The 122,663-nt window shown below is 32.6% G+C and overlaps 7 protein-coding genes and 2 long non-coding RNA genes across 12 annotated transcripts; 4 read left to right on the forward strand and 5 right to left on the reverse strand.

Annotated features, from left to right (window-relative positions):
* Positions 1 to 3,113: 3,113 nt before the first annotated feature.
* On the reverse strand, positions 3,114 to 4,156 carry LOC127735356 (uncharacterized). The gene is made up of 2 exons (XR_007998325.1): positions 3,976 to 4,156; positions 3,114 to 3,254 (listed from the first exon to the last, which is right to left on the reverse strand). It is a non-coding gene; the product is annotated as an uncharacterized LOC127735356 (long non-coding RNA).
* Positions 4,157 to 19,275: 15,119 nt separating this feature from the next.
* On the forward strand, positions 19,276 to 43,456 carry LOC127735353 (uncharacterized). The gene is made up of 5 exons (XM_052245515.1): positions 19,276 to 19,362; positions 21,762 to 22,326; positions 33,503 to 33,672; positions 37,844 to 38,061; positions 43,234 to 43,456. Exons 1-5 carry the CDS (start codon positions 19,276 to 19,278, stop codon positions 43,406 to 43,408), a joined length of 1,215 nt encoding a protein of 404 aa, XP_052101475.1. The 3' UTR covers positions 43,409 to 43,456.
* A 2,588-nt stretch (positions 43,457 to 46,044) lies between these two features.
* LOC127735359 (galactoside alpha-(1,2)-fucosyltransferase 2-like) lies at positions 46,045 to 59,498 on the reverse strand. 2 transcript variants are annotated; one of them, XR_007998356.1, is made up of 4 exons: positions 59,396 to 59,498; positions 56,473 to 56,512; positions 48,309 to 49,539; positions 46,045 to 46,139 (listed from the first exon to the last, which is right to left on the reverse strand). XR_007998356.1 is itself a non-coding variant. In XM_052245519.1 (3 exons), exons 1-3 carry the CDS (start codon positions 59,465 to 59,467, stop codon positions 48,608 to 48,610), a joined length of 1,044 nt encoding a protein of 347 aa, XP_052101479.1. In that variant the 5' UTR covers positions 59,468 to 59,498; the 3' UTR covers positions 47,990 to 48,607. The 2 variants fall into 2 exon arrangements, 1 of the variants encoding a protein (XP_052101479.1); XM_052245519.1 differs by lacking the exon at positions 46,045 to 46,139 and having other exon boundaries at positions 47,990 to 49,539.
* A 41-nt stretch (positions 59,499 to 59,539) lies between these two features.
* LOC127735360 (uncharacterized) lies at positions 59,540 to 63,723 on the forward strand. The gene is made up of 2 exons (XM_052245520.1): positions 59,540 to 59,702; positions 62,651 to 63,723. The coding sequence occupies exon 2, from the start codon at positions 62,674 to 62,676 to the stop codon at positions 63,700 to 63,702; it is 1,029 nt and encodes a 342-aa protein (XP_052101480.1). The 5' UTR covers positions 59,540 to 59,702; positions 62,651 to 62,673; the 3' UTR covers positions 63,703 to 63,723.
* A 10,504-nt stretch (positions 63,724 to 74,227) lies between these two features.
* Positions 74,228 to 84,453, forward strand: LOC127735361 (putative nuclease HARBI1). Its single transcript, XM_052245521.1, has 5 exons — positions 74,228 to 75,105; positions 75,328 to 75,588; positions 81,378 to 81,448; positions 82,231 to 82,443; positions 84,256 to 84,453. The coding sequence occupies exons 1-5, from the start codon at positions 74,832 to 74,834 to the stop codon at positions 84,451 to 84,453; spliced, it is 1,017 nt and encodes a 338-aa protein (XP_052101481.1). The 5' UTR covers positions 74,228 to 74,831.
* LOC127735362 (uncharacterized) lies at positions 84,355 to 86,772 on the reverse strand. 2 transcript variants are annotated; one of them, XR_007998358.1, is made up of 4 exons: positions 86,514 to 86,772; positions 85,638 to 85,727; positions 84,999 to 85,152; positions 84,355 to 84,476 (listed from the first exon to the last, which is right to left on the reverse strand). It is a non-coding gene; the product is annotated as an uncharacterized LOC127735362 (long non-coding RNA). The 2 variants fall into 2 exon arrangements; XR_007998357.1 differs by lacking the exon at positions 86,514 to 86,772 and having other exon boundaries at positions 85,638 to 86,256.
* Positions 86,773 to 90,714: 3,942 nt separating this feature from the next.
* Positions 90,715 to 96,859, forward strand: LOC127735363 (beta-1,3-galactosyltransferase brn-like). Its single transcript, XM_052245522.1, has 2 exons — positions 90,715 to 90,865; positions 95,169 to 96,859. The coding sequence occupies exons 1-2, from the start codon at positions 90,839 to 90,841 to the stop codon at positions 96,126 to 96,128; spliced, it is 987 nt and encodes a 328-aa protein (XP_052101482.1). The 5' UTR covers positions 90,715 to 90,838; the 3' UTR covers positions 96,129 to 96,859.
* Positions 96,860 to 102,939: 6,080 nt separating this feature from the next.
* On the reverse strand, positions 102,940 to 105,726 carry LOC127733592 (beta-1,3-galactosyltransferase 5-like). Its single transcript, XM_052242925.1, has 2 exons — positions 104,535 to 105,726; positions 102,940 to 103,247 (listed from the first exon to the last, which is right to left on the reverse strand). The coding sequence occupies exon 1, from the start codon at positions 105,713 to 105,715 to the stop codon at positions 104,603 to 104,605; it is 1,113 nt and encodes a 370-aa protein (XP_052098885.1). The 5' UTR covers positions 105,716 to 105,726; the 3' UTR covers positions 102,940 to 103,247; positions 104,535 to 104,602.
* A 6,850-nt stretch (positions 105,727 to 112,576) lies between these two features.
* LOC127735365 (uncharacterized) lies at positions 112,577 to 119,865 on the reverse strand. Of its 2 annotated transcripts, none has more exons than XM_052245523.1 (2): positions 119,783 to 119,865; positions 112,577 to 114,231 (listed from the first exon to the last, which is right to left on the reverse strand). In XM_052245523.1, exon 2 carries the CDS (start codon positions 114,049 to 114,051, stop codon positions 113,125 to 113,127), a length of 927 nt encoding a protein of 308 aa, XP_052101483.1. In that variant the 5' UTR covers positions 114,052 to 114,231; positions 119,783 to 119,865; the 3' UTR covers positions 112,577 to 113,124. The 2 variants fall into 2 exon arrangements, with proteins under 2 accessions (XP_052101483.1, XP_052101484.1); XM_052245524.1 differs by lacking the exon at positions 119,783 to 119,865 and adding an exon at positions 117,600 to 118,829.
* Between the last annotated feature and the right edge of the window lie 2,798 nt (positions 119,866 to 122,663).

Raw genomic sequence — 122,663 nt, forward strand, 5'->3', positions numbered from 1 at the left:
GTATTTTTGGAAATCGTGTGTGGACACCTGTGGTGTAACAACTTCTTGTTTACAGGATGTCAATTAAAACTCATTATTTATAACATGTTCGTGATTTACCTGGTCATCGAATAATTCAAACCTAATATACATGTCACACTGTGAAATTATGTCTCCGAGACAGGTGTATATTCAATGGAAACCTATTATGAAACTATCAAATAAAATGAACTCTGACACAATTTATCAAGTGTTAATTATTTACTATCAGTTTTTTTTTAAATACAATATCAAATTATGTCTCTTTTTCTATAATACAAATCTTAAATCAAAATTACATTAAAATAAATAATTATATATGAACTCAAATTATTTAATTAATTATGATAAATTTAACACTGAAACAGTTTATGTTATGCTTAAACATTCGTCCTTACTTCGAGTACTTTTAATACTTTTATTCATGACTTTATTACCTAAGGAGATCTCGCGAGGTTTAACTAGTGGCCGCGTGTTTTTACGGGATTTCGCCGAGTTGCGAATCTCTTGTATTATATGTCTCTGCCTTGCCCCAGTTACCCCTCAAAATTTTATATGTTAAAGTTCAGTCTTTCTTCAGTTATTGTGATTGGATATGTTGCCGGTTCTTTTTTATTTGTTTTTTTAATACATTACCTTTTTATTTCATTGTTTCTTCGTGTAAACACCATTCTGTCCATTCTCCGGGTCATATTCAGCTGAGACTACTATAACACAGAGATTGGTCACTATAGATTTATCGGATTATCTGAGTCTCCGGTAGTTAGCTACGTTATTTTAACGTAGTTTCGTATTCGACCGTAGCAGACGACATATATCACCTATCACTGAGAATACTATAACAGTATCGGATATTATTATTTTTCTTTTAAAAATAATTTAAAAACAAAATTGAATTAATCAAAAAAAAAAAAGAATATAGTTTTTATCTTTCAAATGCAGTTATCTCTATTCAATGATTTTTAAATTTTTGTTTTTAATCATTAATAATTTGTTAATAGTTTGTTATTATGCGGCCACTCTTGAAAATGTGAATGTGATTAATCTTATCAATCTTACAGTTACATTGTTTTGCTACACGTCCGTTAATTGTATCTAATATACAAATATTTTACCTGTAAAGACAGGTAGTCTCAAAAGCATGGGAGATGAATTTTGTTTCACGGCTGGGTGCCCAAGGTACACGAGGCTCCGTTTATTGCAGTAAACTTTTATTCTATACTTGTAAGGTATTTCACTGCTGAGTGCCCAATATACATGTTTATTGTAGTAAACCTTGTCAAATATCGTCGGTGCACTTGTGGTAGGATTCAGGAGGGTGTGGATGGGGTTTTATAGAATGGAGAAATAGGGGCAAAAAAAGTATAGAATGGAGAAAAATGGACCGACAAATAAAGAATAGAGAAGAGAAAATAATAAGTTATTAAGATTTAAAGAATAGAGAAAAATGGCATAGAAATTATAGAAAATAAAGAACCCCCAGCCAGACCCTCATTCAGATTATCCAACGTAAATTTTTTTTTTCAAACAAGTTTCAACCCCCACACACACACACTTTTTTAAATTTCCGTCTGATAATTAGGTCAAGTTTTTGCAAACAATGTAATAAGCGGCGATCACAGAAGAGAGAAAAAATATCATTAAAGATCAGCAAAGAGGTTATAACTGCAATGGATACATAAAGCAAACATAAGCCCTACAAATTATATATATGTTCCCAAAATATCGCCGGCATTTTCATTTTTCAATTCACAATGTCCAGTAACATTGATTTTTTATCTTGGGATGATAGTGATCTCAGTCTTGATCTTTTACGTGGTGAATATACTGCATCAGATATTGAATCTGAGGATGACTATACGTCCCTGCTGCAAAAACTACAAAAACTCCAAAAGAAGCATCAACCGCAAGTACATGTAAATCAGAACGAAGAAGCTTCAAAATTACGTGACTGAATAATCAAATTATCTCTATGTTAACATAAATAGAACCACATTAGTGTAAATTACGATGACATTTTTTCAACACCAGAAATATGTGCCCTCTTTCAAAATCCCAGACAAGAAATTTTGTGCTTCAATACAGAGCCGTAAAGTTTTTGAAAATTTGAATATTGTCTATTGTTAAAGTGTCGTATGTTTTAGTTATATCGCTATGCTTTTTGTAACCCTAATAATTGAGCAACTCAGATGAAAAGAGTTGTGATTTGCTTTAGTTTTTTTAGCCACAGCAAATATAAATGTGCTTGTTCAATGTTTGGTGACAAACCATGTTAATTGTTGTCGGCATGATGCTTTGTAAATAGGTTCCCTATAACCTTTTTTTTGTTGGGTAACTGCTGACAGTTTACCATGTGAAAATTCTGAGAAGCCAAAAATAATGCGGAATGTATAAATACGTAGCAATGTCAGATCTAAACAAGAATGTTAAATATGATAGCATATATTGATGTCACCTTTCTGTAAATTCAACTTCGATTCACAACTGCTTGTCAATGGCAAATATTTCATGTACAGTCAGCCTGATTAAACCGAAATGAACTATTTTCAAATTATGTTTAAAGTTTGTTTTTATGTTATGTCGTTACACCAATGTCCCATGCTAGTGGTGGTGATGAGCGCCTAAAAATATTTAACATTGTCACATTCTTTATGTGCCCGTCTCAAGTCAGGAGCCTGTAATTCAGTGGTTGCTGTTGGTTCATGTCCGTCATATTTGAATTTTCGTAAATTGCTTTGTTATTGTAGACACTTCGTTTTCTCTAGTGAATTGTTATGTATTTTCCATGTCGGGGACTTTTGAAGCTGACTGCACGGTATAGGTTTTCTCATTGTTGAAGGTAATTACGGTGCATTCCAATAACTTACATCCACTTCATTGAACTTCATTTGGACTAAAGGAGTTGTCTGATGATCATTAGCAAAAATATATAAAAATCTCCTTAAAGTTTGCTTCAAGTGGCTATTCCTTTAATATATAAAGATGTGTGGTTACTTGTTTTCTTTCTTTCATTGAACTGTTATCCAAACTGAGTGTGTTAGTGAATTTCTGCATTCCTGTCTTAGTTTTAATGTATATAATAATAAAAATGTATATTCAAAGACTTAAATATTTATTTCTCCATGTAAGACAAGCATGACAAATTCAATGAAATTAAAAAAAATACTAAAAAAAGTCATTTTCTCCAGTAGTACTTTTCCCTTCTTCTAATGCGTGATTTCTTTCTGGGGGTATTCCTACAATAAAGAATATATTATAAATAAAAAGAAATAATCTTTGTCAAGTTTATAGCATAGGCAATTCATTAATTTTTAAGACAGTAATCTGAGACTTGAGACTCAGCAGTAATTGACCAATCATGTCAATATGGATCAAAATAGTTAAACTGATAAAGGATGCAGACCAAAGGTGCATGTACTTTTTACATCATGTTTGGGTCAATTATTTTAAAAAAAATACGTCTATTTAGGAACTCATGATGTACTGGTATTTCACATGGTGACACATTTTCATTGCATAATATTATTATACTAGCATGTATAGACTGCATATATATTATCAAGGGAACCAAATATAAATCTAAATTTCTTTCACTAACAATACAAATTCACCCATCAGACCTCATGTTGTGTGTGTGCAACTTGTCTCGTATGTTTCTCAGTTCTGCAGCGGGAACTTACTGATACAGAAAAATTGGAATTTCATATAATTACAAATTTTACATCATTACATCGGTTAATTACTAAGGCTTGCACATACATTATCCGGAAAACAGATTGTTCATCTGAATGTAAGTTATGGGTGAGTTGCTCATTGACCCTGTCCCACGGACTGGTAATAACTCGAGGTTACTTTCCGGTTTGGTCGGTAAATTCAAGTCTATAACTGCACTTATTTTATTTAAAGTGCTTATAAACCAACATTTATGAACATGTCAAATCTTATATTCACACTTACCGGAACATAACACTCTTTATAAATCCACATTTGTTAATTATTATTTTCTCTTTCGCTGTCAAAAATGGCGGTCGAATCTTTCTTGTCAATCATTGCGAGTCACGTGATCGAAGACTTACAATTAATTACTGTTTGACTGGTCAGTACGGGAAGTGACCAATCTCTGTGTTATAGTAGTCTCAGTATTCAGGTAACATATTTATCTTGTCGATTACACAACTCGTGTTATTGTTTACATGTAAAAAGCGCGGGAAACTATCACATCAATGACACGGATATTGCCGGAGAGTAACGAATGTTATGTAAATAAAGGATCCTCATAGAAACCATGATGGCGGATTAACAATGTAAATAATCTTGAATAATGTGAAGGTCAGGATTATACAGTGCAAACACAATAAAAGGTAGGACAGTAGTGGATATTTGGAAAGGATTTTTAGTCCGCTTATTGAAAAACGTCATCTCGAGTGAACGCGGCTGATATTTAAAAAAATTTCTACAAAAAACACGGTGCCAATTTTACATGACGGCGACTATAACTCTATAGTTGATATTGAAATTTGGCACAAAAGATAGGTTAACGCTTCGGACAGGAAGTTAGACATTTTTTTATTTTGACTCATATATGTGTTAGTCTCAGCTTTGGATGACCGCTATATTTTATTCTGCAGTATATGCACTTTAATAAGGAAATAAACTGGTTTATATTTGACTTTTGATGCGTCGTTCTTTTCGGCTATCGTCGAACACTGCACACGCATTATTTTATTTGAGAAAGTAGTAGCAAAGAATCATTCCCAATATATCTGAAAACCCAAACAAGATTTAAAAGCAATAAATGACCAAAACGGTATAATAAAGGAACCACTTTTATACGCCGTAATATATAATTTGTCGGTATATTTTTTGTTTTGTTTTGCTTTAATAAATGTTTTCTACAACTGGCTTGTTCTGCGACCCCATTTGTAGAAAAGTTTTGGAAATAATAATTAATTTCTTTAATGGTCATAGTGGTTTATTCATTTACAAATTTCAATAATGTACAAAGTGATTTCATGGATGTTTCTGTGAGAAAATTTTCTTGTAATGTCTTGCATCGTTATCTACAGAAAAGATACGCTTCTGATCTGAGATACAGTGTATTGGATATATATGATGTTACGGTACTTGGAATGTCCTCTCAAGAGTTTATAGACCTCAATCCTTTAGCGACAATACATATAACGTGAGGGTACCCAAATTGCATCTATTTTGACAGTTTCTTAACCTACGTATATCAGTATATATATTTTTGTCAACAGGTTGGGAACAAACCCTCTATATGGTGTTTATACCTGTATATAGAGGGATTACCCTTCTATAGAGGGATAAAATTATCGCTCTATAGAGGGATATATTTGTTTAGACTGGATTTAAAGCAGGAAGATGGCAAAATGGCATTATTTAGTAGTAGTTATATTGGCTAAAATCTATAGCATTATTGATGTTTTATTTCCATTAAATGGGCTCAAAAGGAGCATACTACAATATAAGACATTATAATAAGACAATAACAAAAAGAAACAACAATTGTCTAGTATACATGTACATATACAAAGAAAAGAAAAAGCAGTTTGAACATCTTGAACAACACACATATATATAAATATATATAAATATACGTTCAACAGTGTTTCCCTCCTCTGCGGTACACCCCAACATGAAAAAGTTCCTAAAAGAAATTGGCAATGTATTCAAACATGTGATTCTTCCGGCGGGAGTCAAAATCTCCCGATTTTTGAGCCCTCTTCTGCCCCTCCCGTAAATACTTAAAATCCTTCTGTTTTTTTTTTTTAAATTTCAACACCAAAAAAATTGTCAGTCTCTATTTTTTATTACCATCGATGTCAACATTAATTACGTTTTTGTGTCACTGATGAACATGATGAAAGTAATTTTTACCTGTAAATCAAAGAACTTGTATAATTATATGGCTTCACTTCACAGCTTGTGTGTCAAACATACCATTATAAATTAACGATTTTTACCTCAGCTAACTGCCGTTATGTAATAAAAGCTTTGTGTATTTGAAAACATTTAAAAGAAACTTCCCTTGTTTTATCATGTTTTAAGTTACCCTCCTTAAAATAATGAAAATTGGTAAAAAAATATAAATGAAATACAAATTGAACAAAGAATCAAATAAGGATGGTAATTTAATGATTTTAAAAGTCTTAGGACAAATAAAAAAATATTATTTTGAAAATTATTTGAGAGATCTATACTTCTTCTCAATGTTTAAAAAGTCAGTGTTTATGCTAAATCTGACTAGATCGAAATAACATCTAACATAATGTCTAATAGCTAGAAAAATGGAATAACACTTATAAAGAATAAAGATTAAAAAAATAACACTAATAATTATAGGTTTCATAAGAGTGAGGATTGGATATCACTTGATATCAACTCGAGTTATTTAATTTCAATATAATAATAAATGAGCCTTTCGCCAAGTTTATTATTGCTATTTAAATTAAATAACGAGAGTTGATATCAAGCGATAACCAATTCTCACAAGTTGTTAACTCTATTTCTCTTATGGCATGTATGGTCAACACTTTCAAAATTTAAAATTCCACGAATCGTTGATCTAGCCTTTGACTCATACCAGTATGACGTCATATGTCATGTTCCGATGTCAAACTTGAACATCAGACATTTTAAAACTTTTTGTACGCTTCAGAATGAAATAAAATTTGACAAAAAGAAGATTTTCAGGCGAAAAGTGTGAATGTTTTGTATATTAATGAAGAAATCACATATGTCTGTTGCCATTGACGAAATGTACATCGTCTTAACCTTTGAAAGTTATCAATGATTAAACGATTAGCCAATGGAAATGTCGTAATATCGTCTCATGGTGCTGAATAAGCCAATCAGGTTAACGCATATTTTCGTATCACTTTTTCATATCACACTCCGTGCAGTGTGATACGAGAAATATCTCTTCATGCAAGAAATAGATAACAGACCACAACCATAAGAGAAACACATATACCATAATATGAGATTGGAATAGAGGAACACACTATGATAGATGACAAAGATGAGTAAAGGAAAAATCACATACAAATAGTATACCTTGGTGTTGATAAATATTTCACATAGTTACTGTACAATACAGAGAGAATACATATATAGTAATACTGTTATCTGAAAAAAGGGGAAATATGTAGCTTTATCATCAAAATGAACACAGAAAACATCGATAAATATGCTGATAAAAAATCTCCAGTTATGAGGCCCAAACTCCAGCTGAAAATTTTCAAATCTCCAGTTGTGACTTGACAACTCTGTCACATGTATGATGTATTGGATATTTAACTTAACTGCAAAAGCCACCAAGGGACGGTGCTGCATGGTAAGGTGGGAGATAGACGCACATGGTATACATGAATGTAAATAGAAAATTTGGGTATGATATTATGAGCAGATGCACAAACCTGGTATGTCACATCGTGCCTGTTGCAGAAGGGGTTGATACATATTGTAAGATGTAAGGGATGATGCTAAATGACAAACCCAAGTTTTCATAATACGAAATAGAAAAAATACTTAAATATAATCATGCGTATGATAATATATACACAGTTACTTTTGCATAGGTACTATTTCTGTACCAAAAATCTGTAGTACTGGAAATTTACTTTTTATATTCAGTACTAGTTTGTTACTTTAAAATTATTGTAATATTTAGGTACCTGTATTTTACAGTACTTGATTTGTACTTGAAATTTAAGTACTACAGATTTTTGGTTTTTACTGTTACATTTTCAGCATTTTTAAAGTTTGTCTATTTCAAATCTCTTAAAGTTAGAATTTTCAAACATGGAATATTGTGATCACTGTTGGTATTATTTCTGTACCAAAATTTATAGTACAAATCAAGTACTGTAAAATACAGGTACCTAAATATTACAATAATTTTAAAGTAAAGAAATAGTACTAAATATTAAAAGTGAATTTCCAGTACTACAGATTTTTAGTACAGAAATAGTACCTATGCAAAAGTAGCAGTGTATGGGAATAATTTTGATTGTCAATGATAAAATAAATACAAGAAGGTACATTACATATATATGTGTCAATTATTGCACTTTACTAACAATTGGGATGCCAAGTTTTCTGCTAAAGTGACAGAACATGCAATCTATTGTGTACCTATCTGAACACCTGATCATCAACAATAGGGACAGTTGACCTTTAAATTTTATGTTAAATCTAACAATAGAAATCTGTTCATTGAGGCATAACTGAGTGGAATGTACCTGATCATTTCAGCTTTCAATTATGATGAACAATAGATTGTATATTCAGTCAGTGTAGCAGTAAACATGTGCATATTAAATTAAGTACACCAATTTGTGCATCAAATGTTGCAGGTTACTGCCATAATAAGTAGAAAATGCGCATTTGCCATGTTTTGCTTTATATCCAGTCTAAACAAATATATCCTTCTATAGAGGGATAATTTTATCCCTCTATAGAAGGTTTATCCCTCTCTCATTGTCTATACAGGTATAAACACCACATAGAGGGTTTGTTCCCAACCTGGTCAATTATGATCCAGACAAAATTTCCATTCTGTGTTTATTTTGTAGATGTATCCTTATTTACTTTATAGTCCCATCATTTTAATTTTGAATCCATACTGAATCATAGAAAAATTAGGAATTTGGAAATCATCTAACATCTGTCTAGTGTGTAAGAAAGGGAAGAAATACGATCCAATTTAATTATAGACCAGTTTCTCTCACCTGTACATCATGCAAACTATTGGAGCATATTGTAACTAGTCATATTATGTCTCATGCTGATACACAAAACATCATGTATCCACTTCAACACGGTTTTCAGAGGGGCCTATCATGTGAATCACAACTAATTGAATTTATCGATGATGTAGCTAATAACTTAGATCAAGGAACAGACAGATTGCCTTGTAATGGATTTCTTCAAGGCATTTGATAAGGCTTCTCATCTACAAACTTAATTATTATGGGATAACAGGTAAAACAAATTCATGAGTGGATAAAGAACTTCCTCAGTGATAGAATACAGTCAGTAGTGGTGGAGGGTATAACATCAACTTCCATACCTGTAGAGTCTGGCGTAACACAAGGATCTGTCCTAGGACCTAGTCTATTTCTGTTTTATATACTAAGTAAACGACATGCTCCAGGGGATTCAATCAACTGTATGACTGTTTGCTGATGACACTATTGCCTATGTCACAACCTCATCCGATGCAGATTCAGCAAACCTTTAAAGGGACCTTTACAAACTAGCTGAATGGGAGTAGAAATGGCTCATGAAGTTCCATCCTGATAAATGTAACATACTCACCATCTCCAAGAAGCGAACTCCAGCTAACTACAGTTACACACTACATGGCCATAACCTTGAACATGTCACATCAACTTAATACCTGGGATGTACCATTGCATCAGATCTAAAATGGGGTAAACATATAAGCACCATCTGCTCCAAAGCAAATAATACCATCAGTTTTCTGAAAAGGAACTTAAACATCTCCAATAAGTCTATAAAGGAAAAAGCATATATGTGTCCCTTGTCAGACCAACATTGGAATATACCAGTGCAGTATGGGACTCATACCAACAAAATAATATCCATAGATTGGAAATGGTTCAAAGAAAGGCAGCAAGGTATGTTACCAACAGATATCACAACACTTCATCTGTTAGTAACATGCTTGAACATCTAGAATGGACTACCCTACAAGAACGAAGAAAACAGAGTCTGTTGTTAATGATGTATAATATAAGCTTAATCATGTTAATAACAACTATGTGAACATTGATACATCAAATAAGCTGATACCAAATGAACGCCCTTCCAGAAATAACAACGTAAAAGCATTCAGAATATCATCATGCAAACCAACAGTTAGGAAGGAGTCGTTCTATCCTAGAACAATCAGCAATGATCAGAGTGTGGAACACCTTGCCCAACTGTAAGGTCTCTGCCCCGAGTCCTGAATCTTTCAAGGCTCAGCTCATTCAGTAAATTAAATGACATGTTTTTATTTGCACTTGTAAATAAATTTTAATAAATAATTTCAAATGATAGTTTACCTTTAAATTCCCCTTTTTCTTGCGATTTCAATTGTTCTTAAAGATTCCCTTTTATAAAATTAGATCATACTTTCGAATTCTCGTGTCACAAGTTCTGATAACTGGATAATGTATCACAAACATTGATACCGCCGTTTTCAGCCATGATCCCAACATCAGTGATCGGATTACACGCGTCCCCCTGGTGCTGCTGAAGATAATATTACACGTGCGCACGCACATGGTGATAAAGTAACATGTGCATTACCGTAGCCAGACAAATAGCCACTCTGTAGATTTTAATCATGATACTATATACAACTTTTGATTTACACTGCATTAAACGAAAAATAAGATAAATGTAAATTTTGGGTGATAAAAAAAAGGACTTAGTTTCAAATCTTTTTATCCATTGGTCCCAGGTTTAATGAGAAAGTACATATTTCTTTAATTAGGTAATTTCTTCTGTTAAAAGAAATAGAAATATAAGTTGCACTTTAAAAGAAGTTACATGTATTATGCAAACTAGTGACTAACCTACATTGAACTCTATTAAGCTATTTTATGCACCGAAACATTGATTATCTTTCTAAAAATCTGCAGCAATGTAACTAACAAATATGCAATAGTGCTATAGCAAGTTTTTCTTGTCCACGACCACTGCTATGGAAGAGCAATATATGATTGAAATTCTACACACAATTCTTCCAATCTTTCCATCAGTGATTTCAGATCACTTTGATTTTTTAACTCTACCCTAAACAAATATCTGTAGTGATCACTGTTATAGACATTGACATTTTTTAGCATAAAATGTTTGTTAACCTGTTAATATAGAATTAAAGGTTGAAGTCAGCTGAAATGTCAAAAAGAGCGATGGAAAGCATTTAACATATACATATACATGTATATCAATTTATGCACATAGTGTTTACTAGCTATGTACAGAATATTTTCACTATCACTGCCTTTTGGTTTTACATCTATCAAAATAACTATACATTGTGTTTTTTTCAGGATCTCCATGCAATTTGGTAACAGAACAGTCATTAAGAATTCAGGATATGGCCAGTATTACAAAGTATATCACTGGATTGAGCACTCTGTCTAAGTTTTATACTAAAGTTCTTTGCATTGAGCTCAGTTCATAGTTATGCATTAATGCACTCTGTATGAAATTAGGATTTGAAAACCGACAATATATATCTACATACTATATAAACTGTAAGGTAAGATAGTTGAAACATTCTTGAAAACAAACTCAGTTACTATAGCTGTCAGCACAAGGTATTATTAAAGCATAACTTTAGATGTTTAGGGAGATTAAAACATTTTATTTCCATTTGAACCAACATTTTTCTTCTTTCAGGAAAAGAAATAAAAGAAATTTCAATTAAATACACTATAAAAACACTACTTGATATGACCCCAGGTGTTTATTCAACCATCTGTACTGCCTACTGAAGAGTCCCAAGTACAAATGACCATTCATTTGCATATGTATTTATAAATGTAGATGGAAAAGGCTAACAAGACCTAACAGACTTGTAAAATTATGTTACATTGTTCATCATTAAATGTTAAATCTGAATTTCGTGTTAATGGAAATTATGCTCTATTTTTATGCCACAATTTAAAAACTGCATGCTCCTATTTTTATTGACATTTGAAAAAGTTCACATTTCATAATTTTCTACACTTTAAAAAGTTTGAAACATAAATATTCCTGGGATATATTTTTCATTTCTAGTCTACACAATTAATAGTAACTCACTTATCCTAGAAACCAAGAACCATAACAAATACATTGGATTTACCATTTTTGTCTCGCCTTGACAGAGTCAAAAAACGAGACATAGGTATGCTGTTTCTGGCGACGGCGGCTTCAACAATGTATTAGTTTGTGATTAGGTCTAGTTCATTGTGAACCACTAGTGGTAGGTCAATGATATTTGGTATGCAGTTGTATAAGCATTGGCACATCTCATTACCATAGAGATTATTTGGCCCCGCCCCCTCAGTCAAGGTCTATTGACTGAAACTTTTCATAGTTTAAATGTATTAGTTTGTGATTAGGTCAATTTATGGGGAACCACTAGTGGTAGGTCAATGATATTTGGTATGCAGTTGTATAGGCATTGGCATATCTCATTTCCATGGAGATTTTTTGGCTCCGCCCCCTAAGTCATGGTCTATAAACTTTGAAAATTTTGCTAAGTTAACATGTATTAGTTTGTGATTAGGTCAGCTCAAGGGGAACCATTAGTGGTAGGCCAATGTTAATTGGTGTTCAGTTGTATAAGCATTAGCACATCTCATTTCCATGGAGAATATTTGGCCCCACCCCTCGGTCATGGTCTATTTACTTTGAAACTTTTGCTTAGTTTGCATGTATTAGTTTGTGATTAGATCAGTTTAAGATGAACTGCTTATGTTAAGTCAATGATAAATGTATTTGGTATGCAAATTTATTGGCATTTGCAAGTATTGTTTCATGGAGATTATATAGCCCCACCCCTGATCATGGTTCATTGACTTTGAAACTTTTACATAGTTTACAAGTTAATGTTTGTGTTTAGGTTTGTTTAAAGGGAACGACTTATAATAAGTCAATGGTATTTGGTATGCAGTTGTATTTGCATTGGCACATCTCATTCCATGGAGATTGTTTAGCCATGTACCTTCAGTCATGGTTCATCGACTTTGAATATTTGCATAACTTACATGTTAAAGTATTGCTATTTTAATTTCAACATTTGCATTATCAAAATTACAAAAAGGCGTGACATATCTCTGTGATAACATTTTATATTAAAATTAATATTGTTTTATATTACTTCAACCTAGCATTGGGAGTCTTGACAGAAAGTTCCTCCATTTTCTAAGAAATTAATTAAAAGAATTAAGATTACACAAAGAAATAATACTTTCTGTATACATACCTATTAGCTAAGGTCATGCAAGGTATTGCCATTACTTTTCATACCCCAAATTGCAAAGGTTTTCTGGGAAATCTCTTGGCATGCAGATTTAGACAGGAACATATATACTGTTCCCTGACTTAGAATATAATAGGAATGATTCATAGATAATTTAAAACCAATTTTTTGTTTTTGTTGCCTTTAAAAAAATTCAGATAGCCCCTGTATTTAAAGACTAAAATATGACTTGAAATTATTCACACAACTCTCCCAGTCTTTATACCATGAGTGATTGTGATCACTTGATTGTCAGAAGTATCTTAGAAGATGTACATTTTATTCCTCAGAATTTGAGAACCGAAAGGGGTGGTTTTTAAAATTGAAAATAATTCTTTTATGATTTTTAGTGAAATAAGTAAGAAAATGATGCCAAGTATATTCTATTGACCTTCTTTGTTTAAACTATTTTGTTGTCTTAATATTGGACTTATGATTTTCAATTGACACATAGGTATCATCTCTTTTTTTTCTCCCTGCCCAACGCCTTGCGAGGGACTTAGAAATACCGGGTGTCCGTCTGTCTGTCTGTCCATCTTTGCTGCGTCTGTCCAGTCTTGTTAGCGCTCTCACATGTATGTACAATTCTTTCCAGATTTTAATGAAACTTATATCATAGGTTTATATCAGCAATGTCTTGGACAAGTTCAAAAATCAGTGCCAATCATTTATTTTCAAAAGAGTTATGCCCCTTGGAAACATTAATTATATGGAAAATTTGCATTGTTAGCGCTCTCATTTGTACAATTCTTGCCAGATTTTTATGAAACATATATCATAGGTTTATATAAGCAATGTCTTGCACTATTTCAAAAATCAGTTCGGATCAATTATTTTTAAAAGAGTGATGGCCCTTGGAAACATTAAATAAATTTAAAATTGCATTGTTAGCGCCCTCGTGTACAGTTCTTGCCAGAATTTTATGAAACTTAAATCATAGGTTACTATAGGCAATGTCTTTGACAAGTTCAAAGTGACTCCTTGGAAATATTGATTATATGGAAAATTGCCTCATGAGTGCTCTAATGTGTACAATTCTTGCCAGATTTTTATGAAATTTATATTATAGGTCTATATCATCAATATCCTTGACGAGTTCAAAAATCAGTGCAGATCAAATATTTTTAAAAGAGTAAAGCCCCTTGGAAATATTGATTATTTGGAAAATTACATTGTCAGAATTTTATGAAACTTATATTATAGTTGTATATCAGCAAATAATCTGCAATGTCTTTGACACTTTCAAAAAATAAGTGCTGATCAAATATTTTTAAAGAGTTATGCCCCTTAGAAATATTAATTATAATGAAAATCACATTGCATTTGCTCTGAAGCCTTCATTTCTCTTAACTAAATGGGACCAGACAAAAGTCTGACTAGCCAAAATAATTGTGTGACCCCCTTGAGGGTTACAGTAACTGTTCATTTTCAGTTATCGAAAAGGAAAAACAGTTGATATTTTTCAAACGAAGAATAGTTGCGGTTTGCTAATAAATGAGATAACTATCTATAAAAGATTACTGAACTGTTGATTATGCTTTATTCCAATAACACTAGATGACTGTCACTGTGGAACACAGTTCAACACAGGGCTGAGGAAAACATAGAAATAGGTCAGAAACCATCTGGTGGGGGGCACAACCAATACATAAAATCAGTTGAGAAAAACATATACTAACAATGAAAATACAAATTACTATCCATACTGATCTGTGTCCACACCTTTTTCGATAACAATTTTTTGCTAGTCAGAATACAATCTATAAAAGTAGAGACATTTTAACCAAGTCGCATATACGTGTATGTACCTTTTAGTACTTGGAAAGTTTACCTTTCTCATTAGAGAAGAAGGCTTTAAATGAGTTGCAGCAAATATATTTGCATTCAGATTTACCAAACGACCATTTAATTAGATAGGTAAACTTTTGTTTTTGATAAGACTGCGTGGAAGTGTAGTGAAAAGTCAAAACTGTCAACAGAATCAAAAGGACCAACGATGTTTTACTGGTTTTTAGTGTAGTTTAGGTAATCAATACATAGTAGGGACTTTCAAATGTTCAGAAGAGGCCTTAAGCTGTGATGTGGTTATGATGCACATTTATGGCTCTGAAATCTGTCGATACCTTATCTTGGCATTCTTTACACTAAATCCATTGGATGTTGAATGTGTACTGATTGATAATTTAGTCTTAGATGCATGATTTTTTTTATTAGTCATTATTGGTTTTGAACTAGCTGTCAGTAACATAACTGCGAGTACTCTCAGATCTGTACTTAGTGTCATTTTGTTGTTGGGATGTACAAGTACCCAGCCATCCATCTGATGAGTTAAGCCTTTTTCAACTCATTTTTATACGATCGCAAAAAAATTTTGCGGTCGTATATTGGTATGACGTTGGTGTCGTCGTCGTCCGAAGACACTTTGGTTTTTGCACAATAACTTTAGTTTAAGTGAATGGATCTCTCTGAAATTATACCACAAGTTTCCATACCACAAAGGGATGGTTAGGATTGGTTTTGGGGGGTTATGGCTCAAACCGTTTAGGAATTAGGGGCAAAAAAGTGGAAAAAACAAGGGTTTTCTGGTTAATGGACAATTTAAAAGCAGTGTAAGGGAGGTAATCCCAAAACAAAATTGTACAATGTTGTACAATGTTGGATTACCTCCCTTACACTGCTTTTAAAATATCTATTTAAGACTTTTATGATGTATTTAAATTGGTAATTATGGTTCTAAACTCCATTGTGTTTTTGCAAAAAAAAGGGGGGGGGGATAAAAAAAAAAATTTTTTAGAGGGGGGGGGGGGGGGTCAATACGCAACAGCAAAGTGTATTTCACAAAAGCAAAAAAAAGAAGGGGGGTTATTTTTTTGGGGGGGGGGGGGGGGGGTCAATTCGCAACAGCATAGTATATTGCACAAAAGGAAAAATTGAATATAAATTCAAATCATATAACCAATTCTAAGTTCTTTGACTACAGTTATTCGGTGTCAGCAACCTATTATGTGTCAAATATTTAATTACAGTCCAAATTCAGACCTGTATCAAGTGCGAATATTGTGTCCATTTTCGCCCGAACTGTTCAGGGTTGGACCTCTGCGGTCGTATCCAGCTGGGCTCAGCGAAGCATTTTGTTATAATTTGTTCGTATGTTGTACTGTTACACCATAGTCCCAGGTTAGGGGAGATTTGGGCACCCGCTAATATGTTTAACCCCGCCACATTCTATATGTGCCTGTCCCAAGTTAGGAGCCTGTAATTCAGTGGTTGCCGTTTGTTGCTGTGTTATATATTTGTTTTTCGTTCATTATTTTGTACATAAATTAAGCCGTTAGTTTTCTCGTTTGAATTGTTTTACATTTGTCATTTCGGGGCCTTTTATAGCTGACTTTGCGGTATGGGCTTTGCTCATTGTTGTAGGCCGTACGGTGACCTATAGTTGTTAATTTCTGTGTCATATGGTCTCTTGTGAAGAGTTGTCTCATTGGCAGTCATACCACATCTTCTTTTATATATATATATATATATATGTATATAAAGTTTGATTTTAATTTACTGATAACAAAATCTATATCAATACCAATAAGATAATATTCGAACATCTAACTACAGTGTTGAATTGGTAAACTTTTAGAATAAGTTTATTTAACGGATCGATAAGTTGACCCTGATCGTATCTAAATTTCCGGGCTCGGTAAACAACATCTCTGTAAAAATTAGGATTGAAATAAATTTTCTACAGGTACAACCAAACTTCAAAACCAAATCTTTATATCTATGGAAGAATTTAGTGGGGGTTTTAAGTAATTTGTTGAAACGAAATCCTTGACTTAATAATTTACCAGTAATACATAGATTACGTTCATTGAAATCCAAAACGTAACAACAGACATGGGCATTGCGAACGAGTTATAATATATAAAATCGTAAGATGAAGCCAAAGGAACATTACTGTCCAAAAAAGGAAAATTAACAATAGGGAACGAAAAATTGTCCCATTTGTCGTAAATTTTGAATAATAGGTCATTTTTGTCCGGTGGCAGTAGTTACAAAAATTGGCCAAAAGAATCCTTAGCTAACAGATTATTAACTAATATGCTGTATTTATGCGAAAACCATTTGTCCTCCACCAAAATGAAGACACTGCTTGTTAATCAGTTTGTATTCTATATATAAATAGTATTTTGTTACTTCATAGAAATGAGAAGTTCACAATTGGGAAACCGAAATCATCTCTTTTGTCTATAGATATGAGGCAGACTTAACTGTATCTGTAGTATCCGTTATCTGAAGTTTGATGGGACAAATGCGTTCAACATATTCAACAAATTTTGAATTATTTAGTGAGAGAACAGTTGTATCTACGTTGGTCATTCATTTTTATGAAACAAAGCAGGACCAACTTTTTCATTTGTCTTTAAATTTGGAATAGGGAATACTTTTGTAAAGTGTAGAAAAGTCAAATGTTTTAATACTATTGCAAGGCAAAGGAGTCTTAGATTGCATGTACTCTAACACATCCTTGGATTTTTTTAGTATCCACATCTGATTCACGCCACCTCTGGAAAAGATAGTTCCACAATAACTTTGATTCCCGGCTTTGATTGCTGATAGAACTGATGATGATAATTTAGAAAGAGGTTTCGTAGAGCACTTGGAAGATCGACCAATATAACATTGTTTATAAGGACACTTATGTAGTTTATGTATCCAATACAGTGAAGGAAGATCCAGTTCTTCATCTTTCGTTGAAATTCCAAAGGAGCATAGAACAGTCTTATGATTATCCAGGATTTCCTCCTTTGTAATTGTCGTCGGGGTATATGTTGGGTTTCTTGAGTGAATTGTCAATACCTAGTTCATTTATCAAGCAGTTTATGTAATGTAATATACACACAAAAACGATGTTGTATGGGGCTTTATCTGCGGGGACAACAACATATTTGTCATGGAGATAGGACAGGTGTTTTGGAACATTTGGGTCTTTAGAATTGATGTAGCATGGGTATTCATAGAACCATTCAGTTTTTTTTAATTCTGATTTGTATCAACAACCTCACAGCTTTGATCCTTTTGGAAAGAGTATATACGTCTTCTTTCTCGCGTTTAACCCATTGCCTGGCATAATCTCCGACTGAATCCAACAGTATTTTGAAGTTGTGTTTGCAATTGATGGATTTAGACTCATGATATTTCTGGGCTTTAGATAACACATTTCGCAGAGAAATGTTATTGACAATGTTTAGGTTACCAGTAATAACGGGGCCAGCGGGGTTATATATGAATGGGGAACTAGCACAGGTGCAATAAGAAGGATAGACTTTTTTAGAAAAGTTTTTACATAGAACACGAATTTAACAGATATATACTACAACGAATTGTGCAAATCCTTGCCAAGGTTATTAAATAAATTGTGTTTTCCGTTACAGTTATAATAATCATGCTTAAATAATACATTTTGCAGATGTAAAGGTGATTAGAAAACTTGAATTCCATAATTTGAAATATGGTATGATTATAGACTGAACTAGTACACATTTTGTTTAGGGGCCAGCTGAAGCCCGCCTCACGGTGTGCGGGATTTTCTCGCTGTGTTGAAGACCCATTAGTGGCCTTCGGCTGTTTTCTGCCCTTTGGTCGGGTTGTTGTCTCTTTGACACATTCCCCATTTCCATTCTCTATTTTATTTACACTTATAACGTAATTTATTAAAGATGAACATCACTATTATTATTGATGTAAAGACTTATAAATGCTACGTATACAAACTTTCACTCAAATACATGAAACGGCAGTTTTTATTGAAATTAAATTTTAACATAGGTATGCCGAAAATTGATGATTTTCTAAAAATGAACGCCGGTATAAAATGTTAACATTAACGTGGTTTAAAAGTTAGGTATTTTTTGACGGCTCCACGTTCGTAATACGTTTTAGACAGTTTCAAACTATGGCAGTCTCTACCGAGAGCTTTAGTAAGTGCTACCATATATATAATAACGCAATATCAACAAGCTACCGTGGTCCGAACGGTATGCTATTAACATGTGTAAATCTTTAAATTTAAATACCAAATGTTTAGATTGAATTTTTAAATGTAATACTCAATTCATAGATTTTTTTTTTATAATTCAAAAACTGTATTGTTTTGCTTGATTGATTTGAAGGAAACACATGTTTTTTTTAACTAAACGTCAACATCTACAATGAAAAGAACAAGGATAGTGCGCTTATTGTGCATTTTTCTGATTATCTTGATTTTACATTTGATTTGCAAAAGACGCTTCCTGAAGGTAATGCATCTACTTCATCAATAATTGTCAAAAGCAAGACACATACACACATGCAACAAAAATATGAACACGTAAATCACAGAAATTCGACGTTAATACGAATTGAAAAAAAAAAAGTTCCGAAAAACAAATACCCTTCATCAGTACCAGTCATTAAAAGTATATTTAGCTCACCTAGTCCAAAGGGCCAGTGTAAGCTTTTGCCATGACTTTGCATCCGTCGTAGTCCGTTTGATTTTACAAAAATCTTCTCTGAAACTACAGAGCCAAATTAACAAAATTTGGCCACACTCACCATTGGGGTATCTACTTTAAAAAAAAGTGTTCGATTACCCTGCTTGCCAACCAACATGGCCGACATGATTAAAAATATAGCACTTGAAACCCACAATAGATAGAGAAAATCTGACGGGGGAAAAAGTATTGAAGAAAAATGAGATCTACCTACTGTCCATTGACTTCAGAACTGTAGGAAGACTCCTTATAGGAGTTATTGCCCTTACACGACGAATTTTATTTATTGTTTTTCATTTTGCCTATTATCTTCGTGGAAATTATAATAGATAGACACAAACTAACTTGAGTTTGCCTCAACCAAATGTTATGAAACTTATACATAATGCTTATTACTACAAAACACAGATCAAGTTTGAATTTTGGTGGCGTCACTTTAACCGTTCTAGAGTTATGCCCCTTTATAAATGGAAAAATCGCAAATTTTTTAGTTACCGTAACGGCGTTCTCTTACTTAAGTTTGCCTCAATCAAATGTTATGAAACTTATACACAATACTAATTATCACAAAATACAAATCAAGTTTGAATTTTGGTAGCGTCACTCTAACCGTTCTAGAGTTATGCCCCTTTATGAATGGAAAAATTGCAAAATTTTTTAGTTTCCGTTCTCTTACTTAAGTTTGCCTCAACCAAATGTTATGAAACTTATGCACAATGCTTATTACCACAAAACACAGATCAAATTTGAATTTTGGTGGTGTCACTTTAACCCTTCTAGAGTTTGCCCCTTTATAAATGGAAACATTGCAAAATTTTTAGTTTCCGTTCTCTAACTTGAGTTTGCCTCAACCAAATGTTATTAAACTTATACACAATGCTTATTACCACAAAACACAGATCAAGTTTGAATTTTGGTGGCATCACTTTAATCATTATCGAGTTATGCCCCTTTATAATTCGAAAAATTGCAAAATATTTAGTTTCCGTCCCAACCAAACATTATGAGACCTATACACAATACTTAATTACCACAAAACTCAGATCAAGTACAAATTTGGTAGCGTCACTTTTATCGTTCTTGAGTTATGTCCCTTTATAATGTTGTATGCAAGCGGGGGCATCATCTGTGTCCATGGGGACACATTCTCCATTTATTATGATTTTGATATAATCTGTCTCAAAATTAGTACACTACACTGTACAAATATTTTTGAGATAGAGCAGACCTGTGCGATTTTTAAAATTTATTGCTTAAAAGAAATACACTACGAAATATCTGCGTTCTCGGGCCTACCGAAGGGAAAGATCAATAAGATAAGACCAATGTAATATATGTACAAGAAAAGTGAGAAAAAATAACAAATCATAAGGTATGATGAAAGAGCCCATACCTACTGCCCCCTTCTTACTCCAATCGACCGTCATACTAATTTCTTGGGAAACGGACTTGTAAAAATCCAGCATGTATGACAATAATAAAACAGAGCAATCAGGCGTGTTTATATTTATATAATGTAAAAGGCGTATAGAGGTAAACACATAGATTGGTTTCTTGAAAAGTCCAGATTTTAATCGCCTCTAACCCACTAAATACTGGTATAGATTTAACCAAGGATTTATATAGTAAGATATCTCACTATACAAATCCTTGATTTAATGAAGACTTTCAAATATCTGTAAACAACACCAAAGAATAATAATAAAAAAAAATATAACGCCCCGTTTGCGTATGCCAGTTCTAAGTAAGGAGCCTTGTTGTATATCATATCTTTATGTTTATCGTCATTTTGAGAATTAGGTTTGAATGGCATATATTTTTAATGTTTTCTGTTAAACTTTCCAATTTTTACAGATTCTGGACGATTTAGAGCTTGTAATATTGCATAAACATCTGTCTATTATTGTATACTTAATGTTGTCCGCCAGATATTTTCGTTAGGTTAATAATGTCTTATTGACGTATACCCAACATCTCCTTTTATTCATATACATGAAGACAGCCATAGATTACGTGTTTTTATAGTTCTTAATCAATCTTCTCTATAAACATTTTTCACTTTCACCTAGTTAAACAATGAAACTTGAAAATATTTCAATGTGTATTATTTCCTTTAAAAAAATATCACAAAACTTTACTGATAACTATATTTTGTATCATTTCAGAATATTGAGTCGTGTTATGAAACTGTGCATGTATTCTCTGCAGTAGCACAAGCAAAGACAAAACTTAGTTTTATAGAAAATATTGTTCTTAACGTTCTAGACGGCTCTAAATATTCCAATTGCGACTGTTGTATATATGGATATCATGGGACACCTATTCATCGTGTCAATGCCGTCGTGAAAGAGACCTACACTCATAACAGTAAAATGGCTGACTTGATAGCGAGACAATTTCAATGTTCTGTACAAAATATTGGTTTTAGAATGGTAAATATACAATTAGTAGGAAAAACAGAATCATGTAGTATTTCTTACAATCTTCATCCTGTGTTATATCCAGAGATAAAAGAAAATGGATTCGGCATATGTGCAAAAATAGCCTACAATTATCTAAATCCATTACACCTTATTGAGTGGTTCGAATATCAAAAAATGATGGGTGTAGATATGGTTCTTATATCTCTACAATCCTTAAATAAAGATGCTTATAAAGTGTTGAGATATTATGAAAGAGAAGGGATTACAACACTCATTTCTTTTCCAAATGACATGCCCGGGAAATTAGGTATGTATTTGAAAAATATTTTAAATACGACCACACTTTATTCAATTAATTATCACTTTCAAATTAAGTAGATATAAGAAGATGTGGTATGAGTGCCAATGAGACAACTCTCCATCCAAGTCAAAATTTATAAAAGTAAACCATTATAGGTCAAAGTACGGTCTTCAACACGGAGCCTTGGCTCACACCGAACAGCAAGCTATAAAGGGCCCCAAAAATTACTAGTGTAAAACCATTCAAACGGGAAAACCAACGGTCTAATCTAAATAAAAAACGAGAAACAAGAAACACTTATGAACCACATCAACAAACGACAACTACTGATTATCAGATTCTTGACTTAGGACAGGTGCAAACAATTGCAGCGGGTTTAAACGTTAAAATGGTACCAAACCTTCATCCTTATCTGAAACAATAGTGTAACATCACAACATAGAAAGACACACTATAAAATATTAATTGAAATGGCTTAACTCAATCAAAAGACATATTAACACCAGTCAACACACACTGAACAAATAAATTTGATCTATGATACAATGCAAATACAAAATAAATAAACTAATGGAAGAATAATTAAAGTAACATGTTATACCGCTGTGAAATGTTAAACAATTTAAAAAAAACAATATGCTTGAACAAAAACAACAGCCGTTTGCAATTACTTTAAACACAAGTAAATGAAAATAATTTTGTTGTTAGGTATACGTGTACAGTTCAAATGGAGAAAGGAAATATTTTTACAAATAAATAATTTTGATGTTCATTTTACGAAGAAGTGAAAATTTTTAGTAATACCAAACACTTATCAAAGCTGGTATATAGACCAGATATAACCATGAATAAGTAAACATTAAATAAAAAAAACATTACAAATAGTATCTACAGGTCAAATAAACAAGAAAGTACGATTTGAGAGTACTCGCAGTTACTGACAGCTAGTTAAATGCCAAAAACAATTAATAATAAAAAATCATGTATCAGAGACTAAAATCAACTAAAACACATCCCAGGGAGTTAGTATTTTAACGTCATGGACAGTCAAAGAAGACATGACTTGTGCAATGCCAAAAATAAATGTATCGACAGGAAGTGGGATAGTTAGGAGTTAACCTCTTAATAGATCATAATGAAAGTGGGTGTGTCTTTATACATCCCGTTTGAAAAGAATACAAATTTAGTTATGTTTTAATTTGCTGATGACAAAATCGACATTAGTGCCATTGTAAACTATATTCAAAGATCTAATTACAACATTGATAAGATAACCTTTACTAATAAGTTTGTTTAAAGGTTCGATGAGTTTACACGGAACACATAGTGATTTCCGCGCTTTAAGTACAATATTACCGTAAAATTTAGGATGTGAAATACCGTTTTTAATCAGTTTTCTACAGGTACAGCCAAATTTACTAATCAAATCTTTGTATCTATGAAAGAATTTAGTAAAAGTTTTACGTAATTTATGGTAACGAAATCCCTGACTTAATAATTTACCAGTGATGCATTGACTACGTTCGTTAAAATCTATGACATCACTACACACACGGGCAGTTGGGATATATAAACACCGTATGATGGAGTCAAAGGAACATCGCCGTCTTAAAAAGGAAAATTAACAATAGGGAATGAAAAGTCGTCTCTTTTGTCGTAAATTTTAGTATGGAGTTTTCCTTTAGAGATTGAAATGTCAAAAATCTAGAAAAGGACAATTACTGCTGTTTATGTTAGATTTAGTTAAAGAAAGTTCTTTTGGGTAAATTTCGGTAGTATATTTAGAGAACTCTGGATTACTAGTATTTAACGAAAAAATATCATCCAGATAACGGAAGGTATTGTTGAATGTATCAACCAAATGTAACAATGACGTGTCTTTACTGAGTTTGGTCATAAACTGAGATTCATAGCAATACAGGAATAAATCTGATATTAAAGGGGCGTAGTTAGTGCCCATAGGAATACCTACTACTTGTCGATACACTTTATCGCCGAAACGTACATATATGTTGTCAAGGGGAAAATTTAAAGCACGTCTATCAATTGTAAAGATTATCAACCGAGTTATGTATAAGCATAGTGTTTTGGATTTTGATGTTATAAATGGTGCGTGCTACACTTGAAAACTTCCACAAAAGATAGGCAAAAGATATCAAAGGGATGTTCAAACTCGAAGTCGAGTTGAAGACAAATCGACAACGTATTTGTCAAGGAAACGAAAACGACGAAAAGACAAACAACGCTCTGCAAGAAACAACATAAAAAACTGAAGACCAAGACAAATAATGGAGAGAACTTAAAACATTGCCAATATCGACTAAAATCATATAATATGTAAGGTCATTTCACACAATTCCAAAACTTTGTAGCATTAATCATATGAATATACATACTCATAAACCCAGATACAAAGGAAAGGTTGCAGGGGAAATTCATTATGTATAGTTTCGTCAAAAAACGATAAAAGTGACGTCCATAATCATAAGGGCATTGACAGAGCTGGACAATAAAAATACCCAAACATTAATTTGTCGTACTTGAGGATGTCAATATCTTTAAATTGCTCCTCAACGCAAGATGGGGGAAGAGGGGGGTAAGCTTTTGTCGTATTTCAATCCAGAAAACGTTGTTCAATGTTTTTGATTGCAAGAAAAACCCTAATCAAATCCCACAAATCTATACTGACCACCGGTAATGTCTACCTTAAGAGTTTGGTACAGTTTTAATTTGCTTAAAACATGTGTTTGGCGTAAAAGCATGTATTGAGATATAATATTGTTATGATTTTTAATACTTAGAAGTGTTATTTATCATCTTTTTCTTGCTATGTTGACTAAAGCCAGGTCCCTGTGATTTAATGGTGATCGTTTATCATATTTCTTTTTCGTTTATCGTTTTGCATATAAATCAGTCCGACCGTTTTCTCGTTTGAATTTTTTTTACATATGCCATTGCGCGCGCGGGGCCTTTAATAGCTAGCTGTGTGGTATGGGTTTTGCGCATTGTTGATCATAAAGGCCATATGGTAACCTATAGTTTCTAACTTCTACCTCATTTGGTCTCTTGTGGAGAGTTGCCTCATTGGCAATAATACCACATCTTATTTTAATATTTATGAAAAAGTTTACAATGACCGGACTACAAGGGATTTCAACAAAAACTATGGTATAGTTTACGGTTTATAAACCGAAAAATGTCCAAAAAAATATGGAATATCTGTTTTAACTTATCGCATCTTTTTCCTGTTATTTTTTTTATAAATTGTTTGTTTGTTTACTTTAAAATAATGTTGATAAGAACCAGTTAAATTATCCTTTTCGGGCCTTACACACAAAGCTCTACCTTTCTAAAATAAGCACGGGCTTCTGAAACAGCGGAAACATCAATGAGACAAGATTTTTCGACAGCGATGGATGTACATTTACATAGATGACGGACACGGTAAAGACGAAAAAATTTTGAAGGAATTAGATCTTCTAGATATGCTGTGCAACGTTAAAAAAAAACATAAGGCGAACTCACTTATCTCTTATTTGTAGGACTGTAACGCTACAATAGAGATTCAGGAGGGGGGGGGGGGGTAAGCATGAATTTCGAGGTCGCAAGAAACTACACAATTCTGATGTTTTGAAAGATTTCTGGAATCGCAGGTAAAAGTGGACTTGCAAAGGGTTAGTTTTTTTTTATTTTATCAAAATGTTCTTTTATATGTTTTTTTTTATATTAATTTACGATTATTTTAAGATGTGTTTGAGCTTTTGGTTTTGCCATTTGATTAGGGACTTTCCGTTTTGAATTTTCCTCGGAGTTCGGTATTTTTGTTATTTTACTTTTTACAATCCTGAGCAAATTAATTTCACAAGAATCTTTCTATGAGTTTGGATGAACCATTACACGTTTTAATTTTACCTAAAGCCTAAGTCGTACATGAATTAAAAGGGATTTCAAAATGATCGCGATTAAAATCACATGTTGATTATAGACAATTTAAACATAAAATTAAGGATCATTTAGAGTAACCAGTTGATTTTTTAAATTTGAAAAGTTTTGATCAAGCGATACTTTACATAAAATCCAGAAACAAATTTTAAGAATATAGTTACTATTTTAAAGATTATTTTTAGGCATTTCTCTTGAATAGAAACCGTCAAAATCGAAACTGACATGTGTTGTATGATTAAAATTTTACATTCAAAACGATTTGGTCAAGCGGTTCATTATACTCATCTGGAAATCCTTTTACAATCCCTCCGAGCCGTGTATAATAAAGCTTTTGATTGAATTGAAACTGTCAGTACTTTAAATTCGGTATCTACATACTTTTCGATCTAATTTCAAGAGTTAATCTACAAAATAGTTAGACATATAGGATATCAAAAATACTTGTATTCGTGAAAAAACTGAATTATAAAGAAATGATAAAATAAAAAAAGCTTGAGTTCTTTATTATAGACTTAATACATTTCTAGTCTATTCTAGTCTAGTTTAGTCTAGTCTATTACATCTATTCTATTCTTTTCTATTCTATTATGTTTAGATCTATTCTAGTCTATTCTAGTCTAGTCTATAATGGTCTAGTCTTTTCTATTTTTTTCTATTATAGTCTAGTCTAGTCGATTTAGTTGCTTATTTTTCCCACAAAATGATTTGGGTTAGATATCAAAAGAATTAGGCAATATTTTTGAACAGGAAACCCATAACAAACTTTTACAATAGACACTGGCTACGATTATCCGCAAAAAGTAACAATATGAACTAATTATTGTTACTGCCGAGACTTAATGCCTAAATGTATTTCCGGTCAGCGACCGGATTTTCATACGGAAATTGCAGGTAACAATAACATCATTTTTTATTGTTACCTACAAAATTTTACATAAAATTTGCAAATTATGTCTATTGTGTTTTGTATCTTGATACTTCGTACTGTCTTCGTGTTATTGCTCCGCATACGTTGTTTAACATATTTGAACAAATATATATGTATAGAAAATTATTTATTGAACATATAGCAATGATGAATTGAAAGCACATTTACACATATTTAGAATTCTTTTAGCTATTTATTTTGGTGGCACTTCCTGCACATTCAGTCTGCAATCTATTGGAGCATTGTGAGGCGAAAACATTTCAGGTGATACCACTTTAGACACATGTTGCAAACTACAGATCTATTTATACAGAGACGTATGTGTACGTCTATACCACATACTAAACTGTTCCGCCCTGCTGTATTCTTCTTAGGTGATATCTTTTTTTTTACAAGAACTTCTTCTGTATAATTGCACAAAGTTTGCATCTTGGAACCGTTGGAGTTTATCATTAAAATCTTGAAAGGATATGAACTATGCAATCACAAATTGGACACCTTACTCATTCGTATCTATACTTAAGAATTGAGAGTTTTTTTAATCGACCCCCTATGGAAAAAGTGGTAAATAAAACTGGAAGTATAATCATGTAATTGTTTAAATTTATATCAGATTGTTCTCAAATCAAACATTAATTTAGATCAGTACCTGCTTCAATATATTTTGCGGGTAACAATAACTGGAGGTAACAATAAAAAATGATATTATTGTTACCAGCAATTCCCGCATGAAATAGGGTCCCTGTATGGAAATGGCTGTTTGCGATAGAGAGTAACTCATTTAAAGGAAACAAGTGCACACAATCGATTTAAAAATTAAAATATCAAGATAAAAAATATAAGCGGTCTCACGTGTTACTCAATAATATTCATGCACGTCGAGCGAATTGTTGCACATTCACTCATTTTCTTTAGTCAATTGTACGGAAGCGTCAGACATCCTTTTTTTATATTTCTATCTGTGTTTGCGAGATAACACAAACCTTTGCGAGAAAACCCAAACTTTTTTTACGGCAATATACAATATGTTATGTTATATGTACATATACATGTTTTTTTTTTAATTTGGACGTATACGGTATAACGAGCTCTAAATGAATACACCATTCAATGAAAATAAAAAAATACCCCAACCAGGTATTATTAACGTAAATAAATGTTGACAAAAATGAAGGAATGAACCATATAGATAAGAAGATGTTTTATGATTGCCAATGAGACAACCTTCCACAAGAGACCAAATGGCGTTGACGTAAGCAACCATGGTTAGGTAGTTGTGCGGCCTTTAACACGGAACAAACGCCCACATTGCATATATATAGCAACCATTAACAGGCCAAATATGACAAGTGTAAAGAAAATTCAAAACGAATTTGATAATCAGACAAACGACAACTATTTAATTGCAGGATTTAAACTTTGGACAGGCATACATTATATATGTCGGGGTTAAACATGTTTTCTGGCACCAAACCCTCCCACTTACCTGTAACATTGGTGTAAAGCTTCACAAATTTTGTGTTAAACTTTTGGGCCTAGTTGGCCGAGTGACCGAAGTAGTTCACCTATAGTAATCACTAGAGAGTCAATACTGAGGTTGTTAGTTCATACTGATGTGATCGACTGTAATTATAATTTACTAGGGTTGCCAGTTTTGCTGCAGGTGGCCGATGGTTCTATCACTATATCACATATACAAATTTTTAAATCGGACATAAAGCAAAATCATCGGGAAAAAAGGAAAACGGACCGAAAGCAAAAGTATCAGACGGAATGCAAAATAATCGGACATAAAGCAAAACGGACCGAAAGCAACGGACAAAAAGCAAAATTATCGGACAAAAAGCTAAACGGACCGAAAGCAACAAACAAAAAGCAAAAGTGTCGGACAATAATCAAAACTCGGACAAAAAGCAACACCGGACAAAAAGCAAATGTCGGACAAAAAGCACCGTATCATCTTTCTAATTTTAATTTCAGGATCCGCTTTCTAATTTTAACGGTCCAACATGATTGTTATTACTTAAGCAACCTCGTTAAAGGTGCGGATCCAGGATTTTGAAAAGGGGGGACCTAGCAAAAGTTTATGAAAAAGTCTATGCATTTATCATATATAAAATTCCAGAAGGGGGCGTGCCCCCTGTCCCTCCTAAATCTGTCTCTGCAAATTGTTTTTAAACCTATACATGTAGCCGTACAATGGAGCCTATGAGAATACAATCTAAGTATACATCTCAATAACCGAAAACCAACTTATATTTTCCAGTATACAATTATATATCAATATAAAGCTTGACACGTTTGTATTTTTTTTAAACTTATTTGTTTTTTGTTTTTGTTCGTTTAAAAATATAGGACAACGGAGTTGGCATACGTGAGTTCGATTCCCACCCTATACATTCATTTATATTAACTGGTGCAAAGCGGGCAGTTTATCTGAGTGGCCCCGCACAGACTTTGTTGTTCCTTTGTCAACAAATTACGGCTGCCGCGGCCAGGTCAGGTCTTGCTATCTTTCTTTTTTTTTTCGAATTCCATATACAACAAAACCAAGGTATAATTGAGAAAATTATACCATAGATAATAGCTATGGTTTAGTTATCGGTTATTGATATTCATACTCTGGTTGCATTCCCTAGGTTACATTGTACAGCTATAGGTTAAACCAATTTAATACCACTAGATTCTACCAGACTCTTACGGAATTCTTCATAGTCAGTTCAATATGACCATTAACACACCAAAAGAACTTCAACGACATGGTGGCGACAACATGTCGGTCGAAAAACCCTTTTCGGATTTTTGTTTCTTTTTTCGGATATTCCCTTAAAACATCACAAAGGAGCAGATGATTTTCTGAGAAGTATACGATTTCTCGCACATTAGTATATCTGAATTGGAAAATAACCTTCAGGAGCTCATCAGGTAAAACCTGTTTCATACTAATTTAACGTAGTTTAACTTATTTAATATTTTCTTGCTCTTTGATATCGATATCCTTACGACATTACAATAACAAGAATTTATAAATACTGCCTTAAATTCTTATAAAGGCAGAAAAGATTAAATTTGCATATTGTACAAAAAAGTAAAACAACAAAAATACCGAATTCCGAGGAAAATTCAAAACTGAAAGTCCCTAATCAAATGGCAAAATCAAAAACTCAAACACATCAAACGAATGGATAACAACTGTCAAATTCCTGACTTAGTACAGACATTTTCTTATGTAGAAAATGGTGGATTAATCCTGGTTTTATAGCTAGCTAAATCTCTCACTTGTATGACAGTCGCATAAAATTCCATTATATTGACAACAATGTGTGAACAACTGATCGTCTTTTATGCGTCAAATGAATGACCATTAAACCATACAAATTGAATTAGAAAAAGTATGTACAAAATAATAAAAAAACTGTACCTCTTCGGTTTTTTTGTTGTTGTTTGTATGTATCCAGAATTTTAAAATTTTCACTCCTTGGTAGCTTAAATTTAGTCAAACCCATTACTTATGACAGAAGAAGGTGTCATACGCACGCGCTGAAGACTCCGAATGCAATGCATGTAATTATAAAAACCGATTGATTCGAAAGGTTTCCCGTACTTTAAAAAGAAAATTGCGCCACAACTCGGAAAACTTTCAAACTTATTGCACTTAACGATTGTATGCAGTGAATCCCTAGCCTAGAGTGTCTATACTGTCTAGAAATTTACAATGAGGGTCTGTTGACACTTTAATCATCAAAGCACTCTCTCTAAGTTTAGTTACCATTAGCATTTTTGTGTATTATGAAAAATATACTGGCACAAAATGTAACACTGAAAACTGAACCAAAAGCAACAAAGAAATTGTCTAAAACAAAACGAGACGACACTTTGGATACACCTGAAGTTGACCGCTTCTTGTTCAGAAAATGACATCCGCTGCATGTGATCCTAATGGAAAGTAAAAGTTCGTTGATAAGTCGCATTCGATGAAGTTATAATCAAGGTATTGAAAATAGATTGTTGCTACGACAAATTGAAACACAACAGTAGTCACTTGCTACACAGATATTCCATAATAGTCAACCTAATCTTTATAGCATTCGTAAAATGTTCTTACGGATGACCTCAACTTAACCCATTAGGAATCCCTTGTTTAGATGATTCAACAAATAAAATGTTGACGCAAATAACAACATAGTACTAGTCGGCCATATTGTCAAAAGTTGCGATCAAAGTCCGGTCATTGTTAACTTCTTTATAAGTCAACATAGCAAGAAAAATCACCCCCGGTTTTTGGTAGGGTTCGTTTTGCCTAGTCTTTAGTTTTCTATACTGTGTTTTGTGGTAGATTTTTTTTTGGTCGTTTTTCGTTTTTTGCAATGGCATTGTCAGTTCATTTTCGACTTATGAGTTTGAAAATCCCTTTGGTAGGTTTCACCTCTCTTTTTATTTCATTGTGAACTTCCATTTCTATGTAGAAACATTCCAGGTGAACTTTGAATATGGAGTATATATCTCTTAACTGTTACGGTATTCCAGGGCTTGCGTTTTCTGTCATAAATTCCTTTACCGAGGGTGTCTGGTTTTCTAAAAAGCTTCTGAATGGAAAATATAAGGACACGACGATAATTTGGTTGACCGTTATGGAATATATGTGTCGCAGACAAGCATGGATACGTTCCATAATTTCTATGTCACAGATGATCAATGATTTGTACCGTCTGGCATAGCCCAAATCGCATCTTCCCGTGGAAGATATCAATAGTCCAAAAGTAAAGGTCACTTTTACAAAAAGTAGAAACTCCGAATTGGAATGCAACTTAATAGAAGATATACGGAAGAGAAAGACGCATATTGATTTTGGGTTCAACAAGTTATAGGACAAGGTCAATGTTACAAAAACAAGATTTAAAAAAAGTTAGTTTCGGAATTGTATCTCACTTTAGTTTGTAACGCACATATACAAGTGAATAATAAGCAATGCTAGTACATGTTTACATTTGTTCCGCCAAGCTGCGAGTATTTTAAACCATTGAAATGAAAAGTTTTGTATTAATACAACTGATTTTTATAGTTTGTTCTTATGTTGTGCTTTTACAACACTGTCCCAGGTTAGGGGGGGGGGGGGGGTTGAGCGCTCACAAACATGTTTAACTCCGCCATATTCTTTATGTGCCTGTTTCAAGTTAAGAGCCTGTAGTTCAGTGGTTGTCTTTGGTTCATGTCTGTCATATTTGTTTTTTTGAAAATTGTGTTGCTATAAATTAGGCCGTTAGTTTTCTCAATTGAATTATTTCATATTTTTTCATTTCGGGGCCTTTTATAGCCGACTATACTGTATGGGGTTTTCTTATTGTTGAAGGACGTACGGTTGCCTATAATTGCTTACATCAACTTCATTTGAACTTTGATGGATAGTTGTCTCATTGGCAATCATACCACATCTCCTTATTTTTACATGGAGTTCATGGAGCATCTGATGGCAGTACTAGGTTTTGACTTGTCTCTATCTAAACAAAGGCAGCAGTAGTATACCGCTGTTCAATAGTCATAAATCGATTAAGGGAAAACAAAACCGGGTTGCAAACCAAAACCGAGGGAAACAAATCTAATATAAGAAGAAAACAGCGGAACAACAGAAACACTGCACTGCTACAAAAACAAACGCCAACATACATAGAAACGGACTATTTGATTACAACTGCCATATTCCTGACTTGGTACAGGACATTTTAAGAAAAATGGTGGGTTGAACCTGGTTTTATGGCTAGCCAAACCTCCCGCTCATATGGCAATGTTAAAAATAAAATTATCATTGACATAATTCAATATGTTTCAAAAGGTAAATCAATGTTATGCCTCATCGGTTGTCTCATGGTAAGGAACTCGCCTCGAATGGGGGTGTTTGTGTGTTCGATATCCGATCTGTTGAAACTAAAGACTTGAAACATGGTTATTTTCTGCTACCTTTTTTTTTAATTTTTCACACAACAGTTAGTAGGTAGATCAAACGCTGGTCAAATCAGAATCAAAACAATGTAAACGACTGGGGTGACATGACTTTCTGTGGACTGTTATCCTGTGAAATAACATGTTAAAAATCCTGCTCAGTGTCGGTATTGTACAATCAGAAGTGGTATTCATATTACATTAACATATCCTCTTCTTAATATTCATCTGCTATTTACCACTTATTATACACCAATTAGACATCATAACCCTCAATTAATATATTATAAAAGTGGAAAATTAATATAGAAAACAGGTATGTTTACTGGAAACTGAACAAACTTATTGATCGATTGTCTTTTTGTGTTTTAGATAGAGGATTTACATTGCAACACTGGCATTACCATCAAAGTTCTCACGATGAACAGGTGGCAGTTTATTCATGTAAAGAATTCTTACAGGGATTCGCTTTTGTGTCGATCATAGATTTTGACGAAATCATCGTTAACGATAGATTTTCAGAATACACAAAATTACTTATGGTAACTATACTTAGACAGTAGATGTTTTGAGGATTAAAACTGTTAACCTAGAAAAGAGAAAGATAAAACAAAACAATACAAAAGGAGTTACAAAATTAGATTTTCAAATAAGAAGAAAAATGATAAAAAGAATAGTTTAAATTTACGAATGTTAGATTCTTTATTTTGCTGTAACAAAATAATGACTTTTTCGGACAGTTCCGTATACACTATTTACGACCATAAAGTGTGCTGTTGACGTCTCCGTAGGTTGAGTTCGAAATCCACTGGATAAATGATATAAATTTGCAAGTGCTAAAATGCTATTCTAACATTAAACAGCTAACATAAAAAAAATGTTATACACAACCCATGTAAATATACACAAGTCATGTAAATATACACAAGTCATGTAAATTGAACATTTATTTAAAATCTTTTATATATTATATCATAAAGAAAAGCTACTGAAAAGCATATACATGAAAGAACTGTAACTGTTTATGTAGGCATTCCATATTCATGTAATGAAATATACTCTCAAGACGAAACAACGATTAATGCAAGTCGACCATACCGTTGAAAAAAGAGGGACGACAGATACCAGAGGGACAGTCAAACTCAAAGATCGAAAACAAACTGACAACGCCATGGCCAAAATTAAAAAGACAAACAGACAAATAATAGTACAGATGACACAACACAGAAAACTAAAGACTAAGCAACACGAACCCCACCAAAAACTGGGGGTGATGTCAGGTGCTCCGGAAGGGTAAGCAGATCCTGCTCCACATGTGGCACCCGTCGTGTTGCTTATGTTATTACAAATCCAGTAAATAGTCTAATGCGGTAGGTCACATTCGTGAAAAGGGAAAGGTATTGTAGTTACGACATAAGGAACATATTCGATATCATCCGTGAAACGGTTATTCCATAACGGTCAACAAACTCGTGATGGCGTCCGTAAAATTTACGAATGGATGATTTCAACTTCACCATTTGGAACTCTTGGTTTAATAGCTTCCTTGTGAGCAGCAATCCTCTATATTAAGGAAATCATGATAGGAATTACAAGCCCGGGAATATCGTATCAATTGGGAGATATATACTCCGTATGCAGGCGCTGCTGGAATTTTGCTACATAGAAATGGAAAGTTCACAATTGGGAAGCTGAAATCATCTCTTTTGTCGTAAAGTTTTGTTTTCAACCGACCCTCATTGTCAATTTCTAGATGTAAGTCAAGATATGAGGCAGACTTAACTGTATCTGTAGTATCCTTTGCCTCTAGTTCGATGGGATAGATTCGTTCAACATAGTCACCAAATTTTGTATTATTTAGTGAGAGAACATCATTTATATAGCGGAACGTAAAGTTAAAGGTTATTGCTAACTTCTTATCTCTCTTCCTAAGAAGTTCCTGTATGAAGTCATGCTTGTATTTTATTCCTTTTATGCATAATTATTTGTTCTTTCTTAATAGGCTTTAAGCATCGGTGGTCACGTGCTAGCATGCTTGTATCGAATGCAGTAGGTCATCCGTTCGATCTACTACCAGCACAGATCAACGACTGGAAAATTGGTATTTGCTGCTTTCCGCTAAGCACGCAAAATTTACATGAAGGATTAAGAGCAAAAAAAAAATGTCAGCTTGATGTAAGAATGATGTAAATGGTTAGGATGGCATGCCATCCTGCGGGCGGTTACCTTATGAACTAACAAGCTAAAATACGATTTAACCTGTTTGTGTAGTGCATATCAACATAATAACACTAACATGTTCTTGGACTGATATGCAATATTATACAATTATTGACTTTTGATGAAGTTGATAGAGTGATTTATCAACCCCAGAGATATGATATTCACTGAGTCCAACGTCCGAGGTTGAATGTCATATCTCTGGCGCTGATAAATCATTTTATCAACTGAAATCAAAATTAATCAATTGTTTTATTATATGACTTTTTATCTTTCTCCAATTTTCTAGTATTTGCTCAAAATACTTTTAAAACTGCTCCCTGTTTTTATATAAAATATATCATCTGCTTTTGCAGTTGCTAATTTTCATAAGTTTAAATATTCAATAAAGTTTACTAAAAAATATACGCCAAAAAAAAAAAAGAAGAAGAGAAAAAATACACAGAAAACAAGAAGAAAAAGAAAAAAAACGGGAATTTACTTGACGTCATAAACCTATGTCATTGGCGTTGCCTTGAAATATCTATATTTAGGTACACGGACACCAAATCTTATATTAACCTCTCGTGATTTTTGCCGCTGTGAATATAACGTTTTATCAAAGATGATTTCCTATGCGTTTAGCCATTAGAAAACAGAAAATTTATAGTCGTATAATAATTCCCATTGGAACTTAAACACACTTCATCATCGTCAGCAGCAGCAGCAGTTGCAAAAAGCAGCAGCAGGAGCAGTCCCATCAATTGTCTTCAAGGTTTTTTTCTAGTTTTTGTGTCGCCTCGTCTCGACGAAGGCGGGTTGAGACTTTGATATGACCTTTCTAGCGTTAACATATGTGATGAGATCACTGTCGTAAGTTATTTGTATTTGGGATAGACTTGTATTACCATTTGTACATTTCATTTCGATTTATAGTATTAGTAATTGTCCCTATGCCTCAGTCATGGTCCATTGAAACGTTTGCTTACGTGTTAAAATTTTGACATTAAATTATAAACTTTGCAATATACATGTACTATCAAAATTACATACGGGAAAAACATATATGTGCGTCAACATTTCAGTTGTTTAATTTGTTGAAGCAACTGAATATGGGTAATGATACTGTTAAAGTCATTCTGTCGAAAGTTTACGAATAATGATTTTGTTGACCATTATGGAATATATTTGACCACTGTTACGTTCAAGTTATCGTAGCCACAAACCATCTTCAAGGTGACATTTTGTATTGTTTTAGTAGAGTTCTTGGTCATTTTGATTTAGTTTTCAGTGTTGCATTTTGTGCAATTTTATTTTTCAATGTGTGTTGGGTTTTTTTTATACCGGTAACCATCTTTGGTTCTCTTTGTTCGTGAAAAATGGCGAAGTTAAAGGGTTAGATAAATGACTTGACCGATAGTCAATGAAAGGGTTACATGTGAGACATAATACAATCCACTACCAAATTTTTTATCACCGGTTATTACTCAACATATTATATGATGGATGTCACTGGTGAAGATGGAAATACCAGCCCTTTTCGGAACACCTAAGATCTCCCCTCAGTTTTCTGTTTAGTGTTTTAGGACTATTGTTATTTTTTTCGTCGTTTTTGACATTATGTATAACTTATACCTTAATCATGTAAACAGAGGCGAAGATATCTAGGAGTTACTTATACAGGCTGTATAAGTAACTCCTAGATATCTTCGCCTCTGTTTACATGATTAAGGTATCAACCGAATACACTCGTGTTTCTTAGTTTGTGTTGTTGTCATGTTTTTGTTTTAATTTGGTGGCTTGCGCGTTTTGTCAAAACTCGAGTCTCTGACTAGGATAAGTTGGAAATCTTCATACAATGCATACAACTAATTTCAATATCTTGTTAATGTAAGCTTCCTCTATTCCACGATGTTATTTTAAGAAATGTAGCGAGGAATTATTTATTTAAAATTTCAATATATATTTATGTATCTAAAAATGAACAATGCAATATAAAAAAATGTATAGAAGAAAACATAACTACCCTTAGCGGATGTAAATTGTATTTCTGGAAACAACTTTATTTGGAATGAGAGTGGACAGAATATTATCGTTATTTCCTTTTTCTTCTTTCCGCTAACGTAGAATTATAGCAATTGTCAAAAACATTTTTCAAGCAGCAACTCATTTCGAACACAACATGCAGGAGTTAGTAAGAGGACATACAAGTTAGCAAAAAGACTAAGGTGGTGTGACATGTCTTTCTGCTTACTGTTACCATACAAACTAGCACTCTTTAAATACGGATCAATGTTTTGTTTTTGCACACAGCATGTCCCTTTAACATAGAACTACTAGAAAATACCCGTATATTTTGTTACCCGTTTGTTTTCGCTTAATCGATTTATGTCTATTGAACAGCGGTATACTACTTACTTTCCCAATTTCAATTTTCAATTTTACTGTTGCCTTTTTTTATATATGCCATCCTCTTCCTCCTCCTCATCAATTTGTTTACCATTTCATTTATAGTCAGAGATCTTACCGTCTTATCCAGATGCTGCTGCTTTCACCCTGAATGTTTCATTCTTTATAACGGACTGGGGAGTGTCAGGAGTAGAACCTTTGATAACCAGTAAATACATAAGAAGAACATATCCTCTTGCTTATCGATATAAAAATATTTATTTGCCAAACAGAACAGAAACAATTGATACTCATCGAATATGGTCAAAGGATGGCTACAGAAGGTATTTAAATAACTAGAACATGATAAAAATTGTACTCTTTGGACGGGTTGTTGTCCCTTTGATACATTCCCCGTTTCCATTCATTATTCTTTATAGAGCAAAACTTCTTGCTCATTTAACATCTTCTGTTATTTTTTTTTAGCTCACCTGGCCCAATGGGCCAAGTGAGCTTTTCTCATCACTTGGCGTCCGTCGTCTGTCGTCGTTGTCCGTCGTCCGTTAACTTTTACAAAAATCTTCTCCTCTGAAACTACTTGGTTAAATTTAACCAAAATTGGCCACAATCATTATTAGTGTATCTAGTTTAAAAAATGTGTTTGATGACCCCGCCTGCCAACCAACATGGCCGACATGGCTAAAAACAGAACATTGGGGTAAAATGCAGGTTTTGGCTTATATCTCTGAAACTAAAGCATTTAGAGCAAACCTGATAAACAATCAGTAAAAACCGACACTAGTTAGATTCCATAAATAAGTGCCTTGAAAATATTGAATATGGTTCCAATTATAATTTATTTACCAAATTAACAATTTAAGATTATTTACAACAAAAAGTTCAGCTTTCTTCCCTTAACAGATGCAAATTTTGTAATTACAGTCCCTTTCGTGACGAGTAACATACCTAAAAGATTAACCCATCAGTAACCAGATTAATGAACAGTTTGTCTTTGGCACCTTTATCTGCGAAGACAGTACAACTTCCGAAATAGAGTGCGTCAGTAAACATCGAATGTCTTAGCCATGGATTCTCTTTAAACCAAAATGCATTCAGTTTTCTCTCCCGACCATAGATAACACTACAATTTAACCAAAACTTTAAATCATGGATTGTGCCATTATATATTCCATATTTTTAAATACAAACAAAAAGAAGGCTGGAAATTGAAAGCAAACCTCAATACATGATACTCACATTCCCCATAAACCCAGACCCCTAATAATCATGGGGGTCACTTATATATATTTGGCATACCTGAGGCTGTGTAGCTTTGAATTTCAATATAACCAACAATTCATATATTTCCAATAGAATTTTATTGTTTTCTTGAAACTACCATCATTCAATTAATAAATATATAATGTAAAAGCACCCCCCTTTTATATTTGACAGCTCAAAAACGGACCCATTACAGTGGCATTTCTGTTTATGGAACTTTGGAATATAAGAACCAGTGATCCCCTTTTCCCGGAATTTGAGTCTCCCCATGGGGTTTTTGATTTAATATGATAACTTAGCCTTTTTAGTGGTGATATTGCCAAAACTTGTGAAAATAAAATTAAAATTTGTACATAGATGGAACCGGGTATTTATAAGCCCAGGAATGATCGCACTCTGTCACAAATTGAGTTTTGATCAATTCGTCTTTCATGTCACAGGAAGCGATATCAGGATATGGTGGTTTATTTGGTGGTAACGTTGTTGCTTCGTCAGATGTTGAAGCCATTGCTCCGCTTGGCTCAATTTCAGACGAAATTTGTCCGCGGGTCTGCGTATCATCATCATCTGCGCTTTCAGTAGCCGATGACGTAGTCTTTTTACGAAAAAAGTCGAAACACTTTTCTGCTTTTCCATCTTGTTTACATAAACTAAATGAAGAACACATGCTTCGGAAATGATTTGGCGTTGTTCTCATATCCTTACCCCTGTAACATTCGGAGACCTACTGCTGCGAACATATGCGATTATATGCAATTATATATTTATTTTATTTTTTTATTTTTTTTGTCAAAATGATGTGGATGCTTGAGCATCTGAGCATACATGCAAGCTACGCCACTGGACACTCTGAATAAGCGCCGACAAAACAAATGTAAAAACTGTCGCCTGTTTTGGTAGATATTGAAAATGATCAACATTGAAGTTTTAAACAACAACGATGGAGTCAATTTGGACCTAAACGTTCGACGATAATCAAGGGATATCTAAATGGTCTGACACCATTAATTCTTTAGAGGATTTATTCATCAGTGTTTTTTGACAGATTTTGTATTTAAATCGTGCACCTTTGCTTTATAAACTTTTTTCAGCATAAATGTAATTTGAAATAAGATGGTAATATTCCAAACAATAATTGATATATCACCTAGGAGTACATAACAGCAACATGTGAGTTGCAGTTTGGAAAATCAAGGTATATATTTTTTTTTGTAGAACAAATTGACCCTATTCATCTGCTTTTAAATACTTTGAATTTGGTTCAAGAATATCATAACAATTCTGAAAATGTATTGCGCTATGTGTGTCAGTGAAACGAAAAATTTTGAGCCTCTAATTCTAAGATGTAATCTATAAGCTTTTGTAGGACGAACTCTGACATTTTTGAAAATCGTCTGATGACTGAATTAATTTGTCAATGATAAAGCGACAATTTCAATATTGAATAGATCTATATATTCAAGCTTAAAAGGTAATATGTAGACGTAAACTGGGCCTGAAAATCATATCATTTAACATATATCTATATCCTCCAAGAACGATAGAAAACACCAATGCTTTTATTTTCATGTATTTTGAAAGAAAAAAAAAATACACGTAATTCATAAGTTTTTAATCATTTAAAAATAGTGGTCCTAGGTCACCTTTGAATTTTTTATAATGTAACCGTCTGATATCGATTTTGCTGCACACAGGGCATGTTATATGAAATAGTTTTAATATGGACATTCGTAGAAACGACACAAGTTATGCACAACTAGCGTAATGTAAACCAATACATAATGCATTTTTGATAGGCGAATGAAAATGATTCACATTTAAATTCCGCCTGTATCAGTGCAAAACTCCCTGAATATATCACCAACAACAAACAAACCAAACACACAAACAAAACTTTGATATAACTTTTCCATTTCTCATAATGTAAAATAACATTTATTTCGCTCCTCCAGGCTACGCCTTATGTACAATATCCCTCAGTTCGCTTCTTCCTACTACGATAGAACAGACAATTACCAATTTCTGTCCGAAGCTAATATTTTGTGTCTTTCTTAGCTTTGAATATTTTGCTTAGTGCAAATATGATTGTTAATCTTTCCAAAACAGCGAACATTCTGTACGTGATGTGAAAAACCTCCTCGATGTACGCAAACTCGTTATTTATACAACAGGCTCCACCCACCAATGACATAATACATAAGAAAAACGTAACATGAAGAATTGCGCCGAAAAGTGAAAGTATCGACGAACAGATTCGAATTTTGACAATTGCACCTGCAAAAGAATACACAATTACAATTACATAGCACCTCTTAATAGATTTAAGTTCAAGTAAATCACTCTTTTTCTATAAAAATATCGAACGAGGTGTATCAAGAGACTGCATGGAGAAGTGTGGAACAGGTCTACAACTAGAAAAATACGCAATGAGCTTTTCCGAGTTTCAGTTCATAACACTACTAATGACTGAAGGGTAACAAAATTTGTAAATGCATATGAGATCATATGAGTACCAAGCTGACGGGCGTGATGTTAAAAATTTAAAAGATTTAAATTTCTCGAAATTCACAGAATTTTGTTTCACAATGATAGAGAGCATATTTTATTCCTGTGAACAATTCCGTTTAAGTGATTTAAAAAAATATAAAAAAGTGGTAAGGGGTCACCAGATTGGTCTGTGTAAGGTAGTACGAGTGACTGGTTAATATTTTAGTCTTAGATGCATGATATTTTATTAGTTGTTTTTGGCTTTGAACTAGCTGTCAGTAACTGCGAGTACTCTCAGATCTATGTCTTTTTTGTTGTGAATGATTTATAAATTCCCTGCAACGTCCGGTCTGTTTATTTTTTTGTAAGTTATTTTTCTGCTTTGTATCGACCTGATGAATTAGCCCTTTTCAACTGATTTTTATAGTTTGTGCATATGTTGTACTGTTATACCACTGTCCCAGGTAAGGGGGAGGGTTTGGTGCCAGCAAATATGTTTAAACACGTGATATTCCTTTTGTGTCTGTCCCAAGTCAGGAGCCTTCAGTTTAGTGTTTGTCGTTGGTTCATGTCTGTCATATTTGTTTTTCGTATTGTTTTGTTATAAATTAGACCGTAAGTTTTCTTTAAACTTTGGTGGATAGTTGTCTCGTTGGCAATCATACCACTTCTCCTTATTTTTGTATTCGGAATGTAGGAAAACTACGAATTGGAAGCGTGGCATTATCCATTGTCCTTTTAATCCATTTCCCTGTACAATCAAAAAGTAATCGACTGATCCCCTATATATTTTACATGCAAAAATGTGCATAGCAATAACGTATTTTAAAAAGCTTTCAGTAATCAAGTTTTCTTGCAAAATTTACTTTTTACGTTTTAGAGTTTTATATTTGTCTCACACCTTGTTATCTGAATGTATCTCTCGAAAGTTTATTGTTATATACTGAATTCAATTTTCTAATGCTATTCAACGAGTATTAAATTCAAAACACAGACTATTGTAGCATCAGATAATTTAGAATTTTTGTATGTCGATATGTTGTTGAAGGCATTGACACTTAAAACTTAACAAAGAGAGAACCAATAACTGGCCATTTTAAAGATTAGTGTAAAACACGTAGATACAAGTGCTACATAAGCAATAACTAGTATTATATTGTCTTTTTAGGTAACAAACTTAACAGTTGAATACCATAAACGTATCAGTCAAGCGATAACTTGATTATTTAGGAAATTCAATCATGCCGTAATAATAATAGTAAGAACTTGATTAGAATTTTTTTTCTCTTTTTACAGAATGTCATAGTTGTCTCAATTTATTACAGAAGCTTAAGCAATAATTTAGTTTATGATTTTTTTTTTGCTACAAAAACTAAAAAAAATATATTTTAGCTCTTACCATTTTTTTTGGGCAAACGGTTTGAAACAGAAATTTATGCTTATGAGGTTGTATTGAAGTCCACTATGTTCCCTGGTGTTACTGCTGCCACATAGGCAGATGTATTTTGGTGTTACTGCTTCCACGTAGGCAGATGTATTTAGTGCATTGTGCTCAAGTCTTATTTGGTTAGTTCTGCTATTCCTGCAAAAAAGTCCGACATTTCTTAATAAAATGCTCATATCATACGTTCTTGTTTCTTATTCTTTCTTAAAGATTTTAATAATACGATACAAAGGCTACGAATTTTAGAAAGTATTCTTTAATACAATTTCTATTGCATACCAGCGTATTTTCTTTCTCGTTACAGGATCTCACTACGATCTCACAATGTTATCCTTCATCACTACAGAGATTGCAACAAATTAGATATGTTTCCTGGTGACTGCATGACATTTCCAAAATATAAAGATACTAAAATGATAAAAATAATGACAAAATTATATGACAGAGTAGTTGCTTCTAAAAAAAGATGCAAAATATAATTTTTCTTTATTAGTTCAAATAAATATTGAGTTCATCCGAATCGACAATTTGGTTTATGCTTTTAAAAAGTCATATGAAACGAGTTCCTTGAAATTTTAATGTTATCGAAATTATTGAACCAATGCATGCATACATACTAAACTAATATGAAAAAGAAGATGTGGTATGATTGCCAATGAGACAACTCTTCACAAGAGACCAAATGACACAGAAATTAACAACTATAGGTCACCATACGGCCTACAACAATGAGCAAAGCCCATACCACATAGTCAGCTATAAAAGGCCCCGAAATGACAAATGTAAATCAATTCAAACGAGAAAACTAATGGCCTAATTTATGTACAAAATATTGAACGAAAAACAAATATGTAACACAGCAACAAACGACAACCACTGAATTACAGGCTCCGGACTTGGGACAGGCACATACATAATATGGCGGGGTTAAACATGTTAGCGGGCGCCCAACCCTCCCCCTAATCCTGGGACAGTGGTGCAACAGAACAATACAAGAACTGTACAAAACAATAAACAAATAGCGCATATGATCAACAGCAACAAACAACAACCACTCAATTACTGGCTCCTGACTTGGGACAGGCACATATAGAATGTGGCGGGGTTAAAAATGTTAGCGGGCACCCACCCTCCCCCTAACCTGGGTCAGTGGTAACAGTACAACATAAGAACACACTGTAAAAATCAGTTGAAAAAGGCTTAATTCATCAGATGGATACAAATAGAAATACATCTAACAAAAACACAGAGTGGACGTGACCGGGTACTTGTACATCCAAACAACAAAAAGACACTAAGAACAGAACTGAGAGTACTCGCAGTTACTGACAGCTAGTTCAAAGCCAAAAACAACTAAATAAAAAAAAATCATGCATCTTAGACTAAATTATCAATCAGTACACATCCAACAACCAATGGATTTAGTGTAAAGAAGTCATGAACATTCAGAGAAAAACATGCAATGCCAAGATACAGGTATCGACAGATTGTAGAGCCATGAATATGCATATGTATATATAACAATTATATTTAGTTTGCTTTTAATTTACTGATTACAAAATCAATATTAATACCAATAAAAACAATATTCAAAGACATAATTACAGTGTTGAATTAGTAACCTTTTAGAATAAGTTTATTTAAAGGGTCGATAAGTTTACCAGGATCGTTTCTAAATTTCCGGGCACGGTAAACAACATCTCCGTAAAAATGAGGATCGATGTGCTATCCCGTTTGAAATAAGTTTTCTACAGGTACAACCAAACTTCAAAACCAAATCTGTATATCTATGGAAGAATTTAGTAAAGGTTTTTAATAATTTGTGGTAACGAAATCCCTGACTTAATAATTTACCAGTAATACATAGTCTTGCATGCACGTTGTTTTATATTTATTACACATCTTTAACTTATTATCGACAAATAATATTTCATTCAGTGGTTGTTGATCGAAAGCTAATTAACTTTCGAGTTTGTTGCCGAAGTTTACCGGATCGTGATATTGATAAACAATAAAAAAAGAGCACGCGGAAATCGTCTCAGATAAGTGAATTGAAAGAGTCATGACTTTTTTTTTTATATTTTCCAGTGTTCCCATTTGTTTATTCCTTAGCAGTTGTTAAATGATTTGTTGTATTAAATTTGTTCTTTAAGAATCTATTATTTCTATTTACCTTCAAAAGCACGTGTGTTTCTATTCTTTCATCACGGTTTTCCCCTCGCACTTGCGTGTGCGGTGGCCGAAGTTATATCGAGAGGTCTCGTAGTTAAGGTCACTGCATACGGGAAAATATCGGCGAATAAGTGTCTGGAAAGACAATAATTCAATATCGGTACATTTATGAAGATTTTGATAATATAAAGGATTTTCTTTTAAAAAAAAGTTCAAGTTCACTTCTTTAAGAGTATAACTTAGCCGTTCAAGTATATAAAACATGTTCAACTTTTTTTTTTAAATTTGAAGTTTCATATGACTTTAAGTATTTTACTTATTTGCTTTAGTCTGAATAAAATGTCACTGACAAAGTTATTATTTTTTTTATGAATAATATTATTTAATAATAATAATAATAATAATTAGGATTAGGATAATAGCAATATTTTTTTCATTTTTGTCTTATTATTTCGTTGTTATTGTCATCACCATAATGATCATTCCATACAAAAGTGGCGTATTTTTTATGACTGGAAAGCTTTGAAATTGAACAAGCATTATATCCGTTTAAACGAATGAAATTGGCATAGTTTAAAAAAAAGGAGGGTTTTTTACGTTAACTCAGAGAGTTAATTTGTTAAGCGACAAGAAAACATCTACGTCAAAACTCGTTTCCAAGTCAGGAATATATCAGTTGTTTTTCAGTCGTTCTGTTAGTTGATATTGTCGTGGTTTTAATTTGTCATGTTTTATGGACTTCCCCCTTTCTTAATTTACCTTGGAGCGCGGTATTTTTGTAAAAACATGTTTTAAAAACGTACAATTGACGACTTATATAAGTCAATTAGTAAATTTAACGAAAAAATAATATACATGATATATGCCGAACGAGAAATCCAATGTCGGAAATCTCGTGGCATCGAAGCGTATACAATATTTAAGAACTGATTTTTACCTTTATTCTGGATTCGTGTTCTTCATATTTTTACAATCACCTGCATATATATTAACCATAATGTTCAATCCTTAGGTAGGTTTAAGTGAATGTAAAGCGATCTGGAATTATGATTTTTTTTACAACACGTTAATAGATGCAAACAAAATCGTGAAATATTTTGAAATAGAAAAAGCAATATCGACTTTGTTATGATGGGATATTGAATTTTTATAATAAATTAAATTAGAACAAAATAAAATTATAAGTTTTGTTTACGTGCACCATGATTATGTATTATTTGTTCCCCAAAAAAAAATTTGTTCCAAAAGATAAGGCCCGAAAAGGCCCTTGTTTTGCCCCTTGAATTCGAAATAAATAAGTATTATAGTTTAATAGGGTCGGTTGAAAACAAAACTTTACGACAAAAGAGATGATTTCAGCTTCCCAATTGTGAACTTTCCATTTCTATGTAGCAACATTCCAGCAGCGCCTGCATACGGAGTATATATCTCCCAATTGATACGATATTCCCGGGCTTGTGCTTCCTATCATGATTTCCTTGATAGAGGATTGCTGCTCACAAGGAAGCTATTAAGCCAAGAGTTCCAAATGGTGAAGTTAAAATCATCCCTTCGTAAATTTTACGGACGTCATCACGAGTTGGTTGACCGTTATGGAATAACCGTTTCACAGATGATATCGGATATGTTCCTTATGTCGTAACTACAATACCCTTCCCGTTTCACGAATGTGACCTACCGAATTAGACTATTTACCGGATTTGTAATAAAATAAGCAACACGACGGGTGCCACATGTGGAGCAGGATCTGCTTACCCTTCCGGAGCACCTGAGATCACCCCCAGTTTTTGGTGGGGTTCGTGTTGCTTAGTCTTTAGTTTTCTTTGTTGTGTCATCTGTACTATTATTTGTCTGTTTGTCTTTTTATTTTTGGCCATGGCGTTGTCAGTTTGTTTTCGATCTACGAGTTTGACTGTCCCTCTGGTATCTTTCGTCCCTCTTTTAATAAATATCATTCTTCAAATATTCATTTTACATTAGTACTTCTGGTATTTTAATTGTTGTTCTACATAAATGCAATAGGGCTCGAAACTTCTCCCATTTCGTTCAAAACTGTAAAGAACTACCGAAATAGCCTCAATTTGAGATGTCAGTAACACTGGAGAAAAGCGGATATCTGTAATTTAAGGAACCTACATCTAAACATTGAGGAATTTGACATTTCTCAGATTGAAAACGATCACATAACGTTAATAAAGCAAATATTGTAAAACAATATCGAATGTTCTTGTCTTATCAACCATTACACACAAACATATTGACCAAGAATTGAAGCAATAATTAAAACACTACACACTAGGAAAACATGCAAAGTTGCTGAACATTAACTAGTATACTTATTTCAAGAAACAAAAACATTATCACAAAATCAGTCTATCTTATGTCAGTGTGAATTGTAAATAATACATTAAAATGTTCCATCTATTATTCCCAGGTGAGATGCAGCATGGGTTGCGTACTATGTTTTACTTTCTCCATCTTACAAGGAGTTGTGATGAAGTGTTGTTTTAATTTGGCTTTACCTAATCAACCTCATTATACTTCTGTAGCATTTATCCCTGCATCAAAGCTGTCTAACAAGATTACGGTTCATATTTGTCAAGGTTTCTACAACGGTATAGCTTCACATTCTTTTATTTTATCATTACCATCATTTTTTTTTTAAATAGTACATTAATCTTTGAAGATATTTTCAAACTTTAGATATTATCAGCGGGATCATGATGAAAAGGTTCACCTGATTACAAAGAAACATGCAAGATTTTAAAGCAGTTTATATATTTATATACTAGTAGTTGCAGTTCATTTACAGTTTACAGGAATTTAGTTCGAATCCCGGCGAGGGAAGAGCAAAAATTTGCCTCCGCAAATTTGCAGATTTAACATTGTTGTGCTGATATTTAAAGTAATTATGAATACAATATGTGTTTTCAGCCGTGTATCACCTTCACTGATGATCCAATGGATGGATCTGTCGTAGAGTTATCACTTGTTTAGACTTAATATATATATATATATATAATTACTCTAAATATCACCACAACAATGTTAAATAAATTTTGCGGAAGCAAATTTTTGTTCTTCCCTCGCCGGGATTCGAACTCATATATATATATAAATTTATTTTGATTAATCAAAGCAGTACTCTCATCACAGCCGCCAAATATAAGTTTCGAGAATAAGGATCTACAGAAAAAATTCATTTACCGTTGTGTATGATGTAATCTGTTTCTTGTCTCATGTCCTGTATGTACGTGCAATTATATCATGGATGTTTTCGAACATATGATATCAAAATCATTTGTTGTCGTATGTGTTAATATGGAGAATACAACAACAAAGAATGGGGAAAATGTGTGTAATTCAATGCAGAGCTATATAAGATCGACATATAAAGACAAACCAATCGTCAAATTTGAAGCTCTTTGGTTTGCATGTGTAACTTTCAATTTCCACAATTTTCACAAATAATCGGCAAGTTTTCGGATTGTTTAATGTTTAATTGATTAAAGCCCTCTCCAATTTGAATAGAAATGATCTTTATGATTAAGTATCCGTTCAAATCGTGAACCTTTTCTGGCAGCATCCTTTAAATACACCACTTCTCCATTAGTTAGGTATCCAATCCACCAACCGAATGTTCCTATTGTCATAATCGTATGATCGCATTGAACTACAGTTGCCATATCCATTTCCCTTTTCCCTAAAGACACATATTCAATTGGTACATGTGTAGGCATATTATGTTTAGACCATTCCATACCGTCAGATATCACAATAAATAAAACCGATTTATATTTTGTAACATAGTAATTAACTGCCCTGTTCAAATATTCCGGGGTTGCAATATTAAAACCGTCATTATTATCGACTTTATCACCTCTCCTTATATGAACGCCGACTAAAGTTATATCTTTACGAGATGTTATATTTCTTTTCTGCAATATTTTGTCAATTTCTTGTTTTGCAGCGTCTTTAATATGCTTTTGAAATGTCAATTGTTTTCTTAGCTGTTTGTCATATTTATAGAAATATTTCCATGACTGGAGTCCATATCCTAATTGAATGTTACTTGATGAACTAAAATTTAAAATGTTACGATCGTATTTTGGGGACGCTTTATCTAGCACTTTTGGTAATCCTTTACAGAATTGGCTTGTATTTGTGAATGTTACATTTATTTCGAATATTTGTCTAATCTGGGCATCTGAAGGAATTAAAACATCCATGTCTTTAGACTTTGCTGCTGCAAAAGCTGTAGAAAACTGAAATAATCTATTTCCTAATCCGCCTTGTAAAATTGGACAAATTGAACCTTTTTTGTATGATTTGACTGTTACTATTCTATATCTGTCTGATGGTACAGCTAAAACTGTAGTTTTCGATTTTGAAACAATTTGTCCGAATATGAAATAAATAATAAGTACGATAGGTATGCCTGGAAAAAACAACATTTCTAGCATGAAAAAAACATTATCCTTTCACAAACATTATATATAATAAGGAATACACATTATGTGTCCTCGCTAGCCCAAAATATATATATTTCTCTTATGGTTGTTGAATGTAATCTTTTTCCCGAACGAAAAGATATTTGTCGTATCACGCTCATGTGTGAAAAGAATAAATGCAACAAAAATGCGTTAATTTGATGGACCTTTCCTTTAATGTTTAACGAGATAGTGACAATTCCATTGTCTATTTATTGATTAATGAATGACTGTCAGGGGTCATAATTCTCCCTTGGCAACGAGAATTTGTGATTTCCTCAATATTATACTCACATGATTCACCTGAAATTTTTGTTTATGACAAATTTGATTCCATTCTGAATCATACTAAGCGCTTTAAAATGTACCATATTAACATTATTCTTGGGTTTTGGTACAATACTCACAATACCACAAGTGGATTTATGTTTGAAGTAAAACTATTTTACGGAAACGAAAAGCCGAAGTGACTAGACCAAATCCGAAAATTTAGTCAGCTGTCAGATAGAGCAGTTTAAAGTGTTCAAGTTGTTTGATAAACACAACGGTTCCTCGTTAGATTCAATAATATTGAAGGAAAAACAACAAGACGAAAACGGCGTATATTGTAGATGATCAAATGTTTGAGAACATATAGGTATACGAAGGTTAAGAGACGACGGAGAGTGTAAAGAACGTTGTATATGAAACACCAAAAAAAAAAGCCTGTTGTCAGGTGGTTGTCGTTTGTCGGTATGGTTCATAAGTGTTTCTCGTTTTTCGTTTTTTTATATAGATTACACCGTTGGTTTTCCTGTTTGAATTGTTTTACACTCGTCATTTTAGGGCCCTTTATAGCTTGCTGTATGATGTGAGCCAAGGCTCCGTGCTCAAGGCCGTACTTTTACATATAATTGTTTATTTTTTATACATTGTGACTTGGATGGAGAGTTGTCTCATTGGCACTCATACAACAACTTCTTATTTATATTGGAATACATTCAAAGGCGTAGCCCTAAAGCTATGTGATCAGGAACTCATCCAAATAGTAAGTGCATACATTTTATGATTTGCTGATATTGGGTCAAGTCCCCGGATGAGTTTGAATAAAATATCTAAGATGGAGTGATATGTTCTATAAAAAGATGTAATATGAAGTTGATTGTATGATATGGTTTGAATTTAATGGACGTATTATGCAAGACAATTAAACTGTATATATGAGTGTTATTTGAATGCCACCTGATAGAAAAGCGTATTATAGAAAATGTAATATTACCTTATTTGATGTTTAACAAGAACTTATTGAATTAACTGCTATCTTAGAATCTGTATCTGTCAAACCTGATTCAAATGGAAGATTTTGGAAAAATATCGGCCTTAATTGAAGAAAACACCTTAGATAGACATTGCTAGACATTATTGATTGTATAAGTTATGTTTCTGATGTAAAATAACAAATAGATTGTCCGAAATGTTTTATGCCCTAAATAGTTTTGGGTGTGGTATACTTGATATATGTAATTCTACTGGTTTACGAATATGTTATAGCAGGTTTGGTACTGCTACCCTAGTAAATATACTTTTCAAAATAGAAATGTCTGAAGTCTAATTGATGTTGATATCAAAATATAGTATTTGTACTTTGATCAAGGAGTTAATTGTAAATTAAAAAAATAGATTGTCCGAAAATGTAAACACTCAAAAATAGTTTCGGACGAGTATATATATATACATATTTGTTTTGCATGCACACGTATAAAAATTGCGGTTTTTATCCAACGCTATCATAGGTTTGAACGTTGTTTTCAATTTAGACTTGTTTATATTTTTTCATTTGGGTTTGTATTATATTTGCCTTCGGGTTTATATAATCCGTTCATCCTATTTCGACTCTTCAAAATTCAAGAGTCTATCCTTAATTGAGGTAAATTATATGGCCTTCCGAATACCGTTTCGATTCCTAACATCACTGAAGAGACATTAATTGTCGAAATCCGGATATGGTGTACAAATTTTTGCACCTCATGTTTGCGGTACACCATCTTTTCTGCAAGTTTGCTGTTTTCTGTTTGGTATTAAATTAATAATAAAGATCCATTTTGTTACATCTTGTGATCCGTTTATTTGGCAATCGCCATGGCAGTCAGCAGGGTTTAAGAACATCCGTTGTTCGACCTGCTAGTCAAATGCGTTTTGTTTAAACATACCTTTTCACTTTTTTGGTCTTTTGGAAAATGTTGTTTGTGCTGTATTTAGACCCCTCTACCGATAAATTTGTTTTGCATGCACACGTATAAAAATTGCGGTTTTTATACCAACGCAATCATAGGTTTGAACGTTGTTTCAATTTAGACTTATTTATATTTTTTCGTTTGGGCTTGTATTATATTTGCCTTCGGATTTATATGATCCGTTCATCCTATTTCGACTGATCAAAATTCAAGAGTCTACCCTAAATTGAGGTAAATTATATGGCTTCCAAATACCGTTTCGATTCCTAACATCACTGAAGAGACATTAATTGTCGAAATCCGGATATGGTGTACAAATTTTTGCACCTCATGTTTGCGGTACACCATCTTTTCCGCAAGTTTATTGTTTTCTGTTTGGTATTAAATTAATAATAAAGATCCATTTTTTTTACATCTTGTGATCCGTTTATTTGGCAATCGCCATGGCAGTCAGCAGGGTTTAAGAACATCCGTTGTTCGACCTGCTAGTCAAATGCGTTTTGTTAAAATATACCTTTTCACTAAATTGGTCTTTTGGAAAATGTTGTTCGTGCTGTATTTAGACCCCTCTACCAAGAATTTTGTTTTGCATGCACACGTATAAAAATTGCGGTTTTTATACCAACGCAATCATAGGTTTGAACGTTGTTTCAATTTAGACTTGTTTATATATATATATATGTATAATTTTGCTGGTTTACGAATATTGGCTATTATTTTTAAAATCTTTTTGGTCATATTGCTCTTCAACTGTTTCGGTTCTTATACGTCCTGGCTTTTAAATACCGTATATCGGGGTTTTTTCGCGTCAACTTTTTTTCGCGATTTGATGACAAAATGGCAGGTTAAATTTTCACTGTGTATAATTTCCGCTGAATGGGAAAATACACGCGAAAAAAATCACCGTATCGAATTGTTAGAGATATAAACAATACAAACTAGATTGACTGACTGAGAATCGATAACAAATAAATACGAGTACTTCAAACTAAAATACACGTAATGTTTGAGTTATGACAACACTCAATTGATCGTCGCTAATTACCTCAACGTTTTTGGACATGTCACTGATTGCTGTGTTGTCACAATGGGATGGCATGTATGATTAGTCAATTTAATTATTATGAAAACAGATGTTTTAATTAATTATGCACACTTTTGTGATAAGCCGAAACACAAAATTCTAATTTTAAAGATATTGTAAATTCAAAATTTAGGGTGAAATGAGTCTGCATATCAATTTCGTGTAAACTCGACAATCAACAGTATAATATATGAAACGTTTAGACAGCGATAAATCAAGGAATATGCAGGGAAATTTGCGCGGGGTAAAATGTTTGCGTTTCTTTAGGTGCCGCGAACAAAGCGAAAATTAAAAAACGCGAAAAAAAAACCGATATAGAGTAGTCGGCTTTGAATGTTCCTGATGAAGTTAAACTCCGAAAAACGCTTAAAACACATGAACTTTATAAGCGTTCCTTTTGTATTTTACAGCTCTGGTCAATACCGCGGCTGGTGGACGATCAGCCTTTAGGGGAATTATCAGCGCAGTAGTCAGTACTTCGGTACTAACTTTATTTAAAACGAACCCTTCTACGATTGTCCATTTATAACTTAAAAGATTTTAAAGAAAAAAAGGTTTCAACTCCCTAAGGCTAAATTAACCCTAGATTGATTTTGCTATTACTTTTAGGTTCTTTTGGGTTATAAACATGTAGCTCTTCAACAGTTTCAGTTCGTATACATCCTGGCTTGCTTTCAGACATTCGGCTTGAGTGTTCCCGTTGAAGGTAGATCCAGAAAAGCGATTCGGCCGCATGACATTAATAAAGTGTCGTTTTCATTTTGTTTAATGCATGCTCCATTATGTGTTGAATTATATAAAAATATTTATAGAAAGATTAATGGTTAATTTTGATGTGTAAAATTTGTTTGCAAAAGAATGAGATGGGATGAAAGGTTTATGGACGGTATATTGAATGACATGCTGATGAATGTTTAGAATTTGAACATTCAATATTTAATTCAATGGATCATGAGAGCGATTTAAATGATTTAAACAAACTGCCTTCAAAAATTTGGGAATGATACACCATAATGGAAGTTGAAATTACAAATTATTGCAAACATTGCGTCAATACAAATACATGCAAAGGTAGAAAATTCTTTGTTGAAACTGATTTACCATGGATTTCGGAAGATTGTAAGAACCATTATAGACAGTGCAAATTGGCTTTTAATAATTTTAGTGTAAACTATTCAGATGACAACAAAATAAAACTGAACTTTACTAAGCAGAAACATGAAACATAAATTTAGGTAGATAAATAGTAACTCTAAATTTCAAATTTTGGTCATCTAAGGTTATCATTATAAGATCTGCGATCAAGGATTCATCTGGTACTGCGTCTATATCGGTGTCTAATGTGTATCATCGCACCAGAAATTATGAAGTCAATGGTTTATGATCAGCATACTGAGAAAAAAGTAAAATCACAAAAATACTGAACTCCGAGGAAAATTCAAAAAGGAAAGTTCCTAATCAAATGGCAAAATCAAAAGCTCAAACATATCAAACGAATGGATAACAACTGTCATATTCCTGACTTGGTACAGGATTTTCTTATGTAGAAAATGGTGGATTGAACCTGGTTTTATAGCTAGCTACACCTCTCACTTGTATGACAGTCGCATCAAATTCCATTATATTGACAACGATGCGTGAACAAAACAAACAGACAAAATAAGTAAAAATGTCAAAAATAGGGGTACAGCAGTCAACATTGTGTTATCATCTTAATCACTATAAAAACAAACAAATGTAAAAAGAAGCACAAAAAGGCATACATCACATTTAACATCCTCGTTTTGCTTTTTTTATTATACGATTTTATTTATCTATGTAAAATCCACCAATAAAGGATGGAAGGTTTTAAGTACTGGCATAGAATCGCGCGTTTGACGTCACACAGGTAGATATAAAATAATTTTGTTGTTCAAAGTATGACGGGATACATAAGTACAGAGTCACGTCAAATGGATATCACAAAAAACAGACTTAACAGTATAAGTAATATTAATAAAGACACATAAAAGAATACTATAACACGTTATTAAGATGATAACAACGTCAGTACGCAGAATCTATACTTCAAGACCATCGTGTATTATTTGTGAAGTTGATACGGTATATTTATAAACAAGGTCTTGGTACCTTCCGATGAACTTTTTTAGAAAAAGGACGAGACGTTCTTTGACATACCCCTGGTTCATCAACTTTCTGCTCAGACACTGGTGACGTTTTACAAAATCTGAGTAGGAGCTGCAAGCTCTTGAATACCGATTAAGTTGGGAAATTTATATCCCATATGCAGATGAAGTTGTTATATTGCTACTAAGGTGGGGGAAATTTATAATTTCAAAATTAAAATCGTCTCGTTTGTCATAGATTCTGGTACTGAGATGACTGTGTATGTCAAATTCGAAGTATAAGTCTAAAAATGAGGCGGAAGAAGCCGTGTCTGTTTTTTCTTTAATTTCTAGTTCTGGGGGATATATTAATGGAACCCAATCAGAAAAGTTCGGATTGTTAATGGAAAGAACATCATCAATATATCTGAAAGTGAAATTAATTAACCTGGCTTCTATGATCGTCTTGTTTTTGACAAGTGTCTGAAGGAACTCCGATTCATATGAAAATAAGAAAAGGTCGGCAAGGAGAGGCGCACAGTTTGTTCCCATAGGAATGCCGACAATTTGTTGAAAAAGTCTACCTCCAAATTTCACATGGGGAATGGTGGTATACAAGGTAGAAAAATCAAAAGTTTTGATAGAACTAATTTCAGAAAAAGACCGAGATTTGAAATTATCCAGAAGTTCTTTAGAGTTTTTAAGAATCCACATATGGTTAATACCACTATGCGAGTAAACAGTTTCACAGTATTTCTGAAGACCCTTTCACTGTTGACAGAATTTTAGTCAATCTAATGGACAATTCTTTAGTGGAACATGCAGATGAGGCGGCAATGTACCGTTGTTTGTACGTAATTTTATGAATTTTAGGTATCCAATACAAACAAGGTAAGTAAGGTTAGAGTATCAATAATAAGTTGTGGCATGCAGACGGTATTCAGTTTGGATTGTTATCAACCCAAAACAGTTGTTTTCATTTTAATATGGCGTCTGAAACATGTTATATAATATGTTATTTGACAAGCAGGTCTATGCAGACTACTCGTTCTATTAGAATCAATTATTTAAATTGTAAATATCAGTTGATTAAGACAGTAGTCATGTCTGATGAAAATTCTAAAGGAAGCCTTGCATATACTGAAAATCGTTTACGACCCATTCCATTCAATGTGTTTGTTAAAAATAGGTACATTGTATTTTAAGTGAACTAATATGCTTTATATAAAAGTGCATACGAATCTACTATACCCTTCATTTTATACATGATCATGGTTTTTAAATGCTTTTTGTTAGGTTTACGGACTGTATAGCCTTCTTGTTATATGGTTTGTAACTTTCTTGTGGCAATGTTTTTTTCGTGTTTTGATTATTTTCCAGTGTTTTTTCTTTTTGAAAAGTCTACATCATGGTTCCCTTTTTCAGGTATTATATGTCAATTTTATTTCGCTATTTATCTTAGCCATGCATCTATCTTACATTTGCCTAAATTCTGTAAGACCTCTTTCAAGGAATTGTTCTGAAAAATACAAAAGCAGATACAATTTTAAATAAATATGTATATAATTAGTGGTTACTTTTAAATGCGTCAACATGTAAAATCGTACAAAATAGTAAAATTATGGGATTCTGAGAAATCGAGGGATATTGAAAAACACAATCTGCAAATCAAGAAATTATAAGGATAGGTTCTTATACACATATATTTGGTCGATTTGTTAGATTCTCACATGCTATGCAAATTCAAAGTAACACTTGTTTCGTTTTGGAATAAATTGCTGTCGAGGGATTTCGAGCTATGTTAGTTTTTTCAACATTGATGCATATCTTACATCGATATTTAAAAAAATAAAAACAGTTAATTTCTAAAGGTAATTGTTTTGATGATACAATTGATTTTCAACTCTAGTTATGATTTATTTCAACCCTCATAATTCTTTTATCTCACAAACTTCAATATGAAACATCAAAGTAACCTTGGACTATTGCCTAATATATGACAGCTACAGATGACAAACTAAAAATATAAGAATGAAAGTAAATACGACCATGTCTCAAATATCCGTTGCGTCCTAAAAGTGGTCATATATTCTTAAAGGTTGCCAATTCCACACTGTAATTGGATATTTGAATATTGTTTTTATTGGTAAATTAAAACCATACTTAATATTGATGCTATACAGATATGCAAATTCATGGTTTCCATAATATGTTGTTTTTCGTAAATTGTTTTGTTATTAATTAGACCATTAGTTATTGAATTTAATTGTTTCATATATTGTTTCATTTCGGGGCCTTTTATAGCCAACTATCCGGTATGGGTTTTTTTGCATTGTTGAAGGCCTATAATTGCTTACATCCACTTCATTGTAACTTTGGTGGATAATGGTCTTACTGGCAATCATTCAACATCTCCTTATTTTCTCTTATAGTTACATTAGTGGTTTTTCAATGTAAGACCTTAAAAATAGTAAAACTTTTTCTTTCATCTGTACCCGGGTCCTCTTAATACTGATCATAACATTAAAAAAAATATAACTTAGTAATTCTTAAAACTTATTTGCCCTTATTTATTTAAAGCATTAACTTATCATAAAAGAGTTTTACGAGCTATGCTTATGGAATAACTTGAAATTATTAAATTGAATTTTTTACTTGATTTAAGTACAGATGGGTGCAATCCTAACATGTAAAGCTAGTTAACTTGATGACCAGACTTTATGACAGGATTTATGACTGACCAGACCGGTCCTACTACAGAATTCATGTTAACAAATAAGAAGACTTGGTCATAGGACTGTTTTTAAGACTGCCCGAAAAGTTAACTTTACGGCAGGTCTAACATTGAAGTTAACTCTGGACGAAGTGAAATTTGCCTAAACAAGTCCTACAGAAAAAGTTAATTTGTGACCAGTTCTGTTATTAAAAACAGTCATTGGACTGGACTGCTCTGTCCGAACCAGACCGGTTCTAATAAAAGTTAACTTATTATAATTAATATTATGTTAATATTTGAATATATTTGGAAATCATATGTTACTCTTTAATTTTATCACAAGAAATTCAGTTTAAAATTGGTATAAAATCAGTGTTTTTTAATGATGCACAAAGTTATATTTATGAAATCTTGCCCATTGTTTCTCAAATTTTATGTCGTACCAATACTTCAATGAATACAATAGAGGAAAACGAAATTTCTGTCTGGTATTTCATAGTTGAAGCAATTAAATGTTATGCATTTATTTTTTTACAATTTTTCAAAATTCAAACACCCTGCAATTCAGGTTTCCATATCAATGTATCAAAATTATTTCAGTGCTCAATATTGTAGAAATTATGTAATGGCAATAAGTCTTTTTTTATGAATTCAGACTATTTCTGAAAAAAGCATATTTTACCATTTTGTATGGTGGTATTTTAACAAGTATTTCCGGAAAAGCAATGTGTTGCCGAGGGAACCAGTGAATATGATAAAAATTATATTGTTTTCTTGTTATAAATATCATGCAATATATTATTTAACACCAATCTTATAAAAAATTTTTTTTTTCAACATTCCAATCGATCCTCAGTGCTTCCTGACATGGCCTTAATTGAAATAATACATTTTCATAGTAATGAAAATATATCAGCCATTTCAAGGACTGAATGAAAAGTGATTTTATGGATATATCAAATTACTTGAAAAATATTTCAAACTCTCAAATTTTCAAAAGGATTCAAAATCTTTGTTGTTCCCGGTTCCCCGTCACAACACGGTTAGTGGCAGAATAAGGGGAAAGATATGGATTTCCTGGACTCCACCCTCTGTCTGTATGCCCGTAAATATGTCTTATAATCGCTCTCAAACTAATAATTCGTCCCAGGTTTTTATGGAATTATATCAAAGGTTGATGACAACAATTCCTCGAACGAGTTCGAAAAAAAAGTGCTGATGAAGTAAATCAAATGAGTTATGATCATTGGTAAAATGAATTATATGGAAAATTGCATCGTAAAGGCTCACATGCCTACATTCCAAATCGGATTTAAATAAAATTTGTATATCAAAGGTTTTTATCAGGAAGGTCTTTGACGAGTTCGATAATCAGCACAAAAACATTTTTTTGGGTAGGAGTTATGCCATTTGGAAATATAAATTTTTTGGAAAATTGCATTGTAAACAATATCACGTCTACATTTTTTGTAGGATATTAATGAAAACGTTTAACAAAAAAAAATTGTTTTTTATATAATGGAGTTTATGTTCAAAAGGGCACATTGGTGGACTGTTCTTTACTGATATCAAAACTATAAAAATTAATACATCTACTTCAGTGGAATATCTGAACACACTAGCATGAACAACCTGTTTGAAAAATGGGTATTTACATAGATACAAATAAATAGATACACAAGTTACCTCTTTTATTGTTTCTGTTTTCATTGCTATATTATAAGTGTATTGCCGATTCGCTTTTTCCTGTTTATGCATGCATAAAAGCGAAAAGAAAATCGTTCATCCATAGAAATGGTTTTTAGTGACTATGATGACTATGGGTTCATGTTATTTGATAATGTTTAGGAGTAATTAAATAATGCTCAAATAAAAATTATTTTACATGTCAAACAATTAAATTGTAATTTGTCAATGAAAATGCACCGTCAGTGGATTTATTTTTGCTTGGTAGTTGTAAAGCCTGAGTAATAGCGAAGATAAAGAAGAAAAGGTAAGAACTATTATTATTGTACATTTAACTGAACCAATAATGTATTCAAGTATTTGAAATTGGATAATAATAAAGTTCAAAGTAATCCTTTCCAGCATCTAAAGTTCGGCACTATCAAATGCATTTATAATGATAATAATATTTATTCAACTAAAAAGCAGAATGAAATATCACAAGGAACAGATATCACTGTTCTGACTCAGTAGTACTAGAGACAAAGATAACAAATCAATATCCCGTTTTACCCTTAGCATGTTGATATAGTGGAACTGTTGAGAAAGAGATACCTAATTACAATTCAGACTGGGAAATTATCTAAACATTAAACTTAATTAAAGAAGTCTTGACATCAGCTATCCCGTCTCTTCTTTAATATACTGACGGACTTTATATACGCAACCCAAGATAACATTTTGAGTTTGATTTTCAAATATATATTACTTGTATAAAACATATGTAAACATAAATGTATTCATAACTTTATTATCTAAATAGCGTTTGCAGTTCAAAAGATGAATGATGACGTCACTTTTAATGTTCAAATAATGTTGTATGGAATGAAACCCTAGTATTCCGTTTTCTCCTTATGCATGACTGTTTGTAACCTACACCTAATGATTGACAGAAGGTCGAACAGTTCTGTGGGGGATGTTTTGATATCAGTTTTGTCCCTACTGATTATGCCTCTGTCTCGTACATTACAGTCTGTTATGACAATTGTGCGGTTAAATCGGTAACCGTTTAATAATTTTCTGCCGTGGATTCTTTGGAATATAAGCTTATGGAAGAAAACAAATTTGGCGCTAATCGGTCTGTCATAACAGCCATGACTTTGATAGCAGTCGACGTTGCAATCGTTAATTTGACTCAACTTAATAGCGTAATAGAATTTTATTGATGTAGCGTTGTAACTACGGGTTGACCTGGTCATTGATGGTCATTAATAAATCATGTTTGTTTCTACCATTGTTGTAAGGACTGAAAGGTGAATTTCTTTCGTGAAAGTGTTTAGCAACAGCACGTTGGCTGATTCTTGCATTAGCATGCTAATGACCTGATTCATGATGAAAATTACCGAACATCATATAGGACATCCCAAAAACTGTTATTTAGATTCAAGATCAAGAATGTTATAAATTGTGATCAAGGATCAAAATAATTATCATGAATTGATTAATTCGTTATCACGAATTGAATTTGTTATCTCAAATTTTGAAATTCGTTAGCAAGAATTCGATCTGATAATCAGTGATGAACTTTTTCCAAGGGATGTCTTAAATTGGTTCCGATAGAAAATGTCTTTAAAGATGATAAACATTCTGTTGATACTTATATTTTGGTATTTCGCAAAGTTAGAAATTTTCAAGACCTTTTCTAATTCTAATTAGAAAAAGGTAATATCGGGATAAAATGTCTAACATGCGTCTCCTGATATGTATACACTACCCGCCATACGAATCCAATCTCAGTTTGAATATCACAATCATGAATAGCACGCAATCTATAAAAACTACAGATCGCAAAAACATGTCGCAAATGAGTTGAGATACAGACATATCATATTTGCTAACAGACCGTAATCGTGACCGTAACATTTTTGTCAATTTCCGTCGGTCCTCCTCTAACCCTATTGAAACAGTTTGGGTTTAACAACCACAACCCTGCAAATCAAGTCATGACGATGTAAACATGAATGAGCGTTATTTTTCACTTGAACTATATTTGTATGTAAACTCCATAGAATGAAAGGGTATCTTTCTGCTGAAAAATTGAAAGCTGACAATTGAAAAGTGAAATCATCACGTTTGTTATATTGTTTTTTAGTTTGAGGTCGTCCATTGAATATCCTTAATCGCCATTTCACTGGAATATGTAAGTTGTTATTCAGAGACATCAATATATCTTCAAGTGAAATTAACGACCTTTTATTTTTGTTGGTCTTTTAGAAGGTTTTGTATGAATTCTGCTTCACATGAATACAAAAGCTTTTGGCCAGTATTGTACAATACACTCCATAAGAAAATGATCTGTTCATCGTGTAGTCCATGTATTTTAACTACAATAAACATCCTAAAAGTGGTCATCAAACTAATCTTATTTCATTCTGTGTAATACATTGATAAATAACAAATCTATTGATCCAAGAAATCAAACATATACCAAAAAATTGTTGTGATCGAAAATAAAACCGACGTCATTGCAAAGTTATAGATTTTTAGTACGCTATTCATCGACTGGTCCATTAAAACATAACATACGTTCATAAAAATTTTAACACATGTATATAACGACTATGATTTATTTAATATGTGATAACATTAGCTAAAGCTACTACCAAAAGATTTGACGCATACTCGAATCAAACCAGTTAGTACATGTATTGCTTGTATATTTTTGTATAAACCATTAACATTAAAAAAGGACCACGTATGATTTTTGTTATTTGATCTGGCAGTGAAAAATATATTTGATATTCTTGTCGTCTATGAGTTATTACATAATGTACTCTATGCTTAAGGATTTACTCGGCTATTGAGTTACTTTAAGTTTTCAATGCGCATGCACCGTAAGTAAAACAATTCTCATAAGAGTAAATAAAATCGAAGTCGTAGAATGTATTTCATTCTAAGGTAGGATGTAAACTGAATCTACCTTTTTCTGAAATCTCCGAAATTGTAATACTGTATTCATGTTTTGTGGAATTTTTAAAGTGGATTGATTGTTATTTGTTGAACATCACTGAATATATTTTATATCAGTTGCTGACTTTTTTCTTGATTATCTGTAAACAGGAGATACCTATGCAACATTATATTGTAAATACAAATACCAAAATCTAATAATTTATACAAAAATGTGAAACAATTGGAATAACGCAAGGTTTCAGAAATGAATATTTAAACACACGCCATTGATAACCACTAACCTGTATAATTCTTCTTTTGCAGGATACATATTTTACTGACGAATAATGGACAAATTGAAGAACTCCTCAAAATGTGTCTTAATAATTATTGCCATTTCTGTATTCTTAATACTATTCCGTCATACGATGATAAAGGTTAGCGACGAACATGTAAAATCCAATTATACTGAGCTGACGCCTAACAAACGTGATTCATATTTTTCAACATATTTAGATGAAATTAAAAAGACAAAGTTAATATGTGGCCAACTGTGTAATACATCACGAAACGGAACTCCAGGAGTTTTCTTCGATAGAATTACAGCCACTATACATTGTGAAGCATTATTTCAAAGCAAATATGTTGATTCATCTCATGGACTTGAGTATGCCCCAAGAAAAATACCTTCAATTCTATGGAATGATTATACCATGAATGGACAAATAAAAGTACACACGGCCTATTTTAACCAACCCTATCTTGGTAATACTGCGAGGACACCTATTTGGACCAAATCCTTACTCGAGAAGTATATAGCGCGAGCAAAGGAAGGTAAACTGTTTGGTGTTTACGGAATATCTGAAACTAACGCATTAAGAGACGGTCTACTACATGCACCAGGAGTGAAAGGAGGGCGTGTTCTAGTCATCGGATCCGAAAAACCATGGGTTGAAGCATGCTTGCTTGAAATAGGTGCAAAGAGTATTGTTACACTTGAATATGGAAGGATTGAATCTGAACATGACCAAATAGCTACGATGATTCCATCTGAATATAGACGAAAATTTTTAGATAATTCATTAGGATTATTTGACGCAGTTGTATCATTCATGTCCATAGAACATTCTGGACTAGGAAGGTATGGGGATGCTTTGAATCCTTGGGGCGATTTAATAGTAGTAGCTAGGGCTTGGTGTGTAACAAGAACAAATGGATCTCTTGTACTTGGTGTTCTATACGACATAAATAATGATTACATAACATTTAATGCACACAGGTGTTATGGTAAAAAAAGATATCCTTATCTGACAACAAATTGGATTCAACATTATTTGGGGAAAGGACTACAGCGGGTTCATGTATTCACAAAATAAAATCAGTTATCATACATCTAATATTAACTTCCCGTATCTTCATTTATCCTAAAAACGGATGTACAAATGTGATACCGATCTTTATCCGTGATAAAGCGATTTCAAAACATCTATTCGACGTCATATCGTTTAATCTTGTTAGACGCCGCGGTTAATGAGCCATTTCATGTTCAGCTCGAAGAAGATACAAACACATTCAGATTAAAGATGCGCTCAACTTCGATATACACCAACGAATGACTGCCCGGATGACGTGACCTTCACCTCACTTTCATCTTTGATTGATTAAAAAGTTCAGTATTCATTTTATTTCAAAATATGAAAGATTGAGGTTAAACTGTATTTTGCTTTTTTATATGCTCATTGTATGTTTAGTCGACAACCTGCCTTGGTTCATCTTACGGGTATTAAGTATGTGTGATAATGTATCTAGTAAGACCTTAATCTCAAAGACCTTCAATATAAGATTTATTCATAATTAGTTAAGAAGACCAGGCAGTCTTCTTCGCAGTTAATAACTGAAAAACCTGGTCTTTGACATAATGTATAAATCCTGGTCTTCCCTGTCATTTTTAAGCACTTTTATTCTTTCGACTTTTCGTCTGTATGTGAAACCACAAGAGTTTAGGCCTAAAAAATTTCCCCGGTGTTTAAATTATATTTCTAAAGATTTTTTTAAAAATAATTTTTATTTATTTTCACCTAATTAATGTGTTTTTGTTCCTGATCATACGACCTTAGAATAACAGTATTTTATAAGTGCTTACCCTCTATTCCTATTTTCTCGTAAGAATAGAGGGATAGCACAAATAAGATACTGTTATTGTAAGATCATGTGAATTGGAGCAAAACCGAATTGAATAACTAAAAATAACTTAAAATATATAAGAATTTTGTTTATTCCAAAACACAAAACTAAACGCCAAAATAAACAGGAGAAAGAGGCGTTCAATGCCCAAGCTGTCTGTGAGTAAAACAAATGACTTCATGTCTATAATGACTTACATGGAAACATGTTTTACTGTAATTTATCTAGTGAGTAAAATTCACTCTATTTCATTAACCATGTAACAATGAAATGAGCCAAAATTTCATTTTTCGAAAGTCTAAATTTATGACACGTTGAAGGGTAACTTATCAACTCTCATTGCAGTAATTAACCGGACCATATGAGTATACACGCATATGGTCATGACCATACGCGTATGGTCCAAATACTCATATGACCCGTAACATGTATATGCCATTTGATGAGTTAATTTACATCCACAGGGTCGATGCCACTGCTGGTTGATATTTCATCCCCGAGCGTATCACCAGCCCAGTAGTCATCACTTCTGTGTTGACATAAATTATCATTGATATGGTTATAATTGACTGTTTACAAAACGTTGAATTTTTCGAAATACTAAGGGTTTCCTACACCAGGAATAGATTATCTTAGCCGAATTAGACAAAACCTTTCGGAATTTAGGGTCCTCACTGCTCTGCATCCTCGTACTTTATTTGGCCTTTTTAAAGTTTTTGATTTGATCGTCACTGATGAATCTTTATTTCCGCCAACTTGGCAGCAATATATATACCAACTTCATCCGCATATGGGATATACATTTCCCAACTCATTCGGTATTCAAGAGTTTGAAGCTGCTACTCAGAATTTGTAAAACGTCACCAGTGTCTGAGCAGAAAGTTGATGAAAACTTCATCGGAAGATACCAAGTCCTTGTTGATAAATATTCCTCACAAATAATACATGATGCTCTGGAAGTATAGATTCTAGGTACTGACGTTGTCATCTCAATTACGTGTTATAATGTTCTTTTTGTTTGTTTTTGTATATTTTTAAACTTTACTGTTTGGTAATAAGGTCATAATTATAAATTAACTGTGAACAAAACTTTGAAATTTTGAAATGCTAAGGATTTTCTACCCCAGGAATAAATTATCTAATCTGTATTGGTAATATTTTTCGGAATTTTAGGTCCTCAGTGCTATTCAATCTCGTACTTTATTTAACCTTTTTATTATTTTTATTTTCACGTCACTGATGAGTCTTTTATAGAAAAGAACGCGCTTTTGGTGTACATAAATCTAATCCTTGTATTTGGTAAATGTATTACTACACTAATTGTATTATCAACTTCAAAAAGTTGTTGGTTGCTGGCGTCTTTGTTTGTACGTTTGTTTGGAATTTATAAGTCAGTTATGCTGTATAAAAATTCATAATGTGTCTATACATTGCATCATGATCCCAATTATTGTCCCGTTAACCATTTATGACTGTTTAAAATATAAACAATTGTCATACAAGTGGTAGTTTTATCTAGCTATAAAGCCATTTTTAATCCTGCTTTTTGTTTTCTTCGAAAAAAAATGTCTTATCGAGTCAAAAACATGACATATGTTTTCCAGTCTTTCAGTTTGTTGAAATATTTTAGCGTTTAGTTTTGTTAGGCTTTATGGACTTCACCCTTTTTGAATATACCTTGGAGTTTCGTATTTTTGTTAACACATTTTATGGAAAGCAAATAAATACGATTACGAAAATCTTTAAATGCGATGAAATTTATGTATAGATTATTTATCTTCATGCAAACAATTAAGTAGGTGCACATGGACATCATATGACATCTATCAAAATGTTCCCTCAAATGAACTTAACTGGTGCCGTCCAGTTAATTTTGTAAGAGCTTATTATATATTACCTTGGGGTGCATCGATTAGGTGATTTGCAACACAAAGAACGTTTCTTTGTTTTTTTTGCTTTTAACCAAAAAAGGGCATTTTTTTATGCGCTTGCTTTATAATCATAAGTGCAACATTTAACAAGAAATTGTAGTTTTCATCATTCAGACTCAATAGAGTTCTCCAAATTATAAACATACCACGGAACACTTGTCAAAGTCATTTAACATGTTTTGATATATAGATAATCGTCAGCTGAAATTATTTGATATCACTGCTGTTTTGATAAACATTGGAGTAACAAATATTTTTGGGTCGACTATTCCATTTTGAAATTCGTAAAGCCTGTAGGTGTAGGCGGAGAGAATTTGATTGATTTGCCTTCCAAGAATTAATTACTGTACCAACCTAGATTCGAACCCAGAACCCCTGTCACAGTAAGGCACTGCTTTGCCAACTAAGCTATAAGAGTGCTATAGTTTGATTTTCTACACTTTTGTACAGACAGAAGCAAACGCTGAAATGAAAAATGTATCAAAGACGACATGCTTGTTATTTGGTACGCCTAGGTTTCGAACACTTTAGACTCATCAGTGGCGCTTGAATGTGAAGTCATATAGCACGTGACCTATGCCATTAATAATTTGTAATGGAGCTGTTTTGTCGATTCGATTTAGACTTATATTAATATCATTTCATATTCATTCTGGTTAACTTTATAGATAATATTGATATTTACTGGGGTTATTGATATCTAAATCTGTCCAAACGTTTTATAATGAGTGGACGAAATAGTCCTGCGCGGCATTATCCAAATGATCCTATGCATGGGAACAAAAACAATATGTCAGCCAATTGAAGAATATGAGAATTTCTGTCAAGTCTACCTTGATGCTAACTTGATGCTAATGAGAGACTTTTCGTGGTGACAAACCAACACACTAACGAGAACAGCGGACCTTCACGTACAGAAGAACTGCTGAAGGAATCTACTTCCGCTCTAAAGTCGGCAAACGAAGCAATGTCGGCGATGCCTCAGCCTATCAAGCTACGTATGGAAACACCACCCCTCTCACTTCTACAAATGTTGAACAAACTTTCCACAGACAAGTAGACACTTCAAAATGGATTGTATTGGTGGAGGATTTATCGAAATTTGACTACGTGTCGACTTCCTTGCGCAAGCAAAGTTTAGAAGGTAAGGACATAAACTTATCTTTATTACTTTATCTAAAGAACGAGATTCACCAGACACGCTCTGTCTTTTCTGAAGGGCTAACTGTAGAGTTATCGGCTCCTAGGGATCCTCTTCTAGTGAAAAGTTTGACACTTGTTAAGTTCAACAAGGCTTTCAGGAAATTAAGGAATATCATTTGTAAAGTGTACCCACAACGGTAAAATGAACTTGATTAATACGAGGCCGATTTTAGTAATATTGCCTATAACTACCGACCAAGATTTCATCGATATCACAAACTGTTTTTGGCTAATGCCGCCAATGCTATAATAGAACATATTAACATCGCCATTAACTGAGGAAAGGTATACGATCGTCTTTTGCATTTTGTAATAAATGGTTTGCAAAGTAGAGAATGCGAACTCTGTGGAAATTACGACCACACAACAAAGTTCTGCAATAAACAAGCATATCAAGAAACCCCTGTATGCGCCCTAAAACACGACAAACGCTCGTGTTGTAGATAAAATAAAAGATAGGAATTGGAGGTGTTTAGTTCAAGCAGAGGGTCATGATCTTTACAATGACTTTAATTATGGAACATGCAAATGGAAAGATTATAAATTTACAAATGCGTGTCTTAAGTGTAAAAAATAGGTCATGGCTTTAATCAACAATAACAAGGATACCAGTAATCAAAACAAAACTGCTGATAAGCTGAAAGTCAAAACAGATAGGTGACTTGTAGTGAATGATGATTTTCCATTATCTCACATCAACGTAAATAACCTTGAGAAAGAATTAACAAATATCCAGATAGGCATTTTTGTTAAATATTTATCAGACGGTATAAAAAACGGTTTTAATACCATGGTGTCGAAAACAGAATTACCAACAGTTGAATGTAAAAATCTACAATCAGATTTCTGAAATCCATACAGCGTTAATAGTGTAATCAAACAAGAGGTTGATAAATGTTAAATCATTTAAAAGGCTCCCTTTTGATAGGTATCATGTGAGCCCAATAGGTATAGTGGACGGCAAATTTTTGGAGAAAAACAGGCTAATAGTTGATTTGTCGTCTCCACATGAAAGTCGAGATTATTCAAGTATTAACGATTTAATCGATAAAGATCAATGCTCGCATTGCCGATGTATTCAAACAACAAGGGATCAAAAGGGAGCAGCATCATTTATGCTGCATAAAATGGAGAAATTTATATTACTATTATGTGCGTCATTGTTTTGGCTCACGATCGTCACCTAAAATATTTATCAGTCGCAATTTGCTGGATAGCCAAGAACAATTACAATATTCCAGTTATACTTCATCTACTTGATGATTTTTTAACTATTCAAGCATCTGACACTTCAGGAGACAGAACTATGACAATTATCATCTTAATTTCTAATAGATTGAATATACCATAATCCAAGAAAAAGACTGTAGGTTCACATACCACACTAGAATATCTAGGAATAATTTTAGACACAAATAAGATGGAAGCTAGACTTCTACAAGATAAAGTGGAACGTCTTATTTATTTCATCGGAACATTTCTACGTCGACACTCTATTAAAAATCGAGAATTTTTACAACTCTTGGGACATTTCAATATGCTGCGAGAGTCATTTTACCTGAAAGGACTTTTGTAACATATCCCATAAACCTATCTACTAAGGTTAATAATCTTTATTACTATGTTTTACTATCAGCCGAATGTCGAGCCGATTTGAAGATGTGGCATATTTTTCTGAAACAGTGGCTTTGGGTGGTTACTTCAAGGGACATCGGTTTTGTAGTTCTTGTCCATCGGAATTATAATATATACTAGATTCTGATATGTCTATGGCTTTCCGGGAATTGTACCCAACCGCAGTGGCGGCAGTACTTTGGGGGCAATGATTGGACGAGGAAACGAAAAGTTATTGATTGTGATAGTGAATCTACTGTTAACATTATAAACAAAGGGCGATCAAGGGTGCAAGTTATTATGACACTAATGCGTAAACTCACTTGGTTAGCTGCAATTAACAATTTCACATTTTCAAGTAAGCATATCCCGGGTGTTAAAAATATGATTGCCGATGCACTTTCTCGATTTTATTTTCAGACGTTCAGGAAAGAATCTTCGGAAGCAAATGCACAAGTCACGATTTGTCCGCACTTCTCACTCGTAATGTGGAACTGACTAATACTTTAAGTTGTTTACTTAAAACTTCAATAGCACCCAAAACACGTACACAGTATGGGGGTGGGTATTCTGCCTATGACCCCTTCTCACGAATGACTGGAGTGATTTGGAGAAATTCAGACATGCTTCCGTTAACTGAAGAATCTCTAATTCACTTCGGTACGCATTAATTCAAAAACTTGCATTTGAAATGTTCTACAATTAAAATGCATTTATGTGGACGACGATGTGAATATATAGAGTTTAGGAAGCCTTCGATATTCAGCGACGGTTCTGATAAACTTGATCAACTCGATGCCTATATACGATACTAAATGATAGTAGTCAGTTTTTGAGGAAAGATTATTACACGCCGTATATAGACATTCTTTTGTAGGCAGCGCGTGTCACGGCATATTTTGGATTTCTTCGATGTTGTGAATTAACAGTATTATATTCTTTTGATTCAGAATGCAAGTGTGTATCGAAGATATTTGTTTTCAAAACGATAAAGTGACCTTTCATTTGAAAGCTTCCAATACAGACCCATTTCGTGAAAGTGTTGATATTCATTTATTTGCGTCTGGAATTTCGGATTCCCAAGTCTTATCTCTGGAACGTTACGAGGAATTTCGTAATGGAAAATTTAAAGAGGGTAACAAACACGACGTTTTCTTTGTGTTTGAGAATAGAAAAGCCTTTACACGAAACCATTTCATTTCTTCTCTGAAAAAGATACTTTCTGTACTTGGATACAATTCAAACTTGTATAATGGTCATAGCTTTCGCATTGGAGCTAGTACCACAACACGTTATACTCGATATATCAGAACATCTTTGTCAACCATCAAACAAGTTCAACAAGCATTAGCCGAGTGAAGATTTAGTTCTTAAATATTGTACCTAGGCATATATATTCGCATATGCTTGCATCGTGATTAATTATTGCGTTGGAGTGTTGGGGAATAATACATCCCGTACATGTATATAGTCTGATAATTCACACATGTCAGTTCATCGCCCTTTCGTGGTCAACGACAACATCATGTGCGTTTTTACTAAGTGTTTCAGGGGCATAATAATCCCCACTGTTAGTATCTGATATAGGTTCAAAGTGTATTTCGATAGTGTTGGGGCATAATAATCCCCATATTATGTAAAGATATGATAAATATTGAGGTATCATTGTCCTCATTGTGTCTACCTTGGTTATGTGTAAAAGTAATGGCTAAACATATATAATTTGTTAATTACCACAATCAATGACGTAACATTTTCATTGAATGAGACGATGATTAAACATTTGAGATCATGTTATTCAGTAAACACTCAACCTGTGACTTAACATTTCAGGACATTTCAATTCGTATTGGCAGGAAGTTTCTAAGAATAGTTGAATTTACAATTGATAACTGTTTCAGTAATGAATTAAAATCAAAGTGGAGCTGCTTCTGTGATTTTTTTTAAACAGTTAGAAAGCCTTTCTTCTGTAAAATTGTGGTGAGGACGAATAATAGATATACATTCACTTCGTAAGATTAATATTCATAAACACTCAACAAATCATTTCTTTATATATACTTTTTACAATGTCTTCTTTTTAACCAGTCCATATTTTCTAGCATGAATTAAAGTGAATGTCTGGTATACATCAGTAAGTCAATAAGCAATCGACCAGACTCCTAAAATGCTGGAATGGAGCAATTTAGAATGATTGACTCAGATTTGTGTCCCGTAAGTTTAATATATGTTTTGCGACATCGGGGTAATTACATTGATATTATAAAATAGAAGCAAAAGATAACAAAGGAATATTCAAACTTAGAAGTCAAAACGTACTGACAATGCCATGGCAGTATACATAACACAACATAGAAAACTATTAAAAACTTATTAGCACGATCCCCACCAATAAACCGAAGATGATCTCATATGCATGGCACCGTCGTGTTGCTCATGTAAGTTCTCTCTTTTTGTATATTTCGCCTCTCTCTTATATTTTGTGCTTTTAACATAGATTGACCAAAAATCCTGTCTGAACGTCAATAAGGTTTTTCCATGTCGTGAGACATTTTAGAAATGTCTGGAGATTTAAAGTTGAAATCTCAATGTGTATGCAGGGAATTATATTTCTATATTTGGGTTTTGGGAGGGGGTTGTGGACTTTGATTTTAAAACTTATTGAACTGTTGATAAAATGAGTCATTAGTGTATTGTGTGATAGGGTGGCAAAAAATAAACCAGATAACGTTTCTAGCAATCTACAAATAAGTCAAATATTGCCACAATTAATAATAGCTATATAGACTAATTATTGGAGTTATTAACCTGAAGAAACGTTATTCCTTTTTGTGTTTTGGACACAACTACTGGAGAGAAACTGTCAACAGAAAAAAAAGGATCAGCAATACAAGATCAACAAAAGAGGATTTTGAAAAGAATGTTATTCTAGTCCACAATGCTTGCGAGTGTTCAGTGTTGAAGATGCACAAATACCTAGGCGAACGACGCGTGTTCTTTGGTTAATTATTGCGAAAATTGGGACGGAATCCGTCAATTAAAATAAAATTTTTTTTTTTTTATAAATGTAGCATAGCCCGCACCATGTCATGAAATAGCAATAATAAATCTCGCTTTTTTGTCTATTGTTCAACTATGGCTATAATAAATGCACCCAAACATTTCTAAATGTACAGTATTCAGAAACATATTTGAATCGATAGTTTACGATGTAAAAATTTCCATACGTCTTGTCTACTTTTTATTAACCTGTATAGTATCAAGTTAAATTAAGAATGAAACGGCAAATGTGTCAAAGAGACAACAACTCGACCAAAGAGCAGAAAACAGCCAAAGGCCACTTATGGGTCTTCAACACAGAGAAAAATCTCGCACCCAGGAGCGGGTTTTCAGCTGGCCCCTAAACAAAATCTATACTAGTTCAGGGAAAATGGACGTGACACTGAACTGCGAAACATAAATGAACAAAAATTACATACAAGACTAACAAAGGCAAGAGGTTCCTGACACGGGCAAAAAAGCGGCGGGGTTAAACAATCCTTCTCCTATACCTCTACCCAATGTAGAAACAAACACACAGCAATACGCACAGTAAAACCCAGTTTAAAAGAAGTCCGAGTCTGATGTTAGAAAAGATAACAGAAGACACTAAGCAAAATCAAAATAATTCACATAAATTAACAAAGGACTACTAGCAGTTACTGACATGACAGCGCTAGACATCAATTACTCTGATTAAAAGATTATGTCTTCATCATATGAAGTGTCTTCCTGAATGTCGTTAACCACTGGTCATCTTGAAACTTCGAATAAAACCCAAAGTTTCCAAACGGTCAAACATATTTTGCTATTTCTTAAAAATACCACTAGAATTATAACATCAGCATACATTTGTAGAGTAATTTACAAAATGCAAAATCTTAACATGTTCAGGAGAAACTGGTGAATCGACCACATAACATTGTGGGCTACTACCAGTTATCTATTGGTTAAAAACAAAGTGCATGGGATTTTAAATTTTCATTTTGTATTGTTTCCCGGAATATCATTTGATTTTTTTTTGTTCACCTACTGTAATATATGTTATGTATATAGCATTAACATGGCAAGATTTAAAACTATTGTTCATCGGCTTCAGCATTCATCTTTTTTTTCTTCTTACAGGAATAAGAAATAAATAATTTTGTCTATTGTTCTGCACTGTATCTGAGCATTGGTTTCACTTAAAATTCATAACTTAGTATACATTGAACAGTAAAACTCCTATGAGATCCTTAAAACTAGTTAAATCAATGGGTAACATGATACTATTGGCGTAAGGAATTTTCGTATCGTGTATGCTTATGTCCTTTCAAAACAGGTTTTTTTTTAATAATGCACAGCGAATATGGCACAGAAATTCTACTCAATATCAATAATATCAGGCTGCATGATATAAAAGACAGAACATGATATATCTGATTTGGTTGCGTTTACTTTATTTTACCTGGACATGCTGCAATTTAAGTTAATACATTAAAATAAGTCTTGTTCATTATTCTCAAGAATTCGTTGTATAAACAGATTGGGACACCTGTTTATTGTAAAAGCTTTTATGCTGTCATTTAGTTTTCGTTTGATTATGTTTCTTGTTCCGTTTCTGTCTCATTGATATATAAGTCACTCCTCTTTTAATTTCAAGTTTAAAACTTATTAATTGACAGCGTAACTTAATTCGTAAATGGCAAAAGAAAATGAAAATAAACGGCAAATTGTTTTAGTTCGTGGCACTAAATCACTACGTGCAATCGAATAAAAAAGGAATAGAACAACTGCGCCATTGTTGCTGTTATTCATCTCAAAGTCACAGTTAGGCCTTTGTAAACATGTCGTGAATCTAGAAGTAAAAATAAACAAAAATTGCGCATAATTTATGAAATTATAATCCAATAAAATAATTGAATAATTACTGAGACAAAGGTTTTGAAATACAACATTAATCATGGAGTGTTCAATGCATGTGGTAACACCAAAAACATTTTCTGATCATATTTGAGTGTGTGTAGTATTTGGTTTTAGCTTATTAAGACAAAGACCCCTTTATGGAGTTTTATTGACTTTTGCAAGGACAGAAGTAGGTCAAATATCATTAAATCAAATCTGTTCCAAAATAAAAGATTTCTGAGTGGATTTTATAGATATTAGATATTCGCTTTCCTTATTTTACGAGATAACTGAAAAATTCGGGAGCCTCCCTTGAAATGTGAATGCAGGTACAACTGATTATCTTTTGTGTGATTGCGTCGTTTGGTTGTTGTCTTGTGAACGAATGTCGGAAGCCGTTGTTTTTTATCCATAATATTAGTGGTTGTGGTTTAAGTAAGTCAAACACTTTTTAAGCATAGCAATCTGGGCCCGGTTGTTCAAAAGTGTCGTTAAGCTAACGCAGTCGTTAAAGTGTCGTTAGAGAGTCGTTACATTTAACAAATTTGTTAACTGTTGTTCAAAAAATTTAACGACAAAAGTAATGTTAAAGAGTCGTTAACTTTAACAACTTCTGGTAGGTCGATTAAATATCTAAGTTATTGTTAAATATGGCCGCCTTCATGCAAGTACCTGTTCCACCTCACAGAAAAGAAAGGCATTTTCGCCTCAAAGATGACCTTTCTTTGGATTTGTCAAATGAGGAATTAAGAGAAAGGTACAGATTTGGTAGAGAAGGAATTATGTTCATTTCCAACCTAGTTAGCAATGATGTATCAAGAAAAACAAAGAGAAACCATGCCCTAACTGTGCCACAGCAAGTCATGGTAACCATGAGATTTTTAGCCACAGGCAGTTTCTTGCAAGTAGTTGGAGACACAATAGGTAAGATTTCATTATATATTTATCATATGTCATTTAAAATTAAGTAAACATTGCCAATGTGGTGTTAATCGACTGCTATAATTATCTTTGGCTGATGTTTGAATGATACTTTCAATTTGTTGATTTTCTAAATAATATATAATCAAACGGTGAATACACATTTTATTTTTGTACTTTATTGATCTCCAAAATTGTATGTTGTTGTTTTGGGTCTGTTTACAGGTTTGCACAAGGGAACTGTCTCACGTATTGTGTCTGATGTTTTGAATTCATTATGTGACAAACGGGATGAGTTTATCAAGTGGCCGAGAAATGTTGATGAAACAAGAGGAGATTTTTACCGTCTAAGTGGTTTCCCAAATGTGCTAGGGGCAATAGATGGGACACACGTCTGTATCCAGGCTCCATCAGAAGATGAACCATCATTCGTGAATAGGAAAGGGGTACATTCTGTCAATGTGCAGCCTGTTTGTGATGCCAGAGGTAAAACATTTCTTTCTGATCTAATAGAGATTTCCAATAAAATGACATACGTACCTAACTCGACGTACGCACGTAACGGGACCGGTTATTACTAACCTATTAATTTTGTTAAATGCGTCATTCAAGTTTTAACTCATTATTCCTAAACTACAAAACACATTCAGGATAAATTTTATCAATATCAAGTATTTCTAATATGATGAAAAACGAAAGAAATCATTATTTTTATATATCACGTGATTATTGAGATTCCCGCCAAAACTTCACTGTCATAAGACCACGTATATACACGTATCTTTACCTATCATACGATTGACTTGAGTTGTCTTTCATGGTTTTGACCATGACTTTGGTTTTTGATATACTTTGCAAATGAACCTTTTATTATTTAATATTTGACATGCTTTTATTTGTCGTTATCAGATTGGTGTCCTTTTTTCCTTTCGTCCCTTAATGTTTTATAATATTTAATTTCCTTGGGTATTTATTATATGACAGAGATTTTTCTAGCAATTTCAGAAATATCGAATTGAAAGTGTTAGTCAGAATTTGTCTCTGTTAAAGTTGATAACTGGGATTGAATCATACTTTATTAAGCATCATTTCAAACGATCTCTTCTTCTGCAGTTAATCTTGTTTATTTACAATCTCCGATTTTTTTCCCAAGGGAAAACGTTCGACAAAGGGATGTGTATATTTAAAAATAATTAATACAGGTCTTGTACTTCTTTAAATTTTAATAGTTGACATACACTTTTCTTTCAAATAAAAGTCAACTAACATAAAAAAAAAAGAATTTTGTAATTAATAATGATATATGTAAATAAATGTGTACACCAATTCGTTATATAGATTGTAATTTGGAAGGTGTACTTGATTAGCAATTGCTGACTAATCTGCATATAAACATTGACCGCTGTGGATAGTAAAATATCAATTAATAATTCATAGTAATTGGCTAAAAAAATGTCCTGTCCCAGGTATCTCTGATTAAAAAAGGACGAGAATGCCAATTTATACACTTTTAAGACAACTATATTGCCACTTCAGTCTTTACAGTAATTTTCTTTTTAAAATGTACTTTTAATAAGTAAGGCTTGATATTGTCATAGTTGTTTTTGGATTAAGACAACTCTTTCTAATCCAATTAGAAGTGGATTCTAACACTATCACATATTGATTGAGTTAAGCAAAAATTTTTAGTTTCAATTGTTGTCTCGCATTAGAGGTATATATTTATATATAAAAGTTAAACTCTACGACATATCCATGCATATGATCACCATTGAAGGTGATACACGGCTGAAAACACATTTTATATCAATAATTACTTTGAATATGTATATATGTGTAAACCAAGCTCTCTGAAGGAAGGTTTTTACAGGTTGTTCTTATGTCGTGCTGTTGCACCACTGTCCCAGGCTTAGGGGGTGGGGGTTGAGCACTCATTCTTTATGGCCTGTCTCATGTCAGGAGCCTGTGGTCCACTTGTTGTCGTTGGTTCATATCTGTTATATTTGTTTTTCGTAACTTGTTTTGTTTTAAATCAGGCCGGTAGTTTTCTCAATTGAATTGTTTCATATTTTTCAAGTTGGTTCCTTTTATAGTCGACTATACGGTATGGATTTTTCTCCTTGATGAAGGCCGTACGGTTGCCTATCATTGCTTACATCAACTTCATTTCTTATTGGCAATCATACCATATCTCCTTATTTTTTTGGGGGTTCTTTTTAACTAAATCCGTTTAATATTCTCAGGTAATTTAACATTTAAGAATCAGCTTTCAGTACCTGGGGGTACTTTAAGATCGGTACTCTGTGTCTTTCATCATAAAAATGTAATTGTTTTGGGCTTAATTCAATATTGATTAGTTGAGCTAATTCCAACTGAATTTTACAGTTTTTTTTTTCTTATATTGTGCTGTTACACCAGAGTGTTGAGCGCTGGTAAACGCGTTTAATCAGGCCAAATTCTAGATAGGCTTTCCCAAGTCAGATGCTTTCAATTCAGTGTATGTCGTTGGTTACTTTCTGTCATTTTTGTGTTAATTTTACTCTTGTAAAAATGTTTATTTTCGTTTGAAAAGTTTACATTTTCAAAGTCAATGTCATATATACTAGTATCTGATAATACGGTATGAGTATTTGCTTATTGTTGACGACAGCACGAGCCACTGTAGTCGTAATTCACACCATTTGGACTCTGTTTGATAGTTTGACCCCAGGAGTGTAAGGAATAAATCGAAAAAAGAATGCATGCTAAGCATACTAATGCTTTTGAAGAGAAAATTGAAAATATTTGTTGAACGGACAGACTGGTGGACGGACAGACAGGGTGATTGTAATATGAGTGCGGGTACAATATTTTGTCAGTGTATGTATCTTAGATGCTAGTGGTAAGGAAGTCTGGATCAAAACGGGGTAATCTTTACTTGCTAAAAAATATTTTTTACTATTTAGAATAATAATTGCATGCCTACTGGATATTAGTACAATAGCAAGTCACAAGGATAAAGGAAGCTGTGAAACACCATTTTACAATAAAAACTAAGCTTTTTGATACAAAGAAACAAGGAGAAAAATCAAACAAATTATGCAACAAAAAGTGATATCAAAACAAAACAAGTGTTGCTAGAATAATAATATATGCACTTAAAGCATAAAATATATAAACAAGTTTTTATTGAATATGGAATTGACTGGTAGCAGGCTTGCCTCGATTACGGGTTCAATTATTTTGTTGAACAATTCGATCCAGCGAATCGCTATCATTTCATCATCCTTAATATATATGTAATATTTATCGCTGGATATAAGACATACATCAGTATCATCATCATCATAAATATTATAGCTTGAGGCTTAATCTTCGTCGTATTTATTATAGCTTGTGAGTTTTATAGCTTGAGGCTAAATTCTTATCTGATATTTTAGCCAATTTATGTCGAGAACTTATTTTATGCATGCATCTCTTTGCTACATAATTTTTATAAATGTCCAAGTTAAAGCCAATAGAGATCATAGAAGTATGCTTATCAAATGATCATGTCTACTCATAATTATAACAGTAAGAAAGGGATTGACTCGTCCGACTAAAACGAAGCACAAAAACAGCAATTACTAGTATTTCAAAATAAACTCCATGTACCGATCTTACAGTATTCACAGCTACTGAACACTCTTAAAAACAACTACAACTAATAAATACAGAATAATTATCCAGTCTAGAATATTAATCAATTATTTCGTACTGTTACACCACTGTCCCAGGTAAGTGGGCCCGTTAACATGTTTAACTCTGACACATTATGTATGGCGGTGACTGTCCCAAGTAAGGAGCCTGTAATTCAGTGGTTATCATTTGTAGCTGTGCTTTCGTTCATTTTTTTGTACATTAATTAGGCCGTTAGTTTTATCGTTTTTGTTGTTTTACATTTGTCATTTTGTGACCTCTTACAGCTGAGTATTCGGTATGGGCTTTGCTCATTGTTGAAGATCGTACGGTGGCCTATAGTTGTTAATTTCTGTGTCATTTGGTCTCTTGTGAAGAGTTGTCTCATTGGTAATCATACTACATCTTCTTTTTTGTACATATCACAAATTAAGTAAAAAAGTACATAAACACTATAGAAAAGCAAGACCTTGTGTCATGTCAAAAGCACAGAGTGTCTGTAGGACCATTAGTGTTCATAATTGTATAGCAGATTATATGTAGTTTCTATAAAATGTAATGATAATTTATCAGTAAAAGATACCTGATTATTTGTTAGTGGGATTATATATAACTTAATAAATGAATATTTATATATTAAAAGAAACATCAGAAACAAGAATATGTGTCCATTAGATCACACGCCAGTATCACATTTCCGTGTTAAGTGAGCTCAAAATCCAGGAAAAATCCAATTCAGTATGTAGTCTTAAACTTTTAAATCTCGTGCGAGATGTCTAATGTTCAAACATTGTTGTTTTTAAAACGTATTTATCAAAGTCAAACGACAATCATTTAATTTTTTTTTGTGCTATACAATTTGTGATTATGGCCGGATCCAAGATATTTGAAAGAGGGCGTAGTTCCCGATAATTGAATTTATACTGCCGAGCGAAGCAACGCGAAAAAATAATGGACGATTTTATACTAAACATTTGTATAGATAACGTGGAAAATTGAGATGTTCAAAATTACTTGGCGATCGAAAGGGGGGAGTACGCCCTCTACCCCTGTATCCGCGAATGCACGTTTAGGTATACATGATCAAAATCTCGTCCCATGCATTATTATAGTTAAAGACTAAAAAGTACTTTTGATAAATGTATCAATGATATGAATTTCTGCCGACGTCAAATTATCTTGAATCAAATTATAGTATATAATTATTCTTAAAAGTTAGTCGCGTACACCTTTTACATTCGGGTGTGTTGGAATACACTTTTTAAACGTTAAAACTTATAAAAACAAAAAAAGAGATAGCCTTCTCGCTTCGGATTTCATTATTTCAATATTTTCATGCTAAATGTTTACTTGGTAGTTTTAAAATTCATGTGTTGAGAAGAACTGAAATATGGGTCAAGTGAAAAGACAAGAAATGATGGGTGTATTTGATTATAAGTTGCTAGCTTATTTATTCCATTAAAATATTTTTGTCAATAAAATCATTAAACATTTAATAACAAAATATTTGAAGATTAAAAAAAGTAGTTGGGGTTGATTTTGACATTAAGTTTATATCAGCAAAAAATGCGTGTTCAAAGAGCAAAAAATGCATGCAGTGTATGCTCCCCTCCGTCATGCTTTGATGCAATAGGACGGTATACGTTGATTTAGGTCGGTTATGTCGAGTAAAGTCATTTTATTGGAAATCTCTAATATGACATTGACCTTCATAACATAATAAACTGGTTTCAACTTTTTTGTATGACTGGGACCCCTATAGTCTGTTTCTCACATAGTAATTACTTTCACTTTCACTCCGGTGTAAACTTTCATCTAGGACATAAAAGTATGAGTTTATATGGTTTACCTACTAAAGGTAAATTAAAATATTGGTAAGTCAAATATTAAAAGACGTTATTTGTCATTTTTTCTTCAATGAGAAAAAGATTCTGTTCAGGGGCCCAGCCATTTTCAAAAAAAGGGGGGGGGGGGGCAACCTAGGATAAAGGGGAGTTCCAACCATATGTACCCATTCAAATGCACTGATAGTCCTAAAAAGGGGGGTTTCCTGGAACCCCAACCCAGACCCGCCACTGCTGTTATAGATACATTTCTTAAATTTCCCCTTTTAATCCAAAAGAAAGAAAGATTAACCTAGGTTACCCTACAGTACAATTTATAATTTTTAATATTGCTCTCATGTGGATCAATTATAGAAAATAAAGATGCATTAGCACAATTGATTTAATTAATATTAAAATCATGTTTTCCTAGTTTGAAACAATATTATTGAGTCATAATTTGTGGGTCTATACATGCATTTTACATCAGTTATCATGGTTATTCATTGTGTTTTCTGAAATTTAAAGCAAATATACACTTGTAGTTGGAAATGTTTGGACACCCCCTTTTAAGATTACCATTACAAGACTTTTAGAAAATGGATTCAAATAAATTTTATTTTTTAGTCCACTGTTGCATGATCCCAAATAATCCTCTCTTTGAAACTCTTGCTACACCTCTTAATTAGAAAAATATAATAATTAATAAAGATAATTTGTTACATATAAATATGTTTATGCTATTACAACATTTCTATCTTCTTTGCATTATATATAATCTTCTATTATTTGCAGGTAAATTCACAAACATAAATGCAAACTGGCCAGGTAGCAGTCATGATTCCCACATATTCAGGACTTCACAAGTATGTATTTTATTGCCATGTTGGTCATCTTTATTTAGTCATATTCCCTTTCAAGCACTATATATTAACAGTAAGATACTTCTTATTTTCTCAATACAAATTCAAAATCTCTTATCTTGGATTGGTCACCACTGCGGGAAGTCAAAATCTTCTTCTTGGACATAAACCCCCTATTTTTATTGCTTGTCATCATTAATATTTTTTCCCTTTTTGTCATTACACATAAAGGTGTAAAAATGCCAATCTGAGGACTTTTGAATTTCATTTCCAAATAATGAATTTATCATTTGATATTTATATATAATTAATCATTTTAGCATAATAAAATTTTGATTAATGAAAGAAAGGCTAATACATTATATATTAAATTGCAATTGTATTTCCATATCATAACAGATAAGAAAAGGATTTATATGTTAAAAAAATCTATTATTCCATATATAAAGAAGTTTTAAGTGGGAGCTATGTTAAAAAAAAAATATTGAGATACAATAACTTAAAAAAGAATATAGAAATATCTTTAGTAAATGATATATATGTTAAAAAATCAATTATTCTATATATATAAAGAAGCAAACAATTAGTTTTAAGAGGTGGCTATGTTAAAAAAATATTGATATACCATAACTGAAAAAGGAATATAGAAAAATAGTCTTGCTCAATATTATTTAAGGTAAATAGTGTAACTCCTCCGTGAAGCTGAATATATACATTTAAATTATATAAATGGTAGTTTTAACCAAATATATGATGTAAAAAGAAATATAAACCTTTATGTATAGGTGTGTACCTACATGGAACAAAATGGTGGATGGGCAAATGGTGTACTGCTTGGGGATAGTGGTTATCCTTGTCGTCCATTTTTGATGACCCCATACAAGAATCCTGTACAAGATCATCAGAAAAAGTACAATAGATGCCACTGTTCAACAAGAAGTGTGATTGAGAGAACATTTGGGAGGCTGAAGAGACGGTTCCATATATTACACTCAGAGGTAAAGCATAAAAAAAAATCTTTAAACAAATGATCAGTAATAAAACTAAAAAACACAGCTGATAAAAAATAATGTGGATATACATGTACTTTTATCAGGTGCACATTTCAACACCAAAATTCCCCACTACAAAATAAATTTCATGACCAAAAAAAAAACATTTGTGGGGGCAAAATAAGGGGTGGGCTAATGGGATATATTTGGGACAATGAATGTTGGTGTATTCATTAGAAACAAACTATTTTTTTATATGACTACATAAACTTTGCATTCATATTTTTGACCTCAAGGTTCAATGCCACAATAGGAAGGTAGGGATAGGTAATGGGTGTTTTGGTCCCAACTGTTTAGGAATAAGGGGCCGAAAAGGGGCCAGAACAAGCATTTTTCTAGTTTTCCAGACAATAACTTGTTTATTATTGTATGGATCTCTCTGAAGTTGTACTACAAGGTTCTATATCACAAAGGGAAGTTTGATTAAAAGAAAAAGTTGTGTAATTAAGTATATATAGTCAGAAAACTGAATAATCCAGCAATTTATTTATAAAAAACTTGCCCCCATCAGCAGGTGAATGGTCAGTGCCACTAGCACATCACTTTGACAACATAAATTTGAAACTTTCAACTAATATATCAAAGTACAACATCATTATGTAGTATTATGTTATATTACACTCTAAAGTGGGTTTTTTTGTCGAGCCTGCGACATAGGGATAGTGATCCGGCGGCGGCTACGGCGGCTTTAGGTAACTTCTTAAAAGCTTTATATTTTAGAAGGTGGAAAGCCTGGATGCTTCATACTTTTTATATAGATGCCTTATGTTACGAAGTTTCCGTCTGTCACATGTCCATTGTCCTTGACCTCATTTCCATGGTTCATTGACTACTTGAAAAAAAAAGTTGTGATTTTTTGTAATGTTAATTTCTCTCTTATTATGAGTAATAGGATAACTATATTTGGTATGTGCGTACAGACAGTCAGACAGTTTTCACTTGACCTCGACCTCATTTCATGGATCAGTGAACAAGGTTAAGTTTTGGTGGTCAAGTCCATATCTCAGATACTATAAGCAATAGGTCTAGTTATTGGTGTATGGAAGGATTGTAAGGTGTACATGTCCAACTGGCAGGTGTCATCTGACTTTGACCTCATTTTCACGGTTCATTGCTCAGTGTTAAGATTATGTGTTTCAGTCTATTTTTCTTAAACTATAAGCAATAGGTCAGCTATATTTGTTGTATGGAAGGATTGTAAGCTGTTCATGTCTGCCTGGCATGGTTCATCTGACCTTGACCTCATTTTCACGATTCATTGGTCAATGTTTAGTTTTCTTGGTTAAATCTGTTTCTAATAGAAACTATAAGCAATAGGGCAACTATATTTAGTGTATTGAATGATTGTAAGGTGTACATGTATTTCTCGTTTGGTTTATATGACATTGACTTCATTTTCTTGGATCATGTTTATGTAATAGTTGTAGTAAAGCTTTCATTTAGGACTATCAACATAATATCAATGGTTAGTAAAGAAGGCGAGACATTTCAGCTTGTGCACTCTTGTTAAAGCTTACTTGGTGTGAGCAAAGGCTCCCATGTTGAATGCCATACTGTAAACTATTATATTTGATTACTTTAACAACAGAGAATGGTCTCATTGCCACTCATACCACAGCTTCTTATTTTTATACATTGTATATACATATATTCAATGTCAACTTTTGAAACTTTATAGAATACTAATTTAGCAAAATGCTGATATGAAGACGATTATTAAGTGTAACATATTAAGTTATGATTTTTTTTAAATTTCAGATAAGAATGACACCTGGCAAGGCATGCAAAATAATAATTGCTTGTGCTATTCTCCACAATATATGCATTTTGTTGAATGAACCTGACATTGAAGATGACGGAGTAATTGTAGGCAATGATGGTGATCTTGGGGAACATTTCAATGGTCATCAAGATGGAAGAGCTGCAACTCATACACATCATCTACAGTTCTCTTAGCTTTCTTCTTCTGCTTACTCTCACTGAAATATAGATTTTTTACTATTTGGTAATTCTATTAATTTCACTTAATATTAGTAGATGTGTTAATACTATATCATTGCCAATGAGACAATTATCCAAAGAGCCCAAAGGAGGCAGATTTGATCAAATTCATATCACCGTACACAGCCTTTAACAATGAGGAAACCCCATACTGTTTAGTCTCTTATAAAAGAAATGACATGACATGACAATATGTGAAACATTAAATAAAAAAACAACATGATTAATGACAAATAAGCTAAAAACAAATATTTAACAGACAGCAACCCAAGTCATTCTTAATTGGGACAGGCATTAACGAAATGTGGTAATAGTAAACGTGCTTGTGAGAACTCAATTGTTCTTTCCTAATCAGGGTCAATGGTGTAATATATTACAAAATAACATATCTGAGAACAAACTTAAAATCCGTACGAAAAAGTTATTCTCATCAGACTCGCTAAACAACTAGTGTAAATACATCAAAGACAGTGCTGTATTTTTACATATGAAACATATACCTGGGTTTTGGTGGTTGCTGAGTGCAAGTCTGTATTTGTGCAGGTACTGGTAGGCTGGCAGGAACAGTCGCACTAGGATGTGTTAACTCTTCATTTCTCTGGTGAATCTGCTCAAGTCTCCTTATCCAGATATCTTCCACAGAAGATGGTAAATCTAAAAATTGAAAATTGGTTTACATCAAGATTTTGCTCAGTTCAGTGCATGATATGTGTTTAGTATATGTTTTTGAAAATTAATTCATATTTGCATTTGAATGTGTTGGTTATGATACACAGATGCAGATATAGAGTGGTCTAGGGTCCCGCTTATGGGGCCTCATGTTTGGTTTATGCGAAGACTTTTTACAGGCCCATTTCTAACACTTCCTTTATGAAGCCCCTTTTTCAAAATCCTGAATAGGCCTCTTAATACTATTGTACAAGATTCAAAATGAATGGACAACCAAATAAATAGAACAACATAGATTGGGGAAGGGTATTGTAAAAATTAATAACTGAATATAAGTTATAATTCTATCAATAAGTGTGACAAATAGAACAATAATAGAAAATATATGAAAATCATTTGATTTAACTTATATGAAATGCAGAATTGAAAAAAAATTACTAAACCAATTTAATTATCTACGTAATAAATACCTTCAACAGTCTGGCATGTGGGAGTAGCATTCAGTGCTGGAACTGGTGAGACAGGTACTGCAGTATATATCTGGTCAGATGTTATGCTGTCTGAAATGTAAAAAGACTTAATAATTTTGTTTTGTTTGATTTAAAGAACTGAATTGATAGTTTATACTCTTCATAATAGAACCATTTCTAATGGAATATTGCACATGAATGATGGTATACAATTGTCTCTTTCTTCCCAAGTTTTCATATCAATATATAAATACATGTATATGACAGTAGAATAGACAGATCTTGAGTACATGTAAAATCACATAGTGACTGACATGTCATGAAACATCTTATGATGTAATGAAGTTTAGAATAGTGCATAAATCACAAGTATTTTTGAATGCATGAAATAATTTATAAAGCAGTTATTATACAAATGTATTGGCTTACATAAAAAGAATTAATTTCTATGGACATATCATCCCTTATTGATCAATTTACTGACAAAGTCATACCATATAAAATATATTTATTCCTGTTACTCTCCATTTACTGACCCATGCATGGTCACCGTAAATTATGTTATAACTGCATTTAAACATTTTATTAACAATCCTTGTTTTCTATAAACCTTCATTAAGAACTGCAATTTTAAAAACCATGCATATGAAACTGTTGTTTATATCTTTAATACTAATAAGTTACTATTTTAAAGGTTCCAGATATAATTAAATCAGGTAACAAATTGATTGCACTTCTTTGAAGAAACTTGAATTTCATGCATAATAATAAAGTCTCATAGGCACTAAAAACACATCTACTTATATTTATAAAATAAAATTTCTTTAGTAATTTATAGTCATGTGTATGAATTATGTACTTTATATAGATACACACCTTCTGAATGTCTGCTATTACATGTTTCTTGCTGAGAAACCCCTGAAAAAAAAAATCAAATGATAAGTTCTAAAATAATTAGGCACAAAGAAAGATAACTCAATTATGTTTTTATACTGCATGCTATTTTGAAAAGGACTATAAACATGTCACAATATCCGTGGCAAATGATTCATTGCAAGTGCCTTGAAGATGGTATTAACAATTTAATATTATTTTTATAATTATTATATGTTCAAGTAAATCAATTTTGTATGGAATTTTTACCAAACTTAATTTTTTTTAATTTTTAAAAAAAAATTTTCAATGTGGCAAATGTTGATATAAGGGGCATTGCAAAATTGGAGGTTTGTTGTTCAGCCATTTTTAAACAGGAAGTGGAGGAATTTTAGGTAAAAATTTTGGAATTATGGGAAAATGTTAAAAAAAACCAGTTACTAAATTTTTTAACAAGTAGTTAGTTAACTCAGTCGTTAAATATTTTTGAACAACATAATTTAACGCAGTAATTAGCTAACAACAATGTTAAAATTTAACGAGTCGTTAGGCTTAACTTGTCGTTAGCTTAACGACACTTTTGAACAACCGGGCCCTGAGCTTAGAAATAATACTTTATATCATAGTCTGTAAATGTAATCAGATAAGAAAAAAAAAAGAAAGATGAAACCTTTACCCGGTAAATAATTTGTGGGAAATTGTATTGTTAGTCAGTAAAAAAACACGTCCTCACCATAAATTATGAATACTTAGTAGTCTATCATGCATTGCAACTAATTCGCCTGATTGGTCAAGGACCCAGGTAAAATGGTATGAGTATTATGTTGACAGCTAATATATTGGCGGGAACGTCAGTAAGCTAAATTATGCATACCCGTCATAGCTAGTTTATCGCTGATCAAATGTCATAAATCGATAAAGAAAATAAAATAAGGTAAAAAAGATGATGAAATGGTGATAGATTGACAATATTATCGTTGTAAATATGCCTGTCTACTGTTATATTTCTGGTATATCATGAACGACATTTTGGTTTAAAAAGCAATGTTAATTTATTATTAATTAAGTCAGCTTTTTTATTCAAGTTCGGTCTTCAGTAGCTTATTTTATACAATACTGAGAACATCGCTGAAGAGACATACCTTATAAAATTAGTAAAACTGGTATCGTTAATGTTATGCAAGATTTATAGATCATTGATGGTATTTCTAACGAGAGGGTGTTACTCAGTCAACGAAGGGCAATTTTTGAAGGATCAAAGGTAATTCTGTTCATTGCTATTTTAGATTTGATGTATATATGTTATATTGAATTTGTAAAATCACTGAATTGATAAATGATTTTATAAAATCCCTGAATTTGATCAGGGATTTTACAAAATCCCTGAAATAATTAAGACATTTTTTATTACAGATCCACTGATTCAATACAGTGATTTTGTAAAATAATCAATCTTTTGTTTAAATAATTCTTTAAGAAAAGACAAAAGACTACACCAGTAACACTTAACATGTTTGTGGTAATTTTTCCTTTACCATTATTACAAAAGAGAGGCGAAAGATATCAGAGGGACATTCAAACTCATAAGTCGAAAATAAACTGACAACGCAATGGCTAAAAAAGACAAAAACAATAAACAAACAATAGTATAAAAAACACAACATAGAAAAAAAAGACTGAGCAACACGAAACCACCAAAAACTGGGGGTGATCATAGGTGCTCCGAAAGGGTAAGCAGATCCTGCTCCACATGTATCACCCATCATGTTGCTAATGTTAGTACAAACCCGGTAACAAGGTGAGCAGTTTTTCAAGGGAACCTGAGGGAGAAATTAAAATTATATATGGAACCGGGACAAATATGAGTAAATTATGAAACATATTGCTTAAGAACTACAAAAAGACATAACAAGCAAACGTTTCTATCTTGTTCGAAAGCTTGTTAATGTTAAGTGCTTCAGTCTGTAAATGCTGAAAGTATAAAAAAAAATATCTATTTTCAAAATAAAGTATAAAGGCAGTATATTGAATTGAAAACATTGGTTAAATAAACACATTCAAGAAGTTATAAATTGATTGGTATAAGTCATGTCTTCCAGTAGCAAGTATTAAATGCATATTAGGACGAGAATATATAATATATAAATATGATTTTACAAAATCCCTGAAACTGTTAGGGATTAACAAATTCACTAATTATTCCTGATTTTACAAATTCACTGTAACATATACCGTATATCATTTTTTTTTTGCTTATGTTTAATTTTCGCTTTGTTCGCGGCAGCTAAAGAAACACAAAAAATTGACCCCGCGTAAATTCCCTATATATTTCAAGATTTATCGTCGTCTGAAAGTTTCATACATTACACTGTTAATTATCGAGTCGTTCGTGTTGTTCAACAGATCAAAAGAATGTGCATATTTAATTAAGATCTCTATTTTCATAATAATTTATTTAAATTGGCTGATTATACATGTCACACCTTTTGACAACACAGCAATCAGTGACATGTTAAGAAATGTTAATTAGCGACGATCTACTGATTGGTGTCATAACACTAACATTTTGCCTTTAAGGTGGTATGGGAGTACAAATAAAAAATGATAGAATTTTTTCATACTTTGTCAAAACGTAGTATATATTGTGATATATTCAAAAAAATAAAAAACATGATAGGTCACCGAGCTTTTTCTCAAGCTACGATTGTGAAAAGTGACATATTTTGTTCTCTGCTAATTTGCAATCCAAGATGGCGAACGATACCCAATACTACCTTAATGTAAAAATAAAGTGAAATTATTGTTATTAAAACAGGCATTTTTTGTAAATTTTTAATGATCCAAAACCTTCAACGTTTAGCGAAAATTAAACACAGTGAAATATAACCTGCCCATTTTGTCACCAAATCACGAAAAAAGCCGACGCGAAAAAACCCAATATACGGTATATACATCGTACTCGGACTTCATTTTAACTGAGTTTTTCTGTGTATCTTGCTGTGTGTTTATTTATTTCATATTGGCAAGAGGTATAGTAATAAACTAAATTATGGTGTTAACCAATTGTTATCTGGTTGAGAATGTCTGTTGTAAAGTTGTCACATGTTTAGACATGGTAAGTAACATTATCATCCTTTACGACAGACAAAACACAGCATATCTGAAAGTTACACCATCTACCTGCCATTATACATCATGTACTGTGTTGCAACCCTAGATAAAGCCGACGAGGAAAAGCTTTACTCGACCAACGAATGCTATATTTTATATAGACTAGTTTGTCGGGTGTTCTAGGCCGCTGAACACAGTGCAGGCGGTATTGCCACGATGTCACAGAAGCAGCTTTTCGAATCCCGCTGAGGGTGGAACAAAAATTTGCTAACGCAATTTTTTAGATCGAACATTGTTTATTGTTATTGTTTCGTCCCCGAGGGTATCGCCAACCCAGTAGTCAGCACTTCGGTGTTGACATGAATATCAATTATATGGTCATTTTTATAAATTTCCTGTTACAAAACTTTGAATTTTTCGAAAAACTAAGGATTTTCTTATCCCAGGAATAGATTACCTTAGCCGTATTTGGCACAACTTTTTTGGAATTTTGAGTCCTCAATGCTCTTCAACTTTGTATTTGTTTGGCTTTATAACTATTTTGATCTGAGCGTCACTGATGAGTCTTATGTAGACGAAACGCGCGTCTGGCGTATTAAATTATAATCCTGGTACCTTTAATAACTATTTACACCACTGGGTCGATACCACTGCTGGTGGACGTTTCGTCCCCGAGGGTATCGCCAGCCCAGTAGTCAGCACTTCGGTGTTGACATGAATATCAATTATATGGTCATTTTTATAAATTTCCTGTTACAAAACTTTGAATTTTTCGAAAAACTAAGGATTTTCTTTTCCCAGGAATAGATTACCTTAGCCGTATTTGGCACAACTTTTTGGAATTTTGGGTCCTCAATGCTCTTCAACTTTGTACTTGTTTGGCTTTATTACTATTTTGATCTGAGCGTCACTGATGTAGACGAAACGCGCGTCTGGCGTATTAAATTATAATCCTGGTACCTTTAATAGCTATTTGACGAATTATATATATGTATATACATATGTATACATAGGTATCTAAATATCGTTATTTGTCCGAAAAACTGTTGATGCGAAACTGCGCATTGTGCTCTTTTTTAAACAGAAACATGAACACCACTAGGTCAATCTTATTTTCACTTGGTGAGTAGTTGTTTGCAGTTATCATGTAACCTGTAACACATTACAATTCATGAATTATTTTTTCACGGTATAGATATGAAAAACTATTCACCATCATGGCCAGATTTAGGAATAACAAAATCGTAAGTATAAAATGCTAAAATTATTCGTAGAGATACACGATTATCTGAAAAGCCTTATCGATTACAGTATAAAAACAAAGTATATATAAAAAAAAAAGATAATGTGTATTTTTGACATGAACATACATAATACCTTTTATTCAGTATCGGAAGATGGAATACTTATGGGTTAGTATTATTTATACCTCAGTGTATATCAAGTGCGAATCCAGTTAGTTCATTTTCACTGTCGTACGCGTGTATTACTATTGTAGAATAAAGGATGATGGGGGAACAACAAGCTCAATGCCAAAAACTGTTTTAAGTCATACAACATTAATAACTATGCTAAAAGGTACATTTTTCTGCAAATGAAACATAAATGCTGCTTTTAAATCTCTTGCACGCTCTGTTCATGAACTATTCTTAATATTTATCTATTTGTGTATTAATTTTACACCTGGATGGCTAATAGCGAGGTGAAAACCCGTCGGCATCTCTTACCTATATCATGAATTTATAAAAACAGTACATATTATATATTATTTCTTATTTTATTAAAAAAATCATGAATTCGTCGTCTGCTTATTTATCATTCTACATTAGCAATGCATAACGGATACAGTAAAAATGGTATCTCAGGATTCGCACATTATATACACTGTACCTGGTTATTCTACAACAGTTAACTGAAAATTAGCATCACCAGAACTTTAAATTATTTGCACCGATACACATGTATAATCTTCTAATTCTTAAAACATAACTGTTTAAGGTCTCTTTAATTGTTTGTTTTTGCTGGACAAAACTGAATAAATACATTTTACATCGGGATATTGTGCTCTAGTCAAGTCCTTTCTATCTTTATGTTTTTGGCTGCGTGTTATTACTTATGGAGTTTGTTGTTGATGGCAGATAATTGGTGTTCTCTGTTTAATTTCAAATTTCAACTTGATATTGTGAGAATCTGTCAGTTGTTTCAGACTGTACATGTTAAATTTTTTGGATTATTAAAGTTTCTAAACAAGAAATAAATTGGGACTTGACATACCAACAAGCTTTTTTGCCTGTCAATCTACGCTCATAGCTCTATCCTTTAGTCTGTACGTATGCTGTGTTGTTTTCTTGATTGCTGTTTCATTGATGTATACCCAGCAACTTCTTGTATTAATAAATAAGCAATCGTCATTGTAGAAATAATTTCTATAGATAGTTCCATACATCAAATGATTTAGTGTTATTAAAAGCGGCGTAAGATGTCAAGCGGACACTCAAAACTTATAAGTTGAAGAAGGAAAAATAAACCACACGGCGAAACACAACAGACGACGACAAGACTAACAAGTCCACAAAATACTACATAGAAAATTAAAGTCCCACCAAAACCTTAGGGCTATCTTAGGCGCTCGAGAAGGATACGCATATCCTGTTCCACTTTTGCCGTCCATCATGTTTTTCATGGTCATCCCGTTACGCATATATTCTATAACGGTATTTCAATTCATGATGGCGTCCGTAACATTGTCATAGGGTTGACTTCTATTTGACAATCTTTGGTGCAAAAGCTTACTTTTATAGAAGTGTTATCATTTATCAGCAAAAAGTTCAGATTTTTTCAATTAAGCCAGAAAACGACAAGACAGTACAGCGATTCATATTGCCATACGAAAGCGGTGATGAGTTATCAATTTGAAGACATAAAAATAGACGCAATTAAGATTTCATTTAAAATTCACAACTATAAAACATCTTCTGAAAGTGTTACTACAACTGAAAAATTTGAGATAATGACACTTTTCCTGTTTTATCAAACTAATTGCACTTTTTATAACAAGAGAAAAGATATAAACTTTATCTACTACTTCAATTTAAATCAGATGTAGTATTCTAAATATCTTCTGTGTTGACGCCCCTCATATATGAGAAGCTTACATCTTATACTTATAAGCAGCAACTCTCCATCAAGGAAATCATGATAAGATACGCGAAAATTGTATACACTAGGAGATATATACTGCTGGAATTTTGCTACATAGAAATGGAACCTGACAATTAGGAACATAACATGATCACTTTTGCCGTACATTCTTGTTCTCAATCGATCTTCATTGTCAATTTCTAAATGTTAGTCAAGGGCAGACAAGATATATTCCTTTATTTTAAGCGATTTCCAAAATTATATAGCATCAAATTTCAGTTTAACAATATCAGTATAAAAATACTGGCTAAATGTTATGGTGACACCCTCGGTTGAGAAATATGATATTTTGTCATGAACTACTAGTATACTGAATAATTGAAATTAATTACATCTGTGGTAAACTTTCATTGAAAATATTGATATTCTCATATGCTTTACTAAATGAATATCAAAATAGTATATTGTCTCTATGAATGTTATATTTTTTTTCAAATTATTCAAAATTAAGGAATATATCTCCCTCATGCAAAGCTCTGATTCGTTGTCCGGGTTTCGTTATTATATAGGTCTGTTTTTGGTTTGATCCGATCTTCAACATTTGTATTAGATTTTGGATATTCAAATATTTTGGCCTCGACCATCACTGAAGAGATAGTGATTGTCGAAATGCTCACCTGGTGCGTACAAATTAGTACCGTTTATGTTGTTACTATCACTGGGTCGATACCTCTGCTGGTCGGCTGTAACTCAACAAAGATATCACCAGCCAATTAGCCAGTACTTCGGTACTTCAGTACTGGCATGAAAATACGGATATTATTTGATTAACATTTTCTGTTATAAAATTGTTTTGAATTATTTGAAATTAACGAATATATATCCCTCATGTAAAGCTCTGATTCCTTGTCCGGATTAGGCTATTACTTAGGTACTTTTTGTTTTATCCGCTCTTCAACATATGTATTAGATTTGGGATATTTAAATATTTTTGGCCTTAACCACTGAAGAGACATTAATTGTCGAAATGCGCTTCTGGTGCATGAAAAATTGATACCGTTTCTGTTATTTCTACCTCTTGCTCGATAACTTTGCTGGTGGGCAGTTAGTCCCCGAAGGTATCACCAGCTCAGTAGACAGTACTTCGGTACTAACATGAAAATAACAGATATTGTTTGATTAAAATTTGCTGTTATAATTTTTTAAGAAATATTTGAAATTAAGGAATATATCTCCCTCATGCAACGCTCTGATTCCTTTTCCGATTAGGCTATTACTTATGTCCTTTTTTGGTTTGATCCGCTCTTCAACATTTGTATCAGATACATTCGAGGGTCAGATACAGAAAAGAATGAATTTTCTTAACTATTACATATTGCCTATACATTAACACTAACCTTTCCTATTTACATTATCTTGTTTGGACCCAGATCTGGATTGCAGCCTGGAGACTCTATTATTAATTAGTTAATTAAAATATATCATAAAATTTTGGAATTTCCAAAAAAGGCCGCCGTTTCCATGGAATCAGTAAAAATATTCTTTAATTTTCTTTCCAGCAGCTAAACTTGACCTGAGTTGATATCGGAAACTGTTTGCTGCAAGTCAATGGTACTTCACGGGGTACTGTAGGCCTATGTTCCTAGATGATCCTAATGTTTAAGTTTTGCAATATGTTGTAAGGGAAGATTTTTTGGGGGTCAAAAGTGGTTTGGGTTTACTATAGAAGTCTATTGGAAAATTGAAAAAAAAAATTCAAATTGTCACACAACTTCAAAAGTACTGCATATAATGATAAGGGGTATTCAGTAACTATTGTAAGACTACAGTGGAATGATTTGGTTTTTTAAATTTGGATTTTTTTTTGGCGGGAGAGTAATTTCTGCTTGATATGTTCCATTTTCAGCATTATTCAGTGTTACTTATTATATTATTATTGACCTTCATTATATAATCTTCTTTTCAGCATACTTATATCGGGCGCATGCCCCAAGACCTGGCGGATAAGTGGGAGCAGTGGAACCGCAGCCAAACTTTTCTTGAAGGGTTTTCCAAAAACACATTTAAAGGCATTTCCAGCTCTATACAGGCCCCGGAGATACAATAAAGCTTCGTTTTAAGACTTTCTGAGGATCCTCTGCCCAAATTATTTTTGAAGGGTGTTCCAAAAAAACAATAAAAGGCATTTCCAGTATTATGCAAGCCCTGGGGATACATTTAAGCTTCATATTTAGACTTTTACAAGAATTTTCATTATATCTTTTTTTTCAGCATACTTATATCAGGCGCACGCCAATATGTTAACAAATGCTATCTGTAAACAGGGGTGTATATGTCATGTAGGCAGCAACATTGTTTGAATAAACTGTTATATACAATAATAATTCCTGTCTTTTTGTTTTTCAGATAGCGATCTTAATTTGTAGTAATGTGTTGATATACTGTGTTTATCTGTTCTTCACCAAGAATTATGTAAAGCCATTGATTCTAATTCCAACTATCGACAAGCTGGTATTCGATGTTAATAACAAGAAAATTTTAAATAAGGAACCAGAAAATGATTTCAAGGAGAGTGATATGTTCTTGAAAAGTCCTTCAGAATCATTGTGTAACAATTCCAAATGTGGTTCTTTACAAATCTTATTTATTGTAAAATCCTACGTTTTAAACTTTGGTCAACGAGAAGCTATACGTAGAACATGGGGAGGCATGACACAACTGCGATCAAAAACTTTTTTCATTATTGGATATCTTGATGGCATTGATTATCTTGTTGATATGGAATCAGCAAAACATAAAGATATTATTCAGTTGAATATGCATGATCAGTATCAAAATGTTGTTTATAAAACAATTTATGCACTGATATGGTTATCAAATATAAATATAACAGTACAGTTTATTAATTTTGTTGATGACGATCGATTAGTTATTCCACTGAATATGTATGATGTTGCAACACAAAATATTAACTCAACAGACTTAATAATGTTGGGTCATATGATAAACAAATCAGAAACTGTTAGAGATAAAAGTTGGAAAACATATATTTCTCCTGAAGACTATCCATTTGATTTCTATCCTCCATATATCATTGGGGGAACTATCTTAGCAAATCAAAAAACCGTGAGAATGCTAGCAGTTGCTGTAGCCTATATTAAGGTAATTCGAATAGAAGACGCATATATTGGAATAGTAGCAAACTCAATTAATATCAAATTGAAACACCATGCGGCTTTTTTTGCGTATAAACAATCGCTTTCGATATTGCGTAATTCAGTCTCCTCTCCTGGTTACGAAACCACATATATTTTGCTGAGGGACTGGAATTTGCTTCATACGAAATCACATAGTATGCAAACATAAGAAAAAGAAAAAAGATTAAAAATGTCAACTCAGTGAACGGTAAAATTTCAGCTGGTAATCAATTAAATGGCTAAATGACAAATGGATCAGACTGTGTTTTTTTTTTTATATAAGCTTATGGCTATTTAAGTTGATATACTTTGAAGTATTGTTTCTGTTATCAGTTTTTCATTCATAACGAAAATTATGCATCCTGTTGTTTTGAATGTATGTATTTTCAATTACTATCATTCCAATATTTGTCTGTTCTGATAATGACTTATCGTACTTATGTGCATATATCAACTTCCTCATGCGATCCGTAATTCTCATATTACTGCTTTATGACGTTTGAGCAGTAATTGTCAGCCACCTCAAACATTGGATGATGTTATCAACGACAACACAATATATGGGGAAGACGTATTAAGGTTACCTCCGGTAGGAAAATCGATCATGAAACACGTCTAATGGAGATACAAAGTGATGGTCATTAGTCAGATAAACATTTTTGTATCTCTTTTTTTTCTTTTAATCCAGGTTTTGTTCCTCGTGTTGTGTGGATCCAGTACAATGACTTCACGTGCTAATAGTGTATGCTCTATATTTTACAGTTTTTGGTTGTTTGCCTATGAGATAGCTGGTCTCCTAAATTTTATTTTAATTTTTTTTTTATCTTTTTCTTTTAATTCATCATCGTGTTTTATCTTTGCCTCTTCTATGATTTGATAACAATGCTTATATTTTCGGTATTTATATTTGTTTTATCGCCTTCAATTTTACTCACGTCTCAATGTCTGGCAGCATTACAGTTTTCGTTAAAGTTCTTTGACTGTACTTTTGATTGTTTACTTTTGTCGTAATTGTGATCCTAATTTAATGTTTTGATTTCGGCCTCTTTTACGATTTTTATGATTTTCTCCGTGTAATGTTAGAAAATGACAAACCTGTTCCAGATTGTCTTCCAATAGTACTGTTTTATCATCACGTGGGAGTTTTTTCAACACTGTTGTGATATTAATAAACGAAAAAACATCTAAAGTTTAAGAATGTCTACGTGCTTTTGAACACGCATACATAATATACTCTTGTAATCTATTTTGATCTGAAACGGTCATTTTGATCTGAACAGCTCCTAAAGACCGATTAATTTATTATTAAGTTATTTTCAGTTTTCCAGTCAATTATCAGATCTGGCCACTGCGGTAAAAGCAGTTCTAATCAAACGATTCTCTTGTAGTCGTTTTAGGAATGTTCAGTCTATTTTCATACATTGTTTTGAATTCTCTGGAAAGCTAATGAAACAGTACTAAATTGACTGCAAGCAAATTGTATGAATAGTACTTACAGCATTTACAGCAATGGATCCATAATTAGTAAACACGCAGTTCATTATAATGTTTACCGCCTCGTTGTTATCATGGTAGCGTATTCGCCTTGAGTGCAGTTGGTCTGAGGTTCTTCCACGGCCGGTTCTAACCAGAGAATTAACGTTAATTTCATATAAAAAAGTGCCTTTGTTTGGTCAAAATATTAAAATCAGTATTGTATCGTATCAAAATTTATTTGATGATATAATTTGTGGTGTTCTTTTTTTTTGGGGGGGGGTTCCGCCAAATAAACAGCGGGTTTATGCTATAATTGTACAGCAAACATAAAAAAATGAAATTAATTAAAAGATATAAATGGTGAAATATCCCAACAAGGTTGATATTCAAAAAGAATTCGGTAGACTGACGGGAAATCTCCACTGCACAATGCTTGCATATGCCATTGACACACACAATGTAGAATTATCTCGAGTTACATCAAGTTAAGAAGAGATATGAATAGGGAAATATCCCCAACAGCAGATTACACATTAAAAGATTGACTTTAAAAATTTCCCATTGATTTATCTTACTACAAAACATACATATGTAGGTAATAAAGTACAGGAAATGTGAGGACATTTTTTTTTGTTTTAATGATGGGGTTTTAATTTGAACTGTTTCAGAAATTGCAAATATCATAAATCAAAAAGTTAAGTTGTCTGAAGTTGGAATCTTCTTTTACTTTCCTGTCAGTAAGTAAATGGGTGACACAAAACATTGTTGCCAGGCAATGTGGCGTAAGGTTTTTATGATGTGTAAATGAGCTTACATTTACGGTCATAATTTTACATTTAACCACATCCAATGTCTTAGTGGAAGGTATTTTATCACACTTTTTTGTGATGGTCATACTGACGTTGATATTCAAAAACGAGAATATTTTTACTATTCATTTCAAGTCCATTAACTGAATACTGACATCCGGTTAAACGACAAAAACATCTTACATAGATTTCTGCCAACTGTAAGGCAAAGTCTAAACATTTAAAGTAAAGAGCCGACGAAATGATAGTCTACAAAATACAAAGCAAAGACAAAGCAATATAATCTTCACCGAAAGCCACCCTTATCTCAGACGCCCCCTACAGGGTAAGCAGATTCTGCTCCAAAAGTATGACACCTGTCGTGGTGTATATTGTAAATGTGTTAGTATAAATTCCTAGAAAAGTTTAATTCGGTGAAAAGAGGACTGAATTGTGGCCTCTATTGGCACAGATCCGTAGTAATTTGTGATTCAGATATTCAAAAACCGTCAAACAAAATATGATGGCGTCTGTGAGAATTTTGATAAAGGACTTAAACTTTTCAACTACTTACCCTTGGTTCAACGGCTTTCTTGAAAGCTGCAACCTTCTATCAATACAATCATGGTACGAAGCGCAAGCTGTGACATCAAGTATCAAATGGGAGATATTTACTCATTATGCATTCACAAAATGATAAAAGATAAATCTTTTCTACAGTAAAAAATAGCTTTCTAAAATATTGTGACATGGTATAGTAAACGAGTTTTTGTACTAATATGAAGCAGAATTCAACAGAAAAGAAGCTTCTTGCTATGTTTTTAAATTTCTCTTTCGAGTAAGTATTTGCAATGTCCTGTCACTCGTAAACCTACGTTTCAGTAAGTGCTTACATCTCAAATATCCTAGTAAATTTGAGATTAGGGATACTACTGAAAAAGAAGGTCTGCTTCATATATTGATCCTTTCCTCGATATTGACAAAGAAAGGATACTTCAAACTGGAATCTATAACAAACGCGATGAAAACCTCATTTTGCCGCAGTGAAATACTATCTACCCCATCGTATGACGTTTACCTATCTCAAATAATACCTTGCGATCAAGTATGTTCACACTATACAGACTTCGTTAACAGAGGTGTGCTCTTTACAAAAAAAAATGCTCAACAGAGTTATGAGGAATAACAGCTGAAAAGCACACCACAAAAGTCGCAATCGCAAATTGGTTGCCCGATACAACGTGTCTGTGTCTCAACTCAACTCTTAGATCTATGTGGTGCAAAACGCAACTACTGCATATTTGCAGATCTACCGTTTTTGGCTAAATTTCATGCAAGGTATATAAAAAGTCTTAACCTTGTATAACCTTTGGTCACTTATTAGAGCTTTCCCAATTTGCTACGTATCAGGTATGGTTGGTATGTATCTCAACGGTTAGTGCAGTTTGGAGGTATCATTTAATGCATGAAATTATTTGATTTATCATGAAAAAATTTAAATAGTTGAAATGCATATCACCAAAAACTAGCTTCACGTTTTATTTGATAACGATGTCATGGTTTCTAGAACACTTTGTTTATGATTAATTATGAGATTATTTAGTTGTGCACAAGTGCATGAATCAAACAGACCTTAAACGAACTGAGTTAACGCAGCCTATAGATTCTAAATATACATTTGCGTTTCTGTTTGTTAAAGGTATTGTTTTTGTTTCGTTTATATATAGAAAAAGAAGATTTTTTTCGTATGTATAAATAGAATTTGGAATAATTAAAATAATGTCTATGAACTATTTTCTAAAACACATGTTACTGGTGTTGGTTATATTCGTTAACGTGTTAAAATTGTGTTGATTTCAAATTATATTTAGTTCTTGCATGATTTTAAAATTAGTTATTATCATTTCAGTAATCTATTTCGATCATTACAGAAGAAGATTTTATCTTGAAACGATGAGAGAGCTGAGATAACATATTGAGTGAGAAAGGGGCACTCTTCTTATTTTTTTATCAACAACTAAAAGATTTTTTTCTAGAAATGTATTCTTAAAAAGTAAACTGAAACATATTGTAAAAAAATATTCACTATTCTGTTGCCGATGAAAGAAAACCACCAATGTGTTGAATCATTGAATTTAAAAGAATGGAATAATTGTCATATAATTATAGTAAATTCTACTCACACTTGTGTTCTTTGAATATTTTATTAGCGTATCTTTTATTTGACCCTTTCTTCGTACTTTTTACTTTGGTAAAATTTCTCATACGTGTGTATGACGATTTTTGCGAAAATGCAGAAAAATATGAAAATGGTATAGATAACGAATTTGAACTACTAAAGTAACTTACAAAATTAAATTCTATTAAATAATGCGAAGAATTGATACTAATTATTTATTAAAAAAGTTTGTTGCTCACCGATATGACATACGTTTATATGTTCACCTAGAGATTTACTCAGTCAGGTTTATATTTATATACATTAAATCGACTCGCACACGAGGTTTTTTAATGTAGGCAAGATATTTAGCGGAACAGGTTTTGTACGTATATTCATCATTAATACATTTTCAATGAGGTAAATTTTGTATGTTAAAACAGCTATTATTCTATCATCCATTCTAAAAGCCTACCCCCAAAAATGCCAACCTATTCATTCTGTATGTTTATATTAATATAACAGGCAAACATTAGATAACATATGAATGTGCTTTATATTTAGCTTCGTTTTACCTTTGCAATTTCGGGGAAATAAGTCTCAATTATAAACTGTTCGTGCAAGGTTTACTTACAACGGTTGGTTGAAAGCATAATCGAGTACACACAATACCGTTTGTTATGCATAGGGAACATATCCACATGAAATTTATACCAAGTTGTAGCTAAAAATCCTCCAAATACTTTTGGAAATGTTTTATAAAACATACGTTGACATTAAGGGCATATATTAATTATTTTCAAAAGTTCAATGACTGCTCCCAGTTCGTTCTCGGTACCAAATCGGGAAACATCTTGTGAGAACCTTTGTCGTAATGGTGCTTAATATTTCAACGTGTACATTTATATTGTGTGATGATATTTTTATCCAAAAAAAAAGTACGTGACTGGGTTTTATGATAATAGGAATAATCATTTTCTTAAAAGTACATCTATAAGTATCAAAAAAAAAAAGAAAAATATTTTACTCGCTGTTTTATAAAAGAAAAATATTTTTTCATTGTATAGCAACACAAAAATCGCGATAATTCCTGCATGAATATGTATGGACTACAGTGTTCAATCATCTGAAGGGCCGTACACTTTACCGTATGAATATGTATCGACTGCAGTGTTCAGTCATCTGAAGGGGCGTACACTTTACCGTATGAATATGTATCGACTGCAGTGTTCAATCATCTGAAGGTCCGTACACTTTACCGTATGAATATGTATGGACTGCAGTGTTCAATCATCTGAAGGGCCGTACACTTTACCGTATGAATATGTATCGACTGCAGTGTTCAATCATCTGAAGGGCCACCCACTTCCTGTATGAATATGTCACTGTCTGATATTTGCCATAAACGTAAATATGGTGTATGCTCAGTTCACTGTGATATACATACCAGTATAACAAGTTCGGTGAACCCTTCTTTCACAGTTATCATTCACAGGTCATTGCTTGACAACTGGTGGCGACAACACGGGAGCACTCGACACAATAGCCAGTGCCCATTTATAGACGAAAGTATCAAATAAGCTAAATAATTTTTATTTTTACTGGAGATATATTTACTATTTGAGCAATAAATTTTCAAGAGGCCATTCTGGACATTTTCATGGAATCTGATATGAATTTGTCACATGATGTTCAGCAGATCAAACTCAAGCTGCTACACTAACGGGGTATCATAAAAATCTGACCATGTTGTCATTAATTACCGCCGTTATTTATAAGGCAGTGGAAAATACTTCGGCTAGCCGGAAAAATACAAAAAACTGTCTATTCTTCTGGCTATTCGGAAGAATAGGTTTTCTCTGCTATTATGCAATTTTTCCGGTCATACATAACAAAAAAAAATGAATATGTTTTGTTAAGTTATTATATTTTGTAGCATCCAGTGGAAAATGGAGTGGCAAAGAGAATCCTCCCGTAAAAACACGAAGAATTGGAATTATTAATTGTTTGCGCGTTCTCCGCGCGGACGTTACTGATAATAAACTCAAGATAAAACGTTCCAGAGAATAGTAATAATGCGAAGAATATTAAAATAAAATAAAACCAAGATAACCATGGGCATAAACTCCCCAATTACCAACATCAATTTATTTTCTATACTGGCTTTTCTTTAGAACACGTCGATTCACCGTTAATATATACAGCTTGTCAAGTGAGATCAAAAGAAGAATAAAAACAACATCGATTGATAAGCATCAAAGACACGTTCGAATTAAAGTCACTTGGCAAAAATATGCGAAAAGAGTTTCCTTTCACTAAAACAAATCGAAATGCAAATGAATTTACTTCATAATTTACATCATATCCAGACTTTTATCTTGCTTCATGTAATGATTATTTGCAATATAGAATCAACATTTGTTTCGTCGAAAGGCTCTTATCAAAAGGATAAAGGTTGTCATCCTTTTGTTTTTATTCCATTTAAATAAAGAAAATTAGAATCATTATAATACCAATAATGAAATACACAATGCAAAAAGGAAACAATAATAATATCATTGACATGTTAAATATTTATTATTATTACAACAGTTGCGTTGAATTATAAGCTATTTGTGATGTTTATTGCATTATTATAATGCCTAGAAGAAAACAAAATTTAAATTCTTAAAAAGCAACAAATAAGATAAAAACAAACAAAAAATATAGTAGATGACAACAATAAAAATTAAACAAAAATGATATACAAAAAGGATAAGAAGAGAAAATAATTGTATTGGCACAGTAATTTTCATCCTTTATATTCGGAAATTTCAGTGTACAATCCATCTCCAATAGAATGATGTCTTTGCTCTCAATTGCAAGGCTATGAATAAGAAGAAGAATAAGAATTTTATTAGTTTAAAATTCAAACAATAGGATTGTTACTAACGAAAAACGTATAAATAACAAAACGATAGACAATAAATAATACAAACATGTAGCAAATTCATTACAGTACTATTTTCACAAGGCTATGAGCAATTGTAGAATAAAATAAAAAAAATTAAGGTATCTCATACGTTGATATTTAAAGGAATCCCATACGTTGATATTTTAAAGACTCCCATACGTTGATATTTTAAGGAATCACATACGTTAATATTTAAGGAATCCCATATGTTGATATTTTAAGGAATCCACTTCGTTGATTTTTTAAGGAATCCCATACGTTGATATTTTAAGGTATCACATACGTTGATAGTTATTAACAAAAATGTCGAACTTAAGCTTTGAAGGTTTCATTTTGAAAAGATTGTTCATTAATAAATGTTTAGATCCTAAATATATATGTATAATGTTATGAGTGGGCGGAGTTTGTCATATGCCGAGTTTGATCTTTGCCGAGTTGACATGTGCGGGTTTGTAATGTGACGAGATGTCTTGCTTTGAGTCTAAAGATTTGTTAAAACCATACGGATAAAAATAAGTATGAGCGATTAAGTAAGAAGATTACAAATATATTGTCATAAAAATTACCAACGTCTTTTCTATCTATATACCTTGATGCAAGGTATTCCAAATTAACTTATGAAAGATTGCATTTTAATCTATTTAATATGTTTTGTAATTTCAGACATGCATACTCTTTTGGGAAGGATATAAAATGTTTTGAGACCATAACCATAATTAAATTTTTAGCAGTTGTCTTGGATTTAACAATGATTGCACGTGATATTCAATCTTTGTCCCATAAGACTTTGAAATATTGATAATTTTACGATATATGTATGTTATATTTGTCTTGGTTACTTTACACTCCACTAACATAATCGTAAGTATTATGTTGATTGTCAGAATCTTAATGAAGTACACTTGCGAACAAAACCTTAATACTTGTCTTTGTGTCATTTTTGTGAATATATCTATTAAAACTGATTTTGTTGTTTTTGTTTTGTTTTGTTTTATTCGTTATCATTTACTACGAGGTTCAAGTATTGGAAAGTTAGGCTGACAGTTTGATTTAAAAAGTATTGAATCGTATAATTCAACCAATAGCTTGTACATCATGTTACAGTCGGATATTTCAATAGCAGATGGCATTTTAACCATCTCATCTTACATTATTACAACAATAACTTAAAAAACACATATGTGAAATAATGTTACTTACTTATGTATTTATTTTCTTCGTTTTGGAAGGGGATACGATTTAACTGGTGTTTAAAATTAAACATCATTTTACCAACACTTGCAATGATGGTTTTGCTTAAACTTGTTATGTGTTTCTATAGTTTTCCACATTTTATGTGAATAACTTGCATTCTTTAAATTATTTATGTAAAACAAATGGCATGGCTTTTCATTGAAACTTTGCTGCACTTCCTTTAAATAACAATTCGGCTGAACTATTTCTATTTTTAAAATCCAGGGAATAAATCCGCTTCCATAGACATCTTCAAGCCACAAAAAAGGCACAATTCGCGTCGCTTCATACATTTGTCTAATTACATTAATGGCCATAATGGATGAGGGTCCTGCACAAAAAGGAGGAAACGTTGGAAACCGATAGTCTGAGAGAGGCGTATACCATTTGCTACGAGGTTCACGGTACGGCATAGATCCAAAAACGGTAAAACATTCTAAAACATTTGTCTTGTTCTGAATTATCTTATTGTTTAAGTAAGGAATTAGAAATGGAATGTTAATAGTGATATCATCGTCAATTTTGATGACATAAATGGCATCTTTACAGAATTTATTTACCCAGAACAAGCTGAATACTCTTTTGTATGTTAAATTTTTGTAGCTGTCAATAAAATTCCCTTGTATAATATCCCTGTATCTGACACTTTCCTTTTCAATTTGTCCTTGCAGTGTATCATTATTGGTTTGCCCTAGCACAAAGACATATTCAATATCTCTATTGGCAAAATGGGAGATCGATCCAAATGTATTCCTTATTAGCTGACGTCCGTCAAATTTATAAGTAGCCGAATAAACTAGAACTAACAGGAACGTATCTTGTTCTTTACATTCCTTACCAGTATTTAGAAGTGTACTATATTGATGTTTGTGAATAAGAGGGTCCATCAGCTTATCTGGTGATACATTCATATAAAAATGTTCAAACTCAGTTGAGATATATTTTCCATTGTATTTTATCAGCGTCATACCATTGCTGAATATTCGTTGCTGAATTCTATCAAGTAAGTTTCTTTCATTTACAAACAGCAACAAACACATTGTAAACAGAATCATCAATGGAGTTTTTTTGCGTAATTTCAATAATCTAGGGATTACTTTTATACGTTTAAATCCAGTCATTTCTCGTTTGCAGCTTATGGTAGTCATCGCAGTCACATATCATTACGGACGAAATTAAAAATATTAATGAGGCATAAACACATTTATTTCGGTTATATTATGAATATACGATATTCTTTTCTGTTTTATTATTAAATGCGTCAGTAATTTTTAGAGCAACACAACATATAGAAAAGTCAGCTAATCTATCGATTTCCAATCTGTCAAATGCATGAAATTCCAATGAAAATAATTTATATTGATAACAATTACATATTCTTTTTTTTTATAACTCATTTACATATTCTTCCCTAGTGAAATGGTCCCCATTCAAATATGTATTCCTAACTCTTCGGATTGCCTGTTACAATTCACTGTAAGATGTTCCTTATCATATAATATTATTAAAAAAAAAAGCATTGTTTACAAATTTGAAAAAAAAGACATTAAAATGGAGTCGTTATATACAACAAAAATGTTCTCAGGGTCGAAAAAATAGTTCTCTTGCAACTCCATGGGATGATAAGTAGCAGATTTTCAGGCAGAATCTTTGAAGACTCAATTGTTGCAAACCTGTCTTACCTCCTTGACAAATATATTGTTGTCCCTGTTGATAAAGCCTCAAACAACATCGTGTTTGTGTGTAAATCACATTACATAAAATTGAGAATGGAAATGGGGAAATAAACTGCTTGATAAATGAATTGGGTATTGATAATTCACTTTACACAAGTATTCCTTAAATTGAAAGAGTTGGTCTTGCTATGCTTCATTACAAAGAAAGGCAAATGCAGATACAAGTCACCTTTCTTAGGGAGGGATAAATAATACTTAAAAAATCACTCTGATTCAAACAAAAAAATTTTGAAACTGACATTATCGAGATGCTTGATTTCTTAAATGACAACATATTTTATACATTTGGAGGACGTTTTATTTTAACAAACAATCGGCATTCCCATGGGAACCAACTGGGCTCCTCTTCTTGTCGACTTATTCCTTTATTCATATGAGGCTGGCTTCCTATATGAGCTTTGTAAGAATTACAAGAAATTTTTCTCATCCTTTAACTTTACTTTCCGCTGTATAGATGATGTCCTCTAACTAAATAATTTTGGTGACTACTAGTATGTTGAACGAATCCATAAAATCGAACTTGAAATAAATATAAATAAGAAGATGTGGTATGAGTGCCAATGAGACAATTCTCCATCCAAGTCACAATGTATAAAACGTTAACAATTAAAGGTCAAAGTACGGCCTTCTATACGGAGACAACAGATACAGTTAAGTCTGCCTAAGGTATCTAGAAATTGACAATAAGGGTCGGTTGAGAATAAAACTTTACGACAAAAGAGATGATTTCAGCTTCCTCTGCTAAACATTACAGCAGCGCCTGCATATGAAGATTATATCTCCCAGTTGATATGATACTAATGACCACATGACAAGAACAGTTTATTCATTCTTACGACAGACGTAGAATTTCATCACAAGTACAAACTGTCTAAATGGAGGAAAGATAGCGAAAAGGAATCATTCGACTGACTTGAAGGAAAGTTGATATTTTAAGATAACGCTTGGGCTTTCCCAAGAATTCACATGGGAAAATAAGCGATACGGTTTGAAGTTAGATACCTTCTCTATATTTGTCACGGGTATGCATAATTTGGCATACTAATGTCCCCGCCATTATAATTGTTTGTTTACATAATACTAAATTTGATTTTATCTTAGGTCATTTACAAATCCAATTAGTTAGTTGCAAAGTATGATGGACTACTGCATATACATGATATACATGCTTACAATTTACAGAGAACACATGTTATTTACTGACATGCAACGAATATGTTCACAGATTGCCGGAAAAGGATCTCATTAATTTTTTATTCTTGTGTGATTATATTTACAGACTGAGAACTAATATAAGGGATTAGTTCCATGCTCAGATCAACGAATAAAGGCTTCTATCCTAAGAAAAGAGTGTTTAAAATATTCGAGCAATAGCCACTAATATTATATGGATCATAGATAAACAAAGATTATAGACACTCGTTTACGGAGCAGCTAACAGACCACACAAAACTCAAAAGATAATTAGCTGTACTTGTATTCAGATAACGAAAACGGGAGGCTCCTGAACGTTTCAGATATCTCATAAAATAAGCGATAGTTAAATATCCGAGTGACGCACTCACAAATCTTTCCTTTTTTGCACACAATTTATATACATTGAATAATAATTGATCTACATTTTATTTTTCTGCTGTCATTGCAAAGGTCAATAAAGGAGCCATTGTCCAGCCACAAATTCTGCAAGCCTTAGAGATTATAAAAAAGTGTTTTCTAGTGTCACCACATGAACTGAAATTTGCTCTGTAATTGTTTTATTGTAAATTTTTGATGTCTCTGTAACTGTGTAATTTGTGTTTACAATTAAAGTTGTGAGACTTTGAGCTAGCTAACCAAAAAAAAAAGCGCGGTTCTTTTGAATTTAATTTTTTTTTCTTTTGCACTAAGTTATTTTGTGTCATGAAATAATAAATCAAAACACCCCTTTATTTTAAAAAACGTACGAGTATGTTATGTCATCGATAGGTTTTTAACTACGGCAAGGATTTTAATGAGGTGTGACATGAATGTCAATAAATCGGCAACTTAACGATCAAAATAACCTCAAGACAACCAAAGTCTTCTGCAATAGACAGGTGGCCCAGTCTTTATAACATATGCCTGTCTTTAAAGCCATTGTGCTTGCAGCCTGTAATGCCTGTTATCAAGAAGGATTGATGTGCCGTATTATCAGTTCTTTATGATATAGCAGTGTTTATCGAAATAATTAAGAATATATGAACGAAAATCCCAGGAGCATACATTATTTTGTAACCCATTCCTTTGAAATATTTCAAATAGTTTTAGGGAGCTAAGAAGGCGTTTACTGGACAATGGATATTTATTTCACGTGAAATGAATCCACAGGTAAGGTGCATAATGATAGACAAAATCTGTTCTTTACGACTTTCAAAAGACGGGGAAAAAGACTCGAATGCTGAAGCCGGTGAACAATATTTTTCAAATCTGAGCATGTAAATTGAAAATTATGTTATATAGATTACATGTATAACATTAGATTAGCAAAAATAATAACAAGAGATTCCGAGATAAAATACAAAATTTTCAACCAAATTCCACGTGTTTTTAGGTGATAGTAAACTCGTAGTAGCCCACAATTCATTGTGACTCATTGTGCCGATTGGTTGATTTCTCACGAATATGTTTAATAAAGGCAACAGTAGTATACCGCTGTTCAATAGTTACAAATCGATTAAGCAAAAACAAATCCGGGTCACAAACCAAAACCAAGGGAAACACATCAACTATAAGAGGAAAACAACGGAACAACAGAAACACTGAACTACTACAAAAACAAACGCCAACATACATAGAAACGGACTATTTGATAACAGCTGCCATATTCCTGACTTGGTACAGGACATTTTAAGAAAAGTGGTTGGTTGAATCTGGTTTTATGGCTAGCCAAACTTCCCGATTATATGGCAATGTTAAAAATACCGATAAAATGACAACATTACGTGACAGGAACACAGTACAAATAAACGCAAGAACACTCAGGACAGAGAAATACATAAATAAATAATATAATAGTACATTACAACATGTAAACCACAGAATAACAACGGACACCTCCCATCAATTTTCGAGAGTACACCAGTACACCACAATAGAAATATGAACTGTGCGTCACATGAATGTATCATCGCAACAAAAAATGACGTATTTTTTTTGTGACGTTTATTTCATCACAGGTAAATTTACATTTGTATTTGGGAAATTACTATGCAAATGTTTTCTGCGTCAGATTTCGACCTGTTTATATTATCAGTTACCGATGTAGATAGTAAACTAGGAATTGATGGTAAAAAGTGAATAATATAATTTCTAGTAAATTTCTATAAATATATCACAGAAAAACGCAAAAATTAATTCAATTCAGAATTAAAAAAAACCCAAAATAACGGATTTTGTAAAAAACTGGATCCCTCCCTATTAATGCTTGGTACGATTCATCTGAGGACCACATCGATTTTGTAAACAAAACAAGTATCACATTTCCTTTATTCAGTAGTTTGAGCTTCTTAGATTAAGAGTATGGCCTATTATACTTACATTACGTTTATTTGAATGTTGAGTAGATGGAAATATCGGTCATTAATCAGGGTGCTCTAATCATCATCGAGATGCACGATGGGTAATCACACAGAAACTATATAAATCCTTGATCAAACAGCTAAATGATGTTATAAATAAAGGAAGTTTTTGGATACTGTTGATTGATTCCTGATAATCTTTTTGTTATCCGCTCAATCCCGAACTACCAAAGTATACTTACTCATAAACTCAACATATATAGCAGGATTAATATTGTGTATGCCAGACACACGTTTCGTCTACAAAGGAGTCGTCAGTGACGCTCTTATCAAAAAGTTTAATTAGAATAAAGTACGAAGATAAAGAGCATGTTTTCTCACTAAAATTGTTTAATTACTTATTTATCCCTAGGAGATACCATGACTTCTGATTTAATACCGCTATATGAATTTCAATGTCAAGAAGAAATATTGACACACTTTATTGCAGCGGCCGAACATATTAGTAATTGTGAATCAATACTGCTAACATATAGTGCAAAACAAACCCGCCTTAAACAATCATACTACTTATTTCGAAAGAAAGTACTTGATTTTGACTTAGAGGAAGAATTTTGTGCGTTTAAAATTAATGCGGACAACATTTATACGTGCTATGCAATTAAATATCTCACATAATGTGTATTACGGTACACAGGAATTTCTGGAATAAAAAATATTTTATTTGGAAAATTATATCGAAGCTTTAGTAACCATATACAGTTGTAAAGAGATATTCATTTTAAACATGAGATTAGAAACTTCGAGAATAAAAGGGCAAAGAAAATGTTTAACTATATAAGAAAACGTGATTTTCCCTTTGGTAAAGAACCACGTTTCAAGCTTACAACTGTTCATTGACTTCTACATGTTTTAATGAATCAGGACTTAACATAAAAATACTTGAATGCCATTGCGATTTAGATCCATTTTCTTTAATTTGATATGTTTATCATTTAGCAAAGAGCTTTCACCTCCTAACATAACTTAACTTAACTTATCGAAACAAACATTGTCCTATTTACAAGGTAACTTTAAAGTTCGTGTACATATCTTTACTTCAGACATGTCTGGCTCAAACGGGGCGATACAAGTCGAATTTAATAACTTCACTCTAAGTTGCTTTCAAAACATGTCCTATCGTAAGTTAATTTTTGCGGCTTTAAAAAAACTGCTTTAAAGTCCATTTGTTCGAACGCCACTGATGAGTCTTATGACTTAAGTGTTGCGCAACTAGCCATGTGTCTAGTATCTTTGATCAGTTATTGTAACTGAGTCTTCTTTTGTGTTAAATTGACAGCTGTCCTACGATCGATTAAAGATCTTAAAACCTTTCGCAAGTTAACATTAACAGTGAACATTTCTGGTCATGAATTAAACGTTCTGTAAGGTTATGATCACATCAGTCTAAATATGTTTTAAACTGTAACCGTCAGACAGGACAATCTTTACTGAATTAAAGACATATCATTGTTACTTGTGTCAATGGAAGTTTCAAACCGGAAATGCATTTTTTAACAAATGTTCCTGAATGTTTGGGTAGCATATTGTCGCAAATTATTTTTATGAAAACAATAAAATACTTCAACTTTAAAAGAGGAGGCCTGGACCTTTGATTTGTCACATATTAAAGAGTGAAAACATAAAGTCCCTAGGAATGAAATATTGATACTTTAAGAAAACTTTGATGTTATCTCGGATGAAGCTTTTGCAGTTTCATGTTCAAAACATTTTGATGCATTGATTATTTGTTTTTGTATTTCTTTCATATTAACATAAAATGTCTGAATAACATGCTTATGAACCCTTAAAAAAGACCATAGTCTCCATGACTAAATGTGTCCGAGCCATGGATATTTAAAGTTTTGTACATTTCCTGGTGTTTACATTCTCTTTGATTGTAACAGTATCAATGCTGCACATTCTAATGGTGTACACGCTAGTTCCTTCGACTTATGAATATCATGTTATGGCCAGTTACATTTTTTTCTGTTGACGGTTTGTCGTAATATTTAAACAAAACAATTGAAATTTTATGTTTTTATGTCACAAAATGAAAATAATACCGTTACATTTATTTCGTCGGAGTCTCTTTTCTGGGAGGTCGTTCCTCAGTGACTCTGAAATCCCACAAGGTTAAAGAAAAACAACAGTTGAATAACCATTCATTTCCGCTTTCTAGTACGGTTGTTAGTTTATCATATGACAAGTTTTAAATTTGACAATTTCAAATTTCACACTATCATGTGTCGGAATGACCAACAAGGACGACTTTACATTTCAACGACTTACTGTAAAAATATTCGGGTTTGTAAATGGCAAGGTCGGGTCAGATTTCAAGCGGATTTGTCGAATTGTTTCAATTAAGTAACGAAGCACCGCTTTGAGTCAAGGAACATTTTCCACCCATCTGTGTACTTCTACCTTATATTGATTAATTTGTTTAACCTATAACAAGCTTTGACTTTCGACTAGATAAATCCCCAATATTTTATTATTCTTACTGTCATTCATGATTGAGACTATTTCATTCTTACTGTCATTCTTGATTGAGACTAATTTTTGTGTGTTCGATACTTGATACGAAGATCATATTGATTTGTCTCGTACCTTTTCCTTGTTCTGTTTTAACAGGTAATTATAACTTTTAAAAAAACGAAAGTAAAAATAATTATAAAAATTACTTAAACGCTTTCCCTTTAAGGCTTTTTGAAAAAACCTTTAATTTAAAACCATAAAAAATCGTATAAATTGCAGAACTTCAGCCCCACTAAAATAAACAACTTTACAGTATGAATAACTCAAAACACTCCATTCACGTCACATTCACTTGTATATGTATGTTTTGATAACACATTGAATGATAATTCCTTCAGAGTTGTTGAAGTTTTGTTAATGGAACAATTCGTTTGATGTGTTTGAGTTTTTGATTTTGCCATTTGATTATGGACTTTCTGATTTGAATTTTCCTCGGAGTTCGGTATTTTTTGCTATTTTACTTTTTACAGAAAGATCTTGTCGTTAGAAACATGAAAGGTGTTCTTTACAAATTCAGGTCTTAAGTAATAAAACACACAATGAAACTGTAATAAAACATCTATGAACATCAGTAAACAACTTTATGTCTTTTCTTGTTATTCGTCGTATTTTGAAGATTAGATATCAACATATTGAAAATAGCCACAAAAAGACTCTACTTGAATTGCTCAATCTATAGTTACGGTCCAATATAATTGGTTGGTCCTGCTACCCAATAACCAAGTGGTTATTGTATAAATGGAGCTGATGCATCATTTCACATGTCGATTGATGAAAAACTAATTTGTTGTCACAAAAATCAGGCTTTAAATACTTCCTATAGCTATCATTATAATAAGTACCTAATTGCACAATACGGTCATTATCACCTACAAAATGTACAAAATTTATGTTATCATTATATACAGACAACCATTCTGCCATAGAAGTACCGCCATATTCAGTTTCAATCAATTCGTCCTTATTTTTGCATTCACTTTCACTGCAATAAGTCTTTTTAGAAATAAGGGAAATGAGATCCATTCCCAAAACTAGAAACATATCATCAATTCTGTTATTCCTGTCAATCTGTTTTCTCTTGCCGTGTCTCCATCCATAATATAGAGTTCCGGATTTCAAACTATCTAATCTTTGAAAAATCTGAGGAACACATACAAAAGCATCGTCGTCGATTCGGGCCCCCATAAGAGCGTATGGATATACCTTATAGATATAATGCCACCACACGTACATTTTTTCACCAAATTTTACAGCTTGTCCATTGTGTGATACATTTAGATACACTATGTCATTGTGCAAGTTATTTTCTTGGATTGACTCAGAAGATGGGTTGTCTAACAAAAACTTATATGTAACATTGAAAGGTAATATATCCTTTAAATATAACATTGTTTTAATCCAAGTGTCTCTTTGAGTAACCCGAAAATGATAATTCTTTTGTTGACTTAAAATTCCTAATATAATGTGAGGTCGGTTCTCTTTTGAGCCATTCGTTTTCGTAGATTTGTCAAATTGTCGGATATAAAATAAACCAGAAAACACAAAATATAGCAGAAAAAATCCACTTATTATTTTAGGAATCCGTGTTTTGTACAAACATTTGATGACTTTAAAAAACTTTCTATTAAAACTCATTTTGCAAATGTCGACTATTCACAAAATTGATATTGAATTACAAGATTATTGATTAACCAAATTTTCCTAACCGTCAAGCGACACAGCATTATATATATATCGATGGTCTTGATTTTCTGAAGACTTCTCCATGCAGCAACAATTAGGCGTATCATAAATATTTCTACAGATGTTTTGGATCTGAAATTTATCAAATAAAAATATATCTCCATTCATTTATCCAAGTTATCATGAGATTATCAAAAATCTATTTCAAACAATATTACTCTTATATTGTTTTCAATGGATAATTCAAGATCAAATTCATTTTATTAAATTTTATGTTATTTGCTGATTTAAGCAAATTTGAACATGACCCCCAGCTTTCTAGGTTTTCTTCCTCATTATCTCACATCAGCTACGGCATAACAAGCAGCTAATCAATGTAAAATTCTTAAGAATGTTCTCGCAGAAGTTGTTATATTGTTGAAAGTCAACCATGAATCGAAATAAACTACCTATATCACTTGCAAATGGTGTTGCTATATTTTGACGGGTTGTTTTGAATTAAAATCTAAAAGTGTATTGTTACTATTATTTTCAATGACTCAAATAAATAGTGACGAATTCTATTTGATTGTTTGTTGAAACTAATGTACAAGTGTTATAAATCAGTAATTTGATAAATCAAAATGGTATGCATATATCATAAAGGAAAACCAAAAGATATCAAAGGGACATTCAAACTCATAAGTCAAAAACAAACTGACAACGCCATGGCAAAAAGTAAAAACGACCAAAAGACAAACACCAGTATACAAGAATGTCACCTGCATTGGTATACACCTACTAGGAATTCGTTATTATTCGTTGGTTACCAATTTTTTTTAAGAATTTCTGGGATACAGGTGAACCTCAAATTTAAATGTTTAACAAAATATAAATTTCTATATACATGCATACAGACTTTGTCAAAACCACGAAATTAAATATCCATGAAAATGCAACTTTTTCACAATCCACGAAAAATCACCCGCACGAAAATATATGAATCCTACTTTTTGTTAGGTTTTTTTTAAGGTTTTCTGGGTGTCGTCTTTTAGAATGGTCAAGATAAGAAACGTTCTCCGATGTGTCTAAACAGTGTTTCAATCCAGTCGGACGTGTCGTTCAAATTAGCCCGAGTTGCCTTTTCAAACTGGCCCAAGTTGTCTATAAAAATGGCCCAAGATGTCTTCGTCCGAGTTGTCCTGATTCCCAACTCTTCGTTTTTTGTTCTTTGTAGATTGTTTAATCATTGATCAGGCCGTTAGTTTTCTTTTGAAAAGTTTCACGTTTTGCAATTCCAGTATCTTTAATAGCTTATAAAACAGTACATTTTTCCATTGTTGAACTATTGGGATGGATATATCATTGGCGATCAAATCACAACTAATTTGTATATATGTGTATTGTGATGGTAGCGAAACTAATAATTGGTATTGTGAATTCAGAGAGGAGTTGTTCACTAACTCATAATTAATTTTGGCCCTTAAAATATGATAATTTCAAAATGCGATAATGTTTGAAAATTTTCTGAAAACATATGTAAAAGTGTAGAATTGTTTCAGTTAAAAAAGATTTCACCGATTGTGTCATGTATTTGTGACGTCATGGATGATGATGATTTTCGTTAAATCTGATTTTTGGCATAATTTGGCATAAATAATGGCAGTTTTAGGAAGATTTAACAGTTGCACTACCCATATCTAACAAATTTTTCTGCTAGAGTATTTTCTATGTACTATATTTTAAACCTTTGAACCAAAATTTTAATAGACAGGTGGTGGCGCCACATATGAAAAAGGTCATAAAAATTAAACATATCCAGAGAAATGGACTAAAATGAAATCTACGCTCATTTCATGCTAACATATTTATAGACATGAAGCTGATATACAAATGTTCTTATTATACTTACGAATACAACAAATTTAGCAATACATCCACACAGATATACTAAAACAATTTAATAAAAAAAATACCAATTTACAGGGTCTTTATTGGGGTTACTTGCTGTGCTCCTTTGCGCAGTATGTGTTATTGCAGCTGTTAAAAAATGGACACAAAATCGCGTTTTAATTATCATTATTCAGGAAATGATTAGTCGGCAGTAACATTTTTCTAGTTGCTTCGTTTCCCATTTCGTACAGTCCTCTCATAGTTTTGAACTTGGTTTTTTTTTATTTCTAAATACTTTGTTCCTAATAGTTAATAGAGATATGTTTTAATCGAGCGACACTTATGAGTCTTGTGTAGACGAACTGCGCTCATGTGTACAATAGTGTAAGTCTGGTATCAATGATGACTTTGATAATCATATAAAAAGATGATTTTAAATATTTTTGGACTTTATATTATAAATAGATTACGAACGATATATTCCCTATATTGCCTTCTTTTATAAACCATTACTATGTCGAAGATAAAAAAATTCTATATTTACATATATATTTTTTTTCAGAAATTACAACAGGTATGTTTGTTGTATTTTAATAGACAACTACCTTACCCTATTCCGACAAATATAAATAATGCAGTCACCTTTTAGATAAACAAAGATACCAGGATTAAATTTTGTATTTACGCCAGACGCGCGTTTCGTCTACAAAAGACACACCAGTGACGCTCGAATCCAAACAAGTTAAAAAGGCCAAATAAAGCACGAAGTTGAAGAGCATTGAGGACCAAAATTCCTTAATGTTTTGCCTAATACAGCTAAGGTAATCTATTCCTGAGGTAGAAAAGACATAGTATTTCAAAATTTCAAAAGTTTTGTAAACAGTTAATTTATAAATATGACCATATCAATGATAATTCATGTCAGCACAGAGGTGCTGACTACTGGACTGGTAAATATAACTCCTAAACTTTCGATCACGATTCTCGTACTCATATCAATCAATCAATCAAAGTACCGATTTGGTGTTTATGGTACATTTTTTTGTATTCCGAAAACTTGGTTAAGCTTTATGACCGAAAACCACGACGACTGGTCAAGTCTGGAGCAGCATTATAATCAAGACTGGTAAAATTTCAGACATAGTAATAAGAAGATGTGGTATGAGTGCCAATGAGACAACTCTCCATCCAAGTCACAATTTGTAAAAAGTAAACCACAATAGGTCAAAGTACGGCCTTCAACACGGAGCTTTGGCTCACATTGAACAGCAAGCTATAAAGAGCCCCAAAATGACTAGTGTAAAACAATTCAAACAGGAAAACCAACAGTCTAATCGATATAAAAACTAGAAACACTTATGAACCACATGTCTATAAGGTTGGGCAAAAACAGATACCGATAAACTAAATTGCTTGTTTGCTCTAAATATTATTAAGCTTACGTTTAAAGTAATAAAAACATATGTTCAAAATTAACTAGCGTATGGTCTATGACCGCTTACACCTTTATGCGATGACAGTACATATATCCTAAATTGATATAAGGAATACATCATAAAATTTGAAGATTATTTAATTACAATTATCAATCTAAATTGACATGTCCTACTAACATAATAATTACTTACATCTTTTTCACTTCAGTTTCGCTCTCAAAATTTCATATTACTTCATATTCGGTTATCATTATGGCAATACTATAAAATGACTGATTATTTTCTGCACTGTTATTGATTCGATGTTAGCAGCATTAGCCTCTGGACTCGAAATGTCGAGATTTAATTCAATAATCTATATTCATATATTATGGAAAAAATTGAAACGGGCGGGTCGCAAAGTTTTGAATGAATTATTCGTATTCTTCAAAAAACCAACTTTGCACAATAGAGTTGCGTGAAATCATACGTGAACTCTTCGTTTCTTAGTCCTGGTGTAGTTCTGCAAGTATTGATGAGATTTATCATTTCCCATCCAAGCACTTATCATGCTAACGCTATTGCAATGTTATCTATAACACTAAAAGTTCGTAGGAGGCATAAACGAGATATTGACCACATATATTATATTGTGACGAAAAGTTAGGTATACAACTTGACTTAAAGTGCGTATCCGTCTGTTGGTGCTGTGTTGTTGGGTGTAAAGGTTTCAGGTCGTGCCTTTCACTCGTACACGGACGACAAATGCCAAGTATACTCTATCACAGGGTTACACTAGAAATATACTGGTAGCGTGATTAAGGGAATCCTGGTCACATAAATAAATAAATGGATCCTGGTATAGTCTGAACGAAATCTTGTAAGTGAACATAAACACGAAATCGAATAAAAGTTCAATACTGTATTATCAAAATCACACGACTATGACAAAGTTACAAGTATAACAAAATGTACATCTAATTTCAGGCTCAACAATACGGTTCTCCTCTCTACTATAAACGTAACTGTCCTCTCCTCACTATAAATTCTCTCTATCCCCTATCTCACGCTCTTTCTCTCTTTTATATCACTCCTACAAGCCCGTGTACAAATATGGACTACTAGGACAACCGGGCTCCGTGTATTCCGTGCTCCGGAAATCCGGGCTCCTAGTGTTCCGTGCTCCTTACAATAATTTACTAGGGCAGCATATGTAAATCATTAGGGCTCATTAGTCAAACAAAGAAATCTAAATATAACTCTTAATTAATATCTCTGATGATCTCTAACTGTATTAAATGGCTATTTGTGAAAATACAAATGTAGGTAAACCTGATACAATTACATAACACACTTGACCTTACATATAAAAATGTTACAATATTTTTTTTTCTTTTTAAGCTATGGCATTGTCTGTTTATTTTCGACTTGTGAGTTTGAATGTCCCTCTGGTAGCTTGCACCTCTCTTGATATGATAAGGTCATGGATATAGATTTTTTTTCGACGGAAATGAACTGGTATTTTCAAATTACAACTGTTAAATGGAAAGCTGTTGAGTTACATGTAGCCTGTTTCAATTTGTAACAAAAATCAAACATAATTAATTTGTAGGTCATTTTCAACCAGAAAGTATGGTAAAGATGTATTTTAAACATTATATATGATCGAATCTTCTTTACCAAGTGTTACGTATTGTGACTTTAGTAATTTAATTGTTAGAGGAAAATCATTACTGATTTGTTCTTTTTGATGTCCCTTTATGAACGTAATTGTTTTTCCTGTACTCAATAAAACCTTCTTCTGTTGAGATGGATCAAGCCATAACAATGCAGATTGTGAACCTTTTTTTACCGAGCAAATACCACCCACCCATCTTACACACACGACATTTGTCACTTAATAATGACAAAAGGACGGGGTATTACCTGATATAACTTTACATTCCATTATACAGACAAAAATACATATAATCCAAATGTAATTTTGATGTTATGTATCAAACGTCAAGCTGTGCAAAATGCATTTCATTTCTAAGAAAAAAACGAGCTGAATTTGATAAATTTATGTTTGGCAAAAATTGGCAGACAGAAACATTTATCTCAGTTATTCTCAATAATAATCCCATCGATATTCACATTCTGGAGCACCTGAGATTACCCCCTAAATTACTTTGTGGGATTCGAGTTGGTCCATCATTAGTCTTCTTTGTTGTCTTTTGTAGACTGTTGTTTGTCTTTTTGTACGTTTGTCGTTTATTATACTGACGTTGTCAGTTTCACTTCGACTTATGAGTTTGGAAATCCCTTTGCTATCATCCACCTCTCTTTTATGATAGAGTACATTTTATCATTCAAAATGTATTAGTCTTATATCTATCGAATAATAAACTTCATACCTGCAGATATAACATTTATTCCGCTGTTATAAAATTAATGCAATATAATACATTGGATTTTTTCCGATATCTCGATATGCATTGATCATTGTTCATTTTAGTATTCATGCATGGTTAATTATTATACTTTTCAATGAATATGGTAATCTTTAACCAAAATATTGAAATCACAAATTCATTTAAAGTTTTTGATACAGTTACTTGTATCCTTGTAACGTGTATCTTATTCAGTTATATCATTTCGGTACTGCCATGATTAATAACAAACTTCTGAGAAACAGTTTTGGCATCTTTATGATTCATAAAGCATAACATATAGAAATAGAAAACGTGTGTTAAACTGACACAAATGGCTATCCATAGAAAAAATAATTGCACGATTAAAATTTAAACCTTATAACTGTAAGCCATTATCGTACTAATATTAGCGGTGTTTAATTTTCAAACTCTACAAAAGGCTGAAGTAATCAAACTATGCACGTCAATTGGCTGTCTAAACAAAAACAAACATTATTAGTTACATAGTGTGCTAGTGACCTAATACGATATATATGGGGTGAGAGCGAAGCTCGAATCCCCATATGGAATTTACTGACCCCATATATATCGTATAAGGTCACTAGCATACTGTAATGGCCTGACCATTAAGTATAACCGACGATTGGGCTCAAACAGAAAAGACTATCAGGTGCTGATACTTTAATTATGAACCAATCTGACATATGGTAAAAAGCTGAAATACAAAATAAAATACAAATTTACAATGTGTAGAATAAATGTTAAAATGAATGAAAAGTAAAATATAATTGATATCACAGTCCGTTGAATGCGAGAAAATGTTGTACTCTCAAGAACGGTTAAATTTCCAGTATTTCACGGTGAAAAGGTTCATATATATGAAGAGCAATTTGAAGGCTTCAGATACAATGCTATAAAATTAACTTACTCTGTGGTTAGCCAGGAGTTGTGTCAAAGATGACGTTTGTCCTTAGAATGTTCTCCATTACTGGGATGACCTTGCAATTCAGTTCGAGATACGTGTAAGAAAGAGAAAAAGGTAACGATGATACGATGTTTTAAAGTTCTTACAACTTCTTATAAGGTTTAAAGATGAATAATCCTCCTAGACTGGAACTCATAAACAGATTAAGAATATAATCAAACGAACTATATAAATTGAGAAAAGGCGTAACAGAATACATACTATGTAACGAATTTATCTTACCGACTATCTTAACATGTGGTATTTAGACTAGTGGCCTATCAAAGTGACCAAGCCTTCAATACCGTTAGTATTAAGAGCCTACTTCCATTGGTCTATACAAAAACAAAAGCCAACAATAACAACTTGTTAGCTTTAAATGTGTTTTATGAATTTATTTCAATCGTTCATAATCAATTTCTTCGTCTGTTGAAACCTTTAAGATTTTTCCTCAACACTGTGTTGTTTTTATAAAGGAACGTTACACCACTACTAACCGTGTATTGAAATAAGCCCCGCCTACTAACCCAATATTGAACCCTACTAACCCAATATGGAATATACACGGTCTCCACGAGGTTGCTTTCAACCAATCGTATTCCTAGAAATGTATAGGAGGTAAGATAAAATAAAATACAGGATTAAACTAGTTTAAGATGTTAAATATTAACTTAAAGAATCGGAAAATGTACTCACACTATAGTTTAGCAATTGAAAGATTGCGCGAAATACGAATTATCGAAAAGGGAAACACTATCTCGCTCGACAGTGCCATGTGAGAATATTGATAAAAATATTGAATGCTAGTACGTGTAACAAACAGTAAAAGCACAGGTAAAAATTCGAGAGCCTCGATTAATCTAATATGAGTCTTAAAAAATAAATCGCAAACATTACATTGCTTAATGTGACTTGTTTTTATTACATGCATTTTAATAGAATTTCAAAACATTACATTGTTATTGGCAATTATTAAATCACAGATCACTTGCCTTGGGTATTTCATATTTTGTATTTCAAAATGAAATGTGAAATTCGAAACAACCACCGCCTCGATGGTCTTATGGTACAATGCGTGCGACGAGGTCGTGGGTTGGGTCCCAGTTGATAAAAACAAAGGCTTGAAAATTTGTATTTGGTGCTTCTCCGCTAAACACTCAGCAATTGGGAGTAAGAAAGAAGTCCGATCGGCAAGGAGTCAGAATAGTGTATATCTGTAGGTTAATGCGTTCTGGATGACTCTTATCTTGTGTACTAACACGAAAAATCTGTCTTTAAGCCACGTTATTTAGTCTCGTTTTGATAGATATCTCACTGACAATCTTCTTACCACTTATCTTTATTATTTTATTCAGTGTGTTGGTCTTGGGTTCATACTCATATCACATGAACACGTTCTCGTTCTAATTTGTTATGATATGCATGTAATAATTGCCATAGGACGTTAAAGGGGCATTAGATGTTTTTTTTAGATAAAAATCAAAAAACGATTATTATTTGTTTTCTAACAGCTCTATAGGCGGAATAATGAAACAATATTATTAATGTTTCGCTTCTAGAAGTCAGTTTGGTTCAATTTGGTAAACATAAGATCGGAAACATAGCAATAGTTATCAAAGGTACCAGGATTATAATTTAATACGCCAGACGCGCGTTTCGTCTACATAAGACTCATTAGTGACGCTCAGATCAAAATAGTTATAAAGCCAAACAAGTACAAAGTAAAGAGCATTGAGGACCCAAAATTCCAAAAAGTTGCAAATGTCTATTAAAATGTAAAGAATGTCGGTAGTGAAAAGTGAAATAAGGGAGCCACCATAAACAAAAACCAATTTCTTTGACCGATTCGACCCACAAGAAATCATTCATATTCAGGTAAAACTATGATTTCAATACTAG

The sequence above is a fragment of the Mytilus californianus genome, unplaced genomic scaffold (assembly GCF_021869535.1).
Source record: "Mytilus californianus isolate M0D057914Y unplaced genomic scaffold, xbMytCali1.0.p SCAF_3, whole genome shotgun sequence".
Taxonomy (NCBI): Eukaryota; Metazoa; Mollusca; class Bivalvia; order Mytilida; family Mytilidae; genus Mytilus; species Mytilus californianus.

Coding starts and splice junctions, on each gene's coding strand:
- LOC127735361 (XM_052245521.1), top strand. CDS start 74,832: ATGGCCGCCTTCATGCAAGTACCTGTTCCACCTCACAGAAAAGAAAGG. Junction 75,106..75,327: donor AGTAGTTGGAGACACAATAG/GTAAGATTTCAT, acceptor GTCTGTTTACAG/GTTTGCACAAGGGAACTGTC. Junction 81,449..82,230: donor ACATATTCAGGACTTCACAA/GTATGTATTTTA, acceptor CTTTATGTATAG/GTGTGTACCTACATGGAACA.
- LOC127733592 (XM_052242925.1), bottom strand. CDS start 105,715: ATGACTACCATAAGCTGCAAACGAGAAATGACTGGATTTAAACGTATA.
- LOC127735360 (XM_052245520.1), top strand. CDS start 62,674: ATGGACAAATTGAAGAACTCCTCAAAATGTGTCTTAATAATTATTGCC.
- LOC127735353 (XM_052245515.1), top strand. CDS start 19,276: ATGAAAAGAACAAGGATAGTGCGCTTATTGTGCATTTTTCTGATTATC. Junction 19,363..21,761: donor GCAAAAGACGCTTCCTGAAG/GTAATGCATCTA, acceptor GTATCATTTCAG/AATATTGAGTCGTGTTATGA. Junction 22,327..33,502: donor TGACATGCCCGGGAAATTAG/GTATGTATTTGA, acceptor TTTGTGTTTTAG/ATAGAGGATTTACATTGCAA.
- LOC127735365 (XM_052245523.1), bottom strand. CDS start 114,051: ATGAGTTTTAATAGAAAGTTTTTTAAAGTCATCAAATGTTTGTACAAA.
- LOC127735359 (XM_052245519.1), bottom strand. CDS start 59,467: ATGCATAAACAGGAAAAAGCGAATCGGCAATACACTTATAATATAGCA. Junction 56,513..59,395: donor AAACAGAAACAATAAAAGAG/GTAACTTGTGTA, acceptor TGTATTTTTCAG/AACAATTCCTTGAAAGAGGT. Junction 49,540..56,472: donor CTTACAGAATTTAGGCAAAT/GTAAGATAGATG, acceptor TGTTTTTTCCAG/GCATACCTATCGTACTTATT.
- LOC127735363 (XM_052245522.1), top strand. CDS start 90,839: ATGGCCAGATTTAGGAATAACAAAATC. Junction 90,866..95,168: donor GATTTAGGAATAACAAAATC/GTAAGTATAAAA, acceptor TTTGTTTTTCAG/ATAGCGATCTTAATTTGTAG.